The sequence below is a fragment of the Haemaphysalis longicornis genome, unplaced genomic scaffold, assembly GCF_048455015.1.
Source record: "Haemaphysalis longicornis isolate Haplotype H1 unplaced genomic scaffold, Haemaphysalis longicornis Haplotype H1 scaffold_6, whole genome shotgun sequence".
Taxonomy (NCBI): Eukaryota; Metazoa; Arthropoda; class Arachnida; order Ixodida; family Ixodidae; genus Haemaphysalis; species Haemaphysalis longicornis.
In genome coordinates this window covers 98,451,477-98,558,254 of record NW_027526407.1, presented here as the reverse complement: position 1 = coordinate 98,558,254, position 106,778 = coordinate 98,451,477, and the positions used below count along the sequence as shown (strand labels likewise).

The window sequence follows — 106,778 nt, the reverse complement described above, 5'->3', positions numbered from 1 at the left end:
GTCTGGTCCGCTGTTCGGTTGATTAGGCTTATGGATCTGTCACTTTTGCGGTTGCTTTGTATTCTTAGTCCTAAGATTCGGATTATCGGGACCTCTGGGGTCGGTTTACCGTTTCTGTGGAGCCGAATGTTTGGTTTCTGAGGTGGTCTTTGAGCCGGCGACGGAAGTAACAGCAGCTCGGATTTAGATGGAGAGCAGGAGAGTCCTGCTCTGCCAGCTTCCTCTGTGAGGATGTCGACGCCCATCTGCAGGATTTCCTCATTTTGGGCATCGCTACCCCTTTTGGCCCACACAGTGATGTCATCCGCGTAGAGGTTATGACCCGGAATTTTTGTTTAGTCTCTTCGGGATTTTTATGATGGCCAGATTAAACAGGAGTGGGGAAAGAACCGCTCCTTGAGGTGTACCCCTTTTTCCAACCGATACAATGGGGGTTACTACGTCACCCACGTGTATGACAGCCGTCCTGTCTGAGAGAAAGTCTTCGATGTAGTTATAGGTGCGTACTCCAGGATTGATCGATTGCCGGCCTTTGACAATTACCTCGTAGCCAACGTTGTCGAACGCCTCGGTCAGATCTAGTGCTAGCAGGGTCGATGAGTCTAATCTGTCAGGCGAACGTCGTATGACGTAATGATGGAGTTTGATCATCACATCTTGTGTACATAAACCAGTTCGGAAGCCTATCATCGTATGGGGGAATGGCTGTGTGTCTATGACGTGATTTGACAGTCGGGTGTGTATGATGTGCTCCATGAGCTTACCGAGGCAGGATGTAAGTAAAATGGGGCGTAGACGTTCGAGTCCGAGAGGTTTGATCGGCTTGGGAACCAGAACTACCTTGGCATGTTTATATGATGGAGGTCGGGTGCTTGATCTCCAGCACTCGTTCATGTAATGCGTTAGGGATGCAACCGATTTGTCATCCAGATTGCGGAGTGCTTTATTAGTAACGCGATCAGGGCCAGGAGCTGAGTTGGTGCGAAGTTTTGTGATGGCCGCCCTGAGCGCCGCTTCCGAGATGTCTCGGTCCATTTGAGAATTTGGGAGGCCTGTATAATTTGGAAGCTTAGGGCTAGGACTCGGGGGCAAATATGTGTCATTAATTTTGTCAAGGAGTTCGGTATGAGTTCTTGGGTAATTATGCATGAGCTGTGTTAGACGGTTTGCTGCGGTTAGGATCGATGAGGTGTCTGAGAGGCTGCCATATTTTCTTCATCCCTTGATTTCCTTGAAGCTGGTCGCAAATTTAGTCCCATTGGTCTCGCGCGAGTTCGGTGGCGTGTGCTGCTATTTCTCTTTTCATTGAGGTCATGCGCAATTCAAGTTTGCGGCTGTGTTTTTGTCTGCTCCAGCACTTCTGGATGGTTTTGTAGGCCTCCCAGAGGTGGGCGATCCTGGCATCAATAGATAGGGATTGGATGTCCTGATCAAGCTTTTTCGGGGTGGTTTTTCTGTCCATAAGGAGTTTTTCCGTCCATGTGACTATGTTTACTATTGGAGCGTCATCTGCAATGCTGTTTCGAAGAAATCGGAATTCGTTCCACTCGACTAGTGTTGCCGGACGGGGAGTGTATTTGATTTTCGTCGTGTGCTTAATTACTGTATCGATATTAAAGTGATCACTGCCATGGGTGTGACCATTAACGTTCCACTCTTCGCATCTCGTATGTAGGGTGAAGGTAAGATCTGGGGCACTGTTGACTTGGACGCTGTTACCTATCCTGCTGGCTATTCCGGAGTCAGTAAGAATGCTAAAGTGGTGTAGCCGTATTTGCTCCCAGAGGTCCGTTCCTTTTTTGTTACTGCATCTGTAGCCCCAGGTGGTACGTAGGGCTATAAAGTCTTCTACCTCCACTAGTGCATGCGGTCCTACTTCCCTGAATGTGAGAGCAAAAAGAAGGTTAAATCCATTGTCGTGGTTCCGCGGTGGGCAATATACAATAAGAATGAAGATTTTAGTGGATCCGCGCTTATTTAGAAAGATTATGATTAGATCATGATGAATGTCTATGCTGTCACATTGTTGCCTGGTCGCCGGTAGGCTGCGGTAGACAAGGATGGCTGCGTGGGTATTTTCGGGGGTCCTGAAAAGCTTTATAGCCTAGTAGTTTTACGTTAAATTCGCTTTCTTGCAGTGCAATTACCTCGGTAGGAAATTGAAGTTACCGGACAAGTAGGCTGTAGCTCTGGCCACTTCCGTTTAAGTCCGCGGCAATTCAACTGTCAGATTTTAACTGTAGGGTTTGCCTCTGTTTCTCTCGACATTGGGAGCGCAGGATTGCTGTGATGGGGCTGTTAGCAGCTGGCTATGTAGTAGTATTACAATAGACTTCTGGAATACCTTGAAGGGTGCGTGCAATGTCGCCCAGTTTACCTTCGACTTCTTGAAGGAGGGAGGTTTCGACAGCGCGTTCTTCTGTGGGGGGCGAATTACCATCTGTACCAGAGGGGTCTGCCGGGGTGGTCAGTAGTTCACGCCGGGCTTTATTTTCGTCCCGCAAACCTTCATTATCTTGTAAGAGTTTCGCAATGCTCTGCGTAAGAGATCGAACTTCTTGTTTAGGACTAGCTAGTTCCAGCCGGAGCTCTGCAGGGATTTGGGTACTTAGAGGAGGAGGGGTGTTGTTCGAGGAACGGTGGCACGCCTCGCTGCCCAAGCTCACCTGTTTTTGGGCGGTTGCTGTGTCCGCTGGCGGCGGCGTCTTGTACCTCCCCTTGAAAGTTTGCCACATGCGGTTATTGCCCGACGGCGATCTCGATTGGCTCCGCGGTGGGGACTTGGATGTGGCCCTATGGCCGGATGGAGATCGAGATTTTGAGCGGCCTCTCTCGCGCTCCGGCAGGCTGTGCCATTATTGTGGGTTTTCAGGGTTGACTTTACCTTCTGCATTGTCCTCGATTGGTGTTGTCACTATTGCTGTCTTCCGTCTTGCGACGATGGTGGGAGTCTCCGTCGGGGCTGGAATCTACGCGGGCAGTCTACTGTTCCGGTCAGGTGCTGTCCATTGCAGATCACACACTTGGGGGTGCACGAGTCACCGTCGGTAGGGTTGACTATGCCGCAGGTGTGATAGCGAGTCTCAGCCGCTGGACACACGTCTAGTCGGTGGCCTCCTTTGCAGCAGTGCGGGCAGGTATCCGTTTTCCTACGGAAGGGGTGGCATCGCTGGAGGGGGTACTAATGACGAAGTAGTTCGAGATGTGCTGCGTGCGTACCTGCTCACCGCTTATTTAAGGAACTCCTGCGGCTTCGTAGATCGCATTTGTGATGGTAACGTTGCTGGTGGCTTTCATATATAATCCACTTCTTGGGCGGAAGACGATTTTGTAGCCTCTACCCAGTCGATTGGCTATCGGCGGAGCCCACTGCTTTGCACGGCGCATCTTCCGCTGGTGCGCCGCCTGCTGCTTGCTGGGGCTTGAATGGTCCGGCTTTTTTCGATGTATTCCTGGTAGGCGCGATGTATATGCTGCCAATCGTCCTCATGGAAGTCCTCAGGAACGAGGTCCTCCTCTTCGACCACGACCTCCATTACTTGGACATGCTGCGCGATCATCAAAGGTACCCACTACCGTTACCATGGCAACGCCAGTTCGCCGAAGCCCCGGTTAGGCCTAGCAGGCCGTGACGGCATGGTCGATGATTGGTACTCCACTTATGAAGAAACGGGGGCTCACCGGTGAATGAAAACTTGGTCAAGAGGTCCCCTGCGGGTTTCGGCGTCGGTGGCCGTGGCTGTATTGCTGCGGCTAGATGCGGTCGCGGGTTTGGGGGGAAACGCTGGAGCGTAGCTGAGCTGCGACCGCCGGCGTTCCCCGAGAAATGACTTGTTTCTGTCACAAATAACCCGAGTGCAGACACATTCCACCGAAGACGAAGGTAACATGCCTTCTTGGGTGATGAATATTTAAAAAGCCTTACGAGTAAATTAGCTGCTGAGCACACGAAATTGTGTCATTAAAACAAAAGATCCCTCTGCGGCATCTTTCACTTGGAGGAGCGCTTGACCACAAACTTTGAGAAGCTGGAAAATGTTCTATGAGCCGCTCCAGCCAGCAGAAACGATGCAGGACACAAGTTGGTTGGCGGACCGTTGGCATCCTGCGATTGTGAAGATATTTCTGTTTAGTAGATGCTCTTCTTTTTGTACCACTGTTTATTTCACCTTTAACAAGCAGCTGAACTCATTAACGTTTGCATAATAAAATGCTGCAATGTGGAACAGTTAGCAGGGTTACCTCAATTTTGCTTTTGTACGAATTAACACAATGTAAGTAATCTGCACACAACTACAATCAAAGTACAATTTTCACCTAGTTCACTGCTAACATCAGCGTTTGACTGCTCAAGCACAAATACAGGTTAGACATGTGAGCAATCTGCTAAACTTATCCCCACAAACTGAACAATCAGGCATCACAAATCGGCAAGGAAGGAGGTGTCACCTTTAAATGGCCCTTTTTTCGTTCAGAACATAAACAACACCTGGAAGCTTGAAGCATGAGAGGGGGTCTTTCACGCTGACAATGTCAGAACATAGCTTGCTAGTGGGCACGTGAATGATGTGCACAATGTGTTTCTTGAAAATGCGTGCAAAAGCTTGATTGATGTGTAGGACGAGAATTGCAGCACGTTTTGACACAGGCCTTGTAGTCGCTTCTGCCTGCTAATGTCAATGCGGATTCCTGCTAGTCGCCCTCTTCGCTTCTTTCTGAATATAATGCTTTAGGCAGCCACAAGGACTGCATCAAAACGTGCAGCAATTACCTACGTCCCACAAATCGGTGAAACTCTCGCCCACATTTTCAAGAAACGCAGTGTATACATCGTGCATGTGCCCACTAGCAAGCTATGTTCTGACATTGTCAGCGTGAAAGACCCCCTCTCACGCTCCAAGCTTCCGGGTATTGTTTATTAGATTCCATGCACTGAATGCAAATCAGTGTACATTGGCGAAACGGGCAATCTGCACAGAAGATTAATGCAGCACTGGAACGAAGTGAACAAGGGTCATGCAAAAACAAGTCCACTGGCAGAGCACCGTGAGAGGACGGGACACGTGGTCGACTGGAACAAGACAAAATTACTGACAACTGAGTGCAATCTATCTTCTCGATTACTGCTCGAGTCCCTCATCGTTCAGACGACGCCCAACATTATCAACATAATGGATGGCAATCTGCACCATATCTATGCAAACTCATTGCGCCACATAATGCCCAATATATAGCTTCGTTTTCCACGACACATGCTCACCGTGAACAAGCAACAAACCGTTAAATGGCTTTCTTGACTTGGTCAGTGACCTACGTTTCATCACTGCAATAATGCCTTTACCTGCCTACACGGCATTCCGTCAAACACTGGACTACACCACATGAGCCATTGCCGATCTTAACCTGCACCAGAGTATATAACCTTTCACTACTGCTATGAGATAGACCCATAAACGCACTTCAATATGGCCTTTATATTTAGCTCTTGGAAACATTATGTATAATTTTACCTTTAAGTTGCACCTGCTACAGCAGCTGGTAATATACCAAAAACATGAAAACAAAAACGGTGGTTTAACACGCCAAAGCTACACTTGGGATATGGGGAGCACTGTAGGGGAAGGCTTCGCATTAATTTTGACCACCTGGGTATTTTTGTGCGCATCGAAATCTCAAAACACGGGCGTCTTTACGTGTTGCCTCCATCTGAAAAGTGGCCACACCAAGCGGTATCTAACCGACATTCGCCTCCACAGCACACCACCCTAGCCACTGCAGTGGGTTAAACATATGAAATAAAGCCAGTTTTGGAGTGCAAATGAAAATATTAATAACACGTTCTTATTTTCCCAATCGATGTACCTTTTGAAATTCACCATGCAATCCCCCCTCCCCTACCGGCCTACCAAAACACCTTTGTCTCAAGAGGTAATCAGGCTGTTGTTAATGAAGTAAGTATTTACAATTCGAGACTTGCCACCGTTAAAGTCATGCACTTTGTTTTAGAGATAAGCGACATTAGCCATTTGCAGCACCAGGAGTTAATTGTGTTAAGATCAGATTGAAAGCATTGACAATAGTAGTTGAAAGAAATTGTGTGATAAATTACAACATCATCTGCAAATAGACCTACATGGGAGGATATGCAACATGGAATATAGACCAAGCAACCTGCCTGGGGGGACAACAAAGTGGCACGAGCAAAAGAAGTATATAGTTATTAGAAGTAAACTGCATTTGAGAAAAATTAAAATCTTTCGCTCAAGTGAGGACATTAGGGTGAAGTTTGAGAAGTAGTCTGTGGTGTGCAATGCGATTGAATGCTTTAGAAAAATCGAGAAAAACTACCGCAGTTTGTAAGCCTGCGTCAATGGATCAATGTAGATCGTGAACAAATCCTGAAAGTTGTCTTTCTCAAGTAACCCTTGGGAAAGCCGTGGTGATACTCGAATGTGATATTGTGATTTTATAAATAATTAGCGACCTGATAGTGGATGAAATTTTTCCCGACCTGGCATATGGTGCTCGTTAGGGAAATTTAATGGTGAAGTACTGTCTCCTGATTTAAAGATTGGTGCTACCTCGACTATCTTCCAACCATTGAGAATAGTGCCTGTCATGAGAGACTGCGAAAAAAGCGCTGTCAGAATTCGACAGACTGCGGGATGTACTTTTCGGTATAGTATGATTAATACCAGTACGATCTGAAGTAGAGCAGTTTGTATTGCAAGTTTAAAACCATATCGAAAGATCCTAAATGTTTGCTTGGCTTGATTACATACGAATACTTGCTTCAAAGTCAGTTCAATTTCTTCTCTTGCCCTTTAGTCGTCGGCCCCAGATTCTCTTCAATATCTCTGCTAAGCAATGACACGCTCCATACGCACATCACTGCTTCATGAAAATGTTTCAAATAATCAGAGGCAACAGCACTGCTAACAGGTATACATCATGGCAGGTTCCACAACATGCAATAACTAACCTGAAATACATAATCGGTGGGTGCACCAATATGGCAGCAGTGCCTGGACCGATGTGTCGAGTAAATGCGCTGACTTCTGAACGGGTGGTCCAAGCGGCCAGATGATGGATGAATGACCATTCCTGGTGGCAAAGCGTACGGAGCACCAACGAAAGGCCAGGCAGTACTTGGGTACAGCAGGTGCAGTGTCGGTTGGCCAAGGGAGGCCCTGGCAAAGCCTTTGAAACTGGACTGGAAGGTAGCTGACCCAGGACAGCCAGCAGCAGCACCTGCATGTGCATAATCTGTGAGTGTGCTGACACTTGTTGAAATACAAGAAGAGCACACACAAAGCACGAATGCTTACATCAAGTAGATTTTTAATCGTTTAAAGACAGTAACCTCCAAGGCACTAATAAGAACATTCCCGGAACACCCCAAGTGAAATTTAGGTCACAGTAAGAATGTATTTATTAGACCCGCAGGTACTGTGAGTGGGGTATGCATGATATATGCAAAGCTAGCTACTGAGCTAATTTGCATGGAACGCATGCTAGCAGCTCATCTGTATCCCTTGCTTTCAATCGGAACTGGTGTATGATAGTTGAGGCTCTTCCATTTCAATGTCTGACTTGTATCTGCACGTTCAATTCTCCAATATAAATCGAGTTGAGTGAGTGCCTACAGCTTTCTTGTTAGTCTCTGTATGGCCTGCGGTTTTGCGAAAATGAGAACTTGCGAATTGGCTCAATTTTCTGCACTAATTTAAACAATACATATGCCTCTGATATCAAGCCCCAGACTTCCCGAGAGCTACTCTGACGGAATCGGCAGGCGCCTCGTAGGCGTTGTGAAATCTCCCCCACTACCCCGAGACTATGCTAACTCCCTGCGAGGCCACATGCGCGCATTTCACCTTCAATTTGCACGTATGTGAATTCTATACCTCTATGAACTCTCAGACGGACGTCGTCATATTCGCGCCGGACTCGTGAAGCTCGGCAACGTAAATTACCGTACTCGCTCGCTGGCGCGCGGCCCAAACTCTCTCACCGTTTCCAGCCCTAGCATACTATTTTCTCCCTTGCACTTTGTAAATTCTCATCTTTTAACTACACCTCGTGTGACCTCATCTCTTGCCTGCTTTTCTTCCAGCACAACTCCGTCAGCACCCGGTCGACGCGTACGCTGTCGGGGCGCGTTGGCGAGCGAGTACGGCAATTTCACGACGCTGTTGTCGAGCTTCACGAGAACAGCACACATATCGCGGCCCGAAGACCGCGAGGCGTACGGTCGCCGGTCTCGCGAGCGCAATAGCTGCGAAGCGCACTGCACGGAATTCGTGTAGGGGGACTGGGGGGGGAGAGATTTCACAACACCTACGAGACGCCAGCCATGGAATCAAGTGTACGCTTTTTCACATGCACTTCCAGGGAACCTCCAGTTCATGTTATTTCTTGGTATACCGCGGGTATTCACCAGGGAGGACTAATCACAGCGTTGTGCCACTCACGCGAAATTGCGACTGCGATCTGCAACCGCAAAGGCACTGTTTGACAGACACATAAACAAACGCCCCGGTGTTAAAGAGCCTTGCGTGATGTGAAATTATTATCAGCCGTGTACCACAGCGCGAGCATCTTAGCCAAGGTCTAGCTTCAGCTTAAATTGATGCTGACTTCTGCGGAAACGGTGAACTGGGCGCCAAACAAGTATACTAACTCACGTAGGCTCTCAGAGCAAACGAGATGGGGCTCTAGCGAATTACTGACCCATAAACACCAGAACTCGTTTCAACCAAATACAGAATAATAAAAAATGCGTACTTACCCGAGCAAAAACGATGTTTCCAACGTACAATTCTCCTTCGCTGTCGTCTTCATCTCGCGGACACACGAACACGCTTTGTTCTGATGCAATGTCATCCACTTTTGACGCGCAGTATTTTATCCGGCGATGATCGTTCTTCCGGGGTCCCCATGTTCAACACACGCGTAGGTTGGAAGGGTAGACATTACCCATAAAGGTTCTATAACTATGATTTAAGCTTGAAATAGATAAAACAGATTAAATCACGCCATCAACCACTCGGCACAAAACGCCATGAAAAAAAACACACAAGAAGTGAGAGATAGTTGCCAGACTTCAAATGCAGCACCTCTATGTTTGACGAAAATTGTGTTACTACTGTAAAAACCGCAATTGCTGACCGCGGCGGTAGAATTTCGTTATTTTGTTCTTCCCTTAGGTCCCCCTCCATCTGAGGCAGCGCGCTCGCCCGCGTATTTTCTCTGCTCGCGTGTCTTTGCGCAGCTTGTCGAGACGTATTTATTGTCTTAGTTGTTGAATTGACGCTTATAAAACGCCAAAACGGACATAATCACGGCACAAAAGCCAAAAAATCGGCTGATGACGGCCGGTTTAAGATATGGACCGGCAACCATCCCGCTGTTTAAAAAACCGGTCGGGCCGGTCCGAAACCGGGAAGGTGGAAACCCTACGGCGGCGACGAGCGAAAATGATTTTACACGACCGCCCCCGCCGGCCTGCGCAAAAAAGGAAGGTAGAACCCCTGCATACACGCCCTCGAAGAAAGCTGTACAGCCGATTCAGTTTGTTGTGGACGAAGAGCAACCGAGGCTGCAGCCACAAACGATTGTGCTTGCCGTTGTATGAGCCAAAGCATATCTTCACATCGTTATGTTATCGTCCGTCTGACTGTTACTTATTGTAGGGAAAATACAGAACACAAACGTTGACGTCTAGCGTCTATGCCAGACATAGACGCTGCTGTTTAGGCCCTAAAAACCACCTTCAGGGCGTCTGTCAGTTCTGTCTGATGGCGCGCTCGCGCCGCTGATTACGAACAAAGCGTCTGTTGGCGTTCACTGATCGTGTTGGCGAGCCGGTAAACGCCATCACGGTTAAACTCCCTGTTGGAAGACTACGCTGTTGGGACGATAGAGTGCCGACAGAGCTTCTTATTGGCCCCACAAACGCCATCAAGGTTAAACTCCCTGTTGGAAGACTAGGCTATTGGAACGATAGAGTGCCGACAGAACTTCGTATTAGCCCCACAGGCGTGCTGTGAGCCCAACAAGAAAGTGTTGTTGGACTTTTTGCCCGGGGCATAATAATACGGGAACAAATTCTTAGGTAAATTCTATTTCGTTGAGGACACGGATGCCTTGCGTAAAAGTTTTATTTATAGGACTACAAGAGGCATTTTGTAGCCTTCCCTTCCCGTGCACCCAGACATCGAAACGAACCTGGTGATACACTCGAAGAAGTAGATTAGTGCAGAGTGGAGTTTAAGCATTCAGCACGTTTTGTTCAATTTACGAACAGCAATTTTAGAGCATTTCCCCTGGTCTATGTGGAGAGTTCATATTTAAACCTCTCAACGGGAGGTGAAATAGTGCAATGTGCGGTTTAAACATTCAGCCTGTTTTTGTGGAATTTTGCATGCTTGCATTCACACACCGCTCTTTTAGGCACCCTAACGATAGGGTGCCTTGGTAACACCCCAAGCGAGAAGAAATTTTGGCACCCTGAATTTTGGCACCCTCGAGGTGGGGTGCCCGAGCAATATTTGGGCGCTTGAAAGGTGCAAAAGGGTGCAAAATGTTCAGTACACCCTTCTAGCACCTTAAAGGGTGTAAAAATATTAAGATTTACACCCCTTAATTTGTGGCACCCTCATGATTGGGTGCCGGAGCAATGTTTTGGTTCCTAAAAGGTGCAAAAAGGGTGCAAAATGTTGGGTGCACCCTTTTAGCACCTTCAAGAGTGTTAAAAAGTTTAGTGTGATACCCTAGACAAATGTTTCAGACACCACTGTGAGCCACAAAAAATTGCTAACGTTGACGCTGCCGTCTACTACCATGGTGAGTCTTGTCGCAACACCATGGCAGTTTTAGTCGTCAGCACTGATGGAATCACCGTGGCGCCAGCATTCATGCCGGTGAAAGGTCCCACTCAGGGTAAGGAGCGGGCCACAGCCTTTGCTATAAATTCGACCCGAGCGACCGCAATCATAAACGACTCGAAGTCTTAACTTCAGTCGCTTCGAACGTAACTCGGCGAAAGGCAGGATGGTAGTATCCTCTAATAGCAGCCTTGCTGCTAGAGGAGACTCCCACCCGAATAAAAATTCTTTTAATATAGACACCCGCCCACTGCGGTCTCCAGGGGAATGAACTGGCCTACGCAACTGCTCGAGCTCTTGCTAACCCAGCTGTCTTACCCATGACGGCACCGCAGCCACAATCATCTCCATACAAAGCAGCGCAGGAAGGCCAAGTACAAGCACACATTAACAGATCACACAAAAACAGGCTAGTCGCATACATGGGTGTTATAAATCCCGGCAAGTCAGTCAGATGCAAAAATTCAAGGGCCAACCACACCCTTACCAGAAAAGAGGCAGTTACCTGGCGAAGGCTGCCGAATTTCTTAACATTTTTACAAGCCCTGTTTCCCTCAACCGTTGTTGTGAAGAAATTTACTCAAACGTCTGCACTTTGTGCAACAGCAGACCAGACTTACAGCACATGATATGATCTTGTTATCAGCTCCAGAAAACATAACCGACTATGTTAGCAAGTACAATACAAATACACTTAGAAGATATAATATTAAGACTATAAAACAATGGGAAACTGCTCTGCTCAACTCCACACCAGAGACACAATTCACAGAAGGCAGGGCGCCCGAAGCCGCCTCCAGGATGCAAGGAATCGCAGCTGATGTCTGAGAGATGGGGACCGTCAAAGACGTCTACCGTTCAGAACCCCTCTCGGGCATCAGATAAAGTCATCTCTGTCTCCAAGTAGCACTTAGCTTTAGCGAAGATATTTAACTCTTCGTCTCTTTGAGACCATCCTGATTCTAAGAATCTCTTCACCACCCGAGCAGCTGGTCCTCAGTGTCCGAGCAAGACAGTGTTATCTCCCAGCACTCAGGGTATGGAAGGGCCGGAGACAGCTTCCGCGCAAGAAAGGAGGGCGTGGTGGCGCCTGAGGTGAGTGGAAAAAATGGCAGCATCTTCACTCCGTGGAAGATGGCGAGAGTGCGGTGTACGGGGACTCCAGATGACATACAAGTTGCGCCCCTAATGGCATCCGATTTGCGCCCCGACCGTCATTCGACTTGAGCCGGATGTTGCACCTTGATTATTCCCTAAATGAAACTGCAAACTTGGCTTAATCGAATTTCGCTTGATTTTCGCTTGATGGCAATGACGCACGGATGGACGCGGAAAGACACTGGGAGTTCCTAAGGTAATCCGCACCGTTACAAGTAAGGGAGTAAGCCGTTTGACTCTCGGCGAACTAATTCATGGCCGTAGCCCAATGGGTAAGACGACTGACACTACCTCTGTCTGGTCTAGCAGACACAGGCTTAAATCCTGTTGTTGCCTGTGTGATTTTTTGCGATTGTAAATGCTATGAGCATGCATGCGGACGGACATTGTGCAGTCCTAATGTAGTGCCACCTAAAAGGACTTCTATATCAAGAGCGGATGACCACACACCAAAGCTAATTTCTGAGGACGCTCTGCGGCATACCACGAGAGCCGGTTAAGCCGGTGGACTGGAGCGCTCGGTCCTCGCACCAACTACGGTTGCAGTTCGCACTGGGTGCTGTTAACTCTTAATTAATGCAAATAACCACTATGTCGCCAGCTACGGCACTGTCCTAGGACGACGACTCGAACGGGAGCGGGAAAAGCAACTCCCACCCGTGTGCGGATTGATCAGAAGGCGTGGTTTGTACTTACCAACGGGGGTAGGTACACGCCTTATCAGCCACTTGCGCGAGGCGCAGGTTGAGACACGGGATGCCTATTGCACAACCAACTGCATTTACTCCAGCAGCAACGGAGTACGCCACAGACTGACACGGAATGTATTGAAGACAAGGTAAACTGAAGTTCCCCGATACCAGCTCAGGAATTAGCCGACAATAAGAACGAGGATTAATTGGAGTATTCATGGGAGAATGAGGAATGTTTACAAGAAGTATTCACAACGTTGGATTGGGAACAGGTGGGAGTAAGGCTTATTAGAGAATACCTCAGTAACCTCAGATTTGCTGATGACGTTGCCTTGCTAAGTAACTCGGGGGACGAATTGCAAAGCATGCTTTCCGCACTGGACGAACAGAGTAGAACCGTGCGCCTGAAGATTAATATGCAGAAAACTAAAGTAATGATCAATAACCTCGGAACAGCACAGCGGTTTGAGATAGGTGGCGAGGCAGTGGAAGGGGTAAGCGAATATATCTAATTGGGCCAAGTTGTGACCCCAGATCCCAACCATGATGCGGAGATAATTAGAAGGGTCAGAATGTAGTGGGGTGCATATGGCAGGCATTCTCAGATAATGAATAGCAGCCTACTATTGTCGCTAAAGAAGAAAGTGTATGACAGCTGCATCTTACCGGTACTTACCTACGGGGCAGAAACCTAGAGGCTCACTAAGAGGGTTCAACTTAAATTGAGAACGACTCAGCGTGCAATGGAGCGGAAAATGATAGGTGTAACATTAAGGGACAAGAAGAGAGTGGAGTGGGTCAGGGAACAAACACGTATTCAGGACATATTAGTGGAGATTAAGAAAAAGAAATGGACGTGGACAGGGCATGTAATGCAAAGGTAAGATAACCACTGGTCATTAAGGATAACAGAGTGGATCCCTAGCGAAGGCAAGCGTTGCAGGGTGCGGCAGAAAGTTAGATGGGCAGATGAGATCAAGAAGTTTGCGGGGATAAATTGGTCACAGTTGGCACAGGACCGGGGTAATTGGAGAATAATGGGAGGGGCCTTTGCCCTGCAGTGGGCGTAGATAGGCTGATGATGATGATGAAGAACGAGGATAGAGTGTACAATAGACGGGATTGGGTGCTTCCCCCCCTTCTAACAAGGTCGGCTATGACAGACACACGCACACACACACACACACACACAAAACAGGGTACTAAAACAGCCGGATTCACAGTTTATGCAGTTGACCTAAGGATGTAGGGCAATGCAGAGTACGGAGAAGAGTGGATAATGGCAGGAGGTCTTAACTGTGTTTGTTGAGATTATTCTTGAAGGCCACGACAGGCTGCCGCTCATCTGCGGCGGGGCACCATTGATTGGTGCCTCAATTCGCGTGCACTTGGACGGTGCACTGTCCCCGCTAGACGGAATCTTCGGGGCCCGAAGTTCACCCCCTTCGTCGCATCAGAGCCACCACCACAGCAGCCCGCCCTACCGAACGCTGCGTCCTGGCCTCCAGTCCGACCCCCATCGTTCCACGCTCTCCTCTGCCGGAGAACCTCCACGTTGTCTCTAGCGCATAGCTTTTCCAGCCATACCGTTCTTCAAAGAATTTGGAGGGTGGGGATTGCCATTGGACGCAGCACTTTTGCTTACCGCACATAACACCTGGCCCCTCAACCAGTGTGCCGAGATAGCTACGAGAAACACTCCCACTTCGCTGTCGCGTTTTCGCTCGTCGCAAAATGACGAGCCGCAAAAAATATCCAGAGGGGAACTAATTTCCTGGTACATTATTATCATCATCCTCATCAGCCTGTGTACGCCCACTCACTGCATGGAAAAGTCCTAACCCCTAGACAATCAATTATCCTCGTTTTGTGCTAACTAACTATGACCAATTTATCCCCGCAAACTTCTTAATCTCGTCTGCCCACCTAACTCTGTGCCGCCCCCTGCCACGCTCGCCTTTTTTAGGGATCCAGATTGTTCCCCTAATGACCGACGGTTATCTTGCTTTCGCATTACGTGCCCTGCCCGCGGTCATTTAGTCTGTTAATTTCTACTAATATGTCCTTACAGGCATTTGCTCATTCATTCAATCTCCTCTCTTCTTGTGCCTTAACGTTACACCTATCATCTTCCGTTCCATGGCTCGCTGAGTCTCTCTCAACTCAAGTTGAATGCTTTTAGTGAACCTCCAAGTGTTTACCCCGTAGGTGAGTACCGGTAAGATGCAGCTGTTGTACACTTTCCTCTTCAGCCACAATGGTAGGCTGCCATTTATTATCTGAGAATATCTGCCGAATGCATTCCACACCCTTCCTATCTTTCTAATTATCTCTACCACATGGTTCGAGTACAGGGTCACTACTTGGCTTAAGCAGATAAATTCGCTTACAACTTCCACATCCCCGTCACCTATCTCAAACCGCTGTGCTTCCCCAGGTTCACTGATCATTACTTTAGTTTGCGCGACACATAGTCTGCAGGATATCACTTTGTGTAAACACCGTAACCGTAAACACCGTAACCGTGAATTAAATGTGCTGTGTCTGTGTATAGAATCGTTTCAGTTGATTGACGTGAAAACAACACCTTTACCACTGTCACTGTTGACTTTTCGTGGGAGCTGAACATAAGGCGAACAGCACCGGGATAAAAATATGTAGATCCCTTGTCTTGTGTTCACGCGTTAGCGTAGGCTTGCAACATATATTGTATATATGTGTATAGAATCGTTTCAGTTGATTGACGTGAAAACAACACCTTTACCACTGTCACTGTTGACTTTTCGTGGGAGCTGAACATAACGCGAACAGCACCGGGATAAAAATATGTAGATCCCTTGTCTTGTGTTCACGCGTTAGCGTAGGCTTGCAACATATATTGTATATATGTGTATAGAATCGTTTCAGTTGATTGACGTGAAAACAACACCTTTACCACTGTCACTGTTGACTTTTCGTGGGAGCTGAACATAACGCGAACAGCACCGGGATAAAAATATGTAGATCCCTTGTCTTGTGTTCACGCGTTAGCGTAGGCTTGCAACATATATTGTATATATGTGTATAGAATCGTTTCAGTTGATTGACGTGAAAACAACACCTTTACCACTGTCACTGTTGACTTTTCGTGGGAGCTGAACATAACGCGAACAGCACCGGGATAAAAATATGTAGATCCCATGTCTTGTGTTCACGCGTTAGCGTAGGCTTGCAACATATATTGTATATATGTGTATAGAATCGTTTCAGTTGATTGACGTGAAAACAACACCTTTACCACTGTCACTGTCGACTTTTCGTGGGAGCTGAACATAACGCGAACAGCACCGGGATAAAAATATGTAGATCCCTTGTCTTGTGTTCACGCGTTAGCGTAGGCTTGCAACATATATTGTATATATGTGTATAGAATCGTTTCAGTTGATTGACGTGAAAACAACACCTTTACCACTGTCACTGTTGACTTTTCGTGGGAGCTGAACATAACGCGAACAGCACCGGGATAAAAATATGTAGATCCCTTGTCTTGTGTTCACGCGTTAGCGTAGGCTTGCAACATATATTGTATATATGTGTATAGAATCGTTTCAGTTGATTGACGTGAAAACAACACCTTTACCGCTGTCACTGTCGACTTTTCGTGGGAGCTGAACATAACGCGAACAGCACCGGGATAAAAATATGTAGATCCCTTGTCTTGTGTTCACGCGTTAGCGTAGGCTTGCAACATATATTGTATATATGTGTATAGAATCGTTTCAGTTGATTGACGTGAAAACAACACCTTTACCACTGTCACTGTAGACTTTTCGTGGGAGCTGAACATAACGCGAACAGCACCGGGATAAAAATATGTAGATCCCTTGTTTTGTGTTCACGCGTTAGCGTAGGCTTGCAACATATATTGTATATATGTGTATAGAATCGTTTCAGTTGATTGACGTGAAAACAACACCTTTACCACTGTCACTGTTGACTTTTCGTGGGAGCTGAACATAACGCGAACAGCACCGGGATAAAAATATGTAGATCCCTTGTCTTGTGTTCACGCGTTAGCGTAGGCTTGCAACATATATTGTATATATGTGTATAGAATCGTTTCAGTTGATTGACGTGAAAACAACACCTTTACCACTGTCACTGTTGACTTTTCGTGGGAGCTGAACATAACGCGAACAGCACCGGGATAAAAATATGTAGATCCCATGTCTTGTGTTCACGCGTTAGCGTAGGCTTGCAACATATATTGTATATATGTGTATAGAATCGTTTCAGTTGATTGACGTGAAAACAACACCTTTACCACTGTCACTGTCGACTTTTCGTGGGAGCTGAACATAACGCGAACAGCACCGGGATAAAAATATGTAGATCCCTTGTCTTGTGTTCACGCGTTAGCGTAGGCTTGCAACATATATTGTATATATGTGTATAGAATCGTTTCAGTTGATTGACGTGAAAACAACACCTTTACCACTGTCACTGTTGACTTTTCGTGGGAGCTGAACATAACGCGAACAGCACCGGGATAAAAATATGTAGATCCCTTGTCTTGTGTTCACGCGTTAGCGTAGGCTTGCAACATATATTGTATATATGTGTATAGAATCGTTTCAGTTGATTGACGTGAAAACAACACCTTTACCGCTGTCACTGTCGACTTTTCGTGGGAGCTGAACATAACGCGAACAGCACCGGGATAAAAATATGTAGACCCCTTGTCTTGTGTTCACGCGTTAGCGTAGGCTTGCAACATATATTGTATATATGTGTATAGAATCGTTTCAGTTGATTGACGTGAAAACAACACCTTTACCACTGTCACTGTTGACTTTTCGTGGGAGCTGAACATAACGCGAACAGCACCGGGATAAAAAAATTTAGATCCCTTGTTTTGTGTTCACGCGTTAGCGTAGGCTTGCAACATATATTGTATATATGTGTATAGAATCGTTTCAGTTGATTGACGTGAAAACAACACCTTTACCACTGTCACTGTTGACTTTTCGTGGGAGCTGAACATAACGCGAACAGCACCGGGATAAAAATATGTAGATCCCTTGTCTTGTGTTCACGCGTTAGCGTAGGCTTGCAACATATATTGTATATATGTGTATAGAATCGTTTCAGTTGATTGACGTGAAAACAACACCTTTACCACTGTCACTGTCGACTTTTCGTGGGAGCTGAACATAACGCGAACAGCACCGGGATAAAAATATGTAGATCCCTTGTCTTGTGTTCACGCGTTAGCGTAGGCTTGCAACATATATTGTATATATGTGTATAGAATCGTTTCAGTTGATTGACGTGAAAACAACACCTTTACCACTGTCACTGTTGACTTTTCGTGGGAGCTGAACATAACGCGAACAGCACCGGGATAAAAATATGTAGATCCCTTGTCTTGTGTTCACGCGTTAGCGTAGGCTTGCAACATATATTAGATGAAACTAAAAACAGCAAGTGCAGAAAAAAAAACCCCTGAACGAAAGAATGGGCAGGGGAAAGAATCACACAGTCTTGCTGAGTATTTAATGGTCTTGTACTTTCGTACCCGTGTCCCATTCGGGCCGCATAAAACACTCCCATACACTGCAGACAACCACGGCAGGTTTAAGCTCATCGTATGCTCAGACGGGGACCCATACCCGCACTGCTGAGTATAGAGGGTTCACGGGGCGCAAAAAATGTCCACCATCACACAAAATGCTGCTCTCAGGAGCACTGCTTAAAGGCTCTTAACAACAGGACACGTACACGCGCGTTTGAACCTCATCTGGCTACAGCCCTTAGACGCCGCTAGGTTGGACAACCGCTTTCCTTACTCCAACAACAGCGCGACTAACACATTTCGACGCACGCACGAGAAGACAAATACAGCGGGAGGAAGATAAAATGGACGAGGTTCCTAGAGGGCTACTTATATTGTTGCGTAACCGTTGGACAAGGGCCGGTAAGGGGTTTATATAAGGGGTAAGGAATAACCGCCCAACCTGTTATATGGTGGTAAAACAGGTGAGCCGATCCGCGGTCGATAAAGCGATTATTTCCGCGTCAGCCCCGAGGCTAAAGCTCTGGGCCACTTCCTTGTCTCGGCTTCATCATCCACGATCATGCCACGATGCGGATTTGTTCGTTTTGTTCTATGACTATATAATGGCCAGCCTCCCATTTGAACATACCTTACGTACTTTTCTTGCACTGGTGTGCACTCATCAGGTTGCGAGAGAGAGAGAACATTCATATACGGTCGAGTTAGAAAGCTGTGGTCAGACCCCTACGTTCCGGAGGCCATGAGTCAGCGCTGCATCGCGGGCTCTGGTCACAATGGTTTGTTTTTCTCCGGCGATGATCTCCCCAGCGTATTCTCACACTGCTTCATGGTCAGGTTTGGGGAAGCCTGTGGATAATGTGGGCAAGACACAATGAGAGGTAATTGATGAGGGTGGGTAGGGTTCTGGCGTAACGCATGTGCAGGGGGAGATTTGTGGGTGAGGATTGTGTGGTTGTAGTAGGCGCCAGTTTAAAGTCTGCCGTAAATTCGTCCATGGTTGGCTAGCAAGTAAAGGTCAAGTGGAAGGTATTGCCGCCTGGTATCAGGGAATGAGCACAGATGGTGCTGTACATTTGTTCACCCGCAGACAGAGGTAGAGGGAAAAACTCGTGTTATGCAGTTTTTGTGACCGTGGTGATGGAAGCACCAGATGTGAATATCAAAACTTTCTGGGTGTGCGATGCTGCATACCCTTGCAGGCAAACAAGGTGGGCGAAAGAGTTAAGCTATCGGAAGAAAAAGAGCCTAGTGAGACTAGCTCCTTCTTCTATTTTGGGACGCCGTAATGGCACTTGCCACTGCTCTTACTGGTGTAAAGTGTAACATTCTCAGTAATCTGGATGATTGCCTGCCTTTTTAAGTGCGAATGCACTTTATAAGCGACCCCAAACCATCCACCGCCGGCGGCGGCGGCGTCCGCAGTGCTCCTCTATATTTAAAAAAGAAACAGCATCCGGCGCCAGGTTTCGATCCGAGGACTTTGCGGCCGCAGCGCGACGCTCTACCGACCAAGCCACGGACGCGACGCTGATATCAGCGTTAGTGACGCGCCTTATATCTTTAACGCATTCAAACTACGTCGTCAGCGGCGTGCGTTGGCGACTCAGCGGCGTTATAGCGGCTTGATAACTGCGTGGTGTACACGTGATACTACAAACCCGATGGAAGAGATGGAAGAGAACGCGGCGAGGCGGTGGGCTGCGGGGGCCGAGCGCAAGCGCCGCAAGCGGGCCGACAACCGTGCATTCGCACTTTCACATTCTCCCCCTCGGGGAAATGCGGGGGAATTTTTTCGAGCCCCGTAGTACATATAAACGTTTCAGGCAAAGCGGTAACTATCCTCAACTTAGGTTACACGATAACGAAAATCAAGCCCAGACAAAAACTGACTGAAAAGGGCAGAGAAAAAGTACGTAATCAGGACCTGTACCGCTCTATTCATCCATGCAGTGGGGTGGTAGCAGTTCGCTGCCACGTCATGCCTAGTAGTGTCCGGTGGCACAGCGTAGTCGGCGCTCGCACCCTATTCCGGAGAGAGGGAGAGAATATATTGTCACGAAGACAAGGACGATGCACTTGTCTTGAATGAGAAACACGTTTATTGGAGCGAACTTGTGCTCCCCTAACAACTCAAAAGAATACAGAGGCGGCGAAGCAGCGGTCAACAAAGTGACTTGCACAGGCGAGTGTCGTCGAATCGAATGCCCCGGCGTCTGCTCTGCAGGCTTTTTATCTTTCGGCGCGCGTGGTTCTGGAACCGTCGATTCGCATCGAGAACAATGTAGATGCAAGAAGATTATTCTGGGATGTTCACGTTAGATTGGAACGCTCTCCCTATCAGAACAGATAACACATGCGGCACAGAAAGAAAGAATGGGACACGCGCTCCCCTGGCACGGAGATAACACAGACCGGCGCAGCCGGGCGGTAAAAGCAAAACACAAATAAACAAACCCAATGCATGGTTCGCGGCAATATGTTTATGGCGTTTACGAAGTCTTGGTTTGAAATCTAGATGATACCGCCCATTAGCGTCCGGTGCTAGTTACCCTGAATAAACGGGATGGGGGCATTTGTGGTAGATTGGAGATCAGGCTGGCTTCTCCGAACGCTTGAGGCACAGTGGGAGGGCGTAGGGAGTCCGCTTACAGGACCGTTGGCATGTCTCTCGTCTGCGACCACCCGAATACCCTACGCACCGACACTGCTTCCATTCCTTTTAACTCGGTCTATCTTTGCGACATCCGCTGAGCCATTGTAATTAATTAATGACAGAGCTTTCGTTAACAATACAGGTTTAAAATACTGCATGATAACCCGCAAATGCTCTGGGAAAACTAACCACTCGTTATGGTGTAGTGAATGCGGATGCATTAGTGTTAAAATATCTAACAGTTACGGCTGCATTACGCGCGCCGCCATGTTGTACTGGGGAGGATGAAGTGGCATGTACTACTGGCCTCGCGTGTTGTACGGCTTGAGCGCCATTTGTTGGTGAAGTGCGGTATGATCATAATTGTTTCTTGGATGGTGCTGAGGTAGGCCCCTCGTGGTGCGTTAGGATAGCTTCAGTAGCTTTTCCTCTCTCGCACCTGCCAGTTCTCCCTTGACACCATCTTCACTGCTACGCTCGCGGTAGTTTTTGCTGAGTGCAATTTCACATCCACAAGGCGCTGGGTTGTCATCCGGTTTTCCTCTGTCTGCCGCGTTCCGTCGCTCCCTTTTGCATCCCTGCCACATTGCAAAAGGCGACTACGGACTGTTTCACAGCTTCTGTTTGCACAGATGGTTTTGATTCCATGGCCGAGTACACTTTACGAGCACCAAATGGTGCGGTGCGGGCTTATTGTAAAGTGAGTCTTGCTATGGCTGGGCCAAAGGGCAATCAGGCTGTTCCTTGTGCACGGAAACCCTCCGGTGCAACAGCATACGCTGCGAGAAAATACTAGGCTGGAGGTGAGTCACAAGTAAGGCGAGAGAGTGACTGGTTGGGTTTATAGAAGGCGCAGTTACACTCTCGCATGTACCGGAACTTGTAAGGTCAAACGGTGCATCGGAGGGAACGAAAAAAGAATCGCGCTTGCGGCAGAGCGAAAGCGCAGCAGGTTACTGCGTGAAGCACAGCCCAAGCGAGAACGGGCGCAGGAGCGGTGGGCGGTGCGGAAGGGGCCACGTCAGCGTCCAAATGGCAACTTACTTCAAAATGGATAATCAGCGGGTAAACACCGGGCCACATTACGGTTATCACCTGTACGCAGGCTAGGCGCAAATTTTTTGTACAATCATATACTGGTGCCCACATTGGCGGCACGCTCTTCACATCGACGAAAACAGAACATGTGGTTTGGCGAGACTGTGTCCCCTCATTAATACTGTTTTCAACCTACGCATTTTGCTCGCGGTCCTTGTTACTACAGCTCTCAGCACAAGCGTGATTTATGCAAGTCGTTTGATGGCTGCTTCTGCGGCTGGAATGCTGAAGGTATTCCTGTAGGCCGCAGCTCACAGAAGTTCGTAAGTCCAGAATTTTATTATTCGAGATTTTCTTTTGTGGAGTGAGTGGGCAGAACAGAGTAAAGTGACCTGCGCAGCTTGGCGGGTCCCTGGCCTTTACAGTGCAAAGCGGCAGCACAGGCAAGTGTCAATTCAGGCATAATTGCTGAAGTACGAATACAAAACCGATACGCATACATCACAAGCATGCATTCGATAACAAGCATTCAAGTGGATGACTGAAACCCATTGACTACATCCACTTCAAGTTAGTTATACTCATCCAACTGTGGAGGTCCAGGGATGCAGTCTTGCAGCGTGTTGCGGGCCCGTCTTGAATTCCGGGGACACTGGTTTGAATCTCCTCTACAGCCAAAGTTATCACACCTTCCGTTTGCAGTCAAATGAGCCGGTCGCTTATAGGAGCTTCTTTTCAAAATGAGTTGTTATTCGGAGCATTCATTCACCTCTTTTCATTTCTTTGCTCAGTCATTGTTTGCCATTCGTTAGCCATTTTAAAGCGAAAGTGCAACTTAACTAGGTAGGCCACAATCCGACACCCATGCCAGCTGAAATGCGTCACAATGGGCACCACGGCCGTGGGGTATGTTATGGGGACCCTTCTCGTGGCATAACATACAGGAGTTCCAATAACGCGACAGTACATCATATGGGCGTGCAGTATTTAGGCACAGCGAAACTGTGTTATGCCGTAAGCCATCGCGGGATATTTCAGATGGTTTAACTCCAACTCTGTTTGGGTACACTGCCTAGTCGGTGTTAAAGAGACTCATTGCATGTTTAATTGGTTCATAGTGTAGATGTCTCAGAAAAAATTAATACACTTTGGGAGGCTGGTACCGACCACGATTTACTTGCACGTTTTATGGGAGTACCAATCTCTAGAACACAATCTTCACTATTCCTAGCCTTATTGTGCAAACCACAAGCAGTAGATTCTAGAAGGAAATATTCAATTCTGCAACTGGATCTCCATCCACTGCACTATCTATGCAAAACTATATAATCATCTTTTTTGCGGCCCTTTAAGTAATTGTTGGCTTCCCCATCCAAATAGGTGGCTACGCATATTGCAACTATATCGGCTTAGTCCCATTCAACGAAACAACAGATGCAAATAGACAAAAGATGTTACCTAAGCTGCACATGAATTGGAAGAATGTATGACACAACATCGATAGTAAAAAAGTGCGGTGAATTTAATTTATAGTTGTAGCACCATAGTAACGAACAATTTCCTTCACTGGAGCCGAGAGCACGTGGGAAGGTCGCTACCTGTCTCACTTTAAAGCACCCGCTGAGGCCGGCCATGTCTTAATTGTCATGCGGGACATGACAAATGACTGAATCTGCGTATACGCAGTGCTTCAAATATCGGCTTTATTCCGCCTCGTAAAGAAAAACAAACATTGGCTGCTTATTCATACAGCCTGGAAGGAACTCTTGCGACGACGCGGCGTACGCTTCGGTACGGCTAACAAGAATGGAGACCCCTCGACTTGTTTTTCAACCATATTTTATCTTAACGGTGCACCTGAACGCAGTTATTGAAAAAAAAAATACCCGCGGCTTAAAAATAGGCGTAGGCGATTACACTACAATTGTGGCACACGACAGTCGAATGAAGGATCTTTAATAGCGAAGATCGCGCTACCGTGAAGGAACGTATTTAGGAATGCACTAACGGTGCCATAGCGTAGAAGAGACAAGGTACGCATTCTGCGTAAACTTTTTTACAGTATGAGGCCTTTATAAGTGCCCAAATTTCATTATCCTTGCAAAATCCAGGATATTCTCCTTTTCGCGTAGGGCTGGGTATGTATCGTGGAAAATTGCTCTGAATTTTTTGTCATTCGTTTAACAAATCATGGAGTTTAGCATCGTATGCAGCAAGCTTTTCGCATAGTCTTTCCTGCCACATTTGCCGAGAAACACTCGCGGCACGCACCATAAACAATGTCTGCACTAGGCACGTACTGTACATTCTTAATGATGTAGAGTACCTGCATCGGCAATAAATATACCACTTTTATCCACGTATTTTCAAATATATTTTTTTAAATTACAGGTCTGGTTGTGGTGCCCTTTAGTGATCCAATGAAACACCTAGGAAGCAAGCTTGTTCAGGAAGGTGTGGCGAAAGGAGATCAGAGGAGTGGTGTGATTTTGCTCGAGCTGGTTTCTCGATGTTCTAGTTCATTATCGAAATGCTTGGCACATTTCATCTACTGTGTGCACAAGACAAACTTCCCGAGTAGTATGAAATGCTTTCATTTGGAAGATACGAGTTTTCAAGATAAATTAGCCGACGAACAAAGCTTATTGGGCGGACCGTGGTTTCACAAGACACTGCGTCACAAATCAAAGAAGCACCAAGCTTTCGTAAATTGCAATAAGCACACCTACCATTAACTGAGACCCTGCTATGAAACATCACAGAAGTAATTCACGGGGTACAGTGAAAACGGGAGTAGTAGTTAACCAATTCTTATTGCTAGCAGTACGGTTCGTATACAGTGTAACATACTTAGAAATATGTGAGCATGGTTCTAATATGGGTGTCATCAGTTCGGCTATTTTAACCGACATGGCCTCCACTGAGTGGAGTCTTCGACTGATGGGCCAAAGCATACGTCTCTACACTTACAGCACTAGTGTAGGAAGTGTAGGCACAAAAACACTCTTGGCCCCGAAGTCCTAATACATGCGCACGTGTGAATATACGGAATTGATCTTTGCATTTTCCGTGAGCCGAAATTTCGCCGTTTTTAAACTCGGCAGGCCTGCGTAAAGAGCACCTCGCAATACACTGCCTCACTTGATGTTCCTGTTCTCAGATGAGCATGTTGTTGCGCAGCTATGGTGCACCAGTGCTATATAAGTTAGCTTTGATGAGTGTGTTTCTATAAAGCAGGGAGAGCGAAAAGATGTGCCTGATTTTTGCGTCGTCCTCTGTGAGGCCGAACCTTTTCTGGTGTTAGGTTTAACGTCCCGAGGTTTGCAATGTCGCAGTCTTTCAACACATTAAAAGAGCCTAGCCGGGCTGTCTAAGTATTTCTACATCTGAGCAGAGTGTAAGCGGATGTCCATGTACCAGAGGACAACCTGTCTATATTGCATGGTTCTCCCCTTAGACATGAACGTCGGTGAAGGGGGCACTCGCAGTAGGAGGTACAATACCCTCCGACTTTCACCATCCAAAGATTCTTTTTGAAGAGGTTATCCTTGTGTACAAATACTTCACGACCAGGATCTTAATAATGCTAGCCGTGTGCTAACCTGGCTCTGTAGGCTTTACAGGTAATGCTTTAACGCATTTAGAATACCTGTTGAGCCAATTTGACTACAGTAAAGTACTACTACCGGCGTTCCCACGTCGCCATATTATGAATTAAAGCAAACTCCGATAATTAAAACCCAAAGGGACACCACGATTTTTGTATGAATTATCAGACGTGATCATAAATATGACTCGGGGTAACATGTAAACTCGTCCTGTGATTAAACATTCACGTATATCTAATATTACAACATTCATGCACAATACTAAAGTGCTATTTGCGCCTGTGGAAAAACGTTAAGTGCGGATGTCTGCTTTGTATTTGAAGGAGAGTTCAAAACAATGTTTTAGATGCCAGCAAGGACAGCCAGTTCATTTCGGTGCTTTCAAACCTGTCAAAATGTTGCAAATTCCAGCAATATGCTGACAGGATGCCGATGTGCAGCTAAAAGTAGCAAATGGAGCGAATATTTCTCGGCCAGGGCAATGAGGAAGATCGAAATAACCGAACTTTCGCAATGAAGCAGTTTCAACTAAGCTGCTTTAAAATACTCTGAGAACATAGCCATCCAGCCAAACTTTCGAAATTTGTTTGAGTTAGCCGAAAGTTTGAATTATCCCGGTATGAATTATCGCGCATCTAGTGCAGAAGGTAACGCGTGCAAAGCGCTAAGCTGGTGGCAGTTTTTCTACTAGGCATGGCATGCACCGTTATCAGCTCTTGTTCTCCAGCGATATGGTGTGTTCGTGCCCTATGTGTCTTTGGGAAGTAGGAACAGCGGGAAATTTACGATGGGCAGCAAAAATAACAAATGTCTCCTAGGTAATACCGGGTTCAACTTTTCAAGTGGACTTTGCCTGATACCTTTGAATTGAGCAAAACTGTAACCTGGATACAAAAGCTCCGCAAATAAAGTCCCCGGTAACGTTCGCTTTGCGCAGGTGCAGGCTGGCTACACTGGATTCAATCCTTCGCGTACAAGGCTGCAAAATGAACGCCAGCGTTTGGTGCGTCACGTTGGCACAGCTCCTTTTTGTGACCTCTAAGCCGGATTGTAGTTCTGCATGCAATACACAACTACCCTGTAAGTTCCACGCATGGAGATTTACGTCGTGTTTTAAGTGTTCTTTCATGCAAATGATTTTAAGTACTTTTGGTGAGACCAAGGTGCAACTCGACTGAAAGAAAAGAAAATAAGAGATCAGGGTGGTAACCTAAGAACTACCTAGTATCGGCTACGCTGTGTGGAAGAAAGGGTCACAGAGGTAAACATTCAAAGAGAATAGAGGACCTACCACGGGAGAAAATTGGCTAAGGAAGCGGGTTTTACCTCAGCCGTGGTGGCTTTGCAAATGGGGCGAAAGCATAAATACTCGGATTTCGAGACTTTGGCACACGTTCAACGTCCTCAGCTCCTCAACGTTAATCCGGAGACCCCCACTTCGAGGCCCTCATAGTAAAGGTGCAGCTTTGAAACCCTAAACACCTTCACGCACATGTTTCCTCTCCGCTACCATGGATTGTGAAGATGGTAGCGTAAAAACAGTCGTAGAGTTCCAGGATTGTTCTACCTCCAAAAGCTTATCAACGAGCTCCGGATTTTATGCTTGCTCGCCAAAGAAATATAAAGGACAAGGAAGCTAACATTCAGGCAATTATTTCTTAAGTTTCGCGCAGGTAACCCCGCAAAAAAAATTATGGAAGCCGACATATTCCATTGTTTCCTATTTTATCTTCAGAAGAGGGTAACACTGGAAAATTGGTTCCCTTTATTTCGCTTACCTTAATTGTAATCAGCCCTCACTCATTTGTATATTGTTGACGACGTTTTAAATAGTTTTTTTATTTCCGATTTCGTTCAGACATACATTGTCCTGGATGAGAGGGCTAAAGGCAACAAGCTGCCTGACTAGGGCCCTGACACCCAAAGTACATTGCACAGGAGCAATAAGCAGCGAAATGACCAGTTCACTGACAAGAAAAGCAACACAAGCACGATCATTAAAGCGTTACGAGGCAAGCTAGCAGTTCCTTATACAATAAATTACGAGAAATAACGAAGCAGTAAAACAATGACGCAAGCAGATGTGTTTTACATAGTGTTTAGCAGATAATTATACATTTCCAATGTTTTATACATAAGGCGTACAAGTTTACCAACACACACACGTATTTATTAGGACAAAAAGAAAAGTTACAAGAGCACATAAGTGAACCATATATTTGTTACCGGAAGACGCTGCACGGTCCGCTTTTTTTTAATTAATTATGAGCGAGTGATAACAAGTACATTTTAACGTTACTTTTACATTTGTAATCAGAACGGCAATTTTTAATCCAATCGAATATACCAGGATGTGCATTTAAAAAATCGGGTATCAAGTAGGCTAGTGTCTGTGTTCCATAGTTTGTTCGAATGGCTGGTGTCCTAAAACGGCTGTGTCGCAAATCATACTGGGTGTTTGCTACAATTAATAATTCCAAACTGGTAGCTTGACTCAATATAGCCTCATTTCGTATATGCATGGCAAGTTTAAGGTGAAAAAGCTGAGGTAAAAAAGCTGAAAGCTGAGGTGAAAAAGCCGAGGTGAAAAAGGTGAAAAAGGTGAAAAAGCTAAGGTGAAATGGGGTAAGAAAGAGAGAACCGACTGGCTGTGTAAAAAGGTACTGTTCTAGTTCTTTTCTTGGTCCATGTGATAGGGGGCATGCGCCAGAACTCAAGAAATATGAATTAAACTTATCTGCTAGTGGCTCACCACTGTATTCAGTACCTTCAAAAGTAAGTGTACTGGGGATTTTATCGTTAGGCTTCCCGATAAGAGAATGCAATGCGCACCATATTTTTTTTATTGTTAGATATAGTAGCAAACTTGTTGGTATGATAAGTAATTCTTGCTTTCCTAAGTTCGGGGTTTAATTTATTTCTCAATTTTTTGCATTGCCTAAATAAAACTAAATCTTTAACCTGAATAAACTTGTGATATAATTTATCACGAGCTTTGATTTTCTTGTATAGCTCTTGCGTAACCCACGGTTTCCTGGATTTTTTGTACTTCTTTACAAGTCGCAATGGAAATGCAATGTCATAGCACTGCTTCACTTTACACAAAAATATATTGTACGATTGATTTGGGTTAACTTCGCAGTAAACGCCATCCCAGGTTACACTTTCTACTAAGGCACGGAAATCATGAATGGCATTCTCGCTGTAGTTTCGACAAGGAACTACAGTGTCGTTGCCGTTTCTGGTCTGCTTGTTAACTTGAGGAAAGAAACAAAATACTGGTAGGTGATCGCTTAGATCAAAGGCCATGATTCCTGGAAAAATTGAGTTATTCTCGAAGTTTGTGACACATAGATCAATTAGGGTGGCACTTTGTGGAGTAATCCTTGTAGGTGAGCAACTAGCATTTGAACACGAACAAGATTCAATTAGATCCAAAAGTTGTTGACATTGAGTACTGGGCGTTAGAACATCTATATTGAAGTCGCCAACAAGCACAATGTGTAGATTTAACAAGGACACATACTCGAGAATAGTGCTGACATGCTCAACAAATTCCTTAACGTCGCCAGACGGTTGGCGATAGATTGAAGCGATAAGTACTGCGCCGCATTTAATAGTGATGGACTCAAAGTGAACGCTAACACAAGAAAATTCAGACAACACTTCATAAGAAATACCAGCCTTAACATAAATTGAGGACCCACCACCCTTACGATTATTTCTATAAACCCCTTCCGACTTATATCCTTGTAGTTTGACAGCATCATGTTTATTTAAAAACCAAGTCTCTGTGAAAGCCAGGAAATCAAGCGAGTGAGTTAGCGAATCTAAAGCAGTTTCAAAATCAGACACTTTGTTTTTCAAACTTCTTGCATTAACGTCGAATATTGACATATTGTTACTGGCATTTAAATGGCGATTGTGTACAGCAGAGTTAAATGACGTACAGTCATAGTACGTTGGTTCGTGGGCATCGAACATTGAAAAAAAATATATTAAAAGAACAGCGAGGGCTCAGCGAATCTTGTCAAGATCCGCCTCACATTCAATTTGAACCACGCGTGCGCCAGTTGCCTTGCGCACAAACAACTTCCCTTCCTTCTGCCATGCAAACTGATAATGCTTTTCTTGGGCCTTCGCCTTCATCATCCAGAGCAGAGCTTTATTGTGTGACGTCAGATTGTCGAGGAAATGCACTGCTGTGTTTGCCGCCCTTAGTTCTGCCTTCTTTGCCATCCAGTCGTTCCTTGTTACGCGTGACACAAAGCGAACCAGCACAGCCGGTGCTTTATCCGGTTTGGAGGGTAGCCTGTGTAGGCCTTCAACGTCAGACGGGGTCAGTTCAGCAAGATCAAGGTCAGCTGCAATTATGTTTAGTTTTTCTAGTAGATTCTCATTTTCTGTTAGAGGTAGCCCATGAATTTCTATATTCTGCTGCCGGCTGTACTGCTCTAGTCGATTCAACTGCAGCTTCAACTCATGAACCTCCTGGCTATCGTTGCATGACTCAATTTTTTCAACCCTTTGTTTCAACTTTTTCAACCCTTTGTTTGTTTGCTTACACATTCTAGAATATCCCTCTGGCGTTTTCACTCTGAATTTATTGCCATGATTGCAACGCTATTCTTTTCTTCTTATGTGTAGCAGCACTGCTGCATAGATGCCGCAAAATTGCGCAAAAAACCATACATAGTCTTATTTGAATACTAATTGCACTATTTACTATGGTATCTGCGGGCTCTAGCTCTGGCAGTAAAATAGATTTGATGTGTTCCCTCTGACCACCTATGTTTTTTTACTTGAAAACGCAGCGATTGGTCCGCGCCTTTTTAGAGCAAAAGCCCTGTTTGGTGACGCGATGAGACTGTGCAAGAGTGAAATCCTACGATTTGCTCGGAAGATTCCTCCTGAGCAACTAGGCAAGGTTTGTACCAAGAGTTCTCCTTCCCAGCATAACCATGCGTTTGGGCTTGAAATAATTGCACGTTTTAATACTAACTGCGACTTAACAGTACGTGTATGGCTTAGTTCTTTCAGTGCAAGAGTGCATTTCCGTGATGTTCTTTCCTTTTTAGAGCTCTATACCCATATTTTTTGTTACCAAGGGGTGGTACGCTAAATAAGAGAAGGCCAAAGATTCAACCTAGACTAAGCTAATAAAATGTGGTTGTAGAACATAGATTCCAACAATTCAGGGTCAGAGCAGCTGCCAATCTTTGAAAGAGACCTTGGTTCTGCAGTGTACACAGCCAGTTTGATGATTTTTGTAATTATAACTATGATGAGGATGAATTCAATACCAAAATTTCTAGGAGTCCCAACTGGTGCTGCGTATGTTCTTTTTCAATTTGCATAATAAGCACACACGGAAAGACATCCCAGGCTACCTTTTGATGGACTTTCCTCGTTGTCGTGACAACAGAGCATACAAGCCACCCCCATTTGAAGAAATCTTGGGTATCGGTTCTCCTGAACCTTTCTAATCTAATCGCCGTCTTCAGGAAATACCGCACATGGGTGCCACAATGTAGTCCAATCAGGAACGGGCGGGCTTGAAGACAGACTGCCATACGTTGCAGCTTTGTGGAGACAGATTAATGTGCTCAGTAGATTAAAACTGAAGTAAACACAGAGTTTAAATGTTTTAACAGTTTAACAACTCCATTGTCACTGCGTATGAACAAATATTCTGCTCACATTCTTGACCGAAAGATCCCCGGGTCTCAAATCCAAGCCCGCAAGTATAGTGCTGTATTGGAAAACAAAGGAAGAATAGACTTGCCTCACCGCGTATTTTATCCCAAATCTCGGGTTCATGCCTTGTTATTCTACGTCTCACGTGGTGACGGCCAGAAGTCTTGAAAGTCTTGTAGTGGCCCGAATGTCTGAAGGTCTGATGTCTTGCAGTGCGGAGACTCAGTTCAAATGAGCAGCGTTGGTACCCGGAGCAGTATGTAGCTTTCCTAATGGCCCTATTCTCTCACCGTCTACACTCCACCCCATGCGTATCCTCGACTTGACGGAGTGGAGGATAACATAATGCATTTACGTGCAACAATCGATTTCAAGAATCTCCTCGACAGGAGGCTCGCATGAAGGCATGGTTTAAAATACCAGCGGAGACGCCTTAAGCTGAATTTGTATGCAGGAGCTCCTCGCTGTAATGACGGAAAGAAGCAGATACGAGGACCCCACTAGTTCAATCCTGCTTTAGGTGTTCTGCGATAATTCTGTGAATCTTTCCAAAGTGAGCCATCTGCGTAGAGTGAGCTTGTCCCACTGCGAAAACTATAGCTCCCTTTAATGGATGCAGGAAGAACCCCCAGGAATTTAGTTCAGACCAAGTGGAGGCACAGCGAATGACGCCACGGGGTAGTCCGGGCGTTCTTCTGTGATACCACCTGCCAGGTTCACGAACGAGTCCCTGGGCTTCTACACGTAGGCCCATTGTTTGCTCTCTTTCTATTTTCGTCTGTCTACGTTTCATTTAAAATATGCGTGATACCTGGTAGTGCAAGTTTTCATCGCTGTTTATTTCAGAGTTCCATTTTGGCACTATTATAATTCTCTAAGACTTTCTCCTCGCTACCATCGAATTAAACACACAGCCACTACAGCACACCCCTTACGATCCCCGTTTCTGCAATTGTAAGTTCCGGTTTCCATCCAAGCTTTTACAGCTCATGTGTTTTATAAACATTTAACTATTAGGCTGCAATATCCCTGGTCTTAATGGGCAGTGAAGTGATTATTGAACAATGCGGGATTACGGGCGCAGATTGTAGTATGGAGTCTGTAGGCCCCGTTTCGACCGCTCTCGCTGCGTGTACGCGACTTTACTCAGTAGAAAAATCAATTCGAAAATGCTGTCCCCTCTGCATCCACCTCATTTTCTGTGGCGTCTCGTATGACGTCGCAAAAAGGTGGCTTTGATTGACTGCACTACTGCACGGCTCGCCCACCGTCCGACTGAGTCAGTCGGCTTACCGTTTAGTCCGCCAGCCGCCGGCCGCCGATGAGTTGTCGCAGTCCGTTCGCTCAGTTTAAATGAGGCGACGACACGTTTGTGAATGAAAGAATGTGCGTTTAGTTTGTTAGTTTAAACACTGCACCAAGCTCTAAGTCAAGGTCCCTCTACACAAACACCGCACAAGTCCACATGCGACGTTTCGCTGACTGGTACGCTAGTCGGAAAATCTAAAGCCACTTGAAAGCGGGAGAAAAGTCAGCAAAGTCAATATAGGTACTAAGGAAACAACATCAACCGGACGTTTTACCGTACAGCGTAAAACTAGGGTGAGGGAAGCACTTTTTTGCGCAGGTTGAACAAGCACAGCGGCCGCCAGCACCACCACACATCTGTGAACGCTTTTCGGTCTAAGAAATGCAGTCCCTAGACATGAGATATTGCGAGGATTCGTGGACGCTTACTACACGAGCGAAAACAAAAAATAGTCATCTAAGCTGACTGAAATGCTAAAACTAAATATAAATGTAAACTGGCTACACATTATATACTCTCTACTTTACCAGTGGCGCTGGTTAGCGGCCGAGCTGTCTGGTGCGCTAGGCGTCTTCTTATGCAAATCGCAAGTTCCAATCCCCGAGGGTACATGGGTTTTTTTTTTTGTAAGTTGATTTTTTCGTTTGCGGCCGATGTTTTCTAAACTGAGTTCACCATTTCTGGGCCGTAACGTTCACTGCTCCACGAGCGAGTTCGCAGAACGCGCGCAGACTGCCACTGACGCGCTAGCGAGTTCTCGTTGTCGTGCTGTTGCCACAAGCACCGACTGCTTGCGGGCGGGGGGCACAGGCCAGAATCAGCACACCCTTGGCCTGGTGCGAACACGCTTTTTACGATACAGGCACGGGCCAGCCAAACTCCAAAAAAGGGTGGAAAGAGCATGGCATTTCGGCGTCTGCGGTGACGCGGAGGATGTTCATCCACTGCGTACGCCTGCGCGATCATATCGCTGCGATTCTTAGCCGTACTTGCAGGCTCATCTGAGGCATTTTACAGCCGACAACATGGTAAAAGTGCGGTAGGCCGATTACTGAGATGCCGAGAATGCGCATCCAACAATAAAGTCTGATGCCAAGCATTTTGTTTTACAGAACCGAAACCAAAGCTTCTTTGAATGCTAATCTTGGACATCGTCCAATCACGTAGCAGATTTTACTGACGTCCCTGCTCTTAGTTGATGCGACCACCGCAATCCGCGCATGGTAGTCTCCTCTTTCAGGCTTTATAGAATAAATACCGGCTTATCGCCCAGATAAACAATGACAAGTGTGTTTATTTGAGCCAGTACACGCGGTCCAAGCAAAACGGGAGCTTGACAGATTCACTTTAGTGTCCCTTTCAGTACACAACCACTTTCTGGCTACATCGGCCTAGTGAATAAAACCACCTAAGGGCGAGGTATTCTCTTCAGTAACACGGGATTTACGTACAGACCCTTCCCATTCACGTTTCACACAGTCTTTTACGGGCCAACGAGGCACTTGTTTATTTGAACATGAGTGAGGTGTCCACTTATAAACATGCAAGCATAAAAACCGATTGCTTCATAGACCACCGCAAGGCTCTGTTTAACGTACAAACTGTGCCAGCTGGTATTAGGCTATTCATAAATTGTATGTTTGTTTCAGCTGCTCCAATATAGTTGCTCCCGGTACAACATCTGCAAAGGTAATATTGAAGGCTATATTGGGACACCGCTGAACAAGGTATAAATCGTTCCGAACGTCATTCTTCCCGCTTTTATCCCGCCATCGGCATCCTCCCATGTCATCTCTCCTAATACATAATCTAGTTGTTCACGGCATCCAATTTTTATTCCACAAAACCCAGCCTTGATTGCACAACAGCGTTTTTGGTGGCGAGGTGGCTTTTAAACTTTTAAACGCTTTGGGGGGAAATAGTCTTTTTCACCTTCTTTGTCTATGCCCAGACACTTTGGTGACTTCCGCTTTGCGATAAATAGGGAAGTTTCTAGAGCTTTGTGTACGAATGTTTCTTCCAAGTCTTTTGTTAATTATTTTGCATGCTTCATCATTCTTCTGAAAAGGCTAGTTGGGCTGTAAAAATGTGTCCTCTTAAAACGGTGAAGCAATGGACCGCTATTCCCAATTTCTACGCTTGGTTTCTAGCCCGAGTGCCTAGAATTCCATTCTCTCGTTTTATTTAAAATATCTAAGCACGATTGCACATCTTCAAATTGCAGTAGAGAAAGAAAGATTAGGAGGCGTTTTCCTGATCTCGAAGTAATCAGAGATATATTAAGTTGCAATAGAGCGGCTTCGAAGCGTCCGTATCGCATTCGAGGAGACTGGGCGCGTAAAAGGCAGTCCTTTGGTTATTATCAATGCATAGCCTTTCGATGTATTATCTCAAATAGAGGGGAGGTCGGCAAAACAACTCATATAAAGAAGATCCTCTCTTTCGTGCAGTCAAGCCTTCATTGAAGTGAGCGCACTTTTAAGCTCGGAGGGCATGAACAAAGCATATAGAATAAACAAGGACGGCCTAAAGCGGATGGCTCGCGTCCACAGAAAATTTCTGCATGGTTTGTTTGATGGGCTCCGGATTCATTTTGGCCACCTGGCAATTTCATTATGTGATCAGTGTGGCTGTTTCGCATTAAACTATTAACCGGTTATATATTAGTGCAAAACTCACCCCAAACTTTTATTCTTAAATGAAAAGTTGTCACGAAGAAGTTCCCAGCGAGTTATTTGCAATCATTTCGGAGTGGTCCCACTGATTAGATCACCCTGATTAGAGTGCTTCGATAACTGGCGGCAGGCAGGACTACGATTTCATGGTGTTGTATTAACGCTCCGGAAGCCATGTATGCCACAGTTACAAACCTGAAAGTGTTAAAATTCGCCGATTACCAGAGGCTGAAAGGCTCACACAAGATCAAATCAAACAGCGAAGTTTTCTTTTAGGTTCTATCTACCTGAAAGTGTTAAAATTCGCCGATTACCAGAGGCTAAAAGGCTCACACAAGATCAAATCAAACAGCGAAGTTGTCATTTAGGTTCTATCCATGTTGCGGCAGATTTCCTGGCTTTTAATACCAGAACATATTACCTATTTCTAGCTCGCCTGCTTCTATTAACATGAGCATCGTGGACACTAAAGCACATCGGAAGAAAGCACAAACCACCAGAAAGCACCTAGGAGTGGATACACTATCGTGGCACTATCATTTTAACATGCTAATCGGCAATTGACCCCCTTAGTTGTAACTTTTGAAACGCTAGCTACATGTTTTTGGATATGTTTCTCAGCACATTTTACTGGCAATTTTCTTACCGGAGAATTTCTTCGGCGTCTGTTGGCTAAAGCATCAGGTCTAAAGTCAAGTTGTAGGACGTGTTCTGAATTTCTTTTTTTTCGTGTAGGGTTTAGGTTTTTGCTGTCGTTTTGTCCTTGCTCCCAAATACCCATCGCGATCCACATGATTTAACAGTTTATTGGTTCTCTGGGTACTCGTTAAATAATAATAAAACCACTTTGGTTCAACCAACAAGAGCCGATTTAGATCCCTTCCCACGCAGTAATGAGTGGGTTTTGCCATTATCATTTTAAAAGATATGGAGGACAATTTGATTGTAATAACTACAGTTGCCTGTTACAACACATCAGCATATTCAAAAGAAGGTTGGTATGTTGCCGAACCCGGTCCAATACAAAAATACCTTTGAAATATCGCAAATTATACATTTCATTTTTGTGTAGCGTAGTGACACTCAAAAGCGGGTTGAAAAGCTGTAGTAAAAAAATCTCCGTTAGGAGGGACCTGTGGTGAAATGATCCAATTACCAGGTTACCTAGATATGACATAAACCATGTATCCTCTCCGGAGTAGGGCAAATTGCAGTATTTAAGGGGAAAGTAAAGTTGAGCTCATTGGATCTTATTCGTATTTAAAGCGCAGACAGGCGATACACAAGAAGAGGACAACATGAGCGCTTGTCCTGGTGCTCTCCTTCTCTTCTGTATCGCCTGTCTGCGCTTGAAATATGGATTTAAGGGGAAGCGATTTGGTGTTGTCATCAAGGCATCTATACATACCGCTTTGAACGGAGCGCTCACATAACGGAAGCACTGCGGTGGCCGCACTTGCCAGCAACAGCTATAGGTAGCACAAAAGAATACTAAATGACAGCCTTTTGCATCCTATTCCAGACTTGTAAAATGTACGGGCATTCTTCGAAATGGGAACTCTCCCTAGTAATCACTGCATTTATAATTCTGGCACTATCAGTATTCTGAATTGCTGCTCTGAGCTGAGCTCCGGGGAAAAGTATCTCCAAATTCTATAGTGATCAATTGTAATCACCGCGGAAGGTTCCAGGCAGAAAATAGCTCATTTATAATATTGAAACTAGAACTACTTATTTTTTTAAGGGGGGAGGAGGGCGGGAGCAGTGCTAACTCCGGAGAACCGGCGTTTCTGAGTTTGTTTTTTATTGCGCAGTACGCTGGCGCCAGGTACTGTTGTTTGACCACGCAGTTGGCCTCACAACCGGCCGAACGAAGCGAACACCGAAGACAGAACACTGAGGAGGAAAGTGTGGTAAAGTATGAGGTTGAGGACGGCATGCCGAAGCGGCGCGGGACGTTCCTCCGAAAGTAACGGCGGAAGGGCAGTATTGCGATGCTACGCCAGATACGTGTGTGAAACCGTCCCACGCGTCCAGTATCGCCCGAGAAAGGAAACGCAAATGCAGGCATCCATGAAAGCAGGCGTCGTGCTCTTTCAAGTTTACAAACAGCGCAGAAGCCCAGCACGTGCTCCCTCCTGCACGCATATCGGTCCTTCGGGACCTCCTTCGCCGTCCTCCTTGTTGCGTGGCTCATGCGAACAACATGACATTTGCGCGGGAAATTCGGACACAATTCACAGCAACATGCAAGTTGGCGCCGACACGCTGCGAGATAGCGGCACAGTAGCGCGCGCCACCGTGCGTTCCCTGATCACGCGATTACTTCATGACCAGCCATACACCTTGGCCGAAAAGACTGCATTTCGCGCTGCGTACAAATGTCGCATTGGGGTGTACCGTAATCTACAGCCACTTTTTTATTATTTTACAGCTTTCTTGTTTATAGTTTTGAGCTGCCTTGTATACTGTCTTATACTTTTAGAAGGCATTCTTTGTTGCGGGACTGAAGGCTTTGCCGTAAATTGGGATACCCTGCCTTCTTTCTCATCTTTACTTCTCCAGATGTTTTCTTGCTTGATGCAAGAGATTGAACTGAAGGTGAGCTTCGCTGACGTTTTTAAACTAAATTTTCTTTGCAGGCTTTCTTCCCTTTTGTTACAGTTTCAAATGATTACAAAAAAGTCAACAGCGAATAGCTCCATGGCAGATAACCTTGTCAGTGGGATAGTTATTGCTGCCCTGTTACGTACGGCCGCAAACGATAATCACAGTTGGCCTAGCAGTACAGTAATACGCGTACTGCTCGAATTTGACTAGCGTTGGTTCTGCGGCAATAGTAATTAAAAGGCGGGTGAGAATGGGTGGTCATCACCTCCGCACCACTCCTCAAGCACACAAATGATGCAAATTTCGCGCCAAAAATCTTCTCCTTGTTGTTGCTCCTTCCCTTTGTGTTAAGAATTCTCACAAAATATTTCAGTACCGCTACGCTGTGTTGTGTTGCCTCTTCCTATTTTATTAAGGGGACTTAAAAGCAAGTACATAGTGCTACCTCGTGTTATACTCCAAGGTGAGTTCGGTGACGTCATCTGTGTAATAACAGCAAGGTTCTGCCGTTTTGGCCTCATTGCCGCAGTTTTTGCCTCCTTTGTCTCGGCATTCTTAGCGTACTTGCGCAGTCGACTGCGCGTAGCCTATGCGGAAGCTGGCGGCACAACCAATTTAAAATACCATTCACCACGCCAGCTAGGGAGCACGCGTTTCCGGACCACGTGGGGCGTGCTCTTATTTTATACGTTATTCGTCATATAAGCTTCATTTCAATCACTATGCCATTGCTAGATTTCTCAGTTCGAAATCGAGCGTCCTGGCCAAAAGACGACACACGAAATTGCAGATGTACTTAGCACGAACTCGCGCATGGCCCAACGGCGCACCGGATTTCACTGCTCTTAGAACGCACAGTGTCTACGCCAATTTCTCAGGAAAACCCCATTTAACAAATGAAATAATCAAGTAGTAACTATTGAATGAAGTGACTGCTAATCAAACCCCGGGCTTTCAGAATGCGAGAAAAACCCGCATCCTAAACACAGGGGCTGATCCATGGCTCTAGCTGACTAAACGTCCGTGCCTCAAACTGAACTGCCTAGCTGTGGTGGCACAATACATTCCAGCTATAACCCCGCACGGGGCACCTTGAGTATTCATGGTGACGGTGAGCAGCGACACCGCGGACCCCGAGCTCCCAACATAAGCCGTGTCCAACCGTGGCGAGGTGTTTAAAGGTGAAGGGTAGAAGCCGTAAACGGTGGCCGTCGGAGCCTTGGTCAAGCTCCGGCCGATGGGCTCCCTGCCTGTCTACCAGGCAGGGAGCTCCGGGACCTTTTTGACTACCAGGGTAAGGTCAAAGGAGAAAGTACCCCCGTCTCCCTGCTTTTATACTATGCTATATGGCATTTTCAAAGCCCCTCTCCAAACGTGATCGGCCTCCGAAAAGGGGCCACACCGAAGTTTCATTTCCACCTCTTTCAACAACTGTCTATCCAACAACCGTAAACAACTATTCCTGTTTTCTTGTAGTTGAGTCAACTGACACAGAAAGATCTGTCTCTTCATTGTCTGTCTTCTTGGTATCGAAGTTCCTGACGAGCATAATTGGTGAGGCGTACAAAGCGAAGAAATAAAGAACTGGGCAATTGCTTGTCGAAGTCACCAAGCAGCAGCAGGCAGAAAAACTCTTGAGCCAGACCCGAATCGGTGATCTTGACATCAGGGTCACGACCAACCGCAGCTTAAAAGCTCCCAGGGCGTGATCTCCGATCCCGATCTACTGAACGAAACTGAAGCCGACCTGCTGGAGGGCCTTCGAGGTCAGGGCGTAACAGGGGTAAGGCGCATAAATATGCGTAGAGAGGACAAACAAACACCTACAAAGCGTCTTATCTTAACTTTTGACAGGTCGCGCCTTCCAGAATACATCAATGCAGGTTTTGTTAGATGTCCGGTCAGGCCTTACATCCCTAACCCGCTGCGCTGTTTTAAGTGCCATTGGTTTGGGCATGGCACCAACTACTGCCGCGGCCGCCTTACCTGTGCAAAATGCGGCCAACATGACCACCCGTCCGAAAACTGCAACACCCAGAGTTTCACCTGTGTCAACTGCCAGGGGCCCCACGCAGCGTGGTCCCGCACTTGTGAGAAATTTGAGCAAGAAAATCAAATCATAAATGTAAAGGTCACTGAGAACATCACCTTTCCAGAGGCGAGAAAGTGGTTCGCCTCTTTCCCTCTGGGGAGGTACGCCGACGCAGCTCGCCGGGGGGCGGAGCGGCGTCTGGTGTCCACAGTGACCCAGTTAAGCGAGTCTGACCTGGTTCCTCTCCCGCCCTCCCTGGGGTGCCTCAGGCAGCCGATTCCGTTGCCACGCCGCTGCTGAGGCAGCAGTGGTTGTGGTGACAACCTCTTCTGTAGGGACCGGTGCCGCTCCCGCCTCTGCCTCCCCGTCCTCCAGTGCGTTGGAGGGTGCCGACCGGATGGACACCGGGGGCCCCGCATCGGCTCCCACCGCCACCGCACCTCCCGTGCCACCTCTGCTGCCCCGGACGCCCTCGGCGGTGGCGGCTAAAACGAAGGGCTCCCGAAAGGGGGCCAAGTCGGGGGGGCCTGGTCTGCCGGGCACCCTTCTGGCATCCGACGAGGAGATGGATGTCACGCCGTTCCTGCCTGCAACGCAGCAAGAGGAGCGGCCTCCAATTTCCAAGCTGACAGAAAAGCCTACAAATCCAAGAGTAACCGCCCCGAAAGACGACACATGGACACACACGAACACACACACTCCAGTCATTCTTAAATTTAAATAATGGGAACAGAAAACATCATCCAATGGAACTGCAGAGGCCTCCTTAAAAATCTTGACGATGTGTATGAGATTTTGCATGCCAGTCAGCCAAGTATCATGTGTCTCCAGGAAACCCACCTCAATTCTAAACAAACAAATTTCTTGAATAGTTACATGGTATTCAGAAAGGACAGGGTTGGCTGCACACACTCTTCAGGAGGTGTGGCAATTGTCGCCCGGACATCCTTAGCTTGCCACCCTGTCACTCTGAACACTGCCCTTGAGGCTGTAGCAATCCGTACGATAATATTTAATAGGCTGATAACGGTATGCTCCATTTACATTCGTCCTTATAATGCACTTTCGAGCTCTGACTTCGAGGCGCTGGTCGACCAGCTGCCCGAACCGTACATTCTAACAGGAGACCTTAATGCACACAGCTCTCTTTGGGGCTCCTCCAGAACGGATGCCCGAGGTCGCCTCATAGAGAAATTCCTTACATCTTCAGGAGCATGCCTTTTCAACAATAAACAGCCTACATACCGTAACATAGGTGACAACACATACTCACATCTTGACCTGGCCATTGGTTCTGCAATTCTCTTTCCATGTCTTGAATGGGGTGTGGGCACGGACCCATATGGTAGTGACCACTTCCCACTTCCCTAACGTACATAGGTAAAGGCCCATGCAGTCCATCTTCCCATAACAGGTTTAATGAATCAAAAGCAAACTGGAGTACATTCACAGAAACATCTAAACTACACCACACAACCATAAAACACCTACACGTGGAGGAAGCAGCCCAACTCCTCACGGCACACATACTCGACGCCGCCGAAACGTCTATGCCCCATACCTCCAGTGCGTCCCGCAACCCAAGGAGGCCCTGGTGGAACGAGGACTGTAGGCGGGCGCGAGAGGCCCAGAACAAGGCGTAGGGTGTCCTTCGCCGGTACCCCACCCCAGATAATCTCATTTCCTTTAAACGGGCAAAGGCTCTTGGGACGCGTGTGCGTCGTGAGGCGAAAAGGCAGAGTTGGCGGGCCTTCCTCACTTCCATCAACTCATACACCGACACTCACAAAGTCTGGACACGAATACGTAACCTTAAAGGGCAACAGACACACAGCCTGCCCGTGGTCAGTACAACAGGGGATACACTAGAACACCAGGCTAACACACTTGCACAACACTTCAAACACGTTTCCAGCTCTGCACACTACACAAACACTTTCCTAAAACATAAAAATACTTGTGAAAAGAAGTCCCTACATGACAATAACAGGTCAAAATCTGGTTACAATTCTGAATTTACACTCTATGAGTTGAGGGTTGCCCTGAGCACATGTAAACCTTCAGCTCCAGGGGCAAATAAGATTACATACACCATGATACAACACCTACACCCAGACACTCTTGAAACACTCCTACACCTATACAATAAAATATGGCTTTTGGGGCAGATTCCACTCTCTTGGAGGGAGGCCATAGTAGTGACGTTCCTGAAGGAAGGTAAGGACCCTTCCTCTCCCGCCAGTTATCGTCCCATCGCTCTGACAAGTTGCCTGTGCAAGCTGCTCGAGAAGATGATAAATCGTAGGCTCGTGTACTTCCTTGAGTACAACGGTCTTTTCGAGAGCTGCCAGGGAGGCTTTTGGGTGGGGCGATCATGGAGGAAGAAAAATGTTAGGAGGGAGCATGACGTCAGGCGGCACAGCTTTGGCAAGCCAACCTCCTCTGACGCCGCATTCTCCTCCCCTCGGGCTCCTCCCGCGCAATGCATTATGGAAAAAGCACCACTCTCAGGCCCACGGTAGCATTTAGTGGCTCCGGCTGGCTGCCGGTGGAGGAGGAGGCGAGTGGCGTTGCCGAAGGCGCCGTACGCGATTTTTCGCCAGCGTTGCGCTCCCACCCTCGTATCCCTCGTATTGTGGAATTACTGTCGCCGTTCAAAGCGACACGATACGTAGATCTCATGCTCACGGAGCACCTTCACGAGCTGCGAGCCGAATTTGACGCTTACCGCTGGAACCACGACCGGCTTTGCTCGAACGCGCCGCTGTAAACATTCACAAGCACGGAGCGGCCTACGGGTGCGTGGTGTTTGCCAGGTGTGCTTTGACGATTGCGTTTCCAATTTTGCGGGGAGTTATCGCGCCACCTTTCCTTTACATCATAGCGCTGTAACGAGTGTCCCATCAGTTTAGAGGTTGTGCGAGAAGCTTTGGTGTCGCTCGCGTGCGCATTTGCATACATTCGCCTTATCGGCGCTCCGGCATGGTGGCACGTTGTACATGCCACAATTGTCGTGACGATGTCTCTTTTGCGTTGTTCGTTCCTTCAGTGCATTAGAAAAGAAAAGGTGCAGAACCACTGACGTTTGGTGCGGGCGCGGGAAGAACAAATCATTTTCCGCCTCGCGTCGCAGGAATAACGCGGGCTGGTTGTCCGAGTACTGTTCAGATCTGTGCGATAGGTATATGGGTAACGAACGCTAAATTACGCCTGGGAGGTGAAAATATGAACTTTCTAGAATCAAGGAAGTGAGGTGTTTGTGAAATAAAATGTGAGGCACGGATGTCGTACTCTGACATCTCCGCTTTTGCACTGTGGCGGAACACGACAGTTCGACTGCGGCGCACTTCGACGGACCCCAGAGCTCAATAAATAAAGATGTTTTCTGTCTCTCCCGTCCGAACACTTTGCCTGCACGATCAGCCCGCTGCGCGTTTAGGGTTGCAGGCAGCGCTGCCCGCAACGCCCGGACGGGGACTCGTCGCCGAAACCCAAATACCCGGACGGCGCGGCAACCAAACGGAACGACGCAGCATAGCTGGCATAGCGCGGGCAGGCGGGCGGCCGCGTGAGGCGCAAAGAACTACCGCTTGCCTATCACGTGAGGCAGGGAATCTCCCATCTGTCTTTCCTTTTTATTTTTTATGACTAGGCTTCACGATAGCCACGTGACGCTCCCTCCTAAACTTTTCTTTCCTTCATGGGGGCGATCTACCAACTATCAACTTGTTGCGTTGGAATCCTTCATAAAAGATGCATTTGCTCATAAGCAGTTCTGCCTTACGGTATTCTTTGATCTTGAAAAGGCTTTGGTTCTTTGATCTTGAAACTACTTCTCCGGGTCTTTACCATATTAGTCGGGTCCCGGTTAGACTACGGCAGTGTCGTGTATGGGTCGGCATCAAAAACCGCACTAAAAATGCTTGACCCAGTACTCCACTTGGGCCTCCGCCTTGCGTCGGGTGCGTTCCGCACTAGCCCGGCAAAGAGTCTATACGTTGAATGTAACAAATGGTGCCTTGAGGACCAACGACCGTACATGGACTTGCTCTACGCTTTCAAAATTTCATCGATGAATAACCATCCTTTTAAACCTGTTTTTAGTGATGCATCCACATCACAAGTGTTTGTAAATCGCCCGTCTGTTCCTTTGCCATTCTCACTTAGAGTGAGACAGGAAGCTTCGGATTTCAACATCTCCTTTTCAGACATTTACACATCTTCTTTTACTGACGTTTTACCACCCTGGCAGCTTCAACCTGTGTGTTGTGACTTGTCTTTCATGAATATTGATAAAACCAGGGTACCACAAACTGCAATTTTGCAGCACTTCTCCCTGCAGTACAAGTATCAATGTGCAGAGTTTTATAGTGACGCATCAAAAACTGCAACCATAGTGTCCTGCGCTGCTCATGGACCAAACTTTGATGCATGCAGAACCATGAGCACATACACCACAATTTACTCAGCTGAAACATATGGCATCTTACTCATTGTACAACACATTCTTGAACACAAAATCTCGAAGTCCATCATATATACAGATTCCTTGAGCGTTGTGCGCGCATTGGCATCATACAAGCCATACAAAAACAGAATTTTCCATATGGTTTTCAACACTATCATGTCTATATATGCCCAAAAACGTGTTCTGGTGTTGTGCTGGGTTCCAGGCCATGCTGCGATTGCTGGCAATGAGGTTGCGGATAAGGCCGCAGTTGCTGCACTCAGGAACACAGTAGATATAACAATACTACCACAGAGTGACCTTAAGCCACAAATTCGACAACACCTTCGAAGGAAATGGCAAGCACAGTGGAAGGAACAGACAGACAACAAACTACACGTAATAAAGCCACACTTGGGACGATACACAACTGACTCACGCAACAGACACGCGGAAGTCGCCTTGGGTAGGCTGCGGATAGGGCACACCCATGCGACACACTCGTATCTGCTGACTGGATCTTCTAGACCCCAGTGCAGCAGGTGCGGAGAGGCCCTATCCGTAGTGCACATACTAATCACATGCAAGGCACTTCACACAACACGACACAAACGCTTCAGAGAACTCTACAGACAACATATTCCCCTACATTCATCGCTGTTTCTGGGTGACGATGCCATGTTTTCCGTGAAACGTGTGTTTGAGTACTTGTCAGACGTGAAGTTTTTAAACCTCATTTCCTATCACGCATAATCAAATCTGGCGCTATACACCAGCCATCACCATTGCCGTTAATTGATTTTGTTATTTTGGCTTTAGTAGACACTATTGTATTGTCTTTTAGATACTTCTGTTTGGCGCTCTTTGCCCCAGCTGGCCTTGCGCCAAAAAACTCTAACCATCATCATCATCATTCCAGCTATTACGCACTTTAAAACCCTCTAGAAAGTTGCTCTTAATAGTACAGATACCTGTAACATACGACGTAAGGCCGGAGAAATTACTCGAATGAACTAACTACCTTCTTCCCAATTCTTCCAATTCTTTTTCAATGTTCCCCCCCTCCCAAAAATAAAAAGAATAACCTGGGGAACAACACCCGCTCCAGCAACGCTATGGCAGGTTTGCAGCCAATCAAAAATAAATGAACAGGGGTTATAACCCAAACATACTTTTTGTAGTAAAAGCCAATTTGTAGAACGCAAAAATAAATACACCCACATATTGGTACACTTTCGGCCAGTTTATAGCAGTTCGGCGAGTTCGCACCCACACGGCCACGGACGTCCACTGGCCCGTCCACACGCAAGCACTGGCCCGTCAAATGCAAGATCTTCCCACGACGTCTTTATACTGCGAACTCTCTTCTTTGCACGAAGGAAGGGTAGTTTTCTCTCGTCGGAGTGGTCGAGTCGATGATATCTGAGCCGTGTACCCGCCGCGGCTTTCGGACGCTGATGCCGTAGTTATTCCGACATCGCGATGGCCAGGCACACATGCACTTCACGCACTAGCAAGAGCCTAAAATCGCGTTTACTGTTGAAGCAAATAGCACAGTGGCGGCCTGTCCCGAACCGGAGATTGTTAGCACGTTGACATGTGTCGCCAGTCTGACCAACCTTCTTATCAGTGGCTCCAACATCGTTAAATGCCAAGAGATGATCGTCGTCTCGTCTTAGGTTATGGGCAATCATCGCACCAGGGTTACCAGATCCTGTGGTAATAAGGAAGTTCTTATTTCAGTCACGCGTGTCCCCCTCCCCTCCAGTGTGGTTTCACCTAGATTTTTTAGCCGCGCTCCAATCCAGGGTAATTTTTCTACTAATTTCTACTAAATTATTCCTTGTTTTCTTCAGACAAATTTCGCCACAGCAAAATTTAACCTTTCGGACTCTTCTGGATCAGATGCTAGCAACTTCCTGGTAAGTCTACGAAGCCACGGCGTGTCTTTAGACATGATTTTTATTCAAGGTGCTTTATTGGGTTGGTGTATACAAGGAATTATTCTTGAGGACACTTGCCCTTGTTTGTGACGATTTGAGCTCACTGAAGGTAGGGACGATGCTGTTCCGTGTCGCAATATTGCCTAAGGGTATCACTTGTTGGTTGGAGTCGCAAAATTGAAAGCATTTTTCTCCGTATCCAGATGACATGACAAGACTTTCGTGCACGTAAATGCCTCTATATATATCCCACAAGTATGGGGCGTGTAATACCCGAGATGTATCTTTAACAAGTAACTCTGGCATTTTATTTTAACTCGAAAGAAGTATTACCAGGGACACCGTGCTTAGTGCAAATAAACACAACTATCAGCTTCCGCGCTTGTTTCCTACCAGTCCAAATATATAACATCAATCGAAAAATTCGCGTCTGTTATGTGGCCGTTATTAGGGATTTTGTTTAAAATTGCTTTGATAAATGTCTGATGTAAATTCGCGTGGTCTAAATTTCTGTACTGCAGTCTTCTTGCGAAAAGTCATTTGAAAACAATAGCTTGGCGCAAAACAAAAGGGGGAGAAGACACCGTGGCACCAGTGCTGTGGCGTCAATTCAGGGACAAATTATAGCAACAGATTTTGCTCTTTCTGCATTATTTTTTTCTCTATAGAATATACCACTCTCACGTTCAGTCATACCCAAAGAGCCAGACAATTGACTCAAAAATCCAGCGACAGGAGGGACAGGACATCTGGAAGAAGCCTCCGTTCTGCAGAGGCAACAAATGTGCAGCGAATTATTATGATTATGGTTTTCATATTCATAATGGTGGTGATGATATTTTGTGGTTGTTGTCCTTCTGAAAGGACAGGGGGAAAATGCAATATAGATGCAGCTGCGAGATAAGCATTGCCGTGGTTTTCCGTACGCAAAACAACTTCGTAGCGATTACATTTTCGGGGTACGGCGGATTTGCTCCAATCTGCTCCTTCTGAAAGCAGCGAGAGTTTGTCCGAGTGTAAAAACACATGTGGTGCATGCCACATATTTAACAAACGGAATTATTATTGAAGTGATCGCAGAAATGTTGGTTGCCTTTCCATACGTGGTGGGGGTACCTTGGCTGAATGAATACAGTGTGCTGAACAGAAGTTCTTTTTCCCTACTCTAAAAATCCTCTCAAAGTACGCTGGCACCTCACTTTGTTGAGTGCGAAGGCTAGCACAATCTGTCACTCAAGGTTGAGTTTCTGAGATGAGCGCAATTTTATATAGGCTGGCGTACAGGTGCCCTCGGTTATTAGCAAGATAAGGTAGAAAGGCGGGTTTATTGCGGCGGGCGTACACGCTTCGCCGTTTCAGCATAAGCTGGTTTTGCCGATGGATGCAAACGGGCCATCATATCAGAGTAATTCGGCACCCCACACACTTGGTATATTCAGCATCCCCAGACAGTTGCTATTTTTGTAAACAGGGAGCTCTTTTCGCTTGTTCTGGTATCTGGAGATGCCGTGGGTGTTGTTGGGCGAAAAAAAACCACCTTCACAGATCGTTTGGTTCTCAACTTTGTCATGTAATGCTAGATCTCATGACTTCCCCTTTCGAAACAATGCCAGATGCCTCCAGTTTTCTCTTCAAGTTCCCCTGGCATCATTTTCTCTTTTACTTCATTTTTTGGCAGCAGCGTTTACCCCCCTGTCTCCACCAAGCTCCTGTAGTAGTACGCGTTCAGTTACCAACCACCTGTTTTAGTAGCTGGCGATCATGTGATTAGTGCATTATCTTGAAAGGCTCACAATAAAGCAGTAGCCCCCGGTGCTGTCTCTATAGCCTTTGAGTGAGCCTACTCTAATAGATGGAAAGTAATAGAAAATTCTGCTCATCAATGCAGCATGCGGAGTCTTTATGGGAGTCGAAGACGATGTCAACGATCTTGATAAAGGTGTCTTCAGAGAGTTCGTGCGTGAAGGAGAGACGATGACCTGAATCACAAGATTTCGAATAGGGTGTCCAGGTGCTTTATGTGTATCACATGCGTTCTACAGAAAGCAAGGAACTGGTGCGCGGACATGAAGAAGCAGAGAACGCTGGTTTCACTGAATTCGGAGGCAAATCTCCTTCAGAAATTTACAGAAAAATGTTATTCGGCAGTGTATTACACCAGAACGTATGCAAATTTTCCGTCTTTGTACACAGTGATACCTTCCTGGTTCACGATAAGGGACGCGAACTTGGTTTGTAAAACCTCTGAAAACTGAAGAATATCAGAGCTGAATTTCGAAGCCGTTGGCTTCCTGATTGTCTATTCCGTAAAAATGTCTTCAACCCTAATTCAATCAGTTTTCGGTGAAGTGTCCTATTGTATTTTTATACTTATCCAAATAAGTTCTGCGAATGTGGCATACATTTTCTCTGTAATAAGGGCGCTTCTATCTCATTAAGTCGAAAGCTTCAAGTGCCCCGCTCTGGGAAAAACTTTTTTGTTCTTGTTGCTGTCCTGTGAAAAAAAAACTGCCGGGGTGAAGAGAATAAATAAAATACACAGGCTCTATCAGATTGTATTTGAACTCTTTCTCCGCAGTAGCAGCCCAATGCACAAACACGGAGCAATCTTGGCCGTTTTTCGTTATGGCCTTTTTACATGTAAAATACATGCGGAGACCTGTTAATTAAAGAAAACTCGTCAGTGTGGCTTTGGCTATCGCTGGTTTTTAGGCTCTCGCAGTGTTCTTTCAAATATAAAGGCTCTTAATAAATATGCATCCACTCAGGTTTAAACTTTTGCACTTGATAAATTTTCACAAACAGATGTATTGACTCCTTAAAATATCCCAATATTTTTCCTACGCCAACATCAATGTATTTTATGGCAAATGTATTGTGCCATATGCTGTGCTGTCTTAATAGGATGACGGTGCCGTTCAGAATTCTGTTCTCCTTTCGTACGGAGTAGAAGGTTATACACTGAGCATCCAGCAGAATATTTTAAAGTTTCCGGTGCAAAATTTTCCCAAAAGAACGTGGCCCCCCAGCAGTCCAAAAAGGCATCTTCGACCATCTCAGGTTTTTGTGCAGACAAGGAAGTCTCGTCCCCACAGCAAACAACAATTGTCTCTGCTCCATCCACGTCGTAACCTCGAGTGGGCCCGTGCGCATTAAAAAACTGAATCATAATGTTGGGCTGCAGAACGAACATAATTTTACCCCGGCGAAGGAACGGATTTTTACCATCCCTAGGACGAAGAATTGATAGTGAACTAACCTAAAAATAAAGAATTCTTCCTAGACCACCCTCGCGCACCCGTGGAAAGAGATTTATTCTGCTTGTTCTTTCCCAATTTGAGCCCCCAAGCTAACACTGCGACTTCTCAATGAATCATCTGCACATTCGCTCGCCAACCATGCAACACTTGAAGCACATACCAAATTATGCTAACAAGAAATAAACTGTAAAGGGTGGCAAGTGAGAACACGGACAGTTCCCACCCTCTCCACTCGTCGGCCTTTTCTCGAACCTCTGCTGCTTGTTCTGGCCAGCGCGGCTCGCTGTTTTCATAACATAGCAGGAGCTCTCCCAAGTACTTAACAGGGATCACTATCCACTGCATAGCGGAAAATATGTCTTGCTAAATCGAGTAAATCCTAAAGATATATCCAAATAACCAAGCTGCCATTAGCCTCACACATGCATTTAGCAACTTGTAGGACCACTAGTGCAGTTTCATAACTAGTACACAATACGGCCAGGTCACCAGCGTAAGCCAATACTCTTATTTCCGTGGCGTGAAGTCGAAAACCTTGAATGCAGCTACTCGTACGTACACTCAAACAAAAAAAGCATTGTACATATAGAACAAAAGGGGGCTTAAGAGGCTCTGAGCTATCTACGCACCTTGCCACCAAAGGACAAAAAAGTTGGCGTTGGCGTTGTTGGCGTTGTTGCTCCCGTTCTCATGGTACAGGCCGCACCAGGAATCGGGGGCTTCGAGGGGGTAATGTGCGTGGTTGATGATTTTCACAAAACGACCAATTTACAGTGCAACTGTTGTAAAAAAAAGTGCGTTGCGCCGGACACCTGAGTGCGATTGCACGTGAGTAGAACAGTGCGCAAGAGCCGCGCCAAACCATCGTAGTAAGAAGCTCCGGCGTCTGTCAGTATGCTTGCTGACATATTTCTCCTATAGAACGTAGGGGACAGCGAACACATAGACGGCAACACGGCGCACAACTGGTTCGTGTCAAAAGTAAAAAATAAAGAAAACAAAGAGACACAAACACCCTGTAAAAATAAAGAAAACGAAAAAATTCACCAACTTTCCGTAGGGGAACCCTGAGTAGTATGCGAAGCAGCCATGGGGTCGACCCAAGTTCCCATTAGTTTTCAATTCGATCGCGGCGTTGCGGGAGGAGAATTAGGGGAGGGAATGGCGCGTGCGCGTCATTTATACCGCGGAGATACAGTGGTGCCCCGAGCGGAGCATGCAGCCGCTGCCGTCGCGTCTCTAACCTTATGCTGCTTCGCATTTTCGAGCTCGGAGCTGCAGGTGTTGTCATTTGTTGCGCAATCCCGGAGAGGAGAAGAGCGTCGGAGAGGAGAGGAGCAATGCCTCGCACACTACTCAGGGTTCCCCTACGGGAAGATGACGACGGTGATTGAACGCGAAGCTATCTCGTGATGGATTCTGTGGTTGGACAATCCCTAGGGGCATCCTGACACAATCATCGTGAGCAGTACCCTGCTAGGCATGCGCAGTGGAGGTGTGGACGCCGCACAACGGCGCCCACAGAACGGCGTAGGGAACAGGCTAGACCATATGCTGCTTGGCATCTAAAAGACACAAATACCCTGTTGCAGTGCAATATAAAAAGCACCACCAGGGTCCGCCTATCTGAAAACCAGAAGAGCAACCAACGCTTCATAAGGGAAAAAAAGACAAGTGAAAACACGCTGCAGAAAAGGAGAGGTGAGACAAGGGCAGTCACTGGACCTACAACAAAACTTTATTGGAGGAACTCCGATAAATAGTTATTCAACAAACGACGCACGCGCAGATGTGTCACCTCGCACCCCTTAAAAAACCCGAAATCGCCACAGAACTCTCTCTCACGCCGTTGTCATCTTAGGCCGCAATAACAAACGCCCTCTCTTTATCAGTTAATGCCACCGAAGGCTCACTGATGCATTTCTCTCCTTATTTCTTGATCAAGAAGGCCTCTACCAGTCCTCGCTCATTCTTCGAAGCACCCCGCCCCACAATGGACACATTTTTCGAATCGGGAGTGCACTTGCAATCAAGCACGTGCTGCACCAAGTGACTTCCTGTGCCGTTAATGACGCTCCTAGAGTGCTCGTGCATGCGGTCGTTAAGACACCAGCCTGTTTGGCCGATGTAAACCTTTTTTGCACAACAGGGGAATAGAATAAACCATCCCTTCTCCGCATTTAGCGAATTCGGTGCGGTGCTGCGTGTTGCAGGCCTTTTACAGGCCTTTGGCTACTTGTCAATGCGAGCACACAAGCCTGCAAGCTTCCTCGGGGCCGAAAATACCCAACGTACACTGCGCCTTAATGGTACCTTTTTTAAGTTGTGTGGCAAGGCATGGTAGTAAGGAATTACCACCGTTCTCTTACCCACGTTCTCGCGAGATCCGGACGCTCTTGGGGCTCTGAGCGTTAGCTTTAACTTATATGTAGCGTTTCTGCCACCGCTTAATAAAGCTGGGTGGGGAACCCGGCAGCTATTAGGCGCTCCACCTATTGGCTAAACCTCTGCTCTACAGAGTGGAAACAGCTCTTTTTCAGAGCATTGTGCAGACACATGTTAGCAACGCTGCGCTTTACGTACCGAGTCGTAAAGGCAGAATGCCTTTCTTAGAGCACGGTTCATACATGAAGCAAAGGGGCTCTTCATTGCCAAAAGTTAGCCTTAAATCTAGAAACCATATGGTGTTGTCAAGCGGTAGTTCACACGTGAAGTGAAGTTCTTCAGAGCACTGTTTAAAAATGGTCATTATGTTATCTGCAATGGAACGAAGCAGTTCGTTAGAATTTGGTTTTAAAATTGTCACAAAAATCGCCAACATACGTAAAAGCAGAAATATGATGTGCGTCCTGCAGTGTAACGTGCAGCATGCGTTCAAATCGGGCTTAAAAATGTGACACAAAACAGGCAAGAGACAGGATCCGATCCATATGCTCCTTTTTGCACGAACAATTCGTTGGCAAAAGTGACAAATGTTGAAGACAGGTACACGGTTATAAGTTCCAGAAACGTTTGCACGCTAACACCAGAACTGTTCTTTCCAGAACCAGAACTTTCTTACTTCGTTCTCTAGCGCCGAGAAATTATGTTTCTTGAGCACTTTTAGGGCATTAGCTTTTGCCTTCTTCAGTTTCACATCTGCTGGCTTGAAATGCTTTCTCATCGCTCCGGCGCCTTTTTGTGAACGAGGTGGACGACGAAACGACAAACCCACCTTCTTTGCCTGCTCGAACGAGGCGGAGTTGCTGATCTTGAAAATGCCTAATCACTGGTCGTACATTGAGTTTCGGTACATGCCTTTTGTTCCACGTCTTCGTCAGGCATTAAACCCCCTCCGAAACGCAGGTTGTTTTTGTTGTGAGGGCGCCTTATCCGCGATATTGTGTACGACTCCTAAAAGTTGATGCCTCTTAGCTTCCGGCTCACGGCAGAACTTGGGTCCGAGATTCACAATGGTACCGACGTCCCTGGAAATTGTCGCGCCTTCACGGTGCGTTACCTCCGTGCCTGACGGCATATTTCTTCGTTTCTTCGGTAGTCGGGCCCGGATGTCACTCCAGTAAACATGAACATGATTAGCCAACAGACCCAGACTTCCACCTTATATCGCTCCATAACTAGAGGGATTGTGGTCCGATTGCTACCACGGCAAGCCTTTTTTTTCTACTACACCCCAATTATCATCACTGTCAGAAAAAGTTGGCTCTCCGTCAGTGAGTTTTCGGCTGAACTACTCCCGACCTCAGTGAGAGGCTTTCTTTAGTATTGCCGCGAACCATGCATTGGGTTTGTTTATTTGTGTGTTTTTTGTTTTGCCACCCGGTTTAGCCGGTCTGTGTTATCGGTGTTGTGTGTGCCAATGAAGGCGCGTGTTCCGTTCTTTCGTTCTCTGCCGCATGTGTTGACTCTTCTGATAGGGAGAGCGTTCTAAACTAACGCGAACAGCCTACAACAATCTTCATTGATCTACAGTGTTCTGGATGCAATTCGAGTATCCAAGAAACCCTCGCGCCGTCTGATAAATTCCCGCTGAGCAGATGCCGCGGCATTTGAATCGTCGACACCAGTTTCCGCACGTCACTTTGTTGACTGCTGTTTCGCCGCCTGTGTATTCTTTGAGCTGTTAGGGGAGCACAAGTTCACTCCAATGAACTTGTTTTTTCTTCAAGACACCTGCGTCGTCTTTGGCTACGTGACAATATAACATGGCAGAAGCTCGTTTATGGTAGCCTCGCAGAATAGAACAACGTGAACACGATTCAGCAATGGGCGTCTTCATGGCTCATACCATTAGATTTTAGAACAATAAGGTGAAAATTGAGCAGGCATCTGCACCTGTGCTTTCGCCAGCTCTGCAGCCTATGGCACAGCGGTAGTTTTGTATAAAAAAGCCGCATCCACTAAAATATCGCTCAGTTATATAAAAGAAGCGAGCGCCCCAAACGTCTTACGCACACGAAAAAGTAATTGAAATTAGCTTACAATTCTGCGACACGCAGCGACAAATCCATTGTTCTACAACCTGTTAAAATTCCGTTCTGCACTTCTGAATCGCTGTTTCTTATTTCAATTTCCAAAGGTATGTCTCCGGAAATTTGATACGGCCGTTAGCGACCTACAAACCCTTGATGACACCGTGGCATTTGCCAGGATTGCAGTACTGACCTACGGATGGACCTGAAATAGAAACAATTACGACACATCGGCTGGGTAGGCTTTATGAAACGTCGTCTTCTAAAGGAGTAGACATCCTGGACTACACAAATAAGTGCGTGGTGATACCTTTGCGAATTTCATGTTTGCAGTGCCTTTATTAAAACCCGTTCCACTGCTTCACTTTTGCTTCTTTGTGCAAATAAAGCAATATTGATCAGCGTGTACCTTCATATCAAGAGTGTGATTAGAACATCTGGCGCACGTAACTGGAACAGAAATCATACTTCGGTGACACAAGATCCTTGAGGGCTCAACAAATGGTTTCGTTTATCACGCCAAAGAAACACCTGGCTCTGATAGCTCCAGAAAAAAAGGCCCCGCGACCTTGTAAATAACAAATTTCGATATTTTCTTCATGCCTGGAACCCCTGCGAAAAGAATAGTAATCGCCTGGATTTTTCGTAACAGCAGATACGACCTGCAGCGTTTGCTTTGCTGTAGTGGCGATTTGTTTAAGTGGCTATCGAAAGCGTTTATTGGTACAGCCGAAAGGCAGACCACCTATACATGCGACATCGTTCGAAAGATGTCATTCGAACGCGGAAATAACGCCACGACCACGAAAGAAAAAAAATCGTTCAAGTTTTGGGGCTAGTTTATAGATATAGAACAGTAATTTTTGGCCGAGCAACTTTGGCAGTACTCCGCTTGAGTGGCATTGCAAAAGAACATGCATAGGTCATAACCGCCAAACTACCATTCTGTGACTACTTACTATGTTGAGTTTGTGAGGGTGGCTAAATGTTAAGAGACTAGCACCGAGATGTACACATGTGCATTCATTGGAAACTGCCTCGTGGACAAGCGATAGCGAATGCATGCCGAATTCTTTAAGAGACCTGAAAACCAATGATGCACCAAAAATCCCGCAATGAGAGAACAGGCAAGGGAAAAGTCACATAGTCGTTCTGTGTAGTTGGCAAGCTAGTGGTCCATTACATGTGTAGCCGACAGGACGAATAAAACATCGACATACTCTCTTTTGCAATGACAGCAGGTTCGAGCTCATAGTATTTACACAGCAGTGTCAGCTCTCACATCACGAAATACGATGTCACACAGGGCCCGAAAATATTGACACCATCACATTAACGCTGATCTCATAAACGTTACTGACACACACTTAACAGGGCAATACAAACAGCCGCGTTTGATCGACTGATGCCGGCAGCACTCAGGCGCGGTTAGGTGATAAAACCCTGCCTCACCCAAAATGAAACGTGACTTAGCAACCCAGTTCGGCGCCTGCCCAAGAGGGCAAGCGGAACCATGCAAAAAATACGATGCCTGGAGGTTCCTCTTCAAGGGATGTTTGTATATTTACGTTGCGACACGACAATGGCGAGAACTTAGATAACGCGCACCCCCACAACGTATGTTACACGACGGCAGAACAGGTGAGACAGGCAATGTTTGAGGATGAATGATTGAATAACGTGCGGCCATTTGAGGCCCAAGCCCGAAGGTATGTGATACTTGCTGGCTTCACCTCCTTCGGGGCGGTGATGGCGTGGTGGGCCTCTATGCATTTTTTCTGTAAGTATACAAACGACGAACCTCGGATATGCACATGCCTTGTTATTTTTACTGCATGGCCGTGCACTCAATAGGCCAGGACCAGATATTTCTTGAGCATTAGGTGTGTATATAAGTTGTGGGCAGTCTCCTACGTCGAGGGGGCTTAGGCGCCTGGGCTTAGGGCTTAGGCGCCTGGGTTTCTGTCGATAACCAGGTCCCGTCAATGACCTTGTGAACTCGCATCGAGCTCTTGCCTACCGCGTAGACCAGTGGGGTATCTTTTTGCACAAGGATGGGGTTTGGTGGCGTTATGAGGTGAGTGGAAGGCTGAAGTGTTGGCGTTGGAGCTTGTAGAGAGAAGTACATACAATAGGTAAACATCGTGTGAATATAGTAAGTGCCGGTTTGGAGCCTGCCCAAATTGCAGGCTTCTTAAGTGAAGAGGGAATGGTCATGGCAAGATATCGTCTGATGATGATAGGCCGCGGGCAAGAATGACACTGTACGTTGGTTCAAACCGGGAGAGGAGTGGAAGGTAGGAACCCGGGTTACACAGTGATTCTGGACGTGGTAATGAAATGTCGCGGGAGTAAATATTACGAGCTCTACCATGTTCAGCCCCATTCTCTGCTAGGCCAAAAAGGTGTGTCGGAAAAAACGATAAAGGCAAATGTTCCACCACGTCCCAATTATTCACAACCGGAACTAGTTGCCCAAGGGGGAGCAGTGAGCACTAGAAAACAACGATGACAAAAATCCCTTTTAGAATGTGTTCTACATTGTCTGCAAATGTTGCAAACTGCATTGTACGAAGTATTCAAGTAGCTTCCTGTAATACTCTAAAGTTTTTATGGGTGGTATTCATTGAAAAGTTTAGCTGTTAATTTCTTCGCCTGGCAAAACTGAAATGGCCACGTACATGGCCGCAGCACCGCGGACATGGCGCGGCTTGTGCGACTGTGCGGCTTGTGCCACTGCGGCCGCACGCAGAAGAAAAAATAACACCGGCGTGCATCGTCTGCTCAGTTTCAACCCGATTCTCAAAGGTGGTGTCAACAGAGTTGTTGTTAACCGCACTCACATTGGAGTCGAGGCATTACTTTGCGCTCGGCGGGCTAGAGCTTGAAATGTCCAACCCATATCATTCGCTTAGCACGGACAAGTACCGCCATCCCTCGGAGCTTGACGTAACCAGTGAGGGCGCGCTCACATGGTTGCCTGCATGCATGCCTCGCTATTGAATACAGGCTATAAAGCTATCTTTATAGTTTTCTATTTTCGATGCAGCACTCGCTTCGTGTATTATCAGGCTTTGTTTATGTTAGGCCGCTGCCTCGAAACGGTCTCGCGGGCCCAGTCAAGCTGTTTGTTTTCAGCATTTAGCCCTGGTGGCCATGCAGACAATTTTTTCTGAAAAATAAATGATGAATTGAATTGAATAACTTCAATGGCCGCCGCGAGAACTCTAACGTAACGGCGGAGCAGTTTTTTCGACAGAGGGCCCGAAGGATACTAAAGCTGTTAAGTGAAAGAACGGCTTGTGAGAAGGTACCGTCCTTTATTAAGAAAACCCGTAATGGCACTTGTCACTGCCACGCGGTAAATTTTTACTTATATACATGATGGAAACTAAGATTCGCAGGTGTAGGTGATGGCCTGCGTTTTTTCAAGAGATCAAATACAAAGAAAGGACGGACGTTACACGATAACCATCCTCTACTGAAGTTACACACTAGCGGAAACAAAGTAAAGACCATATAAGACATAAATCGCACAGAGACAGTAGGTCATCAATACCTGTATCGTCCTTGAGCTTTTGTTACAAAGTTTGAGGGAGGCTCTATCCTTCCGCTGTCCTACCAGACCCTGTGATCTACGATGGCGCAGTGCACTCGGAGTTCGCGCCCAGATTCCCGACACAAGCCTTACGCACCGGTTGGCTGACTTAAGGGGAATCTGGCGGTTGTGGTTGCTAGTAGATCAAACTGGTTTTCTGGAAGCTTGACACACATTGCGAGGGCATGGGGTGTCCGCTTACAGAACCTCTGCTATGGTGCTCGTTTCTCAGCAGCCGAATACCGTACGACCAGCCGCTCTGACTCACCCCCGCTTCGTGTTTGCCTAACCCACTAGAAAGCGTTTGTTAGGTGGATAATGCAGAATAGGACTATATCGGTGGATAATCCAGAATTATAGTGGCACACAAGAATTCCGGGAATCCTAAAGACTCCATATGCTGCAGTGAAGGCGAAATCAGAGCATAACACAGGTGAAAGATATGCTTATATTACACTCGCCACAACGCGGTACTCAGAAGGAAGTTGTGCACGGCGAGTTTCATTCGCCTTGTACACCATACTGTTTGCAGGTGCATTACCATATGATTGCCCTTATTTCACGGCTGATTCTTAGCAGGATCTTCGTAGACCACCACCGCACGTGCAACTTCCGTGCAGCTTGTTCTGGTTCTTACGTCCCGCCATGTTCGCCGATCCGCTCTCGGTGCTTTTTAGATGTGACGCTGAGAGGAGCATCTCTTGCCCGCGGCCCTGTCCTGCGTCCGTCGTCATCGGCGCCCGCGTCCGCACAGCTGCGTCTCTGCTCCGCTCAACCCCTCTCCTCTCTTCGATAGCGAACACTCTCGCCCAACATTTGCGGGTGCGTGGCGCAGCGCACTCTCACTCCACCGGTGGGCGGCGCTGCGTGCGGCGCAAGCGCGCTGTGCGCATGTGCAGCGCCCTCTCTCTCCGTGGTCTCCTCTCCTTCGGGCGCGCTGCGCATATAAGCGGAGTGCCGCGCTCCGGGCGGTCTCTCTGTCGACGGTCGTCCACGCTACGCTTGCTCTCTCTCTCTCTCTCTCTCTCTCTCTCATTACCCGACGATTGCTCACGCAATTCGAGTAATCGACCCAACGGAAACGCACAATAGAACCCCCTTCAGCGTCGCATCACACCAGGGTTCCCGCGAAGGGAGGTGGGCGTAATTGTTTCGTAGGACGATTTGCCGCCCCTTGCCGCTGGGTTCTCCGTTGGTTTCGCTCTCCTCGCTGCGTTCCGTCTCTGCCAGTACTCTTCGCCGCCGCGTCGCAAACAGCCACTATGTTTCACAGCTGCTGTTGTTGTAGGTGATAGAGAGTCCATCGCCGAATGCATTTGACCGATCATACCTGAGGAATAAGGTCGCGTAGAAGGAAGTCTACTTATTGTACAAATCACGAGGTGGTGCTCCCTGTGACGCCACCTTCTTGACATCGACGTAAACAGAGTAGGTACAGTCGTGCGACTGTGCCCTTTTCTATCACCATCACTCCTTTCCATCAACTCATTTTCCATTAGGAATTCGCTACTACTTCTGAGTAGCTTGGTCGATAGCCCTTCGTAGTGTTCTTAGCGAACATGTCGTGTATGCTAGTCGCTTAACTGCTGCTTTTAAATACGATAGTCTTTCTTGGGCTACTAAAGGCAGTAATGTTGGTCTGTCTGTCTGTCGAAAAGAGAATTTATTATAATTAGTTTCAGCTAGGACCCGCTGTAGTTAGCTACTACAAGAGTCGACCGGCCACAGGATAGACGCGATTTGCTACATAGGAAAAGAAGTGAGCCTCACACAAGCTCACAAAAAACAAGGTTCACCGCACCGAAAGCTCTTTACATTAATGTCCATGGCACAAGGTCAAGACATCAGAGTCCACGCGTGGGAGTCAACACAAAAGCAACAACAGTTCGAACACATCACTTCTTCTCTGTACTCAAGTCTATGTCCGTACATAGAAACATGCTCAGCCAGGCTGCCTAAACTGCGCCTTGGCCTCTGAACGTACGACCCCCTTCCTAGACAACATGCAAGTGTTCACGTTATAAATGAGGCGCTATGCACCATTGCACGGTGTTATTGGCGACCTTGATTAAGCGAGTCGCCCAACGCAGAAGGAAAGATTCTTCCCTCAGCGCCACCAGTTTATGCTGCAGATTTTCTATGGCGATTTTACGAACGCGCCACAGCCAGGGTTACATGGCTTGCTGCGGTCGTGCCTGCAAGGCAGCTACACCTCGCTGGCGCCATACAACAAAGGTACCTACACACAGCAGAAAGCTTACAAGCAGATCTCTCGGTTTCGTGTGGGCTCCCAGCCTAAGCTCAAACATTCTGCTGAGTAAAACCCAGAATGGGGCGGCCACACGACACTCAGAAAGAGCATACTCTAGAGTCTCAGTGCGTCCGAATTGCAGACAGCGGGCAGAACGAAGCACCCCAAATGCTGCAAGGTGGTCACAAGTCGGCAGGGCTCTCCAGCTACGCAGTCAACGAAATCACGAACGTCTGCAGGAAGCGCCGCTGACGTTAACACTTGCAGCGGGCCCCGCGAGACTTCTCATTTTGCCGGTCATCCAACTGCCTAATACCCAATTTCTCGCATATCTCAGTTGCAGACGAGGCTTTAATATCTAAATCTGGGTGGCCCGACTGAAAGCCTCTACGTTTTTTTAGCAACGTACCGATAGAAAGCCGGTGGTTGCACGGCTGTAGGTTCGGTAATGGGCTCATTGTGAACCAACAAGCGAGCAGTACCCAAGGTGTAGCGAAGCAGAGCCTGCCCCGGGTATTCATCATCATCTACGAGCTCCCACACACCGTGCAACGTAAGAACACTTGCCATCGTGTTCAGGCATGGCAAGCTAAACCCCCCTGCTGCGGGGCAGACGCAGCAGAGCGCGCGCAACTGACTCGGCCTTGCCAGCCCAGAAAAAGGACCCCAATTTTCCGGCCAGCCAACGAGTTGTTTCGTGAGGTGGCCAAGCCACCCCCGCCACGTAAAAGATAACCGCTGAAACACACGACTTAATGATATAGCTCATTTCAGGGAGAGATAGCGTGAAAGTTAACGCTATGCCTATGCGTTGTCAGCCGTGTCTAACAGACTCTTCCACGTCTCACGAGCAACTTCTCTAGAGGCATGGGAGACTACGCCTAGCACCCGGAGTTTCCTCACGCACTCTGCGTCGAAAGCAAAGTCACTGGCAAGCGACCTAAATTGTAGCGCTCTGCTTTTGCCCTTGTTCAGCCGGGATCTAGACCGCTCATCATACTAATGTCTGTATCTCGATTCAGCCACCCGGCCAAAGTGAAACTGAATCTGCGCAATAGTCTTATATACCCACAGCCGAATCTAAACGTGTACGTCCGATGGCAATCTTCGTACTTGTCAGCATTGTTGAACAAAAACGAATTACGCAAAGGTGAGGCAGAAAATCAATACATAAGTGATATTTCCAGTGTTCCTGTATTAAAAATGTACGGATCCTTGGTTTTTGTGATAGCAAATGAAATACTAAATGAACTGCAGAAAATGTCGCCTGCTGGTGCCCACGCCACTGAAGCTTCTGGCAGAAGTTCAAGAAATCAAACGGCAAGAGCAGTGAAAGGTTCCACTATATAGGTTCCACGTTCCGCTTCGAATGCACACGTAGACGGGCAACGTGGATCTATAAACGTTGTAATAGTAGGGTGCCTCGAATCACGCTCGTCTCTGCCGTACGGCAGCACTGTGCATCGAGGCGCCCGTCCTGGAGCAGTAGAACGTGGTAAATTTCAATTGACTTGAGCAAACTTCTAAGGTGTTATCTTGGAAGGACCAAGACGGGAGATGAACAGCACAAGAGGTGAGCGGGAAAGAGAAGGGAAGCGTTTGCATGGCAGGGGCGCCAGTCGACAATTGTCTTTCGTCGACATTTTCAACGAAAGTAGCGGATACTCGAGCACTTTTTTTCACTACAACGCTGAAATAGCTCCGATAGGCCGCAGTACATAACACGTTTCTAAGTTGACGGCCACAACCAAGTCGACATGTCCGCTTTTATTCAGCTTGTATCGGTGAGCTGTGGTGGCCCTTGTATGCAGTCTTCCGGAGGATTTCTACGCTCCTCTTACAGTCCGGAGTGCCCAGGTTCGAATCCCGTCCTGAGCAAAATATATTCAAAGTTTATTTTGAACTCGAACGCGGGAGTTGCAAACAAGAGCGTTCTTGAGAAGCTTTAAGCACCTGTTTTTCTGTCTTTCTAATAAGAAATGCACGAAACATGAAATGTAACAAAATATACACCACGGCCGTGTTATCAAAGCCCTTCTCGAGGCAGAACATAATGCTATTGAAATAACGTCACACTACATCGTATATCCACTGAATATTTGGAAGCTGCGCATTGTTTCATGCAATTATGATGATCATATATATATGATAATACATTTTGCCCTAACCTGGATGAAATGAGAAAGGGCAAGTGGGAGTCTTCCTGGATTCCTGCCCCTCAGGTGGCAGCCTGCAGCCCTAGGGCACGGAGGCATCTTCGGCAAGTTGGACGACCTTTATCCGTATTTTGGGGACGGAGCATTACCCCTTCTCTGCACTGGTAAATCGTAAGCATGCTCATAGTGTCCGTGGCTGAGCATCACAAGCCCACACCATGTGAGTGAGTGTGGCTTGCTCGGTGCACCACTTGCATTGATTATTGTAAAGTTCAGCATAAATGTGACGGAATATTTAATTAAGTTAAGACAGCGCAGAATGTTCAGACGGTCTAACTCCAGCCCGATATGGGTACACTGTCTAGTGGGTGCTAAATGGCACTCATGATTTCATCGATTGGCCATTGATTGGAATTCTTGAAGAGAAAGTGAAGCAATTGCGCAGGCTAGTCGCCGTCATGCTTTAAGCGCAAATGTTATAGCGGTCGCCATCTCTACAACACAATCTTGTTCACCACAACAGCCAACCTCACCTGTGGGACAGCTGTAATTTGCCACAATTCTTAGCCCTCTTTATGAAAACTACAAGCAGTATATTGTGTAATGAATTATGCAGCCCTCACTCTACACTATCCCTCTATCTTTCACCGGCTACACTATCTATCTATACCCAGCTGCATATCCCATATATTCTTTGCGGCCCTATGGTTAAATCTAAACAACTGGCGACGCATAACACAGTTATACTGGGTTGGTAGCGCTAAAGAAAACGACTGCTGCCAATAGACAGGTAAATTCCTCAGCTGCATGTGCATTTGCGAAATATATGACAACTTCCAGAATAAAAAAAGTTGGCCTATTGCCTTTATCACTTCTAGCACCGTAGTAACGAACAATTTCCTCTACAAGCGCCAAGCGCACGCGGGCGGTCATTACCCGTCTGACTCTGAAGCACCTGTTGAGGCCACACCTGTCTGAATTTTATTCTAGGCTTGAAAAATGACCGAGTCCGCGCATACGCACTGTTTCAAATGTGGGCTTACTGCCGCCTGGTAGTGACAACCAAATGTTCACTGCTTAATCATAGGACCAGGGAAAAACACATAGGTCAACGCAGCGTACGCATCGCTAAGACATACAGCGGTGCGGAACCCTGGCTTGTTATATTTCATCTTGACTGTACCCCGAAAAAAGGGATAACAAATGGATGTTCAGGGCACAAAAAGTAGTCGTATAAAATTAAAACTACGGCCGCAGCACTCCAGAGTCGAAGTGGGGATCTTGAAAAGAGAGGATCCAGTTGTGGTCAAGAAAACACATTTAAGATAACCCTCATGGAGCCCTAGCACCGACGAAAGCAGGTACGCATTCTGTATAACATGTTTTACAGCATGAGGACTTTGTAGATTTTACATTTCGTATTCCTCATCAGCCGCACTGCATTTTTTGTTTCTACAGAGCTCAGAATCCAAGCTGTAAAACTGGTATCTCATTGGGCAGATTTTTAATTATCGTTGAGACGAACTATGTGGATGCATCCTTACCCGAAGAAAGATTATCTCTAGAGTTTTCTTACATAGTTTCCAGAAAAACCTACATGGCATACTCACTAGAGTTATCTGTACTAAAAAAATGCACTGTACACGCTGAATTTTATTTTTCGGCACCATACTTTCGAAGTAGTTCCTCAACGAGGAGTAAGGTTACTGCATCGTAAATGGTCTAATGCAAAACCTTAGCCGTAACCTTTTATAGGAGCATGAGTCCAAAGGAGACCAAAGGAGCCAACAGGTTTGTCTCGAGCCATTTTTTGTGCTGTAGTGAAAAATCGAAATGCTCGGCAGCATTAATCTACTCTGGGCAATAGACTTTGACGGTTTTGGTGAAGGCGTGCATAAGGAACTTGCCACCCTGAAAAAAAAGTTGTGCAGACGCACGAAGGTTGTTAGTTAGGTAGCTTGCTTCACAGTTGGATTTCGTTGGAAGTAAATGTCAAACAGGAACCGTTTGCAATCCATAATGGGCGCTATTACCTCCGCTTTACCCTCCATACCGCAAATAAGTATTTGACATTAAGCAAGAGCACTCATTAAACGATTATTAGTGTTAGCGTTATGCTACATACACAGTCCACTACAACCTTAGAGAAAGAGTGCGAACATCTGACTCCTGTGCACGTGATTGTGAACCCACACTCGCGCATCGCAGCCCAACTCTCGTTTGTAGTGTTTGAAGATCGCCCTTACATATCCAGCATTGAGAACATAGAGATCACCTTGATGAATTAGTCACTTAGATGCCGGCAGCGGTTTCTAAAAAAGTCTCGGAGCGCAGTGTATGCCCTTCGTAGCTCTTCACGCTTCCATCAAATATGTTTTTGCAGCAAGTGGTGGTTACATGGGTGGAGAGGCGGCTGCAGTTTTGCAGCTCACTAAATCTCAGTGGAAGGTGCGGGACGCCGCGAGTTTTGTTTTTTGTACTGACATCGGTAAAACTCGGCTCTTGTGATTCCTATGTTTCTTCTGACCTTGCTAACAATGCACAAGTGTGCTTATAAGCACGTCAATTTTTAATATACATGAACTATACTGAGTGTAGGGTTGGACGGGGACCCAATCATTACGTCTCCTTGCGGTGGACTAGGTGGACTACTCTAGTGTAGCAAGCAAAAGTACAAACAAATTTGGTACCCGGTTCTTGCAATGCGTAAGTATGAATGGGATTATCAATTAGTTTTTTTTTATTACGAAAAATTTCATTCTGTAAATTTCACCGTTCCGCATAGAGAGTACCCTGCAATACGCTACCCGATCTTGGTATTCCCTAATAGGCTCGCTGCTATGTTGAGCCAGTGCGACATCAATTAGTTCGAGGGAAGATGTTGATTCGGAGCCGGTACTGCGAATAGCAAACACTTCGTGAATCCTGGACAGTCCCCAAGGAGGCGAAGTTTTCGAATGGGGAAAAAACGTTCTTCTTGAATGATGACGGTACGCTGGTGCTGTGTTCGCAGAAGCCACAGATGAGCATGCGTTCATCCCACATCCATGTTCCTGACGAAAATATGTCTCCATTTCAAGTGCCTTCCTGATTAAGATGAATGGCGGTGAGGAATGGACCCGCATTAGGTTGGACAACATTCTTCCGCCCTTAACCACAAAAAAATTGCAGGCTATTCTGCCGTTCATGTTCGGATGTTGAGCGGTACTCCAGAGATTTCCATACAACGTGGGTGTACATGTATATCGTTTGTTGCACAAGGCCGCAGCACAGCATGCCACAGTAATCAATCCTTGCATGTCCTGCACACTCCAAAATTTCCCATGGGATCTCTTTCAGGGTAGGTATGTGGCATGATGTCCAAGGCAAGTTCACGCTTCTCGACATCCCCAACATTGCCAATCCCCTTCAAACTGTTCTCGAACCACAGTCCAATTTAATCACAGCGCCCAATCCAATCAGAACTGCCTGCGCAGAATGTCGGCCTTCAATTTTTCATATGCACTCTTGTTCTCATCCAATTCATACTCCGTGGACTATAAATAATTCTGGCCACGTGGTAACATGATTTGGTAACATTCGCACGCACTTCTCGCTTAACAAGCAGGTCCAAACGACTGTTTCGAATCATGGGGTACTTTCAGTGTGCCCCAGGGGCGCGGCATTAACTAGTGAAAAGAGCAAGCATTTACAGACGCGCCCACTGTTAAAGGCAACAGTGAACGTGTGGCCACTCTCGGCGGGGCGCGATAATGTGCGCAGCTGGAATCTTGGGGCACATGCGCAATCTGCGCCAGAGGCGGAGACAGCTGTGCATCGTCCGCTATGGTTCCTTCCACTTCACTGCGCGCGCTCTTGTACGACAGCACTGCAGCTATAACACTCTGTTGAAGTACGCTAACTGATTTATCGAGGCACGCATGCAGGATGTATCCCAAATTTTTTTGATATTTTGTCATTTATCTTCTAATAAATCTCACGCATGTATTTCCGAAAAAGTTTTGTTGCAGCACCACGGCTAGCTTTGATTTTGCACCTCCGCTGCGCACGGCGAACTGGAAGGAACCGTAGCAGACGTCGCGTAGCTATCTCCGCCTTTGGCACCGATTTCGCATGTGCCGCTAGTTTCCGTGGAGCCCGTCGTGGCGCTACGCCTAGCCACGCACTCCATGTTACCTCTAATAGTGGCCACGCCTGTACAGCGGCAAGCGTCATGCATAGCACTGCTCAGGTCTTTATCAGCTCACGTTGAAGTAGGCGTGGGGTGCTTACACTGCGAGTTCCTTCAGGTCGATTGAAGAGTGCGGAACTTGACGTTGAGCGTGGTAAGAACAAAGTTGTGATGGTGAATACAAGGTTGCGAAAACAAGTCCTACTTTCCCACTGTACCAACACTAACGCGTAAGACTTTGTAATGGCGGCAACACCATCTGCATTTAGCGCCACTATCATCATTATCCGCATCCTGCCACCATCATCATCAGTGGTGCCTGGCCAGGTCAGCAGTTCCACGTGCCGCTCAGGAGATCGAACACGGCTACGCTCCAGGGGCGGTCATATGCCATCGCCACTCTCTAGTTCGGGCCAGGGTTTGCACACCAACAGTAAATGTGGGAGAGCCACAGCATCACCGAGTCCATGGCTCCCTTTCCTACAATTTAATTGCTGCAGCAAAGCTTTCGCAACCTTTACCACCGTCACGACGGTTTGAGTCCACGACTACAGCCTATTTGTTTCTTCTCGCCCGCAACGACGTTTACTCCTTCTTTGTTGCTATAACGGCAGAGAAGAAGTAAATCGAAGAAGCAGAACGAGCTAACAGAACGTGCACGCTTAAAGTAGGGACCCGAAGGTGCAAGGTGTGCCCTATCACCTGTTCTGTGTCGAGCAGGTGGTGTGATTCCTCTCCCCCCTCCAGTAACGGCCGAGTGAGTAAGCCGCTCGACTCTCGGGTACTGATCCCAATATTATTTTGATACCGAACCAGCAAACCGCACACTCCTAGAAATATTCGCCCTATGTTGCTTATTACTTGTATTGGTTACTTGCTTGAGCATATGCCATTGACGCGACTTGAATGGCACCTTTCTCACACGTCTGCACACCCTTTTACCCAAACTAGATTCCGCCACTAAATATCATCTCAGGATACCCCCTTCGTATTTTCCACGACATTTACGGCTTTCGTACCTCTTCTCAGCTCCGTGGCATCCTTGGTCTACGATCATAAGGCCTTCGACAATGTTCAGCACACTACCATTCTCTCTAACTTCGCCAAAACGAACTGCGGATCTCCCTTGTATACCTGTAACCGCTCCTTCTTGTCTAACCATACCGCTTCTGTCTATCTCTGGCTCTACCTCCCCCATTCTATGTAATACCTGGTACCCCTGGTGGCTTCATCTTGTCGCCTACACTTTTAACACCATTTTAGCCTCGCTTCCTTCACTATTAGTTCCGTCCACCTTCTCGCCTACTCTGTATACGCGGAAGCAATCACGCTCTGGTCAACCAAGCGGAGCCCAGGCCAACTGGAGGACACTCTCCAGCAAGCATGTGATGTCATCCAAGTCTACGTCACGTCTGTTGGCCTCTCCATTTTGCCTTCAAAATCCGCTCCCCTCGTAGTCAGTAAAGCGGGATTCACGCGACGGGGAAATCCTGTCTTTCTGGCCCGCGGAACCCGCTCACGTGACCGGTTTTAGGCTCCGCCCCTCGGTGGGGATCGCCCGCGGACCGCGGCGGCACTCCACTGGGAATGGAACTTGATTTTGGCACATAGGGCGGCGCGGAGTCTGGAAACGAGTGCTCACTGCGGTCACGTGGTTTTATGTCGTAGCAGGTGGAAGCGGCTGGAAGGGCGCCTTTTTGACGCGGTGTGGTCAACTCGTGGTGAAGTGACAGGTGCGGGCGCCGCTTAGGATATCGCTATTACCGCAAGTGCTGTTGTCGAGAGAACAGGGACAAGCGCGCCTTGGCGTTTGGGGGCACAATGGGCCAACGAGAGCAAGGAGAAAAAACGGTCCCGTAGGGTGCCTCACAGAGAATTCCCTCGCTTCCTACTCACTCTGAGTTCCTCCCCATGTGTGGATGCGCCGTCAAGCCGGATAATCCGGTCACCTGCTGCTTACGACACATATCCGTCAGCCTCCGCGCACCTCCTTCTTCGTCCTGTGAATCCCGCCAAACAACCGTGAGGTTGGAACGGGCCGCTTTGTTCCTCAACCTTTATTTGTAGCCGTAGACCACACGTTGACACCGTCCGGATCCTCGGTCTCACCTTGAATTATACAGGCAGCTCCGTACCGACTCTTCGGGCACTCCACAGTCAGATCACTCAGCTTTCCCATCTCCTCCGCCGGGTCACCAGCCGAAGAGATAGACTGCACGAACTTCACGTGTTCCGCGTCATTGACGCTTGTGTTATGTCCCGGATTCTGTTCAGAATTTCGTACTTGCAACCGTCGCCATCTCAAGTCTCATCACTAGAGGCCTCACTCCGTACACTTAACCACATCGCGGTGGGAGTAGTACCCTCCTCCCAAGCAGCAGAAATTGCCAAGCCTAAGCATGGCAAATCATCAGTGGCCAATGTGTCCAAGCTTGGCAATACCAATAATTGACCTAGCTCTGGAAGGCCAATATTGCACAACGCTTGGCAAGGTATGTTGCCATGGTAATGCCTATGGCTGGACCCCACACCATTTTATGATCATTTTTGCTTTGTGGAGAGTCCTTATGACCAATGCCTATTTTATGAGCTGCCTTGCGGCACGATTTCAGCTTAATACATGCCATTATACACGAAATTATTTAACGAGTGCGCCATAATTATTTATTTCATGCGCATTCGCTAAACAATTTCATGTACAATGGCATGTATAAAACAGAAATCAGACTTCATCAACTTTGCGAAGAAATTACGCCACTTGCCAAAAACAATTGAGCAACACAACACACGGGGTCTCTGTGTGTAGTTTTATTACTATGCACATCAAATTTCCAAAGAGAAACCTGGCTTAAAAGTGGCAAGAATACGAACATAAACACTAAAGCAAACACAAACACAATAGTCGAGAAAAAATTCAAAAAAGCGCTGCTCATGAAGTGCGAACTGATTATGCTTCGTTTAACTGCTAGAGATGCCTACAAAACAAGCATTTAGGTATATAAAAACAAGACCCTCCTCCCCGGTAATTCGCCTACCTCCCAAGATCACAATATGTTGTTAACAGCACTATTGTAGAATAGCCCAGCTTGGAGGGCCTGTCTCTGCTGCATCCCTCACTTGTCCACGGGAAACACCTTTACGTCGTAGCGCCTGGATTAAGTGAAAAAAATAGCTCACTATAATGCTAAATACACGCTACTTACTAAATACAGCACCAAGCACCAGCCGGAACACATGTACAGCCTCAGAAAATTTTAATTATATGGCGGGAGCGACGACCCATCGGCCTGTCAGCGCCTTATCACGGTGTTCACCGGGAAAATAGGCGAGGGTACGCGCATGCGCATAGAACTATGTTGTGTGAGTGTCGTCTGCTTCGCTGTTCTTCACAGGGCAACACACCCCCAAAGGTAGCTAAGCAGCGTGCGGTGCAAAGTCATTCAGATGCAGTGGCAGGGGGTGTACCACTCTAAAGGTAACAGCGTAGCAGACGACACTCATACATTTCATAGCTCTATGTGCGTGCGCGTACTTTCGCCTATTTCGCTGCTGAGCACCGCCATCAGGCGCTGACATGCCGGTCGATCGTCGCTCCAGCAATATTATTAAAAATTTGGGAGGCTGTACGTGTGAAAATATTCCCCGTAAACTTCTACCTTGTCAACACTCGCTGTAAAACATGAAACGTACTGCGCTATTCATTTTTGATGGCTGCGTTTTATGGTAGCAGTTACTTGCCTCGTTCTTGAGAAAACAGTCCGGAATTTTACCGAAAATGGGCTTCACTCTTATTGCAGTCGCGCAAGGTAATATGAAAAAAGTCCAAGAGACAAAGCAACACGCCAGCAGTTCCGTGGAATTTGTGGTGGCTACTGTAGCCACATAAACAATTAATCGCGACTGCAATGTTGTGCCGCGAATGTTTTTAGCGTAATTTTGTCTTCTAACAACGCGGGATGAGAGACTAGAAGGCAACGCACTACACAATCGGTTCGGAACTCACGAACATTCAAGTTTTTTAGCAAGACATCTGTGCAAACTTAGAGGTATACAAGAAGCCTTGTGACCTTTGAATGCGTTATATTTTAAGAGTTAACCAAATAAAGTAACAAATAAATTGACGCTACAAACCTAGCAGATTGGGTATTAAACTGGTTACGGTGTTTACGTTTAAGAAAATAATGAAACGAAAGCTTCAACTATAGCTAGAGTTCAATGAAGCCAGCTTAATACATTCGCAACTCTTATACTGCACACGCGTCATGCTTCAGCGCATGCTGAACATCCTGAACCTGCAGTGGGAGCACGGCCGCTTGTGCGGAAAACACAAAGCCGGAAAAACGATAGCTAGAACTGGCGTTACACAAATTGAAGCACATGTATGTGACCACTTAATTCTTCACAAGAACCAACAACGCTAAGCAGCACTCACGAGCGCCAGTTATAAGCGACAGCTTAAGTTTTGGCGGGAACGAGCGCGAGCTCTCCCGTACCGTGCAAGGAAAAATGAAATGGTGACTTACGTTTTCAGCGGCGGCCGCAGCAGGCAATCGATTTTATTCCACTAGTCAGGTATACTTCAAGCACAGCCCCCGACACCAAAACGCACCTCACAGACATGCACAGGAGTACTACGGCGGTTTAAATTCCACAAAGCTTGTGACAAAAGAGACGGAGACGTCGGAGCGACGCGAACGTCCACCAGCGCCGCCGCGGAGAAAAAGAACGCGCAAGGACACAACGCTCAAGTAGTGCGACAGACACCGTTGCGTTAGGACACACAAATGACCCTATCCTACTGAACGTGTAACACTATCTCTCACCCTCGTTTGAATACGCTGCACTTTAGTTTAAGTACGCTTTGTTTTGTGGCATGGTGCTGTGCCTCTTTAAGTAACTGCTTTTTGCTGCGTTGTGGCCTGTTCACCGCGCTCCAACCATCGTCATCCGTCGTGTTGGGACGCGGAATGCGCACGGCAAGCACGTGGAAAAAATGCGCTTTTATCCTTCAGCAGAAGCGTGGCCTCCGATGTGCTTTCCGTGTGACGTTACTTCCCATCGCCGTTTGCTTGGCGCTCAATCAATCTTTCAGCCGAGTTACCGATTAGTGGCCGATAGCTCGAAAGGCAATGGGCCAATCATTGGCAATCGGCCTCTGCTGCTTGGGATACGCCCCCAGCGCCACCATTCTGGAAGACGAGATATACAATACTCTTGAAGAACGCATCACGTGCCATCGCTAGGCCCAACTAGCACTCCCGCAAACTTCAGCACAAGGTCGCGCTATTCCTGGCACACTTATCTACCCCAATTCTGCACTACACCCCATACCACCGGTCCTCGCTCCTTGACCACTTTCGCAAATTTGCGGGTTGAGCCTTTTCCCGCACCATGAGCACTGATCGATGCCTTGCTCGTCTTGAAGGTTCAGAAAACGAATTTGTTCTTCAGAAGTCGACTTCATTTCCTACCTTCTCGTGGTTCGGTCAATTAGTTCACTGAAGCCAGCAACATCACTTCAAACTTAACAGACACGGGTTCATTTCCCCAACTCCCCTCTTCTGAAGAAAGGAGAGTTGGGCGAGTTGGTATTGCGACATTGTTTTTGGAACAGTGCGTTAAAATAGGACCACAAAGCAACAAACCAGACAAGACGAGCGATAACGCGCTCTTTCCAAAACCATCTTCTGAAACTGCCTCGGTTTGTTTTCTTCCCCCACCTGATCCGACCTCCCTCGGATAATGCGCCATTGCCCTTGCAAAAGAGCACGCTACACTCACCGTCCCAACCACCACGCCAGTATACATTATCTCCGACTTCCAATCGGCCCTTGGTGATTTCACTCACCATGAGACGCACCCATACCCCAGTGACTTCGTCACTTTGATACTTTTTTCGAATCCTCGGCCACGTTTCGCGCTGGTGTGAGTTCCTGGCAACGCTGGCATGTGCTGAAACGCCCTCGCAAACGCGCTAACACGCGCACCTTTTCCGGGTCCGCCCGTGTCTTAGCCAACGCTGTACCACCCTCTGACGGTTCGCACTGAACACCGCGCTTCAAGTCGTAATCACTTACACGTCCAACGCCCACCACGCACCCTATAAAAATCCCCCTGTTTCTGTATAACTCGTAAGGCTTCGTGCCTGATTCGGCAGGCTCAAACCTCTTCGCTCCTCCCCTATCACATCCTTCACCGTATCCATCGGCACCTTGGCCATCCTTCCTGTCCCACCTGTTCTTCCTACCCGTACATCCCTCATTCTCATTGGGAATGCACCCCGCCATCTTTTACCCCATCCCTCGCCTCCATAATTTCTTGTGACCTCTGGCTGCCTCCCCCGCCGACAGTAAACATCCAGGCTGCCCACGAAGCTCTATGAACATATGCACTGCATCCACACGCATATTCTGTAGTACTACGTTACCCGGTGAAGTAGACTGAAATTAGGACATGAACCTACGTCCGGGAAACAAAACTTTTTTCTCTCTCTCTCTACGGTACCAACTCACGGGTCGTAGCCAAGTGAGTACGACACTGGCTTTAACTCTGTTGAACTAACAGACATAGGTTCGAATATTGCAGGTGATTTCTTTTCTTTATACCGGTAAACTGAGTTTTGCGAAACACGGAATCAACGAGTTGCTGAATAGCTTCGTTGATAGTAAAGTTACCGATAACACTTTTTTTTACAGGTGCCCGCACGCCGCATTGAATTCAATTGTTCAAATAGAGCTGGCTGAAATGAACTTCAGAATTTGCTGTGTCATGATGACACAGCTCGTGCTTGTGGCGTCAAACCTGGATAACTGTTCGGCATGTAATACACGACTTCCCTGTACGTTCTTCGAAATGGTTTTGCATGTTGTTCTCTGGTTGTATTTGAAATACTCAGTATATTCAATATGCGTAGGAAAAAAGATACTATTAATAAATAGGTACGAATGGTTACTTACCAACATCTACCGCGTGCCACAGAATGAATCATTGAGGTGAACATAAAGCAGAGGACAAAGGAAGCTTGAAACCTGCACCCTTATGTTTCCCCTTTGCTATCATGGCTTGTAAAAACGTCGCGTGAGGAAGCCAAACAGCTCTATGATTCCGCCCACCTCGAGTAACGTATCTTGAAACTTGCACTTTTATGCTTGCATACAATAATTTATATAATAAAGAAGAAACAAAAAGCTACCTAATTACATAAACTGTTTTCGGGATTCAGGGGGACAAATGGGGATATTTTTTGATAATATTTAATTCTTTCACATTTTATTTTCGGCACAAAGCATCCCCTAAAGAGACACTGAAGTGTATTTGCCAAACTTCGGCTTTTGTTTGCGTTGAATAGACTGGCTGAAATAAACACACTTGTCATGGTTTATTATGTCGGTCGACCGGTATTTAATTTGCAATCTTTTGCGGCATTGTGATGAATTTAATTATACTACCAAGCTGGTAGTTTTGTTTGGTTGTTGTTACATTGAATGCAAATAAATGTATTACTTCTCTTAAGCGTTTAGCTGCCATGCGTGCGTCGTATCAGCCACGCAGGAATGCTACCACAGCAAAGGTGTTTCTGCTGCACTATTCGAAGAGTACACAAAAAAGAAAAATTCTTTACGCCGCCTAAATACCATAATCTGCCTAACTATTCAAGCCCTCCCGTTACTCTAGCTGTTGTGCTAATCAATTCATGCCTTTTAATCTAAAACGCAGCTATTGGCCCACGCCTTCTTAAAGCGAAAGCCCTCTTTGGCGAGGGGATGAGACATTGCAAAAAGGAAATCCTTAAAGTGGTTCGAGAGGTTCCCGCGGAGCAAGTTGCCAAGGTTTGTACCAAGAGTTCTCATTCGATGCTCCTGAGCAGGTAAATAAGCGACCTCACAACACAAAACAAAATCAATCGTAGACCACCGGTTTAGTTTTTCAACATAAAACGTATGCAGGGTAAGCACATGACGTAACCAGCGCCCTTTCTTGTGCATTTCGGTGAGCTTTCCGAGCGCTGCTCAGGAGTAGCAGTTAAGTTCACACCCATCCATCTCACAAGCGGGCACAAACATGACTCTGCCAGAGAAGTCGGTGGTAGACATCAATAACGCCATGAAGTATTTTAGCTCAATGAACACGAATGCGTAATGAAGGGTGTCACTGCGTATGCAAATTGTAGGAGCACCGACAAGAGCTTGCTCGTTGTGTTTTCTTGTGTATCTTACCCAACTGAACCTATTCGATGCTACGTTTTCACCGGGTGGCTTCGTTAAGCATGACAACAAAAAAGAGGACGATACAGGCCACCCCCTTCAAAGTCTGCTTTGCTTCTGCTCGCACTCCTTCAGAAACAGGCAGCTATATTTCGGTTTTTAGACATGGTTATTTTCTGCACAAAAAGGCTTTGAGTAATCAACCTCTTCTAACAGCGTTCCAACAGCTTTGGGCAAAAATATAACTGTCGGCTTACTGCCTTTGTTCTTCAAATGCTTTTCTTTGTTGGAAGAATATCCCCCGTTAAATGTGGGAAATGGAAAGTGTTGCCGGTGCAGTACAATACCCGAACAGGTTAGAATATCGTTGGCGGTGACATTCGTGCTTTTCCTAACACACCAATGTTTTATGAGTACGTTAAAAGCCATCAAAGTAGGATAGCAATAGCGAGGTATAGTATACGATATGCTTCAGCTGGATCGAGAGCTTTTGCAAAAAGCCGGGTTAGAGTGCGCCGGTGCATAGTTCACGTCTAGGCAATACGTGGCCCATTGAGTAAAGCAAGTAAACCCAATTTTAACCAAAGCGGAATGTGCTGAGAAAGCGGAACTGTGGTTCCCTTGTGTCCGCTCGAATGGACACGGGCACTCCCACGTGAAAAATAGCGCCGCCGTTTCTGCAATTCTACGGTTCACGCAAACCACTGCACACTCTATCAGTGCATCGGGGAACCGGCTTCGGAGAGGCGACCGGCGGGACTGGGAACATGTTCCTACACCCTTGCGTGACGCACAACCTTCGGCAGACTTAAAAAAGGCTCGACCTACGAAAGCTCCGATGTTGAATCTGGCGTCTGGCGTCCGTAACAGAAAAATCGTTCCTTCGAAGGCGAGATGAGTCGCGCTGACTTCACTGTAGCTGCCATGTTGATGCACTGTAGCACGATAGAAGGCTCTCAGCTTATCTGCAGCTCTTATTTGGAACATGGCTCACAAAGCTGAGAGCGCTGCACCGGAAAGAGCGGTGATGTCGTCGTGTGTGAGCCATTTGTATTTGCCATTTTGTAAGACATATTAAGCGCTCCAAGGCGTCAGGTTGAGCTAAGGATCCCGTATCTGGCGTTGGCTTCCGCTACAAAATTTACAAAAATAGAAAAACTACTCATTTTGTGTCGTTTAACATGGCGAGCTTAAGCTCCACACTAAGGAGAGGTGGGCATCGCCGCCCGAATACCGGAGATAAGAAGGCGGAGAGAAACAGATAAACAGTTTACGCAAACACTTCAAACCTGGGCCACTCGTTCGTTCGGAAAGAGTGGCCCAGGTTTGGCTACGTGCGGGTCCCTCCGTCTAGGGTCCCAGTTTATACTACCTCTTCTCTCCAGGCTCTAAGAAACAAGTCCCTCTGAACCTCAGGGCGGGCGGGAGCTGGTCAGAGCTTCCTCCCATAGCTCGAAAGTGTTTGTGGTGTTGAGTGCTGATGGTCATATGGTGGGGCAGCCCTGGTTTGAATGAAGTAAGAACAAGCAGCAAAATTGACCGCCGTCACCAACTCTCTCATTACATGGTGGATTGAACGGGGAGCGGTGCTGTGCGTAAGAAACACATCGAAGCTATTAGAAAGCGTTAAGGCAGATCGCAAAGAAAGAGTATCCGGCGGCAGGATTGCAAGGCACTTCGAAAAAAAAGTCGAACAAAACAAGGCGTTGCAGGTGTTCACCAAGACATTCATGTTTGGTATTCCCAAAACATCAGAAATGCAGAGGTCTCCTCGGAAATTTTAAGCACATCCTCATCCATATCTTCGCGCATGACCCGTTGCTCCGACTCTAGACTTAGAGACAACATAGACTGATTTTCAACTTGGCTCTTACAAATTATTTCTCACCGTAGGATCACAACCTGCAAAAACTTCCGAAAGAAACACAACTTACCGTAGCGTTCGTATACATCCTTGATTTTCTCACTTTAGCCCCGAATTAGTTTGTATGTGAAGAAAGTTCCGCTTTTAATGTGGGTCATATAATAAAGAAGAACAATATAGAAAAGCCACCGCCGCGCAACACCCTTTCCCTATCCAAACAATAGTGATGGTATATGATGTACGAAAGGCTTCAACATGCGCTTGGCTCAGAACCCAAGATAGCCGGACGCAGCTTGGCGCTGGTAAGAAGTGATAAATGAATAAGTCAAGAGGCATGCTTCACCGCAATATAGAGTTATCTTATCAGCTTATTTTGGACGTTGCCCATACTAGAAGTCCGGTAAAGCTAGCCCACCTGGCTTGTCACTTTGTCCTGATACAGTCGCCAAAGAAACCCTCAACTCTCCCGCTCATTCAACCGGCTTCGTAATCTTGCCGATGACGCGATTTACATACCATCCATTTTCATGCTTTGGAATAGCTTCTAACCGTCTCGTACGTGTTGTGCGGCTCCTTGTCCCTACCACCGTTTAATAAGTGCTTTTAGGACGATGGTCATTCTCACTCCTCGTCTTTTCGTCTGTTTTCTGCGTACTCCTGCTTCCTTCATCAGCGGTGTGCTGGTGTGAACGGCCACTTAGTGTGGACTCCTGTCGGCACTATGTTTCAGGACAATGGTGGGGCACACACAGCCACCCTACCAAACCTCTCCCGGGTGTTCCCCTTTCTGTAGCCTTTCATGTAGCCGGATTAGCCAAGATTCTGTATTGAGGGATGACGAACGTACTACCCATGATCGCCTCTTGCCTCAAATACACCCCCGGACCACCCGTCGCTGGCTTACACGGACTCGCGGCTCTGGAGGCTGAAAGCAACATTTCTTCTCAATACGACACGGCAGAACGCATGTCTTTCTGTACATACGATTTCCTTCCCCAAGTAAATTATTCGGAGCTTTAGAAGGCGGCGTTCAGTTGCTGTGACCCAGAGATACAGCAGATGTTCATAGCCAGAGGCTACAAAAATCACCGCACAGCTCCAGCTGCCAGCCAACCCCTCGCTTAGGAGACTTCTTCGATGTGGTCCTTTTTTTAGTGACTACTGGGTTGAAGCGCGCGCTTGAACGGCCTCGTGCTTTGAAACGACATTTGCTGTAGAACATTTCGCAAGGAGGCGTTTCGTGGCTACTAATATTGTACTGGCGGAGCAGCGTCCGGTTTTCAGTGCTTACAGCTGATGCATATGACCCTACCTCTGCGTTAAAAATGTCGGCGGGCGATGTACACACATGCATCACACAAAATAAAAATTCTGTAGATCCTGATAAACCCACTGGGGGGTTAAAACATACCCTTTTAGTGCAAAGAAATTTTGTTTTTTGGCGCAGGCGGCAATAGCAGTGCGCTCACCCTCAACATCAGGCCGGAATCACACGTTACAATCACTTATTCACATACGGCAGTCCAAAACTTTTTTCACGGTAGTCTTTCAGCTACGGCACTCGAAATTATACTGCAAAATCTTCTTACCCAACCAGTCGGCATCATCTGGACACGCGGTCCAAACTGGGGTGGGAGGGAACTATCCGGCCCCTACAGCACCTCAAGAGCTAACTAGCCGCGCAGTGCTCACCCCCGCTCCCCACCAAGGTGTTCGGTCGGCACGCGGTAGGCTGCACTAATAACAAAATGTCACAGATTAGTGTCCCCTCCCCTCCGCCGCTTTCTTCCTGCTAACCAGTCACTCACAAACCCTTAGGGACGTCTATTGCGACTCCCCAAAGTCAATTACTTCTGTAGCCGTTCCCGCCTCCACAAGATTCTTCCGCTTCGGTCACTTCCCCCAACTTAAGCCATTCGGGCCAGTCCTCTCAACCCTTTCCCCCATCTCCACCATAGAGCAGTGACAGGACACGCTGAGCAGCTCGCAACCAGGGGACCAACTAATTCTGTTCCACCGAGTCGCCACCATCGCCGCCAGCTTTCGGGATGCGGCCATCACGCGTTGGCAAGCTAACTCCCTTTAAAAACAACGTGATTTCTCTCTCTCTCTCTCTCTCTCTCTCTCTCTCTCTCTCTCTCTCTCTCTCTCTCTCGCCTCCCTCATACTGTCTCTTAATATTTCTTCAGAAATATGTACTGTTCAATTACAGGTAAGTTACTGTACTGTTCAATTACAGGCATCCTACGGACTTGCCTGTCACAGTGGTCACGGGAATGCCGTATTTAGAATAAAATGATGCCAGCTGCTTGTAGACAAACAAAGAGATGTGTATATTTTCCAGTTACTCAGATATTCTTGCTCCCGATACAACGCCTGCAAGGATTCTTTTGAAGAGAGACATGGGACGCCACTGATCAAGGTATGTCTAAATCGGAGCACAGTTTCTCGAGCTCTTATGGCCAATACTTCCAATTTTCTACTGTGGCTTCTGTCTGATGCATTAGCCGACTGGATGAATAATCACGCGTTGTTTGGTAAAAACAAGCCACGTATGCAGGCTAACATCATTGACACGCAGCTTGCCCTCGGCCGCCTTTACCAGGAAATTTGCTTTTTTGTTTGCGGACTTGTCCAAGACCAATTTCGCTTCTTTTTGAAATAAATTCCCAACTAGTCACACCGTTCTTGATGATACAGAAGGTTTTCAGTTCTCGCGATTTTTTTATTTCGAGCCTTTCCTGGTGTTCTAGAACAAAGGGCTAGAACTGCAAAAATGGTACTGTGAAACGTCCCTTTCACAGTAATAAAAAAATGCGCCGCTGGCCTTGGCTTTCGGGGGCATTTGTGGCCCTCTTCCCTTGGATGAGCAAACACAGTTCCCACGCTGTAACTTGTTCGTTCACAAGCTCCTATATTATCCGAAATCTTGAAACACTGGAAATGCAAAAACGGTACTGTGAAACGTCCTTGTCACGGTAATGAAACAATGTGCAGCTGGCCTTGGCTTTCAAGTGGATTTGTGGCCCTTTTTCCTTGGATGAGCCAACACAGTTTTTATGCTATAACTTGTCCATTCACGAGCTCCTACATTGTCCAAAACCTTGAAACACTAAACTGCAGAAACTGTACTGTGAAACGTCCCTGTCACAGTAATCAAACAATGCGCAGCTAGCCTTGGCTTTGGGGGGCATATGTGGCCCTCTTCTCTTGGATGAGCAAACACAGTTTTCACGCAATAGATTCTTCGTTAAGACGCTCCTACACTCTCCGAAATGTAGAAAGACTGGCTCTACAAAAACGATACTTTGAAATGTCCCCGTCACGGTAATAAAACTATGCGCAGCTGACCTTGACTTTCAGGGACTTATGTGGCCCTCTTCCCTTGGCAAAAACAGTTCCCATGCTGTAACTTGTTCGTTCACAAGCTCCTACATTATCCGAAATCTTGAAACACTGGAAATCCAAAAAAATTCCCCGCATTTCCCCGAGGGGAAGACTGTGAAAGTGCGAATGCACGAGTTGAATTTGCGCGGTTCGGTAATGTTCGCGAGAGAGAGATCACACACACACACAACTACAAAGAAAGAAAGATGCATTTATTCACAGACACCTATTTGTGTTGTCGTTGTACTTGATTGCTAGAGCGGATCTCAGCTTTGAAATTTCGTGTCAGTACTCCTTTAAGCGGGTGCATTAGCCCTTCTCACGCCCGATTCCTGGCCAATCCCCCACTCCTGGCCAGGCAGCGCGCGCCCATCTCCCCCCGTTGCTAGGGAAGACGAGGAGCGCGCGCACCCACAGCTGTTGCTATGCGGACTACGGCGGCGGACGATTCAGGCTCGCTTAAGAAGTGCATTCGCGCTTAAAACGGTACTGTGAAACGTCCTTGTCACGGTAATGAAACAATGTGCAGCTGGCCTTGGCTTTCAGGTGGATTTGTGGCCCTTTTTCCTTGGATGAGCAAACACAGTTTTTATGCTATAACTTGTCCATTCACGAGCTCCTACATTGTCCGAAATCTTGAAACACTAAACTGCAGAAACTTTACTGTGAAACGTCCCTGTCACAGTAATCAAAAAATTCCCCGCATTTCCCCTAGGGGAAGAATGTGAAAGTGCGAATGCAGGAGTTGAATTTGCGCGGTTTGGTAATGTTCGCGAAAGAGAGATCACACACACACACACAACTACAAAGAAAGAAAGATGAATTTATTCACAGACACCTATTTGTGTTGTCGTTGTACTTGATTGCTAGAGCGGATCTCAGCTTTGAAATTTCGTGTCAGTACTCGTTTAAGCGGGTGCATTAGCCCTTCTCACGCCCGATTCCTGGCCAATCCCCCACGTGGGTATGTGCAATGCACAGACACCTATTTGTGTTGTCGTTGTACTTGATTGCTAGAGCGGATCTCAGCTTTGAAATTTCGTGTCTGTACTCCTTTAAGCGGGTGCATTAGCCCTTCTCCCGCCCGATTCCTGGCATCCCCCACGTGGGTATGTGCCATGTCAGCGGCCAGTCAGCGCGCGCCCATCTCCCCCCGTTCCCAAGGAAGACGAGGAGATTCCTGGCCAATCCCCCACGTGGGTATGTGCCATGTCAGCGGCCAGGCAACGCGCGCCCATCTCCCCCCGTTGCCAAGGAAGACTAGGAGCGCGCGCACCCGCAGCTGTTGCTATGTGGACGGACGGCGGTCACCGGAATTCAGGGTCGCTTATAAAGTGCATTCGCACTTAAAAATCCGCAGCTAGCCTTGGCTTTGGGGGGCATATGTGGCCCTCTTCTCTTGGATGAGCAAACACAGTTTTCACGCAATAACTTCTTCGTTAAGAAGCTCCTACACTCTCCGAAATGTAGAAACACTGGCTCTACAAAAACGATACTTTGAAATGTCCCAGTCACGGTAATAAAACTATTAGCAGCTGGCCTTGATTTTCAGGGACTTATGTGGCCCTCTTCCCTTGGCAAAAACAGTTCCCATGCTGTAACTTGTTCGTTCACAAGCTCCTACATTATCCGAAATCTTGAAACACTGGAAATGCAAAAACGGTACTGTGAAACGTCCTTGTCGCGGTAATGAAACAATGTGCAGCTGGCCTTGGCTTTCAGGTGGATTTGTGGCCCTTTTTCCTTGGATGAGCAAACACAGTTTTTATGCTATAACTTGGCCATTCACGAGCTCCTACATTGTCCGAAATCTTGAAACACTAAACGGCAGAAACTGTACTGTGAAACGTCCCTGTCACAGTAATCAAACAATGCGCAGCTAGCCTTGGCTTTGGGGGGCATATGTGGCCCTCTTCTCTTGGATGAGCAAACACAGTTTTCACGCAATACCTTCTTCGTTAAGAAGCTCCTACACTCTCCGAAATGTAGAAACACTGGCTCTACAAAAACGATACCTTGAAATGTCCCAGTCACGGTAATAAAACTATGCGCAGCTGGCCTTGACTTTCAGGGACTTATGTGGCCCTCTTCGTTTGGCAAAAACAGTTCCCATGCTGTAACTTGTTCATTCACAAGTTCCTACATTATCTGAAATCTTGAAACACTCTAACTGCAAAACCGTACTGTGAAACATCCCTGTCACGTAATGAAACATTGCAAAGCTGGTCTTCGCTTTCGGTGGCATTTGTGGCCCTCTTTCCTTATATGAGCAAACACAGTTCCCACGCAGTAACTTGTTCGTTCACAAGCTCTTCATTTATCCGAAATCTTCAACCACTGGGACTGAGAAACAATACTGTGAAACGTCTCTGTCACGGTAATGAAATAATGAAAAGCTGGCCTTGGCCTTCGGGGCATTCGCGGCCCTGTTTCCTTGTATGAGCAACCACAGTTCGCACGCTGTAACTTCTTCATTGAAACGCTCCGACATTATCCGAAATCTTGAAACACTGGGACTGCAAAAACACTACTTGGAATTGACCCTGCCACGGTAATGAAGCTATGCCCAGCTGGCCTTGGCTTTCGGGGGCATTCGTGGCCCTCTTCCCTTGTATGAGCAAACACAGTTCCCACGGTGTAACTTGCTCATTCACAAGCCCCTACACTATTCAAACTCTTGAAACATCCCAGCGGATGCACAAAATGCTAAGATGTCCAAGTCGTTGAATAGACGAATAGCCGCTTCTCTACAAACGTACTTCAAAATGGCGGACTCTTAACGATCCTTCACTAAACGAACCTCAGCTGAACTTGAGCGGGGTTAAAAACGCGAAGCGCCCGGGTTCCGGGAAACTAGGTGCAAAGATGTGGGCACTTTGATTATTATCAATGCTTGCCTTTTGAAGCGCAGGTCACGTAGTGATGAGGGCGACAAAAATTTTAAAGTCCGGGCCCCTGGCTGGTCCTCCAATCGCCACAGCAATCATTCCATCGCAAAAAAGGGATCCGTTTTAAACCTCGCATTGCAGAAAAATTCAGACAATGTATGCATTCCTAACTACCTTCTTCCGTCTTTCATTCCTTCAAACCTAATTTACGTAAAGAGAGTAACACAAAACGCGCGACAGCTTTATTCACAAGTGTTTTATATCCGCACTTGTTCGGTCGCACGCCCCACCAGAAAAGCTGAACGAGACACTTGCACTTAATACAACATCGCAACATTTCATTTTACCTTATAAGGCAATCTACATTGAATTAGACGTCTGTGGTTGTTGTTGCTCCTGATGCGGCAATGTCGTCATCATCGGAGGGATATATGTCTCTTTGTGCGCTATAAAGCCGAATCTATAAAAATCTCCTGTGTAAGTAAAACAGAGCTACTAATTTCTAGTTCATGCTTAAGTTTTTAACGAAGTCATCTCTGTAGCCGTTTTAAACTATTTCCGCATGATAATTATCACGGCACCATAAAACAGGCATGAAGAAAAAACACGTACGACAACACAGCGCCCAGCACTGTGTTGGGTTTCTTTTCGTCCCTGTTTTATTACGCCATGTCATTATCAAGCATTTTGTACCAACTTGCCCATATCAAGCTTTTGTCACTGAAGTATTTGGGCTTTTTAACAGCAGTCCCCGGCGTTGCACCTTCTGTCCTTCCTTTATACAGCTATAGTGTTGTGGGATTCCTAGCACTATATTTTTGTGACGACCTCCGTAAAGGATTGCTGCTTCGTGACTGGTTCTCGACAAGAATACATTTCAAGGTGAGGTACAGTTATCATGGGAGCCTACCTCCTTTTTCTTTTTTTCCACCTTTCAGATGACTGCCTGCCTGAAAAAAAATCTCGAAGACAATGTAAGCTCGCCGGCTGTTTATATGTGCATTATCTGAATAGAAGTTTCATCATTACAGTATAAATAAGTGATTGCGAATTGAAAAACTAAAGCCGTTCCACTCAATATGAAAGCTGTCGGAAGTGCAGAGCACTGATTCGCCATATCGGCTGTATTGCCGTTATCCATTCACTGTTACCACCCAATGCAATTTAAAATTCCCGCCTTCACAGTGCTCGTGCGCCCCTCCCTAAAACTGCGCCAGCGGGAGTTCTGTTCTTTTAGGAGCGAAGCACCTTAAGGCCGACGCTTATCCGTACCGCGTCCGTCCGGCGTCCGTAATCACGGCACAGCACAGTGTAAATCAAAACATCTGTGAACAAAAGGTTTGCAAAAGGTTAAAAAAAAACAAAATAAAAGGTTAGCAAAATGTAAGAGAGAGGGAGAAAGAGAGCTGTGGTGCAAATGCGTATATAAGCGCGTACCGGACCACACAATCTCTTTCTACCATGGATGAAAACGAACCTATAGCGCGGCATGCAGCGGCTCAACGTCTACGCAGAAAACTAGCTACCCCGCAGGCGAGAGCTTGGGAAGCGGCGGCAAAACTGCAAAAACGCCAAGCGGACCCGGACTTGATTCTCGGGAAGTAGCGGCTCAACGGCAACGCCGAGAACAAGCTACCCCATAGTATATACAGCACATACGCGTTGTCAATCATTTACATGCGCGAGTGGGCAATGTCACGCGTAATTTGCGGTAAGAACGATCCCCAGTGCTTTGCCCACTCGTCAGATTCATTTCGTAGAGATGCGTGAATTTTTTGTGCTTGCTTTTCCTCCTGCACGTGCCGGCGTTGCATTGGCACTTTTTTTCGCTTGCTATCGTAAAACCCAACCCAACGAGCGTTCCTAACTAAATGAACGCGGGCGCTGCCGGTTGATTAGGCACATTTTGCCTCAAATGTACCTACAGTTTTCTAAGCACTACACAACGGGGAGATATATGACAAATACCAGTGGTTCACGAGTTTCTAACGCTATGACTATATAAATCGCTTGGCTTTCGAAACCTCTGGGTTACACCACGACTATGGAACATCGTGTGGCTCTACTTCGCCCCAGCGAGCGAGCTACGACAACAAGACGGGGCCGTGAAATGCTCTGCACTTAATAATCAGTTTGCAGTTCAGTTGCGCATCACGTAATGTGGAGCTTGCGGCCAGTTAGATGCAGCCTAGAAATATCGGTGGTGGTCTCAGCAGTAGTAATTTCAAAGTTGCGCGGGGATGGTGAGCATCCCCCCCACACTCCTCCTTCCAGCAGTGAATGACACAAACTCGGACCATTCAAAAACACGACTCTTTCCACCTTTAGATTTTACTGTTGTAGATACACTTTGTCCTCTGTGTACGTCCGGCATTCCTTTCACTGAGGGCACTTTTGTTACGCTAGGGTCATGCAGAACTCAGTGAGAGGAATGCCGGACGCACACACAGGACGATGTGTATTTACAACATATTCGAGACGTTGGACGACCGCTCAGAGAAAATAACGGTAACTCAAAAACAAATGTTCACAAAGAAGGTTCAGTCAGCTTTCCGATGCACTGGCTGGCGCTTGGCCCGCAAAACAGTTGCGTTAAGCAAGGCTCACATGTATGCTTTGCTGGAGAACAGTAGTCGTCGAGGTTGAGTTCGCAGAGCCTGGCCGGCTGCTTCATGGACAGGTCACCAGTGAGCTGGTGCAAGACGCTCCCAGCACCTCCAAGACTAAGCAGACCAGGCCCGGAAGTCGTGGCAAGGACTCAGCAAACCGGCGGTCCGAGCAGGAGCATGGGGCCGCTGGCGCACCCCGAACGTCGGTCTCACAGCAGCAAGAACCCTGGCTCGAGCCGGAACGGGATGACGCGGCAGTGTCTTGTGGTCACTCGTGCCCGAGCGGGTAGCCACACCCAGACGGCAGCTCGCTTGGTGACCGATGGCGACGGTCTCGTAACGAACGGCACGTCGACCGGACGTCTGACGTGGGAATGCCCAATCTAACCGTGTCCGGTCTTGGTCGCCCTGCGCTTCTCGGGTTCGCAGCTCCGGCTCGCACCACGCCCTAGTCTTTTTCTTCTTCTCGGCGGTGTGTCTTTTACCCAGCGGCCGCTTGGTGTCTCGCCCGATGTGAAATCTTCTTTCACAATTTCCCAGTGCCGCCTCCGAGCCACTCACCACATGTACATTGTTATTCTGTTACCTCCTTCTGAGAGTATATCTAATGCCTTCCTGCGTGGCTAATTACATCTCGCCTATAACGATTTTGGGAACGTTGCCTACCACAATATTCTAGTCAAAATTATTTTCCCACCCATTGTTGCTAGCGTACGAATTTACGTAGAACATATCCACTATTTTTACTATCACATTCATGTTGTTCGTTACACAGACTCTTTCGTTTGTACGCTGTAAGGAAATCCCATGCTCCAGCTTCAGCAGAATTCACTCCAGTGACCAATTCATGCCATCAACAAAAAAGTCGGCAAATGACACCAATGTGCGTTTTGTTTCACTCACACGATTAAAATATGCTGTGGCACAGCCCAATACACAAGGTCGTGCTTCCATTACGTGATGCCACAACGACGAACTGCTAATTCAAATCGCATGGTCTACATCGGCACCGTTGTAGAAAGCCTCAGCAACCTCAACATTAAAGCTAGTCCTTGGTACAAAGGCTTGATTAACGATCAACTTGGAGCTCCTAATAAAGCGGCCATGCTGACGAAATGCGAGTTTGCTTCGCTGTAGAGACTGACTCGAGAGATTAACACTGAAACCACTTTTAACTCAACCTTCCCTCAAATAGGCTATATGATTATGAAAAATAGAAAACGGCCGTGCAACCCACCAATTCATTTCCTGTAATAGAACCTACTATGTAGTGCGTGAAGCTGTGCGATTGGCTGAGGCCGGAAAAAGCAAGCGCAAGTTACGCAGGGCTTATAAGCTTCCAAAACGAGCTATCTTCGCTTCAATTTATTGCATATTCATGTTATTGCAGTACAAGTTATGGTGGGCACAATGGAAGTTATGAAAGTACACGCGACCATAGGAGTACCACTGCGTACTGCTGTTGGTAATGCGTGCACTAGGCTTGTTATAGTTGAACAGCAGTCCGGCGCCTTCGGGTTGCCTTAACCGACCCTGGCCGATTAACGTAAGTAACATTGTCTTACGTGACCCTACTTTGCATAGCATACACAATGTTCCACAAAACGATTACCACCAGTCATCACAAAAACATGCCAAGTGCAAATACGGCCAGAAACAAAGCGAGTGCGGACAGAAATATAGTGGCGCCATCTAGGAGGACTGACATTAAACAATGCGGCTTCGTGTTCTCTGTAGACAAAACAGCGCACTAACCGTAGCTTGAACACCTTCTCTGTATACGTCATGCAGATGTCCCGGAACACACGATTTATTTGGAGAATCAAAAATTTCGCTTACTTATTTTAATTTCTCAATGCATAAAACGTCGTTTGCTGCCAGGCAAGCGGCCGGGCACTACAAAAGCACCAACTTTTTTTAATAAGACAACTTTGTATTTTGTCTAATGGCTCTTTTAGCTTGAGCACAACAATTCCTACCACCACAGTAAAGATCTGTAGTTCCGCTTCATTTAGCGTTACTTCTTTGGGTAACCTGAAGCACTGACCTTTCTATGTAGCCTGGGAAATGCAGTGAACGCCAGCTATACTATAATGTAAAACCACCTTACCTGCCTTGCAAATACTACTCAGCCCTAAGTATATTTATAGCCCGAGTACTGTGATCGCAAACAAATAATGCATTCCTTACACAGGGTTCTTGTGTTTATCATTGCAAGAAAGCACAGAATCTGGCTCGGCCACAAGACATTTTTAGCACCCTCTAATGTATCCCGCAGATCTTATCACCACATTTATCTGGTGCTCCAGCTCTTCAGGATGCTGACGGAAAGCATGGCCGCTGTCGCAACTTCATGGGGAGGTCTCGGGAACGCATTGCACTGGGTGGGCGTGTCCTGTGCCAATGATAAAATTCTAATTTCATCTCTGTGAATACCGCGGATGCGGTTCTTCTATAATGTTCACCTCCCTTGTATTCACGATGTTTTCATCATCCCAAATACAGCTATTTTCTACTCTTCTACAGAAAACTTTTTTCACGACAAAATTCAACCTTTCGGACACTTTTGTACCAGATATGATTGCCTGCATGGTAAGTCGACCAAACAGTGTGCTGTAAGAGGTATCAGATATTTGGTTGGGTTGAAATGTTAGGTAGTTCGCATCACAAGTACTTACCCTGGGTTTTAGCATTTCGTCCAGAGTGAAAATACGGCTGAAGTTGTTACGTGTCCAAATATTTCTCAAGAAAATCACCTAATAGGTTGACAAATTGAAGGGGATGTCATACAGATTTATAATAACTAGAAAGGCTTTTCCGCATGTGTCAGAAGAAATTAATTTGCAGCCTTCCAATATGTTATGCCATTCAGACAACGTGTAGCGTCGACGCATATCTTTATAAGTTGCTAACTTCAGAACTCCAGGAGGACTGAAAGTAGTGGTGTAAGAGACACTTGGTGGAAGTCAATAAAGCAGTGGTTGGAACTTCTGTCTCGACAGACTTCTAGGGAACAGCCTGGAAGATGAAAAAAGCTTTCAAAGATTGAAACTTATGCAAAAGGCTTGCGTTATTTCCCCAGAAATTGGTGGTGATATCAAGATATTTGCAGAGGCGTCTTCAGGGCTCTCGCAGATGAAACACAAATATCGGTAGCAATCCTTTAAAACTGAGCAGGACCTTCGGGTACGTGTGCAGTAGAAGGCTGACAATCGTGCTGCAGAAAACATGATATACAGGCGCGTTAATGTTTAGAGCCGCAAGCTTCGGCGAATGTGGACTTGAGCTTCATTCTAGAAAGCACGAGAAACTTTCGGGCATCGAGGGTACTCCACTGTAAAAGAGAGGTAACGTGCCCAAGTTCGTGTATATTGGTTATACGCAAAAACATCAATAAAGAAATAAAGACAGGCCATATGATACACGTGGGCCCTTCTTGGTCCTGTCTTTTCCGCTGTTTTTCCGCTTAACCGAGGGGACTATCCTGAGCCCAGTTCAAATACCGAATCGTTGAAGTAATGCTCATATCCGTGCTCTTGTACTGTGGATGCCAAGATTGCATAGGCTACAGACAACTTTCCAAGAAAATCCGGGCTGAATCCCAAAGCGTGCTGCTGCCTGCTCCTGAATTGTATGAATATTCAGTAAATTTTCGGCAGTTGGGTGGCGCCGTATCTGCTCTTTCTTGACCTGTACTCGTCCACGTTTGACAGGATTCCATGGAATACATTTTTGGTGTAATTGGGCCTCCTTACACTTGAGCAAAAAACAAAGCCTCTCAACAGTTTTTTGAGCAAATTGCCGTCTACCGAAAAGCTACGACATAGATCAACGTTGTATTGACTTGTTCCTAAGCAGCACCTTGGTTAACCAAGAGCCAGAGTGAATCTGCATGACCAGGAATCGACATACAGACACAGCATGGCTGTGGATGCAGCTTTTGAGCAAATCAATCCAAATTTAACAGCCGCTTTACCTGTGCCTTCGTCAGCGCTGCGACACAATATTACACTGGTTGTTTTTATCCAACAATGGGACATGCAGTACAATCACATTCCCTTATGGAGCAGTTGACCCCGCAAGCACTGTAGTTAGTCACGTCCAGAAAGGATTTATTGCAGTCACTTTAAAATTCACAAGCGGGAGGAACGCCAGTCAGTTGTTGTCAGAGCTGAACAAGCACCGCCGTGCTCCTCTTGATCGCTGTTTTTGTTCCCTCTCTTCATAAAGGAATGTGTTCAAAAATTTGATGCCATGACTACCAATCTTCAAACCATGGATGATACGGTGACAGTTATGAAGACGGCAATAATGACATACGGGTGGACCTGAGCTGGAAAAGTTAGAGACCATTGGCTATCCTGTTTTCTAGGCAGTCTTCGAAGTAGTGGTTGTTGAAACCTTGATGTGCCCGGAAGTTACACGAAGGTGTTCCTCTACTTCTGGACACATAAATGTGCAGTTCCTTTATTAAAACATATTTCGGCAGCTTCGCCATTCGGTCTTTGTCGAAATAAAAGAATAAATTCAACACGTAATATCTGTCTTCATGAACTGTGGTCCTAACCCGTGAAAAGTGTTCACGGAACGAAAGTTACACTGTGCTGACCAATTTTGGCCCTTTCCGCGTGTCGGCAACATTTTACTTCTGAGGCTGGGCGTGCAGTTTTTAATGCATAGCGAACATTCCAAATACCTTTCACATGTTTAAGGTTGCTCGCAACCCGGGAAGGTGAGCGCTTTTCGTTTTTCCCATCTTCAAGAAAACTGGCAGCAACGGCCATTAACAAACCCACGTTACCGTTCTCTACGATACTACAGCAATCTTAGCCACTACGCCATCAAAACAGGTTGCCTCGATAGATTGGAAGTTTTCTAAGGAGGCGACCGAGATTTCTTATGTACAGTGTAACAATATTTACCCGAACAATCGTGAGACATTCTCCACGGCGTTGCGAACTTCAGTTGCTTTCAACGTCATTTCGCCTGTTCAATTTGTGGCTGAACATCCAGTAAAGGATTCGGGTGATGCCCATCTATTACAAGCCTTGTGCAAACCACAAGCGATGTGGTTTTTTATAACGCAGGTATTAGCTGAAAAAAAACTGCTTTGCAGTATACACTCGTGTGATGACAGAACGCTGAAGGGAGGATTTACGTAGTGTTAGTAAGTACGTGAGATGTCTGGTGCGTGAAGAGTGGTCGTCTCGTGCCGTCCGAGGAAGACACCGGCAACACTGTCGCTCCAGGAGCCATAGAAGGGACCGGGTGTTCAGCAAGCCGAGCATGCGCAGTGGGGGTGTGGACGGCGCAACAACGACAACGACAAGGGTGGGACATAGCCCGGACCATGACATGCTTCGCATCTAAAAGGATGGCCCGCAGCCAAAGGGGAAGGGGGAGGGCACGAAGGACGCTAATAATCTCCAGCCATCGAGGCCACACAGAAGAAGCTCCCGAGTGCTGTCAAGGTATCCTTGACGCGCCAAGAGGGCCGAATCCACTCCCCGTATATGTGAACCCACGCCGGGCGGTGTTGGGCGCAAAGTATAGGCAAGGACCGGGCAGGACCAGACGAGGTGCGGTAGGTCAGGCTTCGATGTTCCATGGCATGCGTAGCATAGCACATGGGGGTCCAAGAAAGAAGGGGAGGAACTGGGAGCAGATCCGGTCTGTGTAAGTCCTGCGAGGTCTACAGTAGGGGAGTTTCCCGCCGAGGTTGACATCGGAGAACCTGCCGGTGGTATGTTGTTGCTTTGCTGGGATTCGTTTCCCGGGGGCTCAAAGTGAATGTGCCGTCCCCACCATCTTGCGAAGATGTCGGCGGTTATGGCCAAGCCGGAACGGTCCCGGTTGAGAAAAACCTGCGCGGCGCAAGACAAGCCCGGAGGCATAGGATGCGGGATCTTGGGGGCTTATTCGCACTTTCCAGCAACGGTGGCACCGCCGCCCGCATTTTTTCCGAAGCTGTTTGTAGATGATCGGCGTCCCGGGCGGAGGCAGCCGGAGCGTTTGGAAGCGTGGTGTTCGGGAGCGCAAAACCAAAAAGCAATCGAATGTGCTGTGTACCGCAGTATAGAAATCGTTCAGTGCCGTGAAAAGCCCGTGGTCATACCTTTCGTAGATATAAAAAATTGCGCCCACCTCCCAGCGAGGGCAACCCTGTGTAGATGCCACGCATCGTGGGGTTCGCTTGGTGTTTCCGTTGGATTTATTCTGAAATCGCGTGAAACGTGTCGGGAGCGCGTATGATTTTTATGTTTTATGATTCTTAGTATGTTTTATTGGCCAATCTTGGTCAATCTCTCTAAGTGGTATGCTTCGGGCTTCGCTGTCGCAACTACCTTTACTCCATCATTGTTGCTGTAAGTGAGAGCTTCTTTTCTTTTATTGCAAGTGTTAATCATTGCCCCACCATGCGTTGTATCAGTAGACTCTTGACGTATTTTGAATGAGTCAAGGATATAAGGCACGTTCGTAGCATTTCATTCTACCTCGGTTTTGTGGCGCAGGGGGAAGAGCACCATGTACCTCGCGTTCCGCCCACAGGGTCGTGGGATCGAAACCGGGCGCCGCTAACTATTATTTTAGCGGCGAAGCTCCTTAAGTCATGGGTATGTCCATCCCTTGTGTCTCGTGGTACGTGACCGCCGCATGCTTTCGGAGATGTCGCAAAGTGGGCCGCGTTGCAGGCGCAAGAACCGGCTGCAACCGGCAGCGCAAACTCGGCACCCGGAGCGCGAGCTTGTCTGTGTTCGCCAACGGAGGCGCGAGCGCACGTGCATTGCGAGGGGGAGATCACGCAAGAGATCACGCCACGAGCGCAGGCAGTCGTTCTCGGAGTTCGAACGAGACGCAAGGACCTTAGCTCGTTTCCTCTCGTCTTGTTCGGGCACAAGTTCGCCCTAAATAAAAGTTCTTTCTTTACCGTTGTGTCCCATCCTACGTGACAAATTGTGGTGGGGGTGCGGGGTAGTCCTCGATGGCGCGGAGTCTTTCACCAGGTCTGGGCCTGGGAGCATTGACTCCGAAAATAAAAGTTGATTTGTACAATGTACGCACACAGTCTTACGTCTTTCTTAATGATGTAATGGGCGAACTTTCACGGGAGAGTTACGGTTACCGATGATCTCCCCCTGTGGAGCTTCGCCCCACTTATCATCATTCATTCCGTGGATATGGCGTGATTTTTTTTTTTTGTTCTGGAAGATTTTGTGGCTCATATGTTTCTCAAATGCAGATGAAACTGAAGAAGATTTGCTTGTTTATTAGCAGCAGCCGTTTAATTCAACGGGGCAACCCAGTACAACTGTATTAAAGGGGTACTGACACAAAATTTTGAAGGCGAGATAACTTCGTAAATAGATTGGTGTGGACACATATACATCATCTGCAAAATATCAGCGGCGAATACAGCCTAGAACATATTTAAAATCAATTTTAAAGTGTGAGAAACGCAACCGAGCAGCCAGCAGAGGACCACGCGCAATCGACATCCCATGGGTATTTTGTAAATAAACAACATCCACACACGTCACGAGTTTGTGTTTGCCGCTTCCACACTGCCGGCGCTTTTCGCCGGCTCGCCCGGCTCGCCGCTCCAATCGGAGGGCCGGAGGGCGGAGCTTCTGCTCTCGAGAACGAACGACCCGATCGTTGGCGGCGGAGGCGCCGTGAATTCGTCAGCTCATCGGGCAGCTTGCCGCGACCAAAGTTCTACAGCGATTCCGGGCACTCTGTTTCTATTACTTTTGATTTACATTGGCATTGGACGCGAAAACGCGCCGGAGACACGAAAAGCCCACTGAGCGAGCCGCACGGTCGCTGTGCAGGCGGCGGCCACGGCCGCGAAGTGGCCCAGGCCGGCGCCGGTAGCTCGAGTGATAGCTTGTTACAGCTGCACGAAATTGCACCCAAGTCCCAACCGCGGCAGTTTATATGAGAAAGTAGTTAATGATGCGATGGCGGGTTGCATTAAAACGTGTCATTTCCACCGCTTAAAGAGCGGCAATAGATTATCCGCCGCAGTGCTAAGCTGAACACATCTGTAGGCGGACCTGTAGGCAGACCGCCCGGCTGCTCCCAGCGCGCGTCGTTCTCTAGCCGCGGCAGCATTTGCACTCGCAGCGCCTGCGTCACGTCCACGGTCGCTTTTTAATTAAGTGGCTCACGAAATCAGAACGTGGGGCCATTGGCAGAAACTGCCGGCGACACGGATTCGACAGGGCTACAGCAGCTTTGCTCTGTGATATCCCTCCGACGGTCGCGTGGTCAGCTTTGTTCACACAAATTCCATCGTTTCGCGGAAACCACCGAAACCGAAACTGCGACTGGCCGCATTGAAAATGCCTCTAATTAAACAACGGTTGCACGCTGAAGCAAATGAGGTTTCTACGGGTGATAAGTAGGTCACTATCTACTTATCGCAACAAAAAAAAACAAGATGCAAAATTTTGGTGTCAGTGCCCCTTCAAGCGTCGTCCGTTAGCTGGATTTATTACCTAAACGGCCGCAGAGACCAGGTATTATACAGTGGTGTATAGATAGATAGGGTAGCAGGTGAATTATAGATAGTGTAGAGTGGGAACTGCACAACTCCTTTCAAAATCTATTACTAGTCGTCTACATAAAAAGGGCTAATATTTCTGACAAACAGACAGCTGGGCCACTGCTGATGGCTGTGTGGTGGAAAAGATTGTGTTGTAGAGATGGCTACCTCTATAAAGCGTCCATGTAAAGCATGGCGGCGAGTAGCCTGCTGAATTGTTTCAATTTCCTTTTCGGGAACTACATCAATGACCAATCTATCCCGTGATGAGTTCCATTTACCCTCTATTAGGCTATGTACCCAGACGGGGTGACAATAAACCGGCTGAAATTTCTCGCGCTGTCTTTTTGTATGGCACAATTTGATGCCCCTAACTATTTCATGGACATACGATGTATTGTCACGTTATTGAAAATTCAATATGTTATGCCTTAAAAGGGTCTGCAGTGTATTCTGCCACATTTTGCGCGCCGTGAATTTCGAAGTTTTGCCTACAAAGTAAACTCGCACATAAATGGCATACTAAATGGCATACTGGTCGAAGAGGTGATTTAATGCCCCACATGTGAATAAATGCCTGACCTGACGCCTTCTGAAAAACTATTTTTGGGCAACATCCCATTTGAAGTTTGAAAGAAAGTTGGGATAAATTTGGCTTTGGCTGGGATTCGAACCACGATCCTCTTTAATGCGAAAGGGTCATGGAACCCCACTGGCCAACTGCAACCCTGAACCACCACAGTTCGACCATTCCATATGAATAAATGTACACACAGTGAATGGCTTGAAACAGTCGACTAACGAACTTGCGTTATGTACTGTGGCCGAAGGGGTACTTTCGGCGAACTAATGACAACCGCACCAATAGCGTGGCAAGTATACAGAGCGTGCTTGGTAACAGCACTGACAAGGAGAATTGGCCAAACATCTTCGCTTGGTAACGAAGAGCTGGAGACAAAGACGCGGATGGAAAAGAATGGTGACAATAATGAAGGGGCACCAGTCGTCAACGTCGGTTTACGCCCGTATGAGTACGATGGCGTCACTCGGGTCACTACGTCATGATTGCCGATAAAATGAGCGCGCAACCTTCTACGCTCTTCAAACATCATCGGTCAAGTGAATTCGGCGATGGTCTGAAACGCAGTCACCCTTTGCAATACGACGCTGGAGAGGAGCGGCAAGGACGGAAAGCGGTGAAGGGAGCCAAACTAGCGGCCAACCCAGCGCCAGGGGACGTGCAATCTCGCACCGAGAAAAGCACCGAGAGGGGAGCGGTGAAGACGACGATAAAGAACCAGGAGATGCTGCAGCGAAGAAGCTGAAGGTTCAGGGATGAACTACAATGGCGCTACTTCAGTACCAGCCCTCAAACAACTGCACCCATATGGCTCCGCACCAACAAATGGCGTGCAAGGAGTACTACGATGTTCAATGCTAATCAAATATGCCAAGGCGCCTGCACCAACGCAACATGGCGGGGAGCATAATAAAGGCATACCTGTCAGACAATTTACGCTATGGCTTTCGCCTGCACTCCACTCATAGCAGTCATCAGGTTTCCGGGAATTTTGGGGGGTCGTAATTTAAAAAATTTCGACCAGCAGAGTCAGCCAAGAGTTTCTAGCGGATATGGCAAAGGGGACACGGGCGTGAGTCAGAGCGGCCATTCGTATGGTGTTCTGCTCCGAAATGAGCGGTGTCTTAGCACTCGCTGTCCAATCAAAAAATGAAAGCGGACACCCTACGCCCTCCCAATGTGTGTCAAGCTTCCCGAGATGCAAGTTTGATATACAAGCAACCTCAAAAGCGGAGCCATGGCACCCCTACCTGAGGCCTGTGTAGGGAACGTGGGTGCGTGCTCCAAGTCAGTTGCGCCATCGTGGGCCACGGCTTCTGGTATTACAGGGGAAGACTAGAGACCCATACCAACTTTGCATCAATGACTGGAAGACGAGGGAGGGATCGATTACCCACTTACTTCAGCTCTTTAAAAAAATCGGCTCCAATCCACGCTGTGAAGGTGGCTGGAAAGCAAAGCTTTAAAAGACACCCACGACAATTGCCCATGTGACGTCCCTAGAATTCACACACATGGCTCTTCAAAGAGTAAAACCAGAGATTGTGCCAGCCGTTGCCTGGAATTCGCGGGCGCGGCGTCCCGAGCGCAGATGCAGCGTGGGCCACGGCCTGCCTACAGCGGCGGACTCCGCAGCTGTAGCCCGTCCGTGAGTCGTGAGAAAGAAAACGGAGGAGCGTCTTTCGAAGGGTACGACAGCGGAACATAGCTACCGTGATGGGCTAGCTTGGGGCTACACCACCGCGCGACACAAAAGAAGACGCCGAAACAATTTGGCATGTGAGCTTAGTGATGCCCATTTATGCCTATTTAAACTATAGTTATTTTAGTAAGTTTGAGAATTGCGAGAAAGCGGAGGGAACTTTTATAATCAATCTTTATCAGAACCAGTTGCTCCTTTCGCCTTTTGTAATACCGGTTAAACACAACCGCATTGTTAGTCACCAATTTAAAAAACGGAGTCCTCGTCCTCCCGGAGTTATTTGCAGCACGCAATTTAGGGCGGGGTTATTACTGGGCGCAGCCCAGCAGTGCCCTCGGCAGTACGTTTCACCAGGCCTTTTGGACCTAGGAGTCAGAGGCATCCAACTCCACGTCGTGTTCATTAATGGCAGGTTTTAGGGGAAAGGGGTTTCGGGGGCCCGCCCAGGTATTGTGGCAGATGGCGTCGTCATCTCCACAGAAGGGGTGTAGGGATTACGGGTACTGATCAAAGTATAATGCGATGAAGGTGTTTGCGACACGGAAGGGTGCTAACGTATTCCTTATAACGAATTTCACATCTGAAAAATTTACACCATCTTCACACGTGGGAACCCTGAGGGGATGGAAACTCGAGACGCTTTGCATCTCCTCAGGGTTCCCACGTGGGAAGATGGTGTTATTTTTTTGCTTTTCGCCTCCATCAGAAAAGCGGCCGCCGCGGCCGGGATTCGAACCCGCGTCCTCGTGCTCAGCAGCGCAACGCCTTAGCCACTGAGCCACCGCGGCGGGTCACTGCCAGAATCGTTGGCGTCCATTGACAGTTCATCGGACAGCGCAGACCGAAGCAGCAACTGAAGGGAGCAGCGGCGCGGATCTGGTTATCTGAAGTGGCGAGGAGGAGGGTAGAGGAGGAGCAGTGCGCACAGGTGTGTGGAGAGGTAGAGGGGAGAGAGTGACGTTATCACAGCTGGCGTGGAGAGGAGAGGTGCGGACGGATGCCGGAAGGACAACGGACATAGCCCCAAGAAAGAGATGCTTTGCATCTAAAATCGAAATCGGCGCGCCTAGAATTGCCGCCATAATACATGGTCTCGGAGCGGCGATAGAGATGTTGATTGGCAGCGATGGAGATGTTGAGTCTTCCATGGTGCGACGTGACTCCCGGCACTTCCCGTAACTGTTTTCGACGCGCCTGACTGGCGAATAAACCCTCCCGATCAGCGAGTCCGGACCAAGATGGAAGCATCGATGAACTGTTAGAAGAGCTCGCCAACGTTCCCGATGTTGTGCTGAAAGGACTGCCTGAGTGTCGACGACGACGTTGCGCAACTTCACTGCGAGCCCCTCGGACGCCGACACCGTCACCGATGTCAAGGTTTATGGTGCTGCTGGAGGCACCGAAGAGGCGTAGGATGTTGCGAGTTAAAGCCGTCCGATGCTTAACGAAGCAGTTTCAGTAGTCAGTGTGCTCCAACAATATTGCTTCGATATTAAAGGACACGGACTGCAACTGATGCAAACGATGTCTTATGCAGAGAATGCTGTGCTAGTGGACACCGCCATAACAAAAGTGAGAACAAGAATCACTGCTTTTAGGGAAAGCAGGTAGTTACAGCGGAAAGTAGCTTTATTGCTTGCAATAAATAGATAGTTGTCTGTATGGCAATGGCATATTTATTGCGTTCGTTTCTGCATGCGAGGATGGCAGGGGGAGGGGGTGGGATGCGGGGGTCCCGCGTATTGCGAACTCGTAACAAAAACCTCATTGTAGGCGTGTTTGGCTATTTTAAACTATTGGATATATCGAATAAATCGTGGCGCATATTGCAGTTCGCTATAACCTGGTTTGACTGTAGCACTGTAGCACTGTGTAGGGCTCTGAGAGAGGCTAGCGCTACCGCCACCTCCTCCGCCAGAGTAGGTATGTAGGTGCAGATGGTGAGAGATGAGAAAGAGGCGGATGACCACCAGGGCAAACGCTGTCTGGTTTCGGTAGCTTGCGGCATTTACATAGTGGGTTGTGGAGTTCATGAATTATTTTTCCGCCAAGTAACGTGTGCGTTGTTTCGTGCGGGTGACAGGGTTGTTCGCGTGCATGTTACGGAGTAGCGACCGGTTTAGGATCTTGTCCCGGATTGTTTGCCGTCCAACCAACCGATAAAAACATTCTTTTTATAACAGTGCATTTCAGCGTATCTATTCCTTTTAGTGCCTTTTGTTGTTTGTGGTGTGGACTTGGCTTTTTCTACCCCTGCCTTTGCCGTGTTTTTTATATTTGTTGCATTAGATATATTTGTCTTGGATTGTGTAATTACGTATCAATTGTTTTTTAGTGTCACGTGATCGGTACACAAGTATTTAACTGTTTTTGTTTACACTGCAAACTGCATCAGTGCTTTGTTTCTTGCTACTTGCTGTTTGTTAGCCTTGCTGCTGGTGATAGCTCAGGGGAAGGGAGCGTCATTAGGCCTGTACAATGCGGCTTTTCCCCCTCCTTGGCCATGTATAATTACATCTCTGAAATAAGACTCGCGGGGCAAGAATTGGTTAGTACACGGATGAGGAAATGCCCTATCTGTGAACAGCAGCACGCCCCATTTCACAGTTGCAGCGTGTCGCTGACTGCGTAAACACGATGTCCCTATCTTCGATCTTGTGAGAGCTGGCCTTCTTGGATGAATGTTCGTAACACATGCGTGTGTGACGGTGTGCGCGGTTGGCTCCGCGGTGACATGATGCACTTCTAAAGTCATGTGAACGTGTTCTTTTTTTTCTATTTATTCGTCCCGTGGTGGTTATTAAAAAAAGTTGTAAGTAGCGCCGGTCCTTGTCTTTTTGCTTTTTCTACGTTGCTGCGCTTCAAGGCGTTATAATGGAGTTACAACTAGCTCGTGCCCATACGCTGTTACACCATCCGCAAAATCGGCAAAACTATGTCGGCTGGTGTCGACACGGGAGTGCAGTGTGCGCACCGGAGAAGGAGGTCAACTGGACTTGGGGAGAAGCACGCAGCGGGAAAGCAACAGAGAAGCGCGGGCGAAGCGACGTTGGACGAGTGTGATGCTACACGCACAAAAGTCAAAGCAAATGCAACCTACAAATATACTTCACCACTAGAAAGGTCTTCCCTCCAACCGGGCCTTCCGAGACCCACGTGAATTACTCAAGACTGCATATTCAAGGGCGCGCCATGGACACCTGGACATCCACCGGCCGATCTTGTGCCCAGCGCACCAAACGAGCTGAACAAGGTCGTAGCCTTGCTCGTGACCCGCACTCGCGAAGTTCGCTATATTTTTTTTGTATCATAGTACCAGAGCGATAATGGGGAATCACAACCCTAGGACTCTCTTTGTTTGTTTTTTTTTTTTGCCTGATTCTCTTTTTTTGCTTTTTTTTGCTTTCTGAAATCTTTTCTGTTCTAGTGAGAACCACCAAATTCTGTATTCCCGCTCAGAGGCACATATCCCGTGCCTGAGCAGAGCATCAGCATTTGAGGTGCGACGTTGTGCACACGAAAAATAAAAGCTTCTGGCTAAGCGTATACAGGTGCAAAGGATGAACGTATCTGGCAGCCGAAGGAAAGCTCGCGGCCTGTCCGGAACCAGTTGCAGGTACCCGTACGATAAAGAAATTGTTCCCAACTATACTAGCTACCGAAGGCGTCTCCCGTAATCGTCTGTCACGCGACAACGAGGACCACATTCCGGGACAGAACACTGAGGAATGTTCCCTACACGGCGTTGCACACGGCAGAAAATTTAGTTTGTTTTCGCTGCGGCGTGAACGTTCAATTTTTTCCGTCGAAAGAAAGGTTGGCCGTATCTACTCTGCGGGTGGCAACAGGATAGATAAGTCGGAGAAGCACGACAAGAGAGGAAGCAAAATAAAACATGCAAAGCAATTCTTTCGTTGCGAAGAATCAGTACTGTATCAGCTTCTGCTGGCATGGGCAAAGGTGTACATCGGGAAAACTGGTCGATGCTTAAACATTACACTACCTGAGCACACCCGTTATTGTCTTGGCAGTACATTCGCGCACATGGGGCGGTATTCTCGTGTTTGTCCGCTTCAAAAACGTCAGCTTTGGGTCCGTTTTATTCTGACGCACTTCTAGTTGTAGACGGGCTTTGGGTTCACTTTTCCGCAACTGTTGTTGTTAACACATTTTACGCGACTAAACCTATTTTAAACAATCTTTTATGTGTTTATTGTTCCTCCAGCGAACTAAAAACAAGGCGACGAAACATCGTCTGCCCCAAACTGTCTGCTCCGAGAAGCCGCGCCTCATAGCTCTGCCGTGCTTCCATGGCGTCACATCCGGGTTTTCGCTTTTAGCCAATCAGGGATCACTCAAAACGGGCACTTTTGAAACGGACACAAAACGGACAAAACATGAGAATGCCGCCCCTTGGCTGGCCCTGCATGGAGTGCAAGAAAGGTGCACCGTTTTAAGCCCCTCTACGGAAAACAGTCATTTACAAGCGCCATGTCTAGACGCAGAGGCAAATATTCGAAGCTTCCAGTATCAGCCGGGGAAAGAGGGAGAAACAGAGATGAAACGTTTTTTTGAAATGAAAGGTTTTGATTGGGCTAGGGCAGGTGTCCTCCTTCCAGGGCCGCTGTATCCTCTGTTCCAGTCTTGGCCCTAAAGGTCAGATACTATTGAACCCTAGGGTCAGAGTCAGCCAGAGCTGCCTCCTATAGCTCATATAACTCAGTGTTGGTGTTTACCGAGGTTCCATATACTATGAGAACCCCAGGATGCATGAAATAGAGTGAACATTTCACCGCACTTATTACATGCGTTTGAGAATTATTCGGGGAACATATATATCTTCGATAGTCTGAGGTTGTTGGGATAGGTGTTCGTCTGTACTTGTCTGAGAGACTGATGCTCTGCAGCTGTTAAGCTTTCATGTGGTGAAGAAAAGAGAGCTCTAACTTTCCTTTGAAGGTTGAGGCGCTCACCGAAGGTATTGTGAAGAGTGGCGAGTAAGCTAGGACTACTGGCTGAGTGGTTAGTAAGTTCGCGCGCAGCTTGGTCTGCTTTCTCATTACCCTCAAGCTGCTCATGTCCCGGTGTCCATATGATGTTTTGAAACAATGATATTGAGAGGTAAATTGTTGTGTGCCTTTTGCAGATTCGGCCACTTATAATGTTTTCTTCAGCTTTCTTACAGTCTGTAATTACTTGGAGGCTTTTTTTTTAGAATTCTCCATACCTTACGGCAGAATGGCGCCAGTTTCGGCCTCCTGTGTGCTGATGTTCGTTAATGTGAGGCAGTCCCTGATTTCTCCTTCTTGGTCGACGATTACTAGGGAGGTATTGGTCTTGTCGTAAAAGCAGCGTGAGTATATACAACGTTTGGGTTTTTTTTAACTTTCTGCGTAAGAAATTGAACCTGGATTTTTTTCTGTCTTCATGCAAGTGGGGGTCCATGTTTCTTGGTATGGGGAGCGTTTCACTTTCTGTCTGGCGTCGTTGGTGAGGTCCTCTTTGTCGACAATTGATTGTACATCTACCCTGGAGCCTACTCTTTGCAGAATGGCCATACCAGTTCTGGCTTCTTGCAGCCTTTCCCTTTGTGAAAAAAGGGCAGCTTCACAAATTTCTTCAAAAGTGTTGGACATGCCGAGACTCATGAGTTTTTCATTTGCCGTGTGGTTCGGAAGGCGGAGAGTCGCTTTGTATGCAGTACGCAATATAATGTCGCCCTTTTCTTTTTCCAGCCTGTTTAGAGAGTGAAAAGTCACACTATAAGCAACTCTGCTTACTACTAATGCCTGCACGATACGCAAGGTTTATTCTTCCTTAATCACTGCTGTCTTTTTGGTTATCCTCCTAACTATCCATGAAATTTGCAGCGTGGATTTTATTTTAATTTTTTCAATTGTCAAGTTTGCTGAGCCATTGTTTCGAAAAATCATCAAAATAATTCTAAATTTATCTGTCTCTGCTACTTCGGGGTCCCTAACCTCAATTTTTATCTCCCCTGGGCTCCTATATCTGGCGTAATGAACTCTGATGACTTCAGATTTTTCTAGTGCGCACTTTAGGCCGTTGTTCCTTGCCAGCTTTTAAACCCAGTTCGTGGGTTCTTGGAGTGTCTGTTCTTTTTGAGCCATGGAGGCTTTAGTGGCCCAGATGGTTATGTCATCGGCGTACAAAATCGAACAAATGTCGGGGATGTTTTGATATGTTAATCATTGTAATATTGAAAAGCAAGGGGGAGATAATAGAGCCCTGTGGCGTTCCGTTGCCGGTTGTTTTGAAGGAGTCGGAGCGAACGTCTCCAATCCCAATGGAAGCTGTACAGTCTGATCACAAGGCTTTGACATGGTTCAATGTCCGTACCCCGCAGTGCAAATTGTTAAGTGCTTCTAGAATGGCCCTGTGGGACACATGATCAAAGGCTCCCTAAACCTAAGGCCAGAGTAAGGTGTTCGCCTTCTGTTGGGATTTTCTGTAGCACTTCTTTCTTGAGGATTACACCTGCATCCTCCGTGGAGATGCCCCTTCTGAAACCCAACATGGTGTGTGGTACAATGTTCTTGTCCTCGATGAAGTTTGACAGTCTGTTCATAATGACTCTTTCGAGTATTTTCCCCACGTTGATTCCTGGCTTTCTTCCTCGTTTCAGTATTGAGACCACATCTGAGAGCTTCCTTTCAGGGAGGGGTTTCGCCCTGGATCTACAGATTATTGTTAATATATTCTGTAAGTTCTTCTACGTGTTTGTCACCGAGGTTCTCGATCGTCGCATTTGTGATACCATCGGATCCAGGGGCGCTGTTCTTTTTTACAGTCATCATGGCGCTGTATACCTCCGCCTTTGTAATGTCTCGGTCCAGAAGTTGGTTTGGTTTTCCATGTACACTTCACTGTAGGGCTCCAGGATCTGTTTGCCTTTGAGTTTATCCTTTAGTTCTTCAATGAGGTCCTCGTTGTTACCTTCAAATGTAATGGCTATCTTTTTGAGCATGTGGTTGTTTTCCATCCTCCTTGCAACGACGTCTAGCATGCTTCTAAGGATTGCCCATGTTTTTTCAGGTCATCAACGTTCCAGCGATTCACGAAAACAATTCCAGTTTTGTCTTGCTAAGACATCGGCATATTCTTTCGCTTTCTGAGTGAATTCTGCAATCCTTTTTTTTAGCTTTCAGGGTTTTTTTGCCTGTTCCATCTTCTCGTCAGACTATTTGTTGATTCTCGTAGGGGCGCCAGATGGGAGTCTATATTTGGAGTCTGCGTTGATGTTTGTAAAAATGCTGTGGAGTGTTTGTACTTTTCATTCACGTTGGCACACCATTCCCTGATCGAAGTAATTTCCTCCGTATTGCTGTCACCACTCAAGTATTCCCTGAAGTTTTTCAAATCGGTGATCCTAACTGTCCCCAGACGCTTCTAAAATTGCGCAATGGGGTTTGAGATGCGAATTATCGAGTGATCCCTGCCCAAATTCTCTCTTAAATATGTCCACACGTCATCTTTTTCCTCCTTTACGAAGCTTAAATCGGGACATGTATCCCTGGCATTTTCTCCACCTGTTCTGGTTGCCTGATTAGGCTCACTGATGAGAGTTAGGTTGCAGATCTCCGCTGCTGTAATAATATTGTCTCCTTTTTTCAAGTTATGTTTATAGCCTCATTCTCTATGGGAGCATTGTAGTCACCTAGCACGATGACCTGATTGCCCTTCGATTTCTTGATAGCTTCGTGGAATAGATTCTTGAATTCATCATAGCTTTTTCGTTGGGGGCTGTAAATGTTTACCAAATGTGTAAATGTGTAAATGGTTATGTTTTTTTCTGACGAGAGTAGCTATACGGGTTTCTTCTTGTCCTTTGTTGTATAGTATCCCCGCAGCTGGCGTGGTTGCCTGCTTTCTGAAGACATATGACATCAGGTTGGATTGGTGCTGTTTCTATGTGGTTTTCTAAACTGTGTTGTTTACGCTGTAGACTTCTGCAGTTCAACTGCCAGATTTCAAGGTGATTCTTGGTAGTGGACACCCCTCCATTCTTCATCGCTAACGCTGAATCCAGAGTGACTTGCAGCGTTTTCTAGGATCTGCTCTTTTTCTTTCCTTGGACGTCCCGGCATTTTTAGTTTTCTCTTACCGTTAGTGATTCTTATTTATTTGTATATAATTGTCTATGTAGGATGCAGAGAGGGTTGTTCAAAACCTCGAGCATTTGAGCTAGGAATAGCCCAATACCACTAGGGACATTTAGGAGACCTTCAGGGACTGAGGGCTGAGGTATAGGGAGGGGGCGGTGTCTTTGAGGGAACGACATATGGTTTTTGGATTGTGGCTGATGGTTTTCGCGTACCATTCGACTGGGAAGTTCCAGTAGTTGTTTTTTGAGGTATGCAATCTGTACGTTCTGTTTGTCTTTTTTAGCTCCTTAATTATTCGATCTTGCTCTGATTTGTGGGCGTTAACTTTCGAATTATTGCTAGCCAGGGCGGCAACGATCATGGACCAGCTCACCTTTGGGGTTTCGGGGGGGGGGGGGTACTTGTGTTTGGGCATCACCATAGACTGAGATCTGTCTCTCACCTCTTTCTGCTCCTCCAAGTCTGGCCACTCGGTGCTGAACAACCTGGGGCATTGTTGTTTTCGGTCCTTGGTGTTGTCTCTTCTTGACTTCCTTTGATCTCGGTTGCCTTGTGGTATCCTTGGTTTCCTGAGCTTCACTGGACATTCTTTCGAGCCGGTGGGATGTTGTTCGTTGCACACCACACACCTGGACTGGCACGGGCCTTCTGGGTTTTCCACTGTACAGTTCGGGCACTTTTTGACTGCTGGGGTGGGGCACACATCAGATCGGTGTCGGGGTGTCATGCATATGTAGCACACTTGCCTGGTGGGTCTGTACAAAAAGCAGGGCATTTCTCCAAAATAGAAGTACACCACTTTTGGCATGGTGTTGCCTTCAAAGGTAATCTAAGCAGTCTTCGATTTTCTTAACATGCGGGCTTGTATGATCTTGGTGTTGTGGGTACGGATACGTTAACCGTTCATGAGTTCTGATGTGGTTGTGTCTTGCGGAAAACCATGCATAACTCCTTTCACCTCCTCTTCCGAAAAGGCTACCGAAGTCACAACCTCGTGTGAGGTGCGTCTCATATCATAGGCGAGAGAATGAGCACGCCAGACCTTCCGTGTCTGGCGTGCTCATTATCAAAATATTTCAGCCGAGACGCGGGCGTACGACAAACTTGTGCAGATATTTTCCCCTTGCTGGCACGCTTCAGCAATGCCTTTGGTTATTTCAATAGTGCTGTAGTCTTTCCGCGAGAGGCCCTTATGCGGCTTCATGGCTATTTTAACGTCGTCTCTCGGCAACGGTGGGAGTCGCCGGCGTTGAAGACATTGCATTTCATTTTTAGGTTTGATTTTCAGGCTTACTTGACAGCGAGGCCTTTTCGCAATCTTTCACTGCCAAATCTGCTTTCTTTTCCTTGTTCAACTTCGGTTTTCCTCTTCTGCTCAGGGCTTCTATCCATCCCACATCGTCGTTGGTGCTCATATTGCCGGCGTCCGAGGTCGCCTGGCCAGTGGCCGGCAGAGTCGCCATACTGATTCGGCGGCGCCACTGCAGGAGGCACTTCCCTGTCTTAATATCGCTCACCCGTGGTGCACTTACTGCTTTGGGTTTCTTGTCGGGATGTTCCGGAGCTCTTCGTGGTTTTCTTCATGGCTGCCGAAGTTCTGAGCTGTGCGGCGAGCAGCCGCAGCTGCAGCTGCCTTGGTCGGCGTTAGGCTTATCGCGGTCGCCGTGCGCCGGTCCGCTTCTGATGATAGAATGAAACATAATTCAATCACAGTCCAAAGGATGGTATCCGCGGGTTCCACTCGATGTTAGCTAGTCCATCACACAAGAAACGTTTATGTGGATTGCGAGTTACGAGGGGGAGAAGAGATTTTGCACGGAACCAACACGGGGCCCATTCGAACGCTCCAGCCCACTAGCGGAGGTTCTTTCAGCCGGGCAGGGTCAAATTATGTTGACCCCCCATCGCTCAATCTGCAGGACACTGAGCTTGCATCCTTCGGAAAACGCGTTTAGCGATAATGGTTGGTATACAGCGAGGCTTTGAGCGTCAAGGTCCAGAAGGTTGTCTGTATACGTGCATGAACAATTTTCATGAGATGCCATATTAGCACAGTCGGTGCATTCAGAGTAGTTGACGTTTCCAAGCGCAGTGAAGCGAACACATGCCTTATGCCCCAATGAAGAAGAACGGGAGGGCAAGGAGCCCCAACGTGCGAATGGGCGTGCCAGCAACGCGAGACCTATGCCTTCGTTCAACGTACTTTCTCGACTGCAGGCAGTTGCAGCGATTCCCAAGACACAACCTTGCCGTCTCCTCCTGGCGCTCCTTCCTCGTTCTCCCATCCACCTCCTCTCCAGCCTTGAGCTCTTCCTTTAAAGGAGCCATGAAGAGAAAACAAAAGTTTGTTTTATTCGAAAGATTAGGTGTTTCATAGTACCCCAAGCGCTTTCCCGGAAGCAAATGATGCTTTATTCACTGATAAATAAGGCAATTTAAGCCAAAATTTTAAATCTCCCGCTAAAATTGAACATTCCGTGACGTGTACAATGGCGTCATAGAGCCGGTCCATGAAACAGATACTTAGTATGTCGACTCCATATAGCACCCACACGCGGGAGTCGATCGAGACGGCGGCCATTTTAAAAATACTAGTAAAACCTAGTGCACCCGCAGCCCTAGTCATGGAATCGCCTGATCCGGAGAACAAAACT

The 106,778-nt window shown here is 47.2% G+C and overlaps 2 protein-coding genes across 5 annotated transcripts; both read left to right on the top strand.

The window, feature by feature from the left end:
• Positions 1-23,949: 23,949 nt before the first annotated feature.
• On the top strand, positions 23,950-54,353 carry LOC144141799 (uncharacterized). Of its 4 annotated transcripts, none has more exons than XM_077673294.1 (7): positions 23,958-24,125; positions 26,533-26,598; positions 30,410-30,522; positions 34,251-34,328; positions 37,842-37,877; positions 46,222-46,287; positions 54,148-54,353. In XM_077673294.1, exons 3-7 carry the CDS (start codon positions 30,457-30,459, stop codon positions 54,247-54,249), a joined length of 348 nt encoding a protein of 115 aa, XP_077529420.1. In that variant the 5' UTR covers positions 23,958-24,125; positions 26,533-26,598; positions 30,410-30,456; the 3' UTR covers positions 54,250-54,353. The 4 variants fall into 4 exon arrangements, with proteins under 4 accessions (XP_077529419.1, XP_077529418.1, XP_077529420.1 ...); XM_077673291.1 differs by having other exon boundaries at positions 23,962-24,125; positions 26,533-26,675; XM_077673293.1 differs by lacking the exon at positions 34,251-34,328 and having other exon boundaries at positions 23,950-24,125; positions 26,533-26,675.
• An 8,965-nt stretch (positions 54,354-63,318) lies between these two features.
• On the top strand, positions 63,319-89,706 carry LOC144141798 (uncharacterized). Its single transcript, XM_077673290.1, has 7 exons — positions 63,319-63,406; positions 72,912-73,054; positions 73,933-74,045; positions 78,629-78,706; positions 83,498-83,533; positions 87,695-87,760; positions 89,399-89,706. The coding sequence occupies exons 2-7, from the start codon at positions 72,961-72,963 to the stop codon at positions 89,498-89,500; spliced, it is 489 nt and encodes a 162-aa protein (XP_077529416.1). The 5' UTR covers positions 63,319-63,406; positions 72,912-72,960; the 3' UTR covers positions 89,501-89,706.
• Positions 89,707-106,778: the final 17,072 nt, after the last annotated feature.

Excerpts from the sequence above, each read along its gene's own strand:
- LOC144141799 (XM_077673291.1), top strand. The coding sequence starts at position 26,582 with ATGAACGCCAGCGTTTGGTGCGTCACGTTGGCACAGCTCCTTTTTGTG. Across the intron at positions 26,676-30,409 it reads ATGCAATACACAACTACCCT|CGATTGGTCCGCGCCTTTTT; the intron begins GTAAGTTCCACG and ends TTGAAAACGCAG. Across the intron at positions 37,878-46,221 it reads TGCAAGAGATTGAACTGAAG|ACAAATTTCGCCACAGCAAA; the intron begins GTGAGCTTCGCT and ends TGTTTTCTTCAG.
- LOC144141798 (XM_077673290.1), top strand. The coding sequence starts at position 72,961 with ATGAACTTCAGAATTTGCTGTGTCATGATGACACAGCTCGTGCTTGTG. Across the intron at positions 74,046-78,628 it reads CCGCGGAGCAAGTTGCCAAG|TTACTCAGATATTCTTGCTC; the intron begins GTTTGTACCAAG and ends TATATTTTCCAG. Across the intron at positions 78,707-83,497 it reads ATGGGACGCCACTGATCAAG|ATGACTGCCTGCCTGAAAAA; the intron begins GTATGTCTAAAT and ends TCCACCTTTCAG.